Source organism: Aptenodytes patagonicus, chromosome 3 (genome assembly GCF_965638725.1).
Source record: "Aptenodytes patagonicus chromosome 3, bAptPat1.pri.cur, whole genome shotgun sequence".
In the NCBI taxonomy this organism is placed as follows: Eukaryota; Metazoa; Chordata; class Aves; order Sphenisciformes; family Spheniscidae; genus Aptenodytes; species Aptenodytes patagonicus.
The window spans coordinates 102,581,545-102,725,723 of record NC_134951.1 but is presented as its reverse complement, the minus strand read 5'-3'; the positions used below and the strand labels follow the sequence as shown (position 1 = coordinate 102,725,723).

The 144,179-nt window shown below is 40.7% G+C and overlaps 1 long non-coding RNA gene across 3 annotated transcripts; it reads right to left on the bottom strand.

Annotated features, from left to right (window-relative positions):
- Window positions 1–75,544: 75,544 nt before the first annotated feature.
- On the bottom strand, window positions 75,545–135,897 carry LOC143158474 (uncharacterized). 3 transcript variants are annotated; one of them, XR_012995004.1, is made up of 4 exons: window positions 135,842–135,897; window positions 83,530–83,621; window positions 79,827–79,964; window positions 75,545–79,018 (listed from the first exon to the last, which is right to left on the bottom strand). It is a non-coding gene; the product is annotated as an uncharacterized LOC143158474 (long non-coding RNA). The 3 variants fall into 3 exon arrangements; XR_012995002.1 differs by having other exon boundaries at window positions 79,863–79,964; XR_012995003.1 differs by lacking the exon at window positions 135,842–135,897 and adding an exon at window positions 125,066–125,193 and having other exon boundaries at window positions 79,863–79,964.
- Between the last annotated feature and the right edge of the window lie 8,282 nt (window positions 135,898–144,179).

Below are 144,179 nucleotides of genomic sequence, written 5' to 3'. Positions count from 1 at the left end.
CTCAGGAAAGAGATAAAAGAAAGACTACTTCTGCAGGTTTTGGTTTTCTGCAGTCCTACACTGGATATGGTAAAGGCTTTGCACTCCCATTTCAGGGCCTTTCTTCTCTGGGCCTCTTTTGCTCCACCCCTCCTTTATTCCCACTCCATTCCCACCACCACTGTGGTTCCGAGTAAAAGGCAAACAATTCCTATTCTTGTTGTTTTCTTGTCCTGCATTCCTCCAGCACAGTATATTCACCTTCTTAATTCTTGATGAAGCTCTGATTTATTGGAGCAGCAGCTGTTCTTTACTGCTTGTATTAAACAGAAAACACCAAGGACTCCACTTCCAAGCACAGTGTTCAAAGAATCAATTTTTGCTTCTAATCTTCAAATTTTATGCATCAGGGTCCATGCTACAAATTTAACTGTACTTCTATGCAGTTATTTCTCTTGCATCTTTCAAAATCCCTTTCAAATATCCCCATACAAAAAAAGCAGTAATAAAATGAGTTGTCTCTAAAAGGGCACTTAACCACTGATGCACTACAGTGACTGTGAACAGACTTTAGGTACAAGCTTCATTTTAGTTCCCATTTAACCAAAGCTTACCTAAATCTAGACCACTTTTAGATTTTATACTGAAGACACCTTTCAACTCAGAGGTCTAAATTCAAATAGATGCTGTTGGTCTGTCTGACACATAGCTATAGCCTAAGAGAGTGTAACAAAGTACATTGGACTTCCAACAGGAAAGCTTTCTTGTAGAGGAACAGAAGTGTACAAAGACTCAAAAGCATTAAGTCTAGCTTTTTGCTTTCTGTCAATTCCTCTAAACTGTGCTACAATATCACCTTTGCAGTGGAATTTTATGTGTTTCCTTATCTATAGGATCAAACCTCAGAAAATCTATTATGTTGTAGCTGACAGTTCCATAAAATCATAATGTCATTTCTTTTGGGAAAAGTTTTTCTTCAAGTGTAATGAAAGATTTTAATCACAGTTTTACATGCAACTCTTGGACTTTTCAGCACATGTTAAGGGAGAGGCTTGGAGGCTTGAAGCGACACTGCATTTAGTTGCCAGTCAGATTAGAAGTGGCAGGGAGGTTTTCATGACGTTTTTGCAGAAAGAATAAGAACCCATCAGACTTAGGAGGTTCAGCATACATATATTGCAGCAAAGTGTTTTATTAGTTTGCAACATCAGATTAGAAGCTATGAATTAAGTTTTCAAATTTGAATTGCAGAGACACCTAATTCATCTCAGTTTGAATTGGAGCAGCCTTCTGCCTATTCAAGGAATTAATAGTCCAGTGCATCCGCATAGAAGAGAAAAAAAATCCAATAGACCCTGACAATCAAAAGGGATCTGACCCAAAAGCTGTCAGTCTTAGACCCAAACACGTCTACAAGAAAACATGAACCAGATCCCTGAAAATGTAATGCTGCTCAAAGAAATGTACCCTGCCTAAATCCCTTTTACCGTGGTTAGTCTCCTGTGCTTCAGAGAAAGACCAGAGAACCCAAAAAACACACATCAAATTATAACTTATCGTGGAGAAGTTTTTCTTTCATGACCCCATAGATGACAAGTGAAATCCCCAAAGCATGGCATTATTAACCAAGCATACTTTTCTCTTTTTTTCTTCTTTAATAAGCACCAGCAGGAGACATCTTTGCATTGGATGTGATAGGAAGTTGAGGTTCAAAGTCAGACCACTCAGGAACAGATGTTTTCTAGTGGAAAGCTATGCATGAGGATTGAGATTCTCAAAAGGAGCCAAATGATCGTTGGGTGCCCTTCCATGATGAATTGTAACACTGTAATCATCATTAGTAATGCTACAAACCCAGACTCCTAATTGTACAAACTTGAGTTAAAGCTGTCTTTGTTCCAGGATCCTTAAGTCTGAACTCCATCATTACAAAAAACCTCATGAAACTCTGAAGAGGGTAATTTCTCAGGTGGAAAGCACCCCGCCACCACGTTCCAGTCTGATAAGTAATGGTAACAAGTCATCCTTGCTTCTAAAAATGTTTCTTCAAACATAGCCTGCCCCCGAGTTTTAAATTAATTTTAACCATGGTAAAATATGACTAACTGCTATTCTGTTTTGGAGATCCTGTGTACAAAAGAGTAGTGCACAGTGATGAACTTTCCAATTAAGAACTGTTTAGTAAATGACCTAATTTATAAAAACCTTATTTCTAGACTCTCAAATTCATCCCATAGTCAAAGAGCAGATGCAACATTTTGGAATAAGACTTTATAAATAAAAGTTGAATCCCTACTTGAAGTACAAAATTGAAATCAGCATTGACCACAGATCTGAGATCAGCTCTCAATAACACAACAGCTGCAGATTGTGGTTATCATTATGTCCTCTAGAGTATTTTTGCAGATGCTTCATTGCATCAAACCGGAAAATTTGATTTTTTGTTAATTGCACTTTCAATTTTAGAGAATGTTATGGAGACAAAGTAATTTCTTACTATAATTTTACAATAACAAAATAGCAGTTCAAAAACTGGCAGTTCCTGCATGTCAAACATTAGTAATTACTTGGAAAAGTCATAATAGCCAGACACGCAGATCTTCAGCATTTTTAAGGCTCCTTTGCACAACTTAATTAGCGCAACAGACACTTAAATCTGTCCTAAAGCTGACAATGCCTCAAGCATTTCCTTAACAGAGGGCAGTGCAAGTTCAGCTGTGTCAGGCCACACCAGCTGCCTGGCACGCCAGTCTGGGCACGGAGCACAATAAAGGAGAAATGCAGTGACCCTCCTTCACCAACAGGCAGTCTAGGCTGTACTAGGGTCAGGATAACCGGGCAGCTTCTGCAACTGAATGGGGTGGAAAACAGGCAGAAAGGCAGAGGGGAAAAACAGGCAATCCCACTGAGCACTGCTGCAATATACCCAGCCAAATGCCTTTCTCTAGGCAGGTTAATATTGAGACTGCGCACTCTGCATTAGCGGCAACAAGCTTTAACTTGTCACCTCTGTCCCCCCCTGCACAAGCAGAAATGTTTTTAAAGGCTCACTGCATTTGTTGATTTTGTGCTAGGTGGGGAAACTATGGAAATCCCACCTGGATTCAGATGAAAGCCACTTCTTACAGCAAACCTAAGATCTCTGATATTGTTGAAATCCTCAGCAATGCAGTAAGACTTTTTTAAAATAATGTGGCTGTTTGACTTCCAGGTATTCAAATGAAGATTTTCTGTCAATGAGCTCAGGGATAGCCAGAAAGCCAAACCATACACCAAGGCCAAGCTTCTGGGTCTTCACTTCCCCACCACTCTTTCTCAGTCGGACTTTTTCCTCTCCCTCTTAGAGAAGCTGAAGTACTGACTCCTCATTACTCTTCAGAAATGTGCAGGTAGTCCAGATGTTCCCGAGTAGCTGCAGTCAGTCACATTGTACAGTAGCCCATAAAGCTGTTTTGCCATAAATTACCAAAAACACCCTATATCTTTAGCGGGAAGAGCAACTATTCTTTTTTCTCCATGTAGACACACACCCCTCTTAGAGCAGAGAAACATCTGAAGCAGCAGACTGGATGCCCTACACTCCTTTGCTGTATGGAAAGACGGTCAGAAATCAGAATTTGTTTTGCAAGGGGAGAAACAAAAGAGATTCCAAGTGATAGGCTAAAGTTTTTAAGCTTTCTAGAAAGATCTGAATAAAGTTAATTTATAGCCATAAAAATATATCACAGTACTAAACGTGTATTGTACACTAAAACAGTAAGGCATTAAAAACATTCTGTAGCATTTTAAAGATAAAGTCTAAATTAAGACATTTCAAATGATGGAAAGGAACAAGTTTTCCCCAGTGAAAAAACCAAATGCTTACAACATTTAAGTTCCTATGAAATATCACAAATTCAACAAAACTGCATTTCTGAAAAAAGAAATATTTCAAATGAATAATTTTTCATTAGTAGCTCCAATAATCCATTACACAGTAACATGTAGGAGCTCCAGATGAAGGTCCTCTGCAAAGATCACTGTATAACAAAAAATGTGCTGGTCCTGAAAATATGCTCTCAAGTTTCCACCCGAGTTTTACCAAAATCCTCTGATAATCTCACATTTTACACACACAACTACTTGACCATTTCAGGACCATTTTCCTAGCTACAGTATCCATGCCTTAAAATAAACAATACGCAATAAATGGTAACCTGCATCTTTTCCATCATGGTCACTTCTGAGGTCAGAGTTCTCTCTGACTTAAACTGATCTTGGCCAAACAAGATGAGTCTGTGGCACTAAAGTGGGTGGTTATGCTTCCATTGCACCTTTCACCTACGCTTTTCTGAAACCAGGAGCCTGAACGTGCTGAACATTTTGCTGTTTGCAGCAATAAAACTGCTCTGTCCTTCTGCTATACTTTGGCACAAATTATTCTTCAACTCCTGCAGCTGTAACAGGAATTAATTATCAGCAGGTTTGTGTTTGTTTGATCAGAGGCCTTAGCGCACCCATTCATACTAATGGTATTTAAAACACAGTGAGTCTCAGCTAACAGCTTAGGTCTCTGAAGGACAAGGTGAGAACCAAGCATCATGTACAAAAAGTCTTGCTTGTCTTTAGCATCTGAACTAATCTGTTACTGGATTTGTTTCACTTTTTTTTCAGTTGCTGTACACCTTCTGCAAACCAAGGCTCTCTGAGTCATTCAGCAGTGTTACATCTACCAACATACCAGTGCAGTGGATGTCGGCATCACCATGCTCCCAGAGCACAGTCAGCACCGGACAAAGCATCCAAAAAGCACTGAGGACCACTTTCCTCCTCAGAAGGTTTTAATTTTAATATTCTTTAAGGGTTCTGGTAATGAAGTTAAGAGGTCACTGCAGAAACAAAGTCCATCACCAAATTCAAGCTTTTAAAACAGATGGATCCAAGCCCTATAGTTTAAATAGCGACTCAAGCTTCTACAAAATTAAGGAGACAGATTCTATTATGTATTTTAATTTTCTCATTATTAAAGCAAGGAGGCTAACCAAATTTTCAGCAGGCAGAGAGGAAGTAATTTGACTGTGGTCCTTTAATGCCCATCTCAGTTCGAAACCATCTTTCTGGTTCCAGTGAAATCATACCTGTGCAAGACCTGGACCAGCAGAGAATCAGGCTCTGGCATTTTGATTTGGGACATTTTAGATCTAAGAGTAAACTGTAAAGCTCAAATCCGAAAGTTATGTTTGTATCTACACTCATTGCATTTTTCTTTTGTTACTTTTTAAAGCTATAAAAAAGGGCTCTAATACGTACCATAAGCAAACAAGTCTCAAGCCAGACTAATTATATCACTGTTGCCCTTTGCTTAGAGCAGTTTTAACTCATCTCTAAATTCCAGTCATCTGTTTCTAATTCGAGTACATGTCAATTTCCTCACTCAATATGAGGAGCAGCAGCACTAGTGCTCACCAGGGGCCCTCGCCAAGTGCAAACAAGAGTCAGGAAAAATCCTGGTGCTCTGCAAAGCAAGCTGGCCCGGCAGTCCTCGGCATGGGCTTTTGGTAACGCCACTTGGACTAGGCACCCAGCAGCTTGCTAAGTACAGGGCAAGTAGCCAATATAGGTGCTGTTGGTAATGAATATAGTTTTAATATTTTAATATCAGCTGCTATCTTTATGGAGAGATTACCGCCCAAAAAGTGAGTGTTCATCGCTTTAGGGGAAAAAAAAAATAATCAGTTTTCCCCTCTTCTTCTGTTACCACTTGCTAGAGAAAGCATGCCAATCGAAAGACATACTCAGTTGTTGCCCTGCTTTGATGCATCTTTCCTAGTATAAAATTATTTTGAATCCTGTAAGTTGCTATTCCTAAATGTCTATGCATGGAACCTGTGGAGGCAAACAGCAACACAGGAGGTTATGGGACTGGAGGGGGAAAGGAGCACAGCTGTGTGGCTATCAATCTACATTACTCTATAGCTCACATTGCACAACAGTTTTGTTTGTTTCAGGATAATAGGATAAAATGCAACAAACTCCAAAAGGGTTGTGTGGGGTTTTTTCTCCTTGGTGAGGGGAAATAAATAAATAAATAAATATTAATTAAAAAATCTGTATTTCTATTGTTTATTTACGAGATGAAGCTGTGCCTAAATATTTCCCACTTCAAGAGTATGTTACTTACAACAGACCTTTGAATTTTCTTCAAGAATCAGTTCACAAATAAAAAACATGATGGAGGTGAGGGAAAACTAATGTTTCTCAGACTTACTCTGCTGACTATGGAGTTGAGAAAAGACTGTCCCACATGTGAGCCTGGGATGGGCTTTCTTGATAGGATATGTAGCTGCAAGAACAAAAAGTACAACATGCTCATTGCAGTGGGAAATTTTGAGCAATATGGAGAGGAGGAAAACTACTAATCTATTCCAAATAATAGTCTTTATAGTTATTAACAGTTTCACTATTTAAAATAAATATCCCCAAATTGTGATATTTTAATAAAAGTTTGTTAGGGGAAGTTTTGGTTGATTTTGCGCTTACTCTCAGAGCTCTATTATTTGTTATTTTGCATTCAAGTGTAAATTAAGAGGAAATAATTAACCGCAACAGGACTTTTCTGAATTGGGGTCCCCCTAAGATTTTTTCAATGAGATTTTTTAGTCAAAACACTTAAGAATAGAAACAACATCTGCAGCAAAAAGGGCAGAGAGAAGGCGGCACTTTTTGCATACTTCAGCAGCTCTGTGATTTCCAGATAACCTGCATGAACCAGTCATAACTTTGTAAATTAAAATTTGAATTTAAAAAAAAAATTGTTAAAATAATGCTGCAGAGTTCTAACAAGGAAAACATAGGCAAAATGAGCCAGCACTTGCATTTATTAATAGCACCTTATCTAGCCAATTTCTCAATCAACCGTAAAAAGCATTATTCTTAACCACACCTCTCACAGAGGTATTGAAATCCTAAACTGAAATCCTATGAACTTTTTTTTTTTTTTTGTAGATTAACATAAACTCTATGGCACATACCTAAAATCAACTTCACACAAAATCGGAGCCATGTGCAAAACCTGCCGAGCCCAGAATGAAGAGGGACACTCTCAGCTTCTGAGTGGTAGCAGATGTGAAGCCCTGGCAGTACAGCCTCCAGTCAAAGCATTAAAAGGGGTCTTAATTCACACTTGCTGGCAGATTTAGGTGAGTGGGCTACAGAAACACCTCCAGTTGACTGCTGCCTCCCATCCGCCCCCCACTACAACGTCCCCACTGACAGCAGGCACAGCTGAGTAGGATACATACACACTCCTAAATCACTGTTTACTTCTGGCACAGTAATGTAAAGAGACATTGGTGGGTATACCATTAGAGTGACTTATTTGATACTCTGTGTGCAGTTATCAGCATTCAAATAATCTCCCCATTCAGAAAGGGGTTGGAAAGAGAGATGGCTTCACCCCTATTGCTGGCCTGAGCTCCCACAAGAGAAGAAAGGTCTCCACAGAACAAGGCGTGCTTCTTCAAAAGGCTGGACACTGCCCATACACGTGGATTTGTAAGAGTACAGGTAATGTTGCCATCTAGTGACTCCTGCCATAGCAATATTGGCAGGATTTTGATTGGGCAATATCAAGTATCCTCAGCAGCTACAAGGTTTTCTTCAGTCTGGGGGCCATAGTGTGTAAGTTTGAGGGTTGCAACCTTTTCCATATCATAGCCTATTATAATAATGACTATTCATAAAAAAAATCAAATCATTTTAGGGTCTGTCTTTGCCTCTAGCTTCTAGAAAAGCAGTTACAACCCTTCTTCAGCCGGCTCATAATCAAGCTGATGACCCTTGGAAACCTACAGCTCAGTAGATTTATTCTGTAAGTTCAGTCATTTTCCTGGCACTAGGCTGTTATCTTGCACTACCTACTTAGACTGCTACAAAACAAAAATGATTACATTTTTGTTAAATTCAGCTTGCAAGGTGCAAATGGATTGAAAGAACGTTATCCAACAGCATTCTTGTAGCATGCAAGCAGAAATATCCTGCAGCTGTGCTACATCTCCAGCACATTAGCCAAGCTTTGATGAAGACATGCTGCAAGTCATTCTCCTCAGAATGACACAAAAATCTCAGTCTCTCATCTAACCTGTGGCAGATACAGCAAGTCAAGACTGTGCCTTTCCTAATGCGATTGTGGCAGAGCTGTGATCAAGTCTGAAGCATACAGCAATCAGTGCTCTTGTCTATACACCACAGAAGACACTTCCTTTCTCCGGGGAGTTTGGTGCAGAGCCCTCTGCAGAGGTGATCTGAGGGAGGTGCCATCTCAAGACATTTGGTTTGTTTAGTGTGGTTTTTCTCTATTCAGTTTTTTCAAACTGGAAGAGTGGTAGCTGTTTCACTTCAACAGGCCTACACTGGAGGCTTCTGGGGAAAAAAAAAAGGACAACATCAGGAAAGAATTTAGTAGGAAAGCATGACCACCCCACACAGGAACAGGTAAAGCGCTGCAAATAGAAGCATGAAGGCTAGCTGTAAAAGAGGTGGCTGGGCTTGGTTAGAAATAAGTGAGGGGAGGGCAGAAACAGAAGCTAACAAAATTAGAGAGAGCTTTAACAAAGAAAAAATAGTAAGACAGGGAAGGGACTCAGAGAAAGAATGTGCATTCTTGGACAGCAAGAGGAAAAGCGCAGCTCTGAGTAGCCAGGAGACAAGCAAGGCAAGGATCCAAGAGCAAAGAGCAGTTAAAATTAGTTCAGAACAGAGAAACACCTTTGACACTTACGGAATTTGTTAATGCCCCACTATCGGGAGTGAAATTAGAGGATTTGAATGATGCTGCTTCATTCTGTGTCCCTCACACTGACAGCCAGCACTCACGGGTCTGTTTCACGGATTAGTCAATAGTGCGTGCACTGCAGACACAGCTTGTGCTAGGTATGATTTTAACATAAAATAGTTTGGAACAGCCTCAGTCCATCGCTTCCATATCATTCTTGCACTTGAATAACTTTAGGAACGTCAGCTGCATAACTTGGAAAATTGAGAAACCCTGACAACAGCTCCATTTCAGTTGGTCTAGCTAAGACAACTCAATGCCTTGGGAAATTGGTCTGGTCTTTTGTGTCACCCAGTGTTGCCACTGGCCTCCAGCTCCCCATTAGCTTTTCTCATGCATTCCAAGACTTACTCTGTTATTCTCAGTGAAGTCTGTTCCACAGTTTGTGAGCACACTAGTGCTCTCACTCACATGCACACAAGCCTGGAAAGGTCAGAAGTCACAGATGTTTTGCAAAAAACATAGAACCCATGACTTGCATGAGATCTGCATCTTACTCGTAATGCAGAGAGAAGCAAATACATCCTGCATACGGAATGCATCACATTTAACTCATTTAAAACATGATTCACGTTTCTCATTTTTTGCACAGCTCATCCCAGCTATATAGTGGCTGCTATCACACTGTTAATATCCAGCTTTAAAAAAAAAAAAGCTTATCACTACGAAGTACTGTTCCACATAGATGAAACCTTGAAGGCATGACCAATGAAGAATGTACCATTTCAGAATAGAAAAGACTGAACAATGCAGAACACTCATCTAGCTCTTGTATCATACATATAGCAGGCGTGCCTAGATCTCATTTATGGGCTGCCACCCATATTGATGTTTATATAGTGCAGAGTCAAACAAAGGATTGCTGCCTCAGAAGACTTACAGCTTAATTCTCCTACCAATCCTTAGGTCAACTCAGCCATAGCAAGTAACAATGACACATTCCAAAAGCAGAAATGGGCTCCTGTAAAGTAAAGACATGAGAGTTTTAAAATGCACTGAACTCACCCTCGGGGAGAGTTCAGGATGCCTCATGAATGCTCTAACTTAGCCCAAAGTTTTGTAGTAGCATTTCACATCCTACCCCTTCCAGTTACAGCTTGAGGAGCACAGAGCCATTGCATCCCGTTTCATCTTTGATATACTCTCTACACAGAGGGAATGCCTACATATCTGAATATGCCACCTTTTGCATTGTTTTATAGAGGGCTAGCAGCACCAAAGGTCTGTCTGCACTTAAGCAAAGCATTAGGCTTACTTCTAAGCCAAAATTTTCTTAGTTGGAATTTGAATTTCAGAGAGTTTGTTCCAACAACCAAGTCTGGAGCCCTGTAGAAGTAGTATTGTGTTCTTAACTCACTTTTTGTTGAACATGCAGAGCACAGTCTGTACTGAGGAACATACCAGCTTCTTACATGAAATTAATAATCACATTTGTTGCCCCCAAAAATTCACCAATACTGAGGAAGTCTGGCATAATCAACTTTTGAAAGAAGAGTGGTTTCCTATCCATGGATTGTCCACATTGCAATCTAAATAGACAAGACAGAGAGGCAGTCTGGGACAGCAACAGTCTACAGAAGCAACAAACACCACAACTGCAGAAAACTTAGTAGTGTTTTGTTGGGTTTTTTTCTCCCTCCTGGGTGAGGATTTAGATGGAATAGGATAAGCTAATGGGGAGGGTTGGACACAGCCACCAAAGTGAAAAACAAACGGGACAGAGATGAAGAGAAAGTCTTGGGGACAAAGCACAGGTGACAGAAAAGTAAAGAAAGGAGAACATCAAGTAAAGCAGCTCAAAGGGATTAGATTAAGATTCAGTCAGATCCAGAGAAAAACCTGCAGCAGTTTACTTGGCCCAGGGCACTGCTTTAAAAAAAAATAAATAAATAAAATTTATTCGGCCTTGCTCCACAGGGCCCAGTGAGGTGGCTGTCTTTAGAGGTACCAGATGTCACCTGACCAGCCACTGAGGTGTAACCCAGACCACCTTTCCTGCTCTCACCAGCGAAGTATTACGACCTGATTGGGCAGATAATAGGGAGTAGTAAGTCACAGTTGTAGTTTCTTCCTTCAACTGCAAGGCAGCATATACAGAGGGTCCAGGAACCCATCAGGCACAATGTAAGGCTATAGACCTAAGCTGTAGGAAATATTGCAGCAGAAAGGCAGAGGAAATGTGCAGTTTGAAGCTAACTTCCTCCACCCTGTACCAGAGAGTAATGTGCACAAGGTGATGTGCAACATCTGCAGCATGTGAACTCTCACACTGCCCAGCATGATGCCCTCTCCATGCATCAGGCCTGAAGTGATCCTCACAGCCACGCTGGGACTTTGTTTTGAGGGCAGAGAAAGTTAGGTGTGAGGGTAGGGCTCACAGGGCACCACCGAGGTGGGGGTATACAGGAGAGGCAAGAAGGAAGTCATTCAGATAGGCTCAAACATTGGACACTGGAGGGCAAGGGGGAAAGAAGACATGGCAGGCTTAAAGATAGCCAGCAAGGGGTGGTCAGAGGCAGATGCTGCAAGACTTTAAAGACCCTTTCTATCTGAAGGCTATGAGGAGCACATGGCTGGTATTTCTTTTGATATGAGGGAGAAGGGCACGGCTGCATCTGCAAGAAATCAGGCTACAGAATTTGTTCTCCAGATATAATTAGCCTAAGTTTAGTTAAAATTCAGGTATATTGCAAGAGAGATCTCGAAGACAGATCCATGGAGAAACTCAAGAGCTTCCCTCTTGATTACGAGGGGACTCTATGATGAGGTATTTGGCTTTCTGAGTAGCTGTAGCAGACATGCAAACTAGTAGTCATACATCAGAATGACAAGGTAAGAAACTTAAGTTTTCAAATATACTTCTTAATGTTAAAATTTATTAGGATACAGAAATAAGGAGTATTTTACTGGAAACAGAAAAAATGAAAGGTCCCAACACTGCATGAAAATAGCAAGGCTTCCATCAGAACAAGTCCAAGTTTAAAATGCACTCTTGTAAACATGTGTGCAATATTTATATAGGGGGAAAAGGCTTTTACAGCAGTGCTAGGAACAACACAACAAATTGAAGAGGAGAAAAAACATGTACTGAGTAATAGGAAAAGGTTTTTTGCTTGTTAGATCTGTGACTCTACAGGATGTTCTAAAATAGGTGTGCTGAGACACTTTAAACTGTGCTAGGTGAACAAGTCGGGGAAAAAACCTGTAGAAATTCATGCCTAAGGGAAGACTTTTGCAAGTCTTGCACTGCTGGATGTGAGTGCAAAAGGAAGGATTTTCAGAAAAGCAAGCAGCAGCTAGCTTCCCCCCTCCCCCTTCTGCTCAATGATCAAAATAAGAGGTCAGGAAATTCAGATGCCCATGCATGCGTCTTGCAGAGACCATACATACTAGACCCATCACCGTAACCAACACGTTTTCTGTTTAAGCCTTTTTTTTTCTTTGCAGTTCCTGTAAGATTCATAAGGCTGCTTTTTAAAAAAAAAAAAAGCTCAAGTGAGCTGTGCATGTTTTATAGTCAATACATCCATAAACCAAACACACCAAATGCTAGAGCAGCTTGCTAAAACTCATTCAGGCAAGTCCTAATTAAAAAGAAAAGAAACCTTTGCAAACAGCATGTCTCCAAGAGGTGAAAGGTCCCCATGCTGCTCAGTGAGGAAACACCAGGGCCACCTTTAAACTTTAGAGTTTTATTAGTGCCTTTGTCAGCAGCATGTATCTGTGTGTTGTGTTTTAATCGAGGCTCTGAATTTGTCTGTGACAGACTCAAAACAGGAAATTAACACCCTGCGGTGTGGCGGCAAAGCCTCAGAGGAAGCAGCAGTGGGGTACATGAGGCCGAGGATGAACAAAGACCCATAAACATAACGTCACCCATAAAAGTCACACTTTAAGGCACAGGAAGGATACTAAACAACACTTGGCTGCATTACACACTTGCAGTAAAAAAAAAAAGCCTCAGGTTGAGAGTCAGAACATTTACAAGGCAGTTATTTTTCTGAATATTTGGTACGGTTTTGTATTTTGAGCAATGTAGTTCAAAGTTAGGCATAGGAAATACCCAACAAGCTCTCAAATGTTACGTTTCCACTTGACGCGTGGCTCAGGGCTAAGATACTGCTTTTTATCTACCTCCCTGTTTATTTGGGTTATTTCCTATTCGTAAGGGTTTCAACTTTTCTGCAGGCAGCTGGATGGATTTCTACTGTTACCATGGTATTGCTGACCTTTAACATGGGGCTGTTAACGTGACCTTTGCTTCTTTCCATTTCTACAAGGATGTTTCAGTGTAAATAGTTTGGAAGCCAAATAGCACCAGGAGATTCCTCCTCTCGGAGACGGGAATGCAGCTAGCTCAGCGAGGAGAGGAACAGGGGAAGAGCTGCAAGCTGATAGCCGACAGCTAATAGCAATATAAAACTGAAGAAGTATCTGGAACAGAGCTCTCTTCTGCAGCTGAGATATCTGGCAACCAACTTTTACAATACTTAACACTACCTGTGAACTGCCCTATCTTAAAAGGAAATGATAGGGAAGACCATATGCAGTTGCAGGGGCCCAAAGGCAGACTCCGTAGGGCAGAACATCTGACAGTTGTTTGAGTGGGGTAACAGAGCCTTAAGATGAAGAAATATTGGCAATATTGCTTAAGACAGCTATTGTAACTCCTAGGATTTTGAAAGCCTGAAATGGTGTCGCGAACAGGGAGGATGTTCACTTTTTAACAAAAGCATACATTTTACAGCATGTCAATTAAAACAATACCAGAAACCACCTGATTTACCATTTAAGAAAAATAAAAGAGGAAAACCCACTGTTGTAACCTTTATCTAATATATTCTTCGCCTCAAGCAACTGTTAATACAGTTATATAAATTCTCATTCTATTAACTTAAATGAAAGGCAAGTCCAAAGTTTCATGGGGCAGTAGGAATTGCTGCTGTAAATTAGACCAGTGTGCAGCCTACTGAAGTGAAGGGAACTTTAAAAGATTTCTGCCAGACTCCTCTGGCATGAAGTGATATTTTGAACACTAACAGTGGCTAGGAGCTTGAGGAAAAGGTGTGCATTATTGGAAAAAAGTTTTGTTCACAGTGGGAGTTTCCTCTAATCCTGCACAGATTTAGAATTAATTTTTCAAGAGAGGCTAAATAATACCCTAAATTCCATTAAAATTCGATGGGATTTATGTGCCTAACATCCTAAGTCCTTCTGAAAATCTTGAGCTTTTATGTTAGGCTTATGCCGTACAGCATGAGAGGGAGATATTTCTTATATAACTCAAACAGTTCAGATTATACACAAGTAATCCAAACCACCTGTGGATCACTGCAGTCAAAAATTTGTGGGTTTTTTTTTCCTATTCTTTTTTTAAAGCGGAGTTTCTAATACATTTAGGCTTCACAGACTACAAAACACACAACTCTTGGGTGAGCGTCAGAGCAGCCACAAAGCTACCCTAGTTTTCACGCCTGGTGGCTGGTCCCGACAGGCTCCCCTATGAGCAGCTGCAGCTTGGTGTTCATGGAGAAAGACAGCTATGCAGAGAGAGCACCAGCTGCAGATTCCCCTGCGCCTGGGGAATCCCCAGCTAGGGAAATCAGTCGACTTCGAGTTCTTTGAGCTATCAGAGCAGCACAGAGATGCTAAATCAGCTTTGGGTATGGCTCTGGCGTTGAGGTCTCCCAGGATTTCTACCCATTACTAACACAAAATATGCTACAGAATAACTGCACTGATTTTGTATGGATTGTCTAGAAGTGACTTAAGATGATAAAAGGATAAAATCAAATTACTAATTTAAATCAACAGCATTTTAAGAGTGTACTGCTTGTGGATTCCTACCTTCTTTTTTTTTTTTTTAAACACATAGGATTAAAACACTAGAGATGGGTCCAGTCAAAATGTCATCTGGACTCTGGCAGCTTGAACATGTGGCTCCCCAAATGCAGGTTTTAGATGATACTCCGCTCTGACCAATACTAATGCAAAAAGTCAGCAAGAGGAAAGTACCAAAATAAATGTAAAAGCCTTCCACTACCAAACAGGAAGCAAAGCAGCACCAAGAAGCTATGCTGTTCGCCGGGGATCTGTTCAAATCAGATGTTATTGAAGAGATTCAACCTAAACTAGGATGCTGTGAAGACAAGTTTAGAGACATGTCACCGCTTCAAATGGAACCTAAAATTAGTACAGATTGTTTTGTCTCTTCACTCTGTATTCCTGTCCTACGTAATGAGATCACATTGCTGTTAGAGCCAAATGCTCTCTCTCTCACTGCTGTTGCTATGAGGGGCTAACAGAAGCTGCCAAGACCTCTAGTGAGGCATTTTAAATGAAAATCTATATTCATGTTTTTACTGCCCTTTCTATCACCGTACAATGTTTTACAGTGTTAACATTCTGATATGGTAATTACTTACCTAGCAGAGTAAAGCTGTGCCTGATTTCACAACATACAGCTGATAATGGGGTACATATAATGTTAGAAATATTTTGTTGAGTAGAAAACCTGAGATGGGAGTTGGCTGCTATGGGCTTTTGAGGAGCTTATATGAAAGATAAAATTGGAATAGACTCAAAGACCTCACTTGTCTCTCATTTTTACAAGCGACAATCCAAATGAACCCCCAAATGCCAAATGAGCAATCAGAGTAAAATCTAGTGTGATTGAAGGCCAATTAAGCCACCTTAAAAAGTTAATTTTAACAGGAATAGGAACTTAAGAAAAAGTCATTTTCAGCAAAACAAGTTGGTTGTAACGGTACATAGTTTCAAAACCCAGTAACATATGGACAAATATGCTGTAAATATGTTCACAGAACTAAAAGAAACCCAAAATTTTCTTGAGAATATACTGTGAAAATGGTATTTTCAACCAGTTGGCACTTGTCAATAGGCAGCTCTACCGTCAGAGCTCAGGCAGTCTTATTCCTTAGGTATGGACAGAGACCAGAGTACAGATACATCCATTCTGAATGCTTACACAATAGCCACTGGCACATGTAACTCTACTGTTCCTTTGGTTTCTCAGGCCGACATTTCTACAACAGAGTTACTCAGATAATCCAGAATTACAGTCAGATCTGGTGGTGCTATCCAAACTGCATCTGCCATTCATCTCCAATAAGGAGGCAGGACACAAGGTAACTAGATACAGCCCAAAGACGTAAGCTTAGTGGAGATCAAGGGTGTAGTGCAACAGAACTGGACTGCTTTTTTTGGCTCAGATTATTATTGCTGGCCCCAACGGACCTAATGATCCTGCTCCTGATTTTTTGAGATCTTTGTAAATTCATCCAGCGTTTACTTCAGAGTGCAGTCTGATATATACCCAGATTAACTGCAGAAATCTCAGGACAACTTTCCTTCTTCAGAGGAAAGTTGTAGCAATGCAAGGGGCGATCCCTAGGCTTCATCTCAGCTTCCCACTTCTTTTGCTGATATATTTGGTGAAAAAAGTAAGAGGGGATGAGAGGAGAGAGAAAAAAATTAATCAAATGGAGGTCGGATAGGTATAAACTAAAACAGATTTAGTGTTTTTTTCACTTAGTTTGCAAGTTTCGCTTAGAACTGTTTCACTCCCTTTGGTACATTTTAATCTCGGAGAGAAGGCCAACATATACAAGCCAGCTAGAAGACAGGAAAGGGGCAAGAGTTGAAGCTTTCCACCCAAGATCAGAGACGATCAGTATCAAGGCTGCAACTAGAACTCAGGTTTGCACAGTCCTGATTTTGCAGTTACATTTCTGGGACACGCTGTGTCCCAAATGAGCCTTTTTGACTTTCTCTGCATTACTACCAGAATAGCCTTTTCCATCTACAAGGGAATCTGATTCTCCTGCATCATAAAGAAAAATCAGGATCACATGTGCTGAAATCAGAGGGACATCAATTTGTAGCAGGTGTTAGGAGAACCAGGTTTAGTATTAGTTTTTTCTCTTGAGGAGTCGTTCCACAAGATAACAGACAATCTTCTGAAGTTTACTCCTGAGGATTATTTTTGGTTTATTAGAGACAAAATTCAGTTGGACTAATCTAGAACAAACAGGGTTGTTGGTTTTTTTTTTTTCTAGATTGTCTACTGAAATATAGTAGTAGCTGGATTCAACAGCTCATGAATTTAACTTAAGCAATTGTGCTTGTGTAGCATGAGGCTTCATAAGCTGTTTAAACAGACTTACTCCTAGATCTAGAGAAGACATTTAGGGAACCATTGCTTCTGAATGGATTACCTAACACTTTATAAACCTTTTTCTTAACTAGCATCTTTGCCAAATAGCACCTCATTGTAGTTCTTCAACCTTACAATAAAAATATAAAGAACCTGTCTGGCCACTAACAGCATTCACATAAGGGGATTTTCAGTCTAGTTATATATAAGCATCCTCTAAGAGGTTTAAACCACAAACTTTTACTGCAATATAAAAAGGGACTGTGCAGGACTTTCTAAAAACATTTGTGCAGAGGTATGAATAGCTGCCTTGGGGAAACTCCCCCATATTAATAGAAATAGCTGTTATTGCCCATGCTGTGCAAAGGCTCAGAGGGAATCATTACAAATATTCTTGTAATTTATTCCATTTGAATGTAGTCGTTTTCAGAAAGACATCTCAATAAGTGGGGAAGTCAAAAAGCAAGCTGATAAAAAAAGCGGCAATGTTTACCAGTACAAACACTGGCAGTAAGGACTGCCCCCCACCAACACACACATTTCTGCCCAAGGGGCCACCAGCATTCTACCCTCCGCTCCATGAGATCAAATTGCCCCTTTCCCTTAGGATTTGTAACTGAAGCAAGACCACTTCTTAGTTTCACGGACTGCACTCTAATTAGCAATGTATCAGCCCAGACCTTAGGATGTCTGAAAAATTTAGATCTAGGATAAGGAGGGGAAAAAAAAATGCAACCACCAATGTAAACCTATGGATTCTGATGTTAACACATGGTATTTCTCAACTGTGATCAATTACAGCAGAGACTGCAACAGAAACCTTGTACTCCCCAAAGGCTTCACCTATAGTGTCTTCTCTTGTCCTCTTGTCCCCAAAGGCTCCAGGTATAATGTCTTTTCTTGTCCTATTAGTTGCTCCAAAATAAGGGGAAGCGGTCTTGAATGACTGACAGCCAACCCACTCTTATAATCTGTCTCCAAAGTACCAGGTGTACGAATGGCAATTTAACAGTAAGGAATATTTAAATTAGCTGTTATTTATGCTTGCTTATGTAAAGTTACTGTTGTTACCAAATTTTCTCCAGTGTTTCCTGGACACACATTCTCAGCTTTCTAGAAATTTGACTAAGGTTATCAACACCAACAACGGAAGCAGCATGAGAAAGAGAAAACCTGAAACAGCAGAGATTATGAAATATAATCTATTTTGTTTCATTTCTGAGAGAGCCATTCACAATAAAACTTAATGCTGAACTCGAACTGTGTGCCATTAAATCTCTGAACAGCAGAGCCCTTTACAGGTTTCAGGACTTCTCACACACAACATGGACTGGCTGGGGAAGAGAAATCCAACTAGTTTTGACACTTCAGTTGCCATTTACTGATGCTATCTGCTTAAATCTTGCACAGCAGTGAAAAAAAACAACATTCTATCGCATGGATATCACAAAAAAAAAATTTAGTGACCTGCCAGGAAGTCTCCACTTTTTTTTCATCTTGAAGTTGTCCAAAGGAATAACCTTTAAAGTCACTAGTAGTTTGTTGGGTGCCCAACCTGAGGTCAAGGAGTCATGGAGCTCAGCATTTCACAAGGAAAAAAATAAATCAAGGAACTTGAATATGACTTTCAGAATACAGGGCAGAGTCTGGGAAGTATAAACCTGGAATTTGCAAATTGCTTTTTGGAGAAAAAAAAGAAAAAAGATGACTACTTTTAAGAGCTCATGGGGTCAAATTGACAATCTAAGTATATATACATACAAAAATGTCCCTCCATCCATCCAATCAGTAACTAAAAGTAGAAAACAGGGATGCAAGAAGTTTTTGTTCTGTGATTTTCTTTCTCTTTCTAGTTTTACTTACCTTGGAAGATCAGAAGAGATATTTACAACAGTGGAGAACATAGTCCTACCTTTAATTATATCCAGAGACTTCTCTTTATAATGAATTGAAAACAAATTTCTAATTTTGTAAGACTAACAAGGCTGAAGTTTTTCCACACCATGTGTTTGACTAAACCAAATTTGGAGGGGGAAGAAAGGGAAGAGGAGGAAGAAATTCAGTCAACAGCTCAGCTATTTCGAAGAATGAGGGGCATCAAAAGTAAATTGGTTTTGCAAAGCTCAAATTCTATTGACCTTTTCTTTGAGCATCCCTAACATTTTTAGATCTTGGAGTAGGAATATTACATTTTACAAAAGAAACGTTTGCATGAAGGATGGGCCTTTGTGGTTCCTGGGTACATTTACCTCAATTCTGCCACACTAAGATCTTGCAAATAAAAAATAAAATAAAGTCTCCACTTGTACCTAGAGATATTTTAGCAGTTAACATTTCCTAGTCCCTGTTCATTTAGCAAACTACCATCTCTCATCAGTTCAAGCTGTGTATACTATTTAAACCAGGAAATTTTAACATGCTCCATACATCTACAACTTCTGCCTGCAACTGCCACAGAATATCTGAATTTGTTCCAGCTTGAGAAGCAGCAAATGAATCTGAATTTTTTTTTTTCATTTCTTAATGTAATACCTCTTTCTGTTTCCTTTGCTTGGGAAACTGATGGCAGGGACCTTGTCTGTTCTTGGTAAACCAGTGAATCCCTGAAGGGCTTTAATATGTCTAAAAAATATTCCTTTGAACTGAAAAGAGGGGTGCTTGGAGGAAGACAGGGGGACACGACCAAAGAAGTAGGAGGTTCTGGTCTGGAGAAAGGATGCCTTTTGGGTTTTAGTGTAGCAGAGGAGTCCAGTGGTAAAGACTGGGAGGGGCTGAGCACAGTCTAAAGACCCACAGAAGAAAACGGGAAAGTGAAGGTGGACATGAAAATAAGCATTAGACAGTCTGAGGGCTACAACTGACAGGTCCAGGACACATGAGCAGTGGAGCAAGGGAGGGACCAGGCAGCACTGGATCTGGGTGGGCAGCGCATTTATAGTGAGAAGACAAACTGTCCAACTGAACAAGAAATCCAGGAAGGGATCTGTGATCTGAGAGCAGGCAGAATGAGAAACAAGGAGGTGAGTTGGACAAGAAGCTCAGAGCCAGGCTGACCAAGGGGTGGCTGCAGGAACTGGCAGATGAAACTAGGAGCAAGTTAAGAAAAATCTAGTTTAAAAACAAGAGAAATCTTGTGCATAAATGATGCAGAAGAGTTTGGGCTTGCTGAATGAAGCCTACTCTCCTCCAAAGCCTGAAATGGGACCCCAGGTACCCACATTCCCCCTTGCCTTCATATCTATCAATATTGCTGGAGCTGACTAGCAAGGTTTAGATTTCATTCCACAGTTGTACTTGTCCAGACAGAATAACAACCTGCTATGACTACCGATTAGTCCAAGGTAGGTCCAAAGTCCTGCTCGTGTGTCATCCAAATTGTCTGCACTAAAAGGATGTTAACATTACAAAAATAACAGTTAAGAAATGCAGGAAAGTCTCTATCCACTACAGATCTGGTGTATGGAACAGAGACAGCACTCCCCTTTCAGTTTATGCTGATAACACACACCGGTGGCTGCACAGCAATACAGCAAACACCACAGAAGATTCCTGTAGGGAAACCCTGCCCCAGCCTGCCTTTAGGACAAGGACTGAATATTGTATGTAAAATAATGACAACTTTAGGTTTAAAAACTACCTCATAACGGCTTTGCATAGATGTAATTCATCCTATGTGCGTTCTCTCATTTACCAGGCACTGAATGTTTCCCTTTGCAATCTTGAGCTAGAGCCCCTATTTTTACTCAATTATTTGGCAGCAAGTTTATATATATGGCATCTGAATACATACAACCTCCAGTTTTCCACTGCCTGAAAGCCAGTGGCAGTTACACAAGAAGCAGAAACAAAGAAACCTATGACCACTTGGGCTGACGTCCTGCATAAACTGAGAAGAATTTTACCCAGCAAGTCCTGCTGCAAGTCCAAAACATCTGACTAAACTAAGCATATTTTTCAGAAAGGCATCCAGTGTGGAGGTCAAGATTTCAACTGATGGCAAATCCCCTACATCATTATATAAGTTTCTTTTAAACTGAACTTCATTACAATTTTGCACTCGGTATTTTAGTATGAACTCATCCAACTTGTTTTTTCTTACCGAAGTTCACCAACACCAATGAATACGAAACCAGAGATGGTGAAAACTAGTATAGGTGGAGTATGTACCATGCATTATTTCAAATATTTTATTTTCTATTAACAATAGCAAATAGCTCCAAAGGAGCAGTTTATGTATGACCCAACAGACCTTTGGTGAGAACCACAGGCCTGATTCTACTTTTAACTACTTGAAAAAAGCAAGTTACACAGTAAGATATTTTTGAGAGACTTTCTGCTTTATTTCCTTATTGAGGTTGAGTGTTTAAGAAAATTTAAAAAACCAGCACTTTCATTTTAGTGTCAAAGCAGGACAATAAACAATTATATATGCTTTAAATATTCATTAGAATAAAAAAAAAATACATCCTTTTATGCAGACAAAACTCCTACTCGAGGTCAGTCAATTTTGCTCAACAAAGAGCTTGAGGCTGGCCTACAGGTTTCAAGGGCAGAAGCCTACCATATTTTACAGAGTTGCTCAAGGGAAATTGTCTCGCTTCTCCGCTGATAGTTGAATGGAGAAAGCTGCCACATAGAAACATGTGCTAAGCAAAAGGAACAAAAACAAAGGTCTGTTTACACTCTAAGCTCAAGTTAGAAAACAGTAGAAAAACAGGAAGGCACATTCTGAACCTGGTACCCATTTGGTTTCCGTATGCGGTTTCACACTTGTGAGGTAATGGACCGATGTTAAAATGCCGTGTGCTTACACCTTGCTGCTCATGGCACAGTCACACTTGAGGAGCTGTGGAGCACACTGTATAGGTGCATGGTGGTTCTTGCACAGTCTCTACCAAAACCGTGATAAAAATTAGAACTGTACCGGTTGGTGGCAACCGTATGATATAAATGATAGAATATAGCAAAGGTAAAGGTTTCATATAAGAAACAGAGGAAGAAATGGAAAGTGGTGGAAATAAAAAAAAATATATAAACTCAATGAGAAGCTGGAATTTGCATGTTTTATGCTCTGCCTTAGCAGTCAAACGAACTGTAGTTCATCCAGTGCTGCTGCAAAATCACTTTTTTTAAAAAGAATTACCCCGTGTGGCCCAAAGCTACCAGTTGTTCCAGGATTTTAAATCTTTCCCCAAAAAAAACCAGAAAATAGGGCAGGGGGAGGGGAGATTGGAGGTGACTGCTCCCCCCCAACTCATCCACTTGTCAAATGACAGTGCTGAAATTCTGAGCTGCCCAGGGTACAATCTTGCTTTCATTTATTAATTTTTACAGCAAACAGTGCAACAAAATCTCACCCTCTTGGGATTTCTAGAAGTAGGTGATAATAGCTTCAGAACATATCGTTAAAACAAGGATATAATTAAGGCAAATATATTCCATTAAGCAAAAGAATTTTTTCATCAGCTTCAGTGGAAACAGGGTCAGGTCTATTAGATGTAAACAGATTGAAGATGACATCAGGGCACATGGTCTTGTTTTTGACTTCCCGTTCCAATTTCTCTTCAGCTGAGCTTTTGAGACATCTTCACTTTGTCTAAAAGAGTGAAAGATCATGAATTTGCAGCTAGGTGCTTATAGATTGCAAAGCAGCTGTCAGCAAGCTTAGCTATTGTCCATCTAAAAATGGATGACAACAGCAGACTGCCATATCCAAGGATCTGCTTGGACAGGGACTCCGAGACCCTTGTAATAGATTCATCAAGATGATAATTCTTTTGCATACTGTTCTGCAGTGTCCCGGTATTACTATTTGGAAAGGGGATAAAATACTTGAAATTTTTATATAAATTAATAGATAGTCAGCATGGTACAAAGCCACATAGCGAAGAACCAGAACTCTTACACCAAAGGAATAAAATTCACCAGTCATGCCAATACACCTATTCATTTTACATGATGGAGTGGAATAACTCCACTGAATTCAAAGACATTACATTTAAAACTCAGGATTCAAAAGCCTTATCCAAAGCTCAGTACGTTTCTTCAAATCTTTACATTTAGTGCTTCAGATGAGCAATTTGAATATAGCTTGGCCTCCAGCATGTCATGAAGTTTCCTGTCAAAGCTTAAGAACTATTTTCCTCGGATTAATCCCTTGGCAGTTTTCTCTACTACCTCCGTAAGCAGGGAAAATACAAGAGTGCTCTAATATACAAATAATCATGATGCAAGAGCACACACAAAAAAGCATACAGTCAAGGGAGTAAGCAAGTTTACAGAGCCAACATGTCTTTTCAGAGAGAAATAATAGCCAAATGGGAGACTAAGCAGCAGGGGACAAAACAGATTGCACAGTTTGAAGAAAAACAGGTGGGGTAAAATGAAATTCAGTCCCAATTGTGTCTGGTTCTGAATAATATAGATGAAAACTCTAGACAGCAGTACATTTTGTACTTGTAGTCAGGTATGCCAAAAGGACATTTGTTTGTCCACACATGTTAAGCCAGTCATTATAATAAGATATTACTAAAGATCTTCACCCTCATCTAACAGTGCCTGAAACCTAGACCTTTCCTCTGTTGTTTAGAACAGTTATAGAAGTTTTTGTGCATTTCCCCTTCACACAATCTATAAATCTATGGAATAAAAGTGTCTCAGCATCATTTTCCTGCCCAAATCCATACATGGAGACCAAACATAGCTTGCTATTCCTCTGATCCAGCTAAAGGAACTCTTTGAAACAGCGTGGGTTAAAACCCACACTCATATTTATCCTGTGACACAAGCTTCTATGGAAAAGGTTTAGCATCACTGCCTAAGCCTGATTGACATTTTTATTACCCAAATCACTAGGAAGACTTATATTTTCCAGTGTAGTGCTTCTGCTGGAGCTGGACTTTTGGGCAATACACCAATTACCCATCAGGAAGTTAAAAAGTAGGAGTACACATTATTTATGTATGTTAGCAGTCCTGTCACGAGTACAAGCAGTGATTTTATGGATATCAAGGGACCATAAACCACCACAAAAAATTCAAACATACCACATAACCTAACATACCTAACTCCTACATTAGCCAGATCTTGCAGCAAAATGCTCTGTTCCGAAATGGTTGCCTTGGTGTAAGTACAACTCAAAATACTGTAAGACAGATTAATGCAACATAGCATTTAAGTATCCTGTTGACTTGTTTTACTTCCAATCATTCCAGAGCAGAGCATTCTAACTAAAAGATTACCACAGTAGGATAAGAAAAAGCATGCTGTATTCAACATAACACTGTCATTGCAAAGATGTGTCAAGGCCCTGGAAGAGTTGAGAGGCAACCTCAGGAAATATTTAGGAGTCTCTTATTTTAAATTTAGGTCAGCGCTTTGAAAATACAACTTGCAGGATTTGGAGAAAGGCTGGCATACATTCAGGAGTTCAGTACCTAGCAACACAAGAGAAAGCATATAGATTTACACAGCTTTAGTCTCAATAAGTGACAGCTGAGGATAGTAAACACAGCTCAAAGAACTATAGCATACTTAAATATCTGCTTAAAAATTATACCAGTTCTTGAAGATTATCACTATGACCAACTCATTGTGTCATCTCAGTCTCAGCTCAAAGTCCTGAAGAATGACAACAGTGCCCAGCCCATAGCTTTCCCCACCTTTTCTTTCATCCTGCCAAGCCAAAGTGCCATGCGTATTTTCCCAGCTGCACTATCTTCTGCAGCTCCAGGTCCTTGTTGTGCCACCTGCAATCAACACATTAAGCTTCTACCTCTGGCTGTCTCAGTCCCTCTTTACAAATAACCTCTCCATTTCTTTCAAGGGTGGGAGTGGGGCAATACGAGCAGAATAACCTCTTACTCTCAAAGGCTATCTTTTCTTTCCATCTACCCTAGTCTTCCTTGCAACATCCCTTTACCTTTTTCCCCCCCTCAAGATCTCTGTTCTTCAGTTTTTCTCTGCTGATAAAGGTGTGAGGGCCACCACGGCTGGGGCACTCGCCCAGCAAGAAGAGGCTGAGGACCCCAAACTTGCTCAGCCTGGAGAAGAACTGGCTTTGGGGGAGGCCAACAGCAGTTCCCCAGTACCTGTGGGAAGGTTGCTGAAGGGATGGAGCAATCCCTCCTCCCCCAAGCCAAAATACATTGATCTGTGAAAGTAGTACCTGTAGTTGCTTTACAAAACAAAAACAGTGCAAGGAATCTCTAACCTTTTTAACCCCAAGCCCTCAGAAGCAGCATATTCAATAGTGGAAAAAAGTCATTATCTTTTATTAGGTATTAACATCAGTTATTGATGCACTATGTGGGGTTTAGACTTTCTTCCTTGTTCAAAGTTCCTGATAGGTGTCCAGAAGCAAAGCTGTCACCTGGCTAGACTTTGCAAGCCAATGTCTTGCAACAAAGTCTTTTCAGGCTGCCAGAACCACGTCAAAGACAGGCCACGTCCCTAAATCTTACACCAAGCCAGGTGCCCGTGGTGATAAAACATTCTCCCAAAGACAGCCTGACCTTGGCAGCCACACAGGTGCAGTTATCAATCAAGGTTTATAAACACAAAGCCAGCCCAGCGTCTTCGTCCAGGACAGACAGAATGGATGCCCTGGTATTGGGTAGGCAGGTGCTGATTGCTTCACCCCCTAGCACCCACTGCTGGCCAGTCCAGAGCTGGAACTCTGGGTTGAGGGAGGAACAGATGTACAAAAATAGGTGCCTGAAGTTGTAGCTGCTAAAGGACCAGCAAGGTGACAGATTGTACAGCTGGAGGAAGATCTATAGAAGAGAAGCGGATCAGGTTGCAATTAGAATTTAAATGGTGTAGCTAGTAAGAGATGTCATCCATTGAGCATCTGCCTTAATTTCTCCTTTAGAAGAAATTAGATTCCTGAAGTATTGCTCAAGAATTTATACAGAAACTTCAAAGTATGTTGTCTCTATGGCTCAGGAAGAGGAAAAAACGTTCAAAGATCTAACAGCTCTGTATTGACCTCATCTGTTTTAAGGCAGGTTTCCCATGGCCTAAACTGGCCTAGGTGATTCCAAATTTTATATTTAAAGTGGGCAGCTGTGTAGAGCAAAGAGGCCTACTAAACATCCTGTCTTTTTATAAAGGCAATTAACCTGGAAAAGTGACTTAGCAGTAGTTTTTTCTTGCATACATGGGACATCCCCTTAAGGAAACGGGGGCACTTCCTGGTGGACATTTTAATGGAAAAGCAACAATGAGCTCACACATTGTAAGGCACCCAGGAATCTGCACAGAAAGGAGACAAAGTTTATGAACACACAGTGCACAAAAATGTTCCAAGCCATATTAACAAGACAAAACCATAGGGCATCAGGCTTCACTAGTCCCAGCACTCCTAGGATTACATATTTGAATATAATCCCCTCAATGAAACAAGCAGAGACATGGTAGAGTACCGACACTAAAACCAAAACAGAGTATTCAAAGCATTTACAGGTGGTAAAAGCATGTCCATATAACTAATCATAACAAAGGATAAGAGGAGTTTCAGTCCTCTGGCCGTTTTGGAAAGGAAGACTTATTTTGCATTGGCAGAATGCAAAGACTGCACACAAATTGAGACGTCATTAAAAAAGCCAGAGTAGAAGCAACATTTTTCATTTGCTCCACATCAAAAAGGGACATTTCAAGCAAAAGTGTTAAGTTTTGATAGAGTTCTACAAACATTTCAAGAGTAATTAACAGAATAAATACAGATCTGTCTTTTGATATTGCCAAATTTGCTTTTGTTACTGAAAAGCGGACAAGGCAACATTTTTTTGGGCCAATATCTACCTATAATCCTGAAGTATATCTTTAAAGTGTTTTCTGTACTTGAGCACATGTGTTTCAAGGCTTCAAAGTCAGTTTTAGTAGTATTTTTAATACACATTCATGTTTTTTTTGCCATGCCAGTTTGAAGTATTCAGATACAACAACGAAATTACTCCAGTCTCCTGTTTTACTGATAGATTTCATGTGCCTCAATTTTCCTAAGTATATTTCCCAGATCTGCAGGCAGAAAGTTTCACAGAGTCAGGAACAGGAGTTTACTCTCCTGATTTCCTGTTCAGTGTACTTAATGAAGAAGCCATCCTGTCTCTTTTGCACATGTACATTGTATAATTCCTTTGGGGACCAAGGGGAGAGGAGATGTGCGTGCATACACACACCCATATGCATCAAAATGAACTACTCTATGTGATAATGCAGACCATTTTTCCATAGGACCCCTGCCAAAAATAAACAATTGGCAAAAGATGTACATGAGTATGTGTTCACCCACATATTCACATCTAAACACTGCACAACTCACCGGGCTTTGCAGCCGTTGGATTGAGGGATAGTGAGAGTAGCACCAAGATTCAAATCACAGTATTTACAGAGCAAATCTTGATCCATCCACAAATGCTCCATTTAATAGCTCACCTAACGGTTTGTATAATGGTCAGGTATACTAAACTAAAAATCAATTTACAAACCAAAAATAGGACCTATATTGTTGTCACAAAGCATTTATTGCGGATAGCTCATCTAATTCTCATCACAACCAGACTTCGCCAAGATAACCTGTTCAGTACAATACTTTCAAAGGTTTGTAGGTCCTTAAAAATCAGATAGGAACCTAGAGGGCCTACCCGTGGAGGTTAGTCACCCAATGAGATATTTAACTGCATCATTACATACTAAAACCCTTAACAAATCTGCTTCTTTGTTTGCCTATGGGCTGAATTGTAAGAGGAGGCTAATCAAACTTCTCTAAATCACATGGGTGCTGTAGGAATTTATTAATGTTTATAACAAGTGCTTTGAACACGTATTGTAAAGTTGCTATTCAAGTTCTAATTATTCAGCAGGTCTAGGTTTGCTCAGAAATTCTTGAACTCTCAAGGAACCTGATCTGAGTTTTGACTGTAAGAAAACTTGAAACCAGTTGAGATTTGCCTGGTCTCACATTTCACTGAGCATTTAGCATAACTGATAATGATCCCTTCTGATATATGTTCCATTTTCTTGAGTCTTTTGGTTTACTTTCTAATGGCTGGGCAACATAAACATGTGATACTGCTTTTGCAAGAGAAGTGTGCCCCTAGCAAGTTGCTGTAGGTATCTTACACATTTGTGTGTTTCATGCATTGTAAGCCGAGCTAGTTCAGACATTTTTGATACTTAAAATATAGCTTCATTAGGAGGCATCTTAGAGTACGGCCACTGTGTTGAACAAAAAAGCCTACAGAAATATATACCCTGTTGTCTGAAACAATGATAAAAATGAATTGAGTGCAGTTATGCTATGAGTGCAGAGCCTTCCACATCCTCATTTCATCTGTCTTCCATAAAGGACTTTCATCCCTGAATAGTCTTGAGGAGTGCGGGGAAACATTCCAGAGCTCACAGAATTGAACCTAGCTCTGGAGACCCAAAGCCAGCGGCAGATTCCCATCGAGTCACCACTTTAGACTTTGTCACTCAGCTGACTGCTAACAACTACGTACCCACAGCATTACAGATGTGTTTCTGACTGTCCTATTACAGCTAGGATGCACATTTTGTAGCCTGCCTCCCCCCATCTAAATCTAGCTCTGTTTGGAAGAGACATTCAGATGAGCACTCACAGTATCTAAGTAAACTCCAAGGCACAGAATGGGTTATCTCTTAACCGCATCCATCTAAAACTCTCACAGAGCACAAGCTAATACAAAGTTCAGCAATGCTTATATGTTAATTACTACACAGTTCAGTCAAAGCTACAAGTGTCTGTCTAAATCACCCTTGTGCACCACAGTCTGGAAAAAAAAAAAATCAGAGGCAAAAATATGCATTTTTCTTCAGCAATAATAACATCCAACCTAATGCTAGAAATCTTGGCACTATCCAAAAACCACTGAAGTCCAGAAAACTCAGTAAGGATCCCTTTTTACATATCCATTTAAGTAATTTTTCACCTCTTCTTCTCAGGTCCAGCTCAGCAGGTCACATCCACATCCAGTATCTTATAGAACCTGCGTATGAGGGACTTAATATCCAAATAAACTCTAAACATCATACCATATCATTTTGAAGAAATGTCAAGTACAAACACATGCCAAGATTTTCCTTCCACATACCCAGTAATTTTGCTAGTATTTTTCTACCAATTATAAATATCCAAGATATGAGGCAAAAAAAGATACAATATTCTGCACAGTAATTAAGAATGAGCAAACCTCCATACAAAACCTGATGTTTAATGAATGACACAGCTATCTTTGACACTTCTTTTTCCCTACAGGGTACCATTCCTCAAGCCGTGCTTCCTTGGCCAAGCCTTCTCCTGCTAGAAGGAGCCATCTTCCAGAAAGCCATAAAACCTCACAGCACACCTCCAGTCAAACACCCCTCTCTTCCTCCAAAACCTAATTCCTACCATCATTTTTGTAGCAAGTAGTCTTTTATTTCTTCCTTTATAAAGTCGTCTCCTCACAAGTCTCCATACAATAGCATCTTCCTGAAAACTTCACCTATATGATGATGATTCCTTCTCCTCCTTATATGACCTTCCCCTGAGTGTTTTTATTCCCTACAGCTGTGCTCCTTCCTGCACCCTATTGTCTGCCTTCTACCCTTTCCCTGCCTTGTGTGTTGTTTTTTTTAACCCCCACCCAATCAGGACAATTTGCCTGTACACAGAATTTATTCTTTTTCCTTAGATATTTATTTGCTTGTGTGATTTATTCCTCCTCTCACCTCTAACATTACCAAAGTCTCCAAAGACATTAAAAAGTGCTGTTGAAAAAGTTAATAGGAATGACCTGATTTGTACTTCTTCCAAAACAAGGTTGATGTAAAGTTGTTGTTGCCATCTGCCATCAAATAGAGGGAAAACTCAACTGCCTCTGAAGCAGCTGAACATAATGAGGAAATATTAAGGATTATTAATGAAAAAAAGCTGTGAACTGCTGCAGCTTAGCTATTGCTTTGCAGTGCATTAGCCTTTCCTGCAACACTGGCAGAAATTTCAACATTTCTGAAGGGGTAGGCAGACATAAAGGAAAATCTTCTTTATGAACTAGGGCTTTTTGCTTCTAGCCCCCTACTAAAATTAGGGAGTTAACTCAAGACACTTTGAAGTTGCCCAATTCTCCACTAAGTTCAATCATTCACATCTAACAAAATCAGTACCCTTTTTGGTATGTCAGTTTGGGATACCTGAAACAGAGAAAAATAAAATCTGCTGGTCACTTTAAAATCTTTATCTTATAATGACCTGAGATGAGAAATTACTGGCTTGGGTCCCTAATCCTGCAGCCTCTGAAAAACTGAGGTCTTGACTTTGAGCTCCCTAATAACCACACCAGCTGTAGTTGAGATGATTCATAGATTTTCCAACCATTAAGATAATTCAATCTGTTTGAGTAACGCAACACTTAAAGTCTTACATGGTAGTTTATGCAGCACAATGGATCAAAAAACACGCTGTAATTTTACTATTTCTAGAACAAAAACTAATTAAGTTCCCAAAACTGAAGGAAATAAATTGAAGTTGTAAGGCACACGCATGTAGAATTGTCTTTAAACAGAATGTCCTTTGGCAATGGCTGAATTCCAGCACAGGGGTTCCTTAAAGAGTATTTTTAAAAGTCATCTGACTCTGAATTATCATCTTTTCCTAATCTCAGATTCTAGCCTGCAAACAGTCACGCTGGGGAAGGACAAATAGTTTAAGTTTATGCACTCCCCAGAGTGTATAATCTTGGTAGGGCAGCTGCGTTGCAGTAAGCAGGCTGCTCTATTATATATCACAGATTGCTCCTGATCTATGCGAGTCCTGTCATGGAGGAAAAAAAAAATCAAGCAAGAGAGGAAGAATGTAGAGCTTTCAGCAGAGGGAGGTATTGACACAGCATATAACTCCAGGGGAGGGGATCTGAGACTGACTGTTTCAGTGCTTGGCTACAGTTAGAGGCAATATATCCCTCCTCCAGCAGTATTTTTTTTTTTTTTAAAAAAAAGGAATAGCCTGCCCTTAAACAGCTTTGCTGATGTTGTTTTCCTGTTTGCAGATGTTGAGTTGCATTCTGTTGTCAGTGGAAAAAAAAATAAATGAGAGGGTGGGGGGAAAGGAAATAGAGACATAAATTTAAAGAGAGAAGCCTTTGGTCAAAAAATAGCCACAGCAGATAGTGTAACTAAAACCTGCCTAGTGCCTACGCTGTCAGCACAGCGCACAGGGCAAAGTTACATAATATTTTCCACATTTATTTCAAGCAGGGCAGCCTGCCAGCTTGATAGATTTCTAGAAAGGGTGGGAGAGAGAGAGTGGTTTGATTCACAGACTGCTGTATTTACAGCTCACCCCACGGACACTGCCTTCCCCTCTTTGGGCGTTTACCTTTACAGTTTGCCAGACAGCAGTGTGCGCATAACCCTGATATAGAAAGTAAGTCACTCTTCAGACTGTCTAAAGCACTGCAGCTGCACAAGTTAGGTTTGGTTTTCTTGTTTTGAGGGTGCTAACGTCCACTGATTTGCTGAAAGCTCAGTCATTGTCAAAGTCCAGAAATTAGCAGTAGGAAAAGCGCCTCGACAAAAAGGTGAGGGAAGAAGGGAGCTTCAGCTTCTGATCCTTCACTGTCCCCACCCTCAGCAACAGAGTCCCAAAGTGGAGTCTTTAGAAAGAAAAGATTTCTGCAAAACTATCGAAACAAAAGTTAATCCATGATCAGTTAAGGTTAGAAGTGGGCGTGAATGTCCAAACCAGACCTGAATTTTCTCAGAAGGCAGGGCTGCTCTGATCAAGTGCCTGGATGAAACCAGCTACCTAGTTTCCTGTGAGGAATTGCTACGAAAGGTATAATTATATGAAAAACATTCATCAAGAGCAGTCATACAAATGACTAAATGAACAGTTCTGTGTTCTGTGTGACAGGACAATCCATAAAGCAAAGCATTGGCCTACATATTTCCTGCATTTATTCTTTATTTTCTTTACATGTGACAGGTTCTCCATTGGGACTTCTCAAATACCTCATTAAGATTTTACTATTGCTGGCAAGCAATAACATTGCAGCTTCCCATCAAAGACAGACAGGAAAAATTACTAGAAAAATGACAAACAAAAAAGTCTGTTTCCTATGTCCAACTTGCATGAAGAGAAAAAGAGGGTGAAAGGGAAAAAAATAGAACATTGATGTCACTGTAATAAACCCAGTATGTTGTCCATAAACCAGACTACAGAAAACAGAGGTTAAGACTATCCTTCCCTCTCCCAACCATAATGGCTCCCAACCACAGCACCATATATGACTCTGTAGAGATATCCGAATGGGAATGAATGGAAAAATGAGCTGGGCCAATTCTCATCAAACTGAAATGCACCTACGCAGCATAAAAGTTGCTAATACATTTCTGTAGAACATTAGTGCCAGTATCATTAAATCAAACTATTCCTCCCAAGCAAGTTGCTCTGACCATGTTTTTTAAATGAAGAAAACAAAAGGATGCCAGCTAAATGCCAACATGTCATAATTTTAACCTGCAAAGAAGAGATGTTCCCAGACCAGCAAGGAGATAAAACAAAAGCACAGTTCATGAAACAATGCAATGATGTCAAGTGAGGTATAATATTTCCTCTTGCTAGTAATATTGTGTGCTTTGAGAGTATTGCCTTTGAGCCTGAAATCATCTTCCAAAGCAACCTTTCAACATTGGTCTCATCAATAGTTTACAACTGGAGTTTACTGGCTTTGGTTATAATGGCCTCCCCCAGAAATGTAGGGGATAGAACATCTTCAAAGATGATTTTTGTTTCTTATGACCATGCTTAAAAGGAATCCCTCAGTTTCTTTTCTATCTTGGATGACATTTTATCATTTCCACATTTTTTCCAGTCCAAACTTGGAGAGACTGCACACTGGCAAAATCTATAAATTTACCCAGAGAGAACTCAGTATCCTCTTCTTTCCCCCTAAAAAGGAGCCTAATTTTAATAAATGAAAATAAATAGCATTGAACTTACAGGATCAATTGTGAGTTAAAAAAAAGACATCCTAGTATTTGGAAACGGGTAACATATTCACAAGCTGATAAAACAGAATAAATTGTCTCTAACACAATAAGCAATGAGATTATGTAGCATCATCCAACTGTAACAGTTTTTTCCACAATGTTATATTGCCATTCATTGAGTTTTCTGAATATTTAAAGCTCAAATAATGAAGAGCGACAAGAAGGGAAAATAGAAGCGGAGGCAGAAGTTTGCTGGGGGGGAAGAACACAAAATCAGAAAAAAATGGAAAAATGGAAATCGAGATGTTTGAGGAGAGCTGAGTCAGACCCTCAAAGAACAGAGAGTGACTAGGACAATAGGCTGGGACACAAAGATGCTGGTTCAATTCCAGGCTCAGCCACAAACTCTACAGCAAGTTGTATGATTTACTTGGAGCCTCAATAAGCTAATGGTGAAAGGAGACAAAAACCTTCCACCTCAGGGAAGGACTAGCTATGACTATGAGGCACAAAGTGTGTGTATGACCACCATGCTATGAGGTATGCTAGGGACATACCCCGTTTGGCTCCAAACAATGATAGCTGAGGGACAAGATGTAGTATCTGCACAGTTCCGCACAAAAGTCAGCCAGCTCTCCTCAGCACCAGTGTTACCACCCCAATACGAAATTACTGCCAGACAGGAACATGCACTGCAGTTTCAGTGCAAAGTTTGGGGTCACTATGTTGCAGCTTCCTAAACACCCACAGTAAAGTTTGCCAAAGCTCAGGTTTTTTACTTCTGCTGCAGAACCACACTAAATTGTGGTTCTCTTTCTGGGACTTGAGTTAATATATCTGCCCTGTGATATACTCTACCATGTAGAATTAAAGCCACATAACGAACCATTCAGCTCAAAGGAGTTTAAAAGTAGAATATACACTGTATTATCTCTCAAAGGGAGAAGAATTTATCACCCCAGTTCCTGAGGCACTAGTAAATATGTTGCACATTGTAAATGCACACTTTCCTTTGCTTTTGGCAGTAACTAAACAAAAAATATTTAGAATGTAATTTACCTGTTGATATTCCAGTCCTTTAGAGTTCATATTCCTCACTCTTCAGAAAAGGAAATTCAAAAGCTGTAGCTAGACGGTAGGATGCAGGAGGGCACCGCGGTTCCCAGGGGAGGGCATGCCCTTTCACCACATCCTGACCACATTCTCAGGTAGGACCAGCCTGAGCACCGCTTTCCTCAGCCGTCATACGCTCCTACCTGGCTGTCCTCAGAAGCAAGGTGTATGATGAGAGCCGTGGTGTTGTCAAACAGGCCCTGGGCTGGACATGGGGAACCGGGACCAGCTGAGCTGCAGCCAGCGTGCTTCACTACTGCCCCTTTCACTGCCACAGTCTTAACGCTGGGACATTGGGTGCAGCACTGGGTTTTGGCATGGATGGATAATGTCATTTGCATTTACTACAATTATTAATGTAAGGCTTTCTGTTTTAACTACAGAAATATTCTGTTAGCCCAAAAAGCCATTACAAACTTTAATTAAATTCTAAACTTGAGGAAACTACTTAAACATTCACAGGCAGTGTCTTTCTTTTGATTGAGAATGAACTCAGGTCTTCTCAAAGGTGTGGGAAAACTCTTTTAAAATATATGCCTCACTATTGAGGCTGGTTTTCCATTATATATTTATTTTTATTACAAGGCAGTTTGCTATACTAAGATTTATTATTTACACAATGCTATAAGGCACTTCAAAAACTATAAAGCAGAGTAGCCCCAAAAGCTCTTAATTTATTGACACAGCGTTGCAAGGTGAAAAGGGCCCTGAATTTCCACTGAAACTTGGTGTAATGGGAGTCCTCAACACCTTGTAGGAAATGAAGGATAAGCATACTCACTTAAACACACTGTGTTATATTGCTGTAGGAGATAATTTCATCTAGGCCAGACAATAGAATAGTTCACAAAGCTATAGTAACTCAGGAGGCAATAGGAGGTTTTTGACAGTTGGGGCAAATTTGCCTTAGACATAACCAAGATGCTCGCAGCTTTGTTACCTCCATGTTTAGCAGAAGGCTGTTAGCATGGCTCCACCACTGCATAGGAGGTTGAGGAGAAGATTTCTACTGTACAGTCAATCACAGCACAAAACTCCTCAAAACCAGAGTGCTTAACATCATTAGTGCACAGTCATAATGAACTCACAAAGTAGTATCTGTCAAGATCATTCAAGAATGGTGTTGTGCAGGTAAGACAAGTGCTATCTGTTAACAATGATATTGTGCAACTCTAATTTCCATCAGAATTCTGCCAGAAGAAGAAAGTAGAAAAAATGCCTTTTCTGCAACCAATAATGGTATGACATGAAAAGACACATAACGCATAATCAAGTTACTCCTGCAGCATTATCATAAACACAAAATATATGTACTGTAAGACTGCAGAAAACTGCCTTTGGCAAGGTGCCTCTCTGGTCTTAAATTCCTAAGCAAATGTGCTTTCACATCTACCTCTGTGCTGAGGGTTAAGGGGTAAGGTGAGAAGGTTGGTTCCTAGAGCAATGTGAAAGTTGGATGCCTCATGACATTGGAGTTTGGTGTAAGCTGATCCTCTTCACAACTGGTCATAACACACTGTTACAGCAGTCCAAGACAAGGCAATGATTGGCTTTTATGTGGTTTCACAGCGTTACCAGATTAGCAGGAATTACAGAGCTTTCCACTGCCCAGTGCCTCTTAAGTACAGGACCTGGGCCTTTCTCCTTCTGGGCCTAAAGGAACAGATCTTCTCCCAAAGGGCGTGCAGGCACTGGCACCATCTCACAGAGCAGTCTGGACACCCTATGGAAAAGATGTCACATATATGTAGCTCTTCAATACACATAGGGCATTTCAAGGAAGGGATATAGCAACCACAAAACATAACAACTCCATTCTGTCCTTAATCAGGCACATCTAGCCTCAGCCTGACTTAAAATCTTACATGTTTTCTTCAGTTAGGGTTCTCTGTACAGGATGGACTAATATGCCAAAAAAACAGAACAGACAAGTGTGGTAGGGAAAACAATTGACAATGGCGTACAAGTATGTGTAAGACATAAATCTCACTTCAGCTTTGTACCTTCCCGCTAAGTATAACCCAGTTATACTCCCTTCTCCTGGCACAAGCTGAAGGATTTAATATATTAGAAGTATATCAAATTGCTTTTTCATCTATAACCAGTGTTCATTTTCTCTTTGACAGTGACAAAATTCCATCTGGAGAAAGCACTTTAAAAATCTACTTATATATACCTTGCTTCTCTATATTAATTTTAAAAGATTGTCTTTAATTACTTGTCATTCGTTTGCATTGTGCATGTGTAGATCTAAATTCTGCTAGTACCTGATGAAATACAAAGCAAATAAAAGAACTTCCACTTCTCAAATGATATCTTAATTATAGTAACACCTACATCTGTGTATTTGGGGTATAAACAAGATCTAACTTGCAGTCCAAACCCGGGGATTCTGCAGAAATGTGGCTAGATTCCTTTTGTATCACAGACAAAACCGTTTTTCCAATGTGTCAGAAGATCAGAAAGTTGCAGTTAGGTTTTTTCACTCCGTTGTTCTACTATACATTTGAGATTTAAAAGGCACATATGGCCACACAGAGTTAGGGGGTACAAATTAACACAGATATTAGATTCTCCTATCACTTATAGTTTGCAAATTAATTCAACCTCACTAGGCAAAGAGCTTTGTAACAAACCAATATAACCACTAAAACTGAAAGGAGATTGAAACCCACAACATCCAGAGAATGTTACAGCCAGCATTAGAAGACATCAAAAGAAAGTACTGAAGAAACAGGTCCTCCTCTCTGCAGCTTATGAGCCCCTACTGCCTAGACTAATACAATCTCATGCAGCTGAGGAGGTCTTCTGACTGCACGGTTCATCAGCAGGTTCAGTGGGCAGCAATAACCATATGGCAGCAACAAGTCCTGGGTACCACCCCAAAATAAATGAAAGTACAGACCCCAACCACTCTTATTGCTCTTCTTGGTTCTGCAAAATTGAGATACAACCCTGTAGACCACTTTTGCGGTTCTTCCCACTTAGAGGCTCTCAGATTCCTTGGGAACATGAAAGCACATGTGCATTTTTGAGAGGAAGAGAAAAAAAACAAACCAGCCAAGAAAAGAGAGACACAAACTACCCATATACTTATATTCAAAAAAAGTGTGCAAAACCTAGCAAGTGCTGAAGTAGGTAAGCAGGACAGTCCTGGTCAAAGCTCTTCTTTACAACGCAGTTTTCACCACCTAAACACCATAAACTACCTCTGCTTCGATTCAGTGGCAGGTGACTCTTTTCCAGACTGCTCAGTCCGCAGAATGCTGTCACAAAAGGTTGCCTCTGGATTTACAGCTACATGTGCAAAATGAGCTTTGTGACCTTCTGCCTTTGGGGACCCTGTGAAGTAAGCACTACGCCACAGCCCCACGTACCCCGAGGTCAAACTATAACATCACCTTTGTTAAAACTGTTCATTCCAATTTGTCAAAGATTTACATTTCCCAGATGAGGAACCCAAAGCAAAACTGGACCTTTAGGTACAGTCCTTTCATTTGTGGCAGCTGCGTCCCATTCCTAAACCAAAACACATTCCCAGGGTGATGCATTCACTCCAGAAAACATCTTGCTCTAAGTAGGAAAATAGCATGGGTAGGCACAGCTACAATCCCTGAAATAACACTGCTCACACCTCTTCTTCCACAAAGGGAACAGAAACAGCCATCCCTCTTCTGATTCTGTGTAGTACAAGACATATTACCTATTGCCTGATCATGGAGGTTGTGATTTTCTAAATTGTGCAGAGAAAAACAATAGATTGGCAAAGTATTTAAACTCGCATCATTTGTAATTACTGCAGATGGTGGAGAGTGAAACCCTGCAGAAGGCACAACTCCTGAATGCAAACCAGAAAGAAAAGAAGTAAATACATATCTGCTAGAGAATCATCAATGCCTGCACCAGGATGTCTGAGAACTATTTCTTGGTGCAGTGGACCATACCTCTAAGGAAATGGTTACTACTTATTGAAGATCTGAACAAAATAAATGTACTTTTTTTGGTTTGTATGCACCAAATTCAGAGGCAGCAATGAAGCAATGAGAGAGGCTCACTGTGCAGCGTGCAGCAAGTGTGCCACAGAGATCAAACCTCAGGTGCTACTGGAACACGTTGTGCTCTTCAGCCTCCCATCACCTGCTGCTATTGGCTGACTCTAGGTATCAGATGGAAATATCACACCGCAGCTCACCCAAAACTGCACCCACTCTTTCATGGCAACAGACATTTATGACTTGCAGTTTGCGTCATTTATGCCCCCTAACAACAAGAGCCTGCAAATCTGCCTGCATTTGCAAAGTCACCAAACTGCTTTATCTAGAAGTGCATGCTTTCTTGTGGCTCTTTTAAGAGAATCTTTATTCTGGCATCTTTTTTTGAAAAAGGTGCTTGATTTCACAGCGATGGTAATATTCTTTTGAGAGACATTTTATTCATAAAATCCTGCTTTAAAAAATGTTATTGCTAAAAGAACTAGCAACAGTAGGACAGTGCTATCCTCAGTGTAGATGGCAGTTTAATGGGTTGAGATAACTTGGACAGTTTGTTTTGGCAATATTTGCTAAAGTACTGGAAAAATAAAACAGAAATCTGCAATTTCATTCCAAGTCTAGACATCTTTAGGACCTACGTTGCACAGGTTCTTCTGCACATTTTCTTCCAAAAGTTTTGCCTTTTTGCTTTCATTTGTATTCCCAAGGGACACCAGTTCAAAACTTTCCTCCACCTGAGAGGAGCTGGAATCCTTCTCTTCTGGGACAAATTACACTTTAGAAGTGTAAATTGTGAAGCCTGGCTTTATAGAAACAACATAAATTATAAGTCCTCCATAACTTGACGCCTGCAACACTCACCTACTAGAGAGGGAACCTGTGCTCTAGTTGCTACGTTGATAGGATTTATGTTCACTGTGGCAGGGCCTGGGACCTAGATCTTGCTTCTCACTACTGTTATGCAATATTAAGAGGAAGTTGCCAGATGAATAAAGTGGCAGAGGCAGCATACAGAAATCACCTCCAAAAATAGTTTCAGGGTCACTTTTACATAGCATTCACTGGGGAGGATCTTTCTGAGAAATGGAGCTATGTGCTGATATTGTCTCTACACCAGATTTTCACAGCTACATGGGAAGCTACTACTGAAAAGTTTACATTTACTATCAGAACGATTGAGATCCAGACTCTTTGAAAATCTGCCTGTAATAGTGGGAGCTGATTACCTAAAACACACTCATAAATTCTTCTTGATGCCCACACTTTCATGGGAGATAAAGGTAGATACCTGACGGTGGGGAGGAGATCTGAGCTGAATCAGTTTGTTCCAAATAGCTCAGGCATGTCATTCAGTTGCTAACCAGCTTTCGTACAGCATCTTTCCATGTACTCTGCACACATCAAATAAATAAGGATCATGCAGCGTTAGAAAAGTTTTGAGTTCTAAAAAATAAAATATCAAAGCTGTACAGAATCAATTACTATCATAGATTCAACTAAAGACAAACTATTTCCAATGGAAAGCAATATAATATGTTTCAAAACCTTAAATATTTATCTTACAACAGCTTTACATACAGAACAGTATTTTGAGTATGCTTGACTTACTGAAATATTTTGTGTCCCAGTTCCCATTAGCGATTACTTTAATATCCTTTTTCACTGGTAAAATAGGCTATCATCTTTCCTAATCCTTCAGATTTGTAAGATAACAGCCTTATTTCTACTACTGGTCCAGGTGTTCCTCCAGGCACTGGAATTCAATAAAGCAGATGGGTTCAGAAAAAAATGGCTGCTAACTGAGGCCATATTAAGTCTGCAATGTTAGAAAGAGCCTCAAGGGACACCGTTGTGAGCAGTGTGCAAGACAGGCATTCAAAGGTGCAAAATATGTTATCATATCACTGGATGACAGAGACAGGATATACGCACTGACACCCAAACCATTCCGGATGTAAGCTATTTCCAATACTAGCGGGAATTGCGGACAGCGAGCTTTCTGGTTGGTGGAGCACCAGTGAGGCTTGTGTGTGTTGCGCCTCAAAGCACCAGCAGATCACAGGTCCCACCACCTTCTGGAAAGCTTTGACTGACCAGCTGCCACAGCCATGGCTCAGCCTTTGTCCTACCATTGTTCCCCACTTCTCTGTGGAGAGCTCTGCAAGACTCAGGGGTGGGGGACAGAGCTTTGGCTCCTCAGCAGTTCAGAGAAAGCCAGCCCTGTGGTGACATGCTCAATCATTCCCAAATTCAGATAAGCCCTTCCATTCTTTCCCTTGCGCAAGAATGGAAAACCAAGCAGGTTCCTTGCACCTTTGCCTCCCCACCCAGTGGCCTCACATACTGCTAAGCACACTCATCAAGTGCCTCTGCACTGTGTTTTGTGGAGTGATCCGTTCATTCACAGTACAGACTAAAGCTATAAATACACAATGCCATAAAAGGCTTGTGTGTAGGCCTTTCTCCTGGAAAGAAAACATATTTTGAAGATGGTCTGGCTAATAAAAGTTTGGCAATTTTATCTGCAACTCTAAGCAAACCACTGTTTGCTAAACCTACAGAACAGCAAGGTAGCAGTCCTTTGGAAGATACCAAGAATTACCCTTGATAAATGAGGAACAAAAAGCAGATGCAATTTAAAAAAATCTTTTTACCCAAGTCATAAGTATTTATAAAAACCAGCAGTCTAAAAGTATCCAAGAGATTTGATAGATAACGCTGTGATCTGCAGTAGGGAACACCTTGCAGCACTTTATGATTTGCTTCTAGGCTTTCTAAGAGTGGTGTGTATCAGGAGGATACATTTCTATATCCCTATCTAACAGCTTCATGTAACAGCTTTCTGCAGCTCTTTGGTAAGAAATTTGAAGAAAAAATATGGTATGATGATGGTGTGCAGGACTAACATCATAAGTTTAATAATTTAATATTATACCATCCTCCTTGTAAATCCATTCCTTAATTCACCTTTGTGCTTTGAAACTGAACTTATGGCATTCATATAACTCTGTAAGGTGCTGAATATCTCCAGTGAAATGTTTGGTATTGTGGCAGGCATGACTTGAGGTGTTCAGTAATTATCATGATCCAACTTCTCCCCTGTCTCTCCCATGCAGATCCATATTTAGGATAACGGGTCACTAACTACAGGGATTTGTTTCTGGTGTATAGCTACTTTTTTGACCTCTTTTAACACAGGTATTTAAAGTATTCGTCTTCTACCATGCAATCTGAATGTCTGCCAGTAGTTCACTAGGAAATCTGAGTAACATACAACTTTTGCTCTCTCCCCTGAAGTAAAAAGGTGCATGTTTTAGAATGCCCTGCCTGGAGGTCTGGGAGGACGTCTCCAAGCCTGTGTGTGCTGCTAGAAGGTAGCTTGTTGGGCTATTAGAGAAGTCAAAGCAGAAGCAGCCTGTCTTCCACTGAGACTGGAAGTAAGTGAGCTCTGTCACAGCAAGCAGTCCCTGTGGATGTCTGATCAGGAGCTTTGAAGTGACCTCCAGGAAAGCCCCGTCTCGCCCTCCACAAAGTGAAACTCAGTATCTGAGGGGTCGAACTGCAACCACCGTTGTCATGCCAGAACTTCAGACAATCTTCCAGGTACTGGGCTCTGGCCATCGTAGAGAAGCTGCAGACAGGCAGACAGACCCCCAGCTGCCTTGCTGGGATCGCTTGCCAAGCAGTGGATAAGCTAAATCTTCTGTAGTGTGGCTGAAACACAAACTAACTTATGGGGAATTTGCATTTCTTTCCCTTTCTCTCATGCTGCAGTAAAACTTGCCAAATGCTCAGGATTTATATGCAAATAGGCCTGGTTGTTCTCTGGTTGCAGAGGAGAAGCAACGGGAGTAAGGGCTGCATAACTGGAGCTCATTGCCTCTTTTATCAAACACAGTTCAGGCATGCTGATGGTTAGATACACATCAGACTTTCAAACTGTGGTTTATATAGCTGCTAAAACTCACTAAAACAGCACACACAAATTTCCTTCTCTCAAATCAAGAGCCCCTGACAAGAATCAGTGTTAATCCGAGGTTGCGAGATGGTTTTTATCCATCCCAGAGACAGTTTATACTGCAGTCCAGCACTGTGTAAGCCTCAGAGACCTCTTATGTAACGTATCTCTTTCACAGCGCGGCGTCTATTTTGCTTAGGCTTGCAGTGTGCATTGAAAACCCCGTCAGACTGGGACCCACAGGAGATATTGAAGAAAAAAAATATGGAATATAGCTTTTCCTTAGGATGCCTTCCTGCATGCCAGGCAGGAAGACTTTCTGCATGAGGAGACAGAAGATGGTGTGTTCCACATTTTCATACACACCTCTACGACAACACCACAGTGTCTACTTCGTATAATAGAAAACAGTCCACCCTTACTTATTTCCTAGGGACCCGATAACTGCTAGACACCCTCTAAGACAGCTATTCTGCCTTTTATCACAATGCAAAATACAGTATAGAATCAGTATAGAATAGATCAAGCCCAGAGCGCAGTTACAAAATCTCCTAGAATTTGGAAAGATTATTTCTGTAGGTATGCCCACAGCTATCACCACTGTGAATTAGCCTCTAGAGCAAGTATAAATGAGGATACGTGTATATGAAAATCCATTTGGTTTCTTGCTGCTGGAGCTATGCTCCACTAGCATCACTTTCTTGTTCCAGTGGTCTGGGGACAGAACACACTTGTCACCTGAAAACAATGCCAGCATATTGTTTTCCTTGTATTTTTGCACAGAGGCCACCATTGCTTACAGCCTTGGAAAAGAAATTCCTACAGCAGAAAACCTCTCAGAATCATTGTTAGAGCCTATGCAAAGGTAGCGACTGCATGTTGCTAAATTAGGAGTAGCTATATTCACTTGTGCCAACAGCATAGATGGGGGGAGGGAATGGGGAGACTCTCCAGAGCAGCTGAGTTTGGACATAGCAGTGAATACAGAGCCTTCAGTGCTGACTCACTTTTTCCATTTTTAAAATAAAAACATTAGCAAAGATATTTTTAAGTGGTTACTGTGCTTTTCTGTTGCAAGCAAAGCCTTTTCATAAGTTTCAACTATCCTCACCCCCCTCAGCAGTAGCATACTTTAGTAATCACTCCTCTTTTATTAAATCCTTTTAGCCATAAAGCCCAAGATAGTTTTAAATGGAGCAGTCTTTAGTCCATAACTTATTGGTTTCTAAGGGAAAACTATTGTCCAGAGAAAGCGTAGGAGCCTGGGAGCTAGGATCCCTTGGCTCTACCCTTCATGTTTCTGCTGACATGCTGTATTATGGAAAAACGAAACAGAGTCCTGGTTGCGCAATTAGGGCCTAAGCTGTACAAGCAGATTTCTGTGCTCACTGAAGTTGACAGAGGCTCAGAAGTTCAGCCATACAGATCAAGATTCTTCAAACGTAGCAGGTTTACTTATGCTACATACCCCACTTTCTAGCATCAATAACAGCAGCAGCTGCAAAAATCTTGAGTCAAATCACATTTTAAATTCACTCCAGGAAAAAGAAAAAAAATACTCCAGTGCTTCCAGAAGAAGGACAAGCATATGACAGGATAACACCATCAGACTTGGGCTGGTGAGTTGTGGAGTACCCTCCAGCTAAACTAAAAGGATTTCAGCAGCAGTACTCAGAAACTCACAGGTCAAGCCCTCGGGAACACAGCAAACCTGAAGATTAAGCAGCAATGAACCGCATGGGTGATGTACACTCTCAGACAAAGTGGAACCTAGAGAGTACAAGAGAGGTTGAGTGGCATCTTTTTTGACATTTGGGGCAAAGAGCAATTTTTCACATGCTCCACCGCTCACAAGTGGTGCCTAATTAGGCAGTTAAAGAAGGCTCAGATTTTTGAAAGTGTTCAGTACCCAAAAGCTTACAGCCAAACACTTAGGGTCTGTCTTTTTTAAAAGGTACACTAGAAGATTTTGAAAGTTTGTCACATATCCTATGATAAAAGTGGGAACAAAATTCTTTTGAAACTTGCCTTTTAGTTATGTGGTTGTAGGCTCAGAATTAGCATTTTCCCTTGAAAATAACTGCAAGTACAAAGCAACAGCCTTAAAAAGAGAAATGAGAAAAAAAGGTCCTCTTTAAAGTTCAACTTAGGAAGTCCCCAGTTAGAAATCCCCATGGTTTTATGTTCCGTGATAACAATTTTGGTAAAATTCTCTTCCATGTACTTTTTAATTAGACAGTATCAAGAAGGGTCACAGATTAGAACAAGTATTCCTCCTGTAGTCTTGAAATTACCAGCACTATCCAGCTGATTTTGAGATTTCTCTTGCTCTCTCTTTCCCCTTCTTCACATGTGTATTTGTCTCTGTATTCTTCAGCATCTTTTTTTTTCTGGTAATTTGAGAAATTCTCAGCTATTGTTTTAAATAATATCCATTTCACAGAGGGGAAGTCTATTTTTCCTATTCCTCTCTTCCCTTCCACCCCCACCCCTCCAATTGTGCATTCCTCTGCACAAACAGATCCAGGAGTTTCTTGCACGGTAGTCGGTCTCTCTCTATTTCCCCCACAGTTCCCACAAGAATATTGTATTCCTGTTTCCCATCCTGTCCCAGACTGTCTCTGTGGTTGCCATGTTTAACAGTTGCCACATTCCACCTAAAAAGTGGAAGAATTTCTCAAAATACTCAGCAAGTGATTTCAGTTTGCTCAATACTTCCAGACCTTCCTTCCCATGTGACTGGTTTACAAATGCATTAGATGTAGTTCTGTGGTCCTTAGAATGATTAAGGTGCAGAAAATGTATACTTTCTTAAGCTCACTCACCCATTATGTGGCTAAAGGCTCAAGTCCCCCCTGGGTGTAATCTGGCAGAAATTCAGGCACAAAATGTAAAAATGAAAACAAAAATCCAGATTTGGGATTAGTTTCTGTCAGGAGAGAAAAGAAGTAGTTAAAAAAATTCAGAGTGCATAAATTCAGACTATCAGACTCGTGAAAACTGCACTTTCCCAAAGAATTTAACTCTGTCCCAGCATTCTAGATTTCCACCCTTGAAGTAAGCACAGAACAACAGCTAGGACTCGGTTCCCAGAAAACGGTGCATCCCCTCTCCAAAACTCACATCTACTCAGCTTCATAGCTGCAAGATCAGCTCACCTAGTCAAAGGGTGCATAGACAAGCATGACGCTCCTCTCTGCTTTCAGTATGCCAGAGAGCCTAAGAATAAAACTGAAGGCTACATCCTCAGCTGCTAGGTCCTGAGTGGGGCAGCTCCATTGACTTGGGAAGAGCTGTGCCAAACTAGCTGAGGATTTGGGCCCAAGCATGCACAGGAAATGGGGCTGTATAGGCAGAGCAGACAGAAAATCACTTCATTCCTGGCACACCAGTGGACGAGTGCCCTGTAGATGGGAGGGAGAAAGGGAGAGGTTTCCCCTCCATCTCTCTGCTTTTATAAAGCTTTCCCTAGACCCTTTGAGAGATGATGTCTTCACAGTGTTTGCAGGAAGCTCAGACCTTTGTCCGACAGCTGCAGAAGCAGAGGGTCCAAAGGACTATTTTTTTTTCCTCTCTCAGTACTGATCCAGCAACAGTAATGGCATGGCAGACACAGCTGTCTTACTTGGGTTCAAAGCCAGTATCTCTTCCTTTTTTCCAAACACACACACACATACTCACTGTATCTTTTGATAACAGAGAGGCTGACATCATCTCCTACCCAGTTGTATTTCCCCCTCTGTTTCAAGACCATAGAGGTACAAAATAAATACACTATGTGAACCACTGTTGAGAAGGGGGAAGTGAGGGTTCAGATATACCCCAAGTTGCCAAACACCTTTTAGGTTTTAAACTTTTTAATTCACAATAGTCACTATTTGGAGAATTTGCTTAGCACACAGATAAATCCACGTTTTCCTTCTACACACTGAGAATTACAATTAATGCTACTGCTACGAAGCTCTGATAAGTCCTTGCAGAAAAAAAATATATTTGTGAGACAAATTAACTGAGCCTTTGTTTTATGATTAATTGTACAAAAGCCACTTCAGCTGCACACCTCTACACATGAAGTGAAGAAACAGCAAGAGAAGAGCGTCTGCAGCATGAGCATGGATACATTTTAAGAAATGAATCCCTATTGTGTGATTGTATTTCTTTGGACTTTCTGTTTACTAAAAAACTTTTCCTTGTATGTCTGTTTTCTACTAAAAATCGTATCTGCTTGCTGCTTATAAAAGCACCTCCTAAACAGAAATATGGGTAATTTCCATCCTGAAGTGAGGGCAGTTCAAGTAAATTTGCACTTTCTTTCCTGGAAAACAAAATGAAATTCTTACTTATCAGGAAATCTCTTAACCCACAACACTGTATATTCTATACCCCACACAAATTCGAGAGCTTTTCCAACTGAAGATAGCTGTTAGCAAGAGCAGGAAGAAGGTGAGAGGAAATATAAAGACTGGATCACATTCTCCAAATGCATTACACCTTGTGCAACGTGAATCTAAAACAATACTAGATCCAATCAGTGGCATCTTGTAATTACACTGTACTCAGTATACAGTCACTAGAAAAGAGAAATCTATATCATGAATTTTTGACTGAATTGTTTGCAGACACAGTGGGAAAGAGAGAAAGGTGAGTTCCTTATGGGGAACGCAGGCAGTGCAACAGCAGCAGTCCTAAAGCTCTAGAAAGATCAAGTATTTGTCCCCTAGAGCTGTCTTAGCAGGATCCAGCTTTTATTCCTCATTACACAGCAGTGGAATGAAAACTGAAATTTGAACTTGGGGCCACGCCACATGGAAATGCTCCCTATGACTGCAAGTCTGGAGTCTTGTTCCGATGGGATCTTACAGCGCAATTTTTTATTACAAAATTTTGTCATGCAGCTCTTCAACTTTTATTTTTTGGTGAGGAAATACATACCTATTTTAGACTCCCTCCTTGTCATGCATCTTGGCATGACTTCGCTGTCTTTAAATACAGTACTACCTGACTTTGTAAAAGCACTTTGACATCACAGATAAAAAGCATTATATGAACACAGGCATAATTTTAGACATTACGTGACAAGCTAGGGGTGAAACAACCTCTTAAAATTACCCAGTCTACCTCCTTCCCTGCCTTAAAGCTTGGCTCCTTTCAGTACGTTTTTCTGCTGCGGTGTGCACACACTCTCACAGCTCTGTAAACAGAAGCTCCTCTGCTTACATGAGACTTTCTTATTTCCATTCTGATGGAGCTGAACATACTTGATTTTAGAAGCTTGACCTGCCCTGCTGGAGAGAGGGTCACATAATAATTGATAATGCCAGGCCTAGTAAGAAAAAAAATCCAAAGAATCACAGGAGAACACCAGATTACGCTGAAAAACTGCTTAGCTGAGAAAGGGACAGGAAAGTCCACACTCCTTACCCCTTTCATATGCTACACAGAGTAATGTTTCTTTCTGCTTGGAATTTTTAGCCTTTAAAAATGTTTTTTGAGCTGCTACATTGTGTCTCAGCTGGTCTTTCTCTTTTACCCCCTTGTGATACTTGAAATACCTGCATTATTCCTGTAAGGGTTCCCTTGAGGTTGACTACACCTCCTGTTAATGTAAGGCCCAGAATGGAACACAATGTTCATGGTAAACTGCTTGGGTTTGGTCCCACTTAAAACCCTTTTTTTGTTTGTTTGGGTTTTTTGTTTTTTTGTTTTTTTTTTTTTTTTAAATGTGATTCCAGCTATTTGAGTATGTTTTTCCCAACTATAGTGGTTTAACCAAATGAATGCTTCCAGTCTGAAGTCAATAGCTGTATCTTCTTCCTGGGGAGACTGGACAGTTCAGCTTATTTTCTCTGAAGGACTGTAGCCTCTCTGGTTAAAAAGGCCACTCACAGCCAAACATTTTGATTTCAGATGACATCTGGCTGCTGGGGAAGTAACTGTGACACAGTCAATTCACTATTCTGGACTCCAGTTTTGTGGGCGGAGCAGATGGGCTATGGCGGACATTAGAGGTTGAAAACTGCTAGTGCAACAAATAGATTTTATAATTAATAGACACGTCACAGAAAATATTGAAACAGATGTAGGGGAAATTAATCTATACTATACCAAAATCACACTGGGACGTTTCCCTAGGATGAAAGCTTCCTCTAAATATGCTAACATTTTTTTTTCTTTTTCCCAGCAACAGCAGAACTGTTTCACAGCTTGTAGAATAACCTTTCTCCTGACTCTTACGCCATCCCATATGTCAGTCTGATCTGACAGAAGAGTACATAGCACACAACCAATGTTTAAGATGCAAGGAGAAAACCATCAGGAGTGAAAAGCGGTTATACATTGCTCTGTCATCTGCGTCTTTCTTCCCCATTTTCCTCTTAATATGAAATGTCTGTAGAGTTTTTATGAGAAGATTGGGGTTATATTATGATTAAACTTCATCATAATTACCGGATCTTCAGCCAAAAAAAAAATCACAGTGTTCATAAAATGCAGTTACAGGTCCAATTCAGACTGCTTGTTGTGGCACTAAAACAAACAAGTTAAAAGTAAAAGGGATAAAATATATCTTAATGCACGTGAGGCCTCTCTATTGCTTTGTACAGTGAAGAAGGAATTTCCTACATGTGAAGGCAAATGTCAGCTGCTCAAAATGCACTCCCAGCTTTGGACATGGTAATAGATAGCACTTTCCACTACAGGCCTTTCTGTTTTAGACCGGAAAAATGTATTGTGTGTATGGGTATATATGTTAAATATAGAGATGCAGATATCAGGACAGTCACACCAATTTCTATCACAGACTACTAAGGCATGGACAAACAGTCACACAGTTTCTTAAAAGCACATCACATAGTTGCTAAAATCTCAGTAACCGCTCTTATTTTTCAACATCAAAAATAGATTCAGACATTTTTAATGTCTATATTGATTTGACTGACTGAATTACTGCATCTATATTTAGAAATCTCTGTACACACAGTTTACTGCACTGAGAGTCACACTCAGCTATTCATACATTGTTTCCAGAAGTGATGGGTTGTACCAAGTGCTAGGATTCATCATATAAAGTCACCGATGAAGTTTTTCATTGCGCTTCTCATTGCCCTTAATAAGCAAGTCTCGGAAGCCAAGATCCTTCTGATATTTTGGGAAGAAGGAATTAATACATATGCAGACTACATACATACATATGCATACATAGATTATTTGCTTTTTATGTTTCTAAATGTTGTAACTTTCAGCTTATTTTAACTATAATGATACTGAAGAGTAACTTGCTGTTTGCAAACAAATCTTTACATTCAAAAGATAGCTCGGGAGATCTGCAAGCAGCTTCCACACTTGAGACCGGTCTGTGGAATCTGTCTTGCATGTAAATCTAAGAATTCAAGAAAAAATTCTTTTTCAGTTGGAAAGAAGATAATCATAGACTGAAGACCAGGGGACGAGAAACAGAGTTACAGTGGGAAAACAAAGTCAGCTGAGTTTTCAAGTCAGAAAGTGTCCAAAACAAAATCAGACAGAATCACTCTTTACCCCTTATTTTAAGAACAATCCTTTATTTTATTAATTTCTTGTCTTTCTTTGTTTTTAAAGATCAAAACAAAATATAAACATTAAGTAACCTTATTTTCAGTGCAGAATTTCACTGCAGGAACTTATTAACAAAAACTAACAACAGAAAAATAGAAAAATATTTAAAATAAATTATCTGCATTAATACAGTAACTTACACATCTGAAATAAAACCCAATTATCTAGTTTCATCATTCAAATTTTACTCTTTATATCTTGATGTTACCCCAGACTTCTATTTTTGTACATTTAGGTACAGAAATAGCATATAGGGAGAAAGAAAACTTCTGGAAATGTTTCATTTCCCCCGCTTCCAAAGAATAGTTTACACTTTTGCAGTACCTTAAAATCCAAATATTCTAAATTACTTTATGAACTCATTTTAGAAATGCCACTGAAATGCAAAGGAAAAGACGTGTGAAATAAATTTCTAGAATAGCTCTAGTCTGCCTTAAAATTAGTTTAGCCAGGATTTTCCTGTATGCTTAATCATTTAGTATTTGAAGATTTATCCTGCATACTTTCTGTGGGAAAGATTCTGCATAGTGTCTAGAGTCTACTGGCCCAACGCACTGACAATACAGAGCAAAGTGATCAGGACCAAAGGTTGGCTCTAACTGGGAATTTTTAGCTTATTGCATACCTTTCACAAATCATAGACATGCTAGTGACTCTAATGATTACATGTCACCGACATCCAATCCCTAAAAAGACAACTTGTTCTTTCCAGAGTGAGTTGGAAGATCATTTCACGTAGCTCAATAAAGACAGATTGCCATAGGGCTGCAGTTTATGCAGAAGTTTCTCAGTTGTTCACAGTGGACTCTCAAGTACAAGTATCAGTACAAAGAAAAAAAGGAACAAAACAACAAACAATATAGGCTCTAAGAACAAAATTCCTTTTTTTTCCAAAATGTTAAATTATATGAAAGCTAAGTGCTATAAAAGCAATAAAAATGTACCACAGATTAGTTTTACATCATTCATACAAATGACTCGATTGCAACAGTATAGTAATATAATTCTCCAAGTTTCACCAGATTTTAAATTATATATCCTATTAGAAGAAAGTTTACTATTCTGAGCATTTTATTAGCTCTTCTTTCAGCAGTGTAAATAATTAAAAACTTAGCTTAACAGAGCTTAACTTTCTGTGTGACTGAGGTGTCCAGTCATGAAAATCTCAGTATAGTCTTGAAAGCTGTTTAGTAATATGCATGTGGAAAGGTTCATAATTAATTTTCAATTTGATCTTTTTCAGTCAACAGTGAACATAACTAAAAATATTTGAAAATATAGCATAAACTAAAATTCCACTTATTTCAACTTTGACAATGTAGCATCATTTATAGGTAGTGGTGTTACCGTTAGCAATTCCACTCTGCCTACAAATTAACTGAAAATGAGCATAAATATTTGCTTTCAGTTAAATAGCCACCAAGGTGCATTATCAGTAAGTCATCCTTCAACCCTGAACAGAGTGTGACAAAAATGTGTCAAAATTGTTTAAGTATAATGTGCATTTTACCTTGAGCATGTAGAACTGTTAAAGCACATCCCCATAGGTACTGAAAGAATATTGAATATTTTCCAGCTCATAGAATTGGCTTCTGACTATTAAGAAAGGATACACAATTGCAGTTTTTAAGTTCTACATGATGGGAGCTGGAGATGATGGAGAGTGTTTCAGTGGTTTTTAAAACCACTTTGCACTTTGTGCTAAGAATTTTTACAATGCGGTCTGAACGTGGATGTTTTCTTGTCCTCACACTTACAGAGAATTAAAGAAATGAAGATTAATTCTTGAAGAAGAGATAGGTGATCCGCTTCCTTGATTTGATTTTAGACATTCTCGGCCATTGAAATACCAATACCTTTATTTCCTTTCTGTAGCTCTTCCAAACACAGCTGATCTCCATGTTTTTCCCCCTAATACAATCCTAGCACTTCAACATGTGATTATCCTCTTCACAGATTTTCTAAAATTCTTGGATTTCTTTATGGATCAGGCATTTCTTTAGTCAACATTTGTGCCATTTATTGCCGACCAAAGCTAAACAATTTGCATAAATTATTTGATCAAAAAAGGTCTGCTATTATTTAAATACCTATCCAAAAAACAAATCAGAAAATTTAAAATTCAGATATGAACTTTAGCAAATGACACTTCCACAGTCTGATTCAGCAATTCTCTCTAACAAAGCTGACTCTTCATGAAGTCATAAAACTACAGATGGAGGTTTAAAAATGAATAGACATGAATCACTCACGTCAAGAGTCATGCACTAAGTAATTATGTAGCGTTCACCTTTAAACCTTTGTTCTCTCAGTTTCTTACCACTTGTGAAATGATTGATGTCTTTTCCTATCCAAATAGGACAGTGGAAAGAATATTTTCCTCATTTAAATAGATTTAGGCAGACCATAGAAATGCGCTGAATGTTGATTAGGTTAGGAGTCAGCTTGAAATTAAAATGAAATTCAGCTGTAACTGTAAAGAGTTCCACAGCACAACTTAAAAGAGTAAAGATAAACTGAAATGTATTAAAATTGACAAATACTTTTTTAAAAGAAACTGGAACTAATAATAGTTGAATTGTGTATTTGTCAGAAATACCCACAGGCAAAAAAACATTGTATTGGCATAATCCAGTACTGAGACAACATGAAACGAAGGCCAGTATATCTATTCTTCAGTGCATCCTATGTCCTTCATAGGAAATTAAGAGCTAGTATGGAATACATAGTAGCACCTCAACGTTCATCACATCAGACCAGAGGAACGATGCCGTGCAGCTGTCCAACAAATCACAGCTAAGCAACACTGTTTAAAATTAGATTTTCCATGAGCAATCCACATAAAAATTTTTTTTCATGTCATGAATCTATTGAAGAGATTTTAATCTCCATGTAAATACCCCACAATTCACATTCACAAACTATGTGCTCAATGTTACCAACTAGAAAAACAAAGAAAAAGAAGGGTAATGGGAAGACTTTTTCGCAGCTTGGGTCTGTGAGAATCATGTACTCTCTTCCTCCCCTCCCAAATCTCCCCTCCTCCTCTCCAAAAAATCCCTTTAGGTATCTGTTTGACTGAGTGCAAAAATTATCAAAGCACAAGTAATTCAAACCCTTCAGGTTTCAGGCCCAACTATCAGCTGAAACAGAGAGTGCACCGGGTTCAAGTGCCATCATTTCCCCACATCGCAGATGGAAGAGATGTTAGAAAGCCACGATGGAGCAGCACTCTATTTGAGATGATTTTCAGAAGCTACAAAATTTACCTTTCCTTTTCAGGACTACCGAAACTGAAAAGCTTCAAAAATCAACTCCCAAGAAAACTCTTGCACTTGTCACTGGTTGTCACCAGAGGGCCAGGCACTGAGGGCACCCAGAGCCCTGCCTGCCCCCCCTGGGGCCTCCCCCACCCTGCCCGTGGCCCAGGACTCCATTTCAGCCCAGCCCCGGGGCCATCATCCCTTGCCTGGGCTCGCTGCCAGGGCGCTACCTGGGCCAGCAGCTCCCTGGGAGGATCCCCCAGGCAGGGCCTGGCCCACCGCCCCAGCCAGGAGTGGGCAGCCGGGGGGCACTGGGGCAGCTCCAGCCCCAGGCATCGGGCACCTCCCTGGGGACCAGTACAGGCCGAGGCCAGGCCGGGCTGTGGAGCTGCGAGTGGGTCTGGCTCAGCAGGGCCCACGGCCAGGCAGGGCAGGGCCATGGGGAGCTGGAGACCGGCTCTGCTGTGGCATCACTGGGGCAGGGGCTGACGGCCTCGGGGGCTGACATGGGGTCCTGGGCTGTGGGCAGGGTGGGGGAGCCCCGGGGGGGCCGGGCAGGGACATTGCGGCCTGTTGGTGCCCCAGGGCCTCGTGATAGGAATCCTGAGAAAAATGTCATTATTTGGGCTGTACAGTCACCTAGCCACGGCTTTAGAAACAGGCAGACAGTGTTTTTCCAGCAATATCCCTGATCCCTGGTCTTTTGGCCACTTAACCTTTTTTCTGACTCAGCTGTCCAATTTATAAAATGAGCATAACAATATCTACTTTTGAAGAAATTTGACACCCCTGGTCATCATCTTCTCAAAGTGGTAAATATTACTACATTGCAGAACTATGAATGAAAGGCCAAAAAGATCATTTTATTTTATTCTGACTAGTTGCGTCATTCATCAGAGATGTATTGCAGATGGAGAAAAAGGAAAAACATTTTGTTGTCTTTCCCTTCTCCCTCTCCCAAAATTAATACATTTACAGGTGCTGTTGAAATATAATTCACATCTTTTAACCTCCATCTGTGTTATTTGCAGGAGTTATAATAACACTTCAGCAATCCTCTACTCCCATCCCCATGGAAACTGCCATCAAACTGCTAAAAATGGGATAGAATGCTTTAAACTAATCACTTTTCAATGGAGGAAGGCCTTTTATTTCTACAGCCGTTTCCATGGGATCAGAAGCCATTGCTGGTTGCCTAATTGTTTAAAATCTTGTCAAGTGCACAGACAAGTGCTCAGCCTTTTTAAATGTGACTTTTTTTTTTAACCAGGCTTCTAAAGCAGAATTTGTGAGCCTGATTCTTCTCCTATCCCACTGGTTGTCAGCCATCAAAAACTCACGAACTCAGTAGAGTTTCACTAGTTTGAAACCAGCATGGAAGAAGTTCCATCATTGAATTTTGGAAGAAAGTTTTCAGTGGGATGAATGAAAGAGAGAATATATTTTATTTTCATTGCACAAGGTAGCTCAGCACCGCTGTGAAAGGAAGAACTCCTGGGATGGTACTGTTGGCCAGCACAGGAAAAGGCTATGTATCAGGAGATGGAGGCTGCAATCACAAAGATCCAATAGAATTCCTTTGTGACTTTCTTTTCTCACCTATGCCACCTCTATATTAATTTCCTAATCTACAAAAATAAGAAAAATTAGAGTATCAGGTTCCATTGAGAAGAAGTGGGAAGTAATACTTCTGTCCTATTTGGATAGGAAAATACATCAATCATTTAAACTGCTAAAGGCACAGATCATCATTAATTCGAACAATGATACTAGCCAAGCAGAGGAGCGTAAAAGAAGTCCAACTATACCCCAGTGTTTTACAAAGAAAATATTCTAGGAAAAAATGTTAATTATACAATAAAACTTTAAAAAGATGAAGTTATTTGGAACCTACAGTCCCGTATTCAGAATTATGACAAAGCATATCACGCCTATGAAAACATTTCATAACTTGTGAACAGGTCTATAGAGATGCAGTCAACTACATGGTTCTCCCCTATCATAAGATTATACTATCTTTTATTCCAAATGCATGAGAAATAGGATTTGAAAGTAATAAGTATGTGACTAAGTAAATGTCAAGAGAGAAAAAAAAGAGTAAAAAGCACCCTCACCTTCCACCACTGTTGCGGAGTTACACCCTGCGTGTTCCTGGAAGGATACAGTAATTAGGGACTCAATTTTTCAGAGGTGCTAAATATCCCTTAATGAGACCAGCTGCAATCATTAAAAACCTCATCAGCTTATGGGGATGGAAAGAGGAATGAGACCAAAGTGTCTAAAACGGTTACAGTCAACAAACTTTTTAGCTTAGTAGATATGTGACAGTGCTGTTGAACAGAGCTTTAATCTTGTTTAAGGGCCAGGACCTCCTGAGGTGCAGAAATGGGGTAATCAGATTGAGAACTTTGCCTGGAGCACCTTGTTTTGAGAGGTTGGTTGGATCTATTGGGCTTTACATCAGGACACTACTTTCTCCTCTGGATCTCCTGAAACCTTTGCGTTGATCTTAAGACTAGCAATTAGCTCTGGCACAGGACAGGTGCTATCCACACTTGAGAGCCAAAGTCATTGGAAACAGCTGATTTTGAAAACAGTTTCTTCAGAATAGTTCAGCACATTCTTATTTATCCTGGTGAGTTTAATTGTTAGAGCAGTAACTCAGTTAACAAAACTCGTCTAACCTTGGATTGTTTAGCAACAAAAATCAAATCAATTTCCCTACTGACCCTTGTATAACAAGTTTTATAAAGATTTTGTCTTCAGCTTTTCAGATAAAAGCAAAAGAAAGCCAAAGAAAGCCAGCCACGCTTTCTTCAAATTGATGTTAAATGATCAATTCCATTTTTCTGGAGATATGTGACCACTGGCTGTATCAGGCTCTTTACTCCCTTCTCTCAGGTCTTTTCTGGCCTTTCTTTCAAAGTCCTCATACTTTCATTCAGCCTCCTCCCAGACTTAAAATACCATGGCTCACTCCGTAAAAACTGCTCTTTTTTCTGGAAAGTGCACAGGAGCTGAGAGAAACTTACACTCCTGACTTATACTTCAGCTTGCCTTTGGATATTGTTTGTTTAGCCTGTAAAATGCCATACATCCCAATTCTGATGTACAAACTGCACAACAAAAAGCAATGCATTCTTTTTGCTCTCACAACTTACCTGGAAAGGAAAAATAGAACAGCATTACAATCCCCTAGTCAGTATTAAAAGTGGGGTAAATACTATAATATTTACTTTTCAGTTATTCTATACTATTCCATATTTCTGTGATTCTGGAAAAGCTGATATTGAAGTAAATTAAAATTTTGCTCCAGGACTTAGTGTCAGAGATTTTGCTCTTTATATTTCTTATTATTCATCGTATCCTCCTAGCAAGAATGCTGGTATTGTTTGCAGAAGTCATTTTTCTGAGTCTCATCACTATGGGTCTTGATATTGTTTTTATTAATTAGTAATCATTATGTATCAGGGTCTTGCTCATTTGTTCCATCTAGGAGATAATTCCTGTCCTCAGATGCCGTTGGTTTGAATAGGAGTCTTCTGCATACATCCAATTTTTTGTTTTTCCTGTTTGTGGGTTTTTGTTTTGGTTTAGTACTTGAAAAAAAAAAAAGATAAAATTAAAAAAACACTCTGGAAAAATAAATCGCATGTATGTAATGATAGAGTGTCCCCCCCAACTGGGTTATTTTGGGTCACATTTCATTTTCACATCAAGAAAAAACTGGATGAATAGTGAATGGGAAAGTATCATTATAATTGGAATCCTGCTGGTTTATGCAGGCCTGAACATCTGGAATAGGGTGGGAAAAGAGAAACAGAAGAGTGGGAAAGGCTGGATTCGTCTCACTAGACAAAACCAGGGAGTCTGGAAAGCACATGTAGTCTGGTTTCTTAAGTTACAGCGAAAGTTAGCACTCAGAAAAGAAAACGTTCAGCAATAAGCCCTTCCTCCCCACATATCTCATGTTCAGAAGTGCTCCTGTTCTCTCTTTGAAGCTATACCTCAGCCACCTCCATTAGTTACTTTCTATGAACGTGTGGGCTATTCTCCTCTGCAGGCCCCAGTGAACGCTTAATTGAGGTGGCAAAGTGATTCTTCTCCAGCCAGCCTCCTAGTTACAGATTAACAGGAACAGCCCTGGTACCATACAGCAATTTAGACAGGCAAACACATTCATTCATGTGACTGATAAAATGTGTTTGCTTTGTGTTAAAGAATCTATAAAAGCCTTTTCTAACACTGCTATTGAAAAAGTCATGGAGGTTTCATTAGTGGTAAACAACTTCAGTGCCTTATCTGGGTCACTATGGTGTTACATACATGGGTCTGCGCCCAGCAGCCTTTACAGCTCTTTGGAGGCTTCATCTTGGACTCCAGCTGAGTCCCCCAGTAGGGAAGGAGCAGAGGCCTGGCTAGTCTCCATAACTGTGAAAATCACCACCCCATCTCACAGATGAGAAGGGTAGCACATTGACCCCAAGGATGCAGGCCTGCAGTCACTCCACAGAGAGGACGAAATGCCTTCTCACTCCCACCTCTCCAAAGAGCTCCAAAGCACGCAGCCAAGCCATTTGTACGCTAAAGTCCAGAAGAGAGACAATGCATGTCGTTTGCTAAATATGCGCTACAGGAAGAAGCCACAAGGCCACATTAGTATTCAAAGACAGTGACAGCGTGGTGATGTACACTGTCAGGAAGTATCACATAACCCAAGCACTATTATTTTTATTACCATTATTTTGTCATCTCCATCTTATTTAGCTCTCCACTTATACTTCCCAATCCATCATACAGCATAATTACATTCAATGAATGAGCTCTCAAGTTACATTACAAAAAGAAACTCATTCTTAGAAGTTTCTCAGCTGAGTTGTAAGCAATTAAAAACATCTCCGAGTGCTTCGTTTAATTTTCTTGAATGGGAGAAGTCTTAGAAGTAGGTAGAAGTAATTTCCTTTGCGGAAGGGCCATGAATTCATATTATGGCATATGAATAATGCATTGTTCCATTTAAAACATCTGAAGAGCCAGCACGGTCTGCTGAAAGCTGGACCTACTGGCAATATAAAGCAGGGGACTGAAGTTCTGCAAAGAAGTCAAACACAAGTAATGCAGTGCCGAGGAGCCCTGGGGTTGCCTCATCTGTCAGACACGGGGGGCCTATAGAAGAGGGGACCTCATCTTGTTCCAGGCACAAAGCTGGCTGGAGAGATGTTAAAAAAAGTAACTTAATAAAACTAGTCTACTTCATGTAGGGCAAGTTATTTGTGTCTCTCAGCCACCATGAGCAAGGTCCAGATATTTCCCACTGAGAATAGAGGTCTGGTGAAAAAAATACTTCCCTCAGTGCTAGTGACGCTGAAGCAGCATATTCATCATAGTCAGCACTACAAGATTTTACAACTAACCCTTTCTAACCTATTTTATAACTAACTACTAACCCATTTTATAACTAACCCTTTGAGATCTTAGAACAGAGAACACATCAGGTGTATTAATTCTGCAGCTGCAATTCTGACTGTGTAGCTCTACCACCCTTAATGTCACTTTGTCTTTGCTGGGCTCAGTAATCCCTGGCTAACACGCTTACCTTAAATATACGGCCAAGAAACTGGGGAAATTGGTGCAGAAGTGTGTTTAGGACTGTAACTGGGTTTGGGATCTTCTCTTATTTCTGAGAAACAGTGTTCTTGTTAAAAAAAAATACAGCTATAAAAGCAAAATCTTTGTTCTGAATTAATGTTTGCATAATCAGGACTGACACTTTGGTATTTTTCTACTCCGGCTAATCTCAGCGCCTTCTGCAGAAAATATAACGTGATTCTCCACGATTTCCATTGGCTTTCTGGACAAAAGGTTCTTTGTGCACTGCAGGACCAAAAGCATTACATACAGTAAATATTTGAGCTGAAGGTGTGCTACTGATATGTTTGTACCCACTATCGTTATTTTCTGTTCATGTTGCTGGCTTGCATCCCACTTTGTGGCATAGTAAAGAAAATGACTGTTCACAAAGCTGTTGAGCAGGAACAAATCTGCTACATAATATACAAATTGCAACAGATGATTGCCACTTTAGACAATAAAAATATTATTTTTAATAGCTGGGAGAATGTAGGTTTCTTAGAATACAGAATATACTGTAATGACTAATAGGCTATTTTTGAATACTAGAATACCTTCTTAATTTACTTCAGCTCCACCTAGAAAGGTCAATATATAAAAATATGACCACTTCTGCAAACAGATGAAATTCTACCATGCTTATAGTGGGGCTCATCTCATTTAGCCTTAACTAACTAAAAGGTGAACAACCTTTAAGTTAGTCAACTAGATATTCCTACAATGGGATGACCAGCTTTGATAGAACACCTGTTACTTTGCCTCAATTTTAGAAGTCGCCAAAGCAACTGCTTCAGAGAGGTATGACTTGTAGACAGCTGAACTATATGAGATTAATTCATTCCTTAGCAGGGAAACACAAACACCAGTAAGTACTTACTACAGTTGGAGTACAATACCAGTGAGAATGAGAAAAAGAGACAGAAGATGGGTCTTTGTTAAAGAGGAATTTATTTCATGGTGTAGGGACAAACAAGTTAAATTTAAGTTACTTCTGCCACCATTACTTGCCTAAATCCACCTTTACCAAATCAATAGCCCTACTGAGATACCAGTGGTATTAGCTGAAAAGTTAGGTAAACAAAGCTGACAGAGTTGACAGCATGATATAACCCTATTCTTTTTTCAAATACCATGTGAATGTGAGTCTTATCATGTTCTTCTTCCAGTTAAATGCCAAAAACAAGCCAAAGATTTCAAAATCTTACCCTCTCATGACTTGAATATATACCCAGCCTTGTACATGGTGAATAAAAACTAAACCACGTGCATTAGATCATTTCAAGATCCAAATAAAAAGCATGCTTGAATTTCTAGCATGGATTTAACTCAGAGAATTCCTAATAGATATCTTGGAACAATGTCATACTATTTATTCTCCTCTTGTAGTTTCTGCAACTCCATTTCTGCAATATAATACAGCATTTCTAAGAATATAAAAATATTGTCCTCTTTGACTTTTTTGACACAAAAAATTGGTTATTCCTGAGTATTAACCCCTAAAATGAGATGATGGGAACTTCCAGCTGCCAGTCCAATGTATGTCTGAAAAATAACGTGCCCCATGTGGCCCATAATTCACCCTTATTCTACAAGATGTGCCCCAATGACTTAGCAGAACCTTCTTTGAATAAGAACAAAAGACATTGCCGTTAATTTAAGGACACCAACTAAAAACACTGAACTGGAACCAAAGATTGGACCAATAAATATTGTCCTCTATATTGATATTTCACTTAACAACCAGGGGATTTTTTAATTCTATTTGGGGACTTTTTCTGGAGAAGGAGGAAGAGAAGAAAAGCAGAGAAGGGGTAGGAGGTTTTTGGTTTTACTATGAGTTTTGGAATGGAGAGTTTTGAGCTAAATTGTCATCCGTTTTTTAAAGCACAAGCATAATTAACAAAATAGTTATAACAGGATAAAATTCTTTAATCAAAGCTGAAATAATTTCTAAGAGATGTATGATTCCACTAAAACAAAATGTATCAGCTTCCTCAAGAAATTACACGGTTAAGTTCTGTGGTGTAAGTTGTCACGGGATCAGAGGATACTTTAGGTTGGAAGGGACCTCAGGATTTCTCTAGTCCAACCTCCTGCTCAAAGCAGGCTCAGCCATGAGGTCAGACCAGAACACTCAGGGCTATGATCAACTGGGTCTTGAAAACCTCAAAGGACAGAGACCGCACAACCCCTCTGGGCACTTGCTCCACTGCCTGACTGCCCTCATGGAGAAAAGGTTTCTCCCTGTGTATGGTTTGCTCCTCTCTTGTTTCAATAAATGTCTGTTGGGTCACATCTTCCCACCATGCGCTGCTGTGCATAGCCTGGCACCACCCTCTCAATAACCTTCCCACAGGCACTGGGGGGCTGCTGTTGGTCCACCCTTGAAGCTGCCTCCGCCCCAGGCTGAACATCCATTATTTATTCACAGCAAATCCATGATCTGTAATACAAATCATCATAAATCCTCCTGCATTCGGCCCACACAGAGCTTCAGCTGACATTGCCCCTAAGAGCATCAATCAAGGAAAAGGCTTACCACTGACATGGAAGCTCCAATCTCTCTGCTTCCCTCAGATGAACCAAAAAATTACTCTAATTCCTAATTTCACTTTCCTTCATCACAGCCGCCAGCAGCACCTCAGGCATGCTGTGAGGACCAATGACTTTCTTGTGCTACATAAAAACATGCTGCAACTATGGGATATTATTATGGCTATAAGAGTAGCAAATTGATTGTACAACACAAACTGTCCAGTATCAGATTGCATTACAGCTTCCCAATACCAAGAATATGCACCCGATGAGAGAAAAGGTAGCACGAAAAGTCTGCTACAGTTCAGACAGGCACGTTAGCCGTGCAAAAACGATCTTTTACTGTGAGTGTAGTCTAATGCACAATTTCACACCTTTCTAACCACCTCTAGAGAGACTTCAAAGACCTAAAAACTTTGAGATCCTTTGGAGGATATGAGGAATGTAATGATGAGTTTTCTAATGAGTACAAATTTTTCTAGCCTATTGTACAAGGTCTTAGTATATATTATAAAGGAAATGGTCTCGGTGAATGCTTTTTGACTTGCTCCACCACGTCAGCCAGCCACCCTTAGGTAACCAGCTCCCTGCTAAACCAGACACAGATGGCTTCTGCACTGAGGCAGACAAGGCACTTTCTTGCATCCCGTTCCACCACCTGGTTCAGAAATATGGTAACAAGCAGCCAGGGATACAGTCACATCTGAATTTGCCACAGCCATTTTTTCTACTGTGAATATTTGACGACGATTCAAGTATAACCAAAATATGGATACATTCATGCACATAAGAAGCACAAAGCAACAGTAAAACAAAAGTAGTTCACATCCTGCCATTAAGGTGCTGGCCTGAAATTTCAGTTTAACTCCACATCTCACATTTTTTAGCATGATCCTATGTAAATCATTCAGTCTCTCTATGCATTTGATTCTTACCTGCAAAAGTGATTTAAAAATATCCCTTTTGCTGTCCACTCTTTGTTTGCCGTTGCGCTTTTATACTGTCAACCCTTTGGGGAAAGGACCATCACTTTCTCCTTGTAAGAGCTACACAGGATTCGAGAGTAAATCCAGTTCAAGTAGATGTTAATTTGGAAGGGCCTTAGATCCTAAACTTAGGCAGGATAACTGCATAGCACTCAGCAGAAACCAACTGCCTGAGTTTCCATCCCAGTTTTTGGGCAGGATCTTTAGTCTGCTCTGAGCAACACTTCTCACTCTCCACAGCACTCAGCTTTACCCCATACCTACATGAGCTGCAGTCACAGTTTAATTGGTGCTCTAGGCAATGATGTTACACAAGGTCACAGCACACGTTATACCCGAAGCAATGTGGAAACCTGAAGATGAATGTGGAAACACAGGATACAAGCAGTGTAGCAATGGCATAAATTATCTGCTAAGATTAACTCTACAGTTATAGCCTGTCAGCATTCCACTGGTCACTTAATGAGAAAGGACAATTTAGGAATGCTGTCAGCATTCACAAAACCATTTGTAGTTCTGAACACATTTTTTATTGGAGCTATGAAATAAAGTTACTCTGCAGCAATACTTCAAGAGAACATAATGAACAAATAAGGTGGCAGGAGCAACAGGTTTTGGTGACATATAACATTTAACACTCTTTTGATAGTCTGAGCACACGTAAGGAAAACAGAACTTAGCCAAGAAAGCAATTAAAGCTTCAAGCCAAATCCTCTGTGGGCATAAATCAGTTGCACTATTTTATACAAGGTGAAGAGCTGGCCCTGAAATGAATTTACCCTGCTGCTGTGTTATCAAAGAGCTTCTATTCGCCTCTCTCGCTCACCAGCACTTGAAAGGAAGCATCCCATGAAGTATATGCCAGAATCCACACAATATATCTCATTGCATTTCCTCATCATATCCCCTCTGCTGATGACCTCTGGACCCTTCCTTTCAAATCCTCTGTGTTCTGATACCCCCACTGCACAAACATGGTTACCTATTTCCTACAGAAATAAACTTTGCTCAGTAACCATGGACATAGTTTATCCAGTCAGGAAAACACACAAAACAACTGTCCATTGTGAAAAAAATGAAAACGCTCCTGTTCCCATTCAGTGACCCCATCCCCACTGACACCAGAGCAGCAATTTTTCTTATCTGAGGAAACATGACCACATGGGAGAAGATTACGCGCTGGAATATTGCAGTCACATTGAGCAATGCCTTTCTTTTTCCTCTTCTGTAATCACAGTACTGAAGGATAGATCTGACAGGATTTTATTGACACAGACTTTTTATAGATCCAGTTAAAAGGTCCCCAGACACTCATTCAGCTTCCTGTACATATAGTACGAAAGCACTGCAGAATCATTGTTAGTGAAAATACATTTTGCTGTGAATAGGCAGGGGAGGAGAGAGGGGAATTCCAAAAGACCTTAACAGACATCACTTCAGTACAGCACACTACCTGTGTTAGTTTGCCATAACCAAACAGAAGTACTTTCTCTTATCATTAAGGGAATTGTAAGACATGGCCTCAGTTCTTAGCCTTAATCTATCTGATCTTTGGCATATGTCTCCTTCACCTCATTTCCCTATCTCAACAATAAAGACTGGTTCCTTCACTTCATCTATCTTGTCAAATTAGACATGTACACTAACCCTTTCACCCTACATAATGTGGTTGGAATAATGTAAGAGAGCCCTAAAAGCCTCATATATAGCCACAAAAAGATTCCTGCAGTGAAACACAGAAGCCACAAAGCTACTTACAGAAGTAACATACTACATCACGTAACAGCCTGATCTCGAACCTCCAGAAATACATACACTAATTATATCTTTAATTTTATGCAATTTGAGATCCTTAGCTGAAGAATTCAGCCAACTATCACAGTAATAGCACCAATACTAGTTCAAGTTGGAAAATAATTTCTTCCTTAGCCTTTAGGTTTCACAAATTTATCCACTTTTGAAGCTGACTTTTTTTATGCTTTAGGGTAAAAACAAAACAAAACACAACACCAGTACATCTTGCTAAAATGGGAGCAAATTCCCAACAGCTTTTGTGCTATGGAACAGTGGGAAACAAATATACACACACACTTTTCTTATTGTAATGAAATTCTAACCATACTTGTTTTTGAATAGGGCAACAGCAAAAACAGCTGAAGTTTGAAATATGACACTCAGCACACGTATTGTCCTGAACAAGAAGTACACGGCGTGCTGTGTTTGAGGAAGACACGGGTTTTGCTTTTTTTTCTTCAGTACTAATTGGCTGAAAAAAAAATCCCTTCCCATTTTAACAGAGCCTAATAAAGCCGTGCCTTTTTGACATCACAACAGTTACTTCTGCCCAGATTGACAAGCTCATGGGCTGCTGAAAAGATTTGTGTGAGGGAAATGTTCATACATGGATAACATCATACTGTCTGATTCATAAAATGATAGAAACCTGAGTAAAATCGCCTAAAAGTGGTCACTGATCCATAACACAGACCAAAGCTTGGCTCTGGCAGCTCAGGCTTAACTCAGTCTAAATCTCAGATGAAGTCAGAACACCTATTTCTTCTGGAAAAACTTGTGATCATCCGTGTACTTCACTCTGCCCTGAATTGCCTTTGTACCCAGCTGGAGGCCTTCCTTCCCCTTCTCCAGTCATGAAAGATTTGGAAATGATGTTTCTGGACGTCCCACTTCCTTTGTAAGTAAGTTCAAAGCCTCCTTCCTACTATTCCGTGCAGAGAAAGAAATGCTGTTTTTCACTGGATACTGCTGCTACCACCTTCAACTACCTACAGAGTGCAACTCTTCTGCAAAACAAACAACCTCTACAGTATTCTTCTAGCCCTTAACCTATTTATGGCCACATTTATTCCTTCATCTCTGTGACCACTATAAGGCCACAGCTGTAGTGTACAAAGTCTGATCTGTCTCACGGTGAGAGTGATCCCAGGGGAACCTCCTTTTCCTTTGGATCAATGATTTGGATCAGAGCAGCATGGCTATATGGGCCATTTATGTGCAGCATATACCATGTGGACCATCAGGATCCCAGGCCATTATCGGATGAAACCACAGGTGCTGAAGGTTACATGCAAGACAGCAAGCCAAAACAATGCCATGCCTTAAAGGATTTGGAGCTTGGTCATGCGTAATCCAGGAACATGGTCATATAAATCTCACAATTTATGGGCACCTGCAGGAAGCAGGCTGGCATGGCGGATATCCAGGGACAGATAGAGTTTTCGGACAGGACTAGGGTAGATGCCCAGGGCGTGGAGGGCCGCAGGTCTGATATTTAGGACCTATGTCTCTCTAGAGAGATCAAGTGCAACTCAGATACAAAGGCAGACAAGAGCATTCATTACAATCTAGATGAGTCAGAGCAATCTGTCCAGGCAGAAACAGGAAAGGGGACATATTTACAGGGTTGTGAGTGTGTATATCACTCTTACTTAATGTTGTCTTTTAGTCATGGAAGCTCCTCAAGCCTAGTGATGCTCCATAAATAGTTGTGACTTCCCCCCCACCCTGCAACCAGTCTAACAACACTTCGCAAACTCCGTTTCGCCTGTTCCATGCAGCACCACAGTGAAACCTCAACAGTGCATGGTCTTTCACTCCCAGTTCTTAGTTGGTTAAGTTTTCAGTTTAGCAGATTCAAAAGATTTCTAATACTCATAATTTAACATTGCAACAAGCCAAAACCCAGGTTCTAACCACAAAAACAGACACCTCATGCATGCCGCCCTAGCTTTCCAGCTCAAATAATTGTCTGTGACTGCCAACACAAGACACGTGAGTAAGACACTGGCACTGAAGTGTGTACTGCAAGATCAGTTATCAGGGTTTGCAAGCTTTTCTCAGCAGCGGGGAAGGCAGCCATCATTTTCCATGTCTGCAGGATTTCAGCAGAAACAAGCCTCTTTAACTTCATGAAGAAGAGATAGCTTTTCAGCCTTACACAAGGTGTCATGTATATCATTATAGCAGTGCTGCCTGAATACAATCAAAAAATGTAGAGATAAGTGTCCACTGCCTCTCTCTTTCACCTTCCCATTTCCCATCCTCTAGTCACCAATAATTTTAGCTAATCCTAGCTAGACTTTCTGCTCCCTCTTGGTTACCTTTGAAACTGTTTCTAAGAAGGTCTTGTCCACCACCACCATTTGGCCTACACCAAAATCCTAACACCTCCTTGCAGTCCTCAGTCTTAGACGTGTGGCATTGCTGTGAGTCCAGGATAAAAGTCCAAGTCCTGATGCTTATGCTGAAGCTTTCCAAATTAAGAGAAAAAAGTATTTTTCTTACCTGTAGATCTTCCCAAGCCTTAAAAATACTTGTGAGGACTGCATGTCAGAAAAGGATCAGGACTTGAATCTCTGAGGTATGCTAGGACAACTGCATTCTTCATCTGCTGAAACATGTCATTCTAAGGCATCCACTATGGCACAGCCCTTAGCCAGACTACAGGTTTAAAGGCAAGAAGTGATGCCAGGGATGCTGGCAGGTGGTGTCCCAAGGCTGTGTCAGAGAACAGAGAAATGGCAGCTTGGTGAGGTCACAGAGGTGATCTTTGACGTCTACCATTTCAGCCTTCAGCCAATACCAGGTTGGTGGCAACACATGACAAAAATCCTGGGGATGAAATACAGTGCTGTAGCAAGTGCCACAACTATCACTTGACATCTTGATTTTTGCCAGCAAAATGCACACTCCACCATGAGTGAGCTACAGGTTGTAGCTGCACCAGGGATATAGAGAAAAAAAGTAGGCAAGGTCATTAAGGAGAAAGATGTAGTCCACTCATTTCTGTGATCTCTCCAAGGTCAGCTAGAATGGATGTCTCCTCCGTGCAACTTTCCATAGCTACAAACAAGTTACTGAAGCTCAGACATCATACATTCTACCCTATCTGCCATCACTGAAGGATACAGAAAGAGCAGAACTGTTTTGCAATGGCTCACAGATTGATGGAGAAAAACACTCTCCTGTTAATAGAGAACCTCACCAGGTCTACAACAGAGGGAGTGGAGACGTGCATACTTTCAGTTCCCCTGGAACAGATGGGGTAAGCCAGATAGGCCACCCCTGGCCTTCACACATCACTGTTTTGCAGACAGCTTGGGCAACTATCTTTTACAGTTTTCCATACTTCTCAGCAGGCTCCAACCCTTGACCTCATGATATCAGGTCTTGTCCATAGACACTTAGAAATCAGGAATTGCTAGCTTCTGTTGCTGAGTGACAACTGCATGGTCAATGCCATGAACACAGTGCTTACCATCATAGCAGATACAGAGTAGGCTGTCATGCACAGCTTTCAGTATTCTCAGTAATCATTCCAGCCTTGAAACACAGAAGCAAACTTTACTAGCCAAATTTTCTTTATATCTTCCCCATTCATCCTCACCTGACAAGATTAAAAATTCAGGGTATAATAGATCCATACCTATGTTTTTATCCACCATTGGCAGAAAGCTTAATTTTCCACGGACCTGGAGAGACACGTAAGTGTTACAGAAATGGTAAGAAGTATCCTATAATTCTCAGGTCTACTCCTGTTGATAATGGTTAGTACCTCTGTAACACAGACTGAAAGCAGGGAAGTCTCAATCCTAACGTACTGCATAATCTGCAGAAGGCATTAGTCTTGTCTCTTCCTGGTTTTCCTCTTGTGCTGACCTTGGAAACAGAAAATCGGGCTGCAGAGGCAATCGCTCACACTAATCAACCCCAAACTCATAAAGCAAAGGAACACTTCTTCCATCAGGCACTACTGAAGCTCAGATTCAAATATGTCTCAGTACCAAGCTCTTGCTGCAGCACCCAGCTTCTTCAGTTCGGGAGCTGGACCTATGTCTTGCTTTTAATACCAAAAATGCCCATCAAACTGTACATAGGTCCTTACATACAGCAGATTTCTCAGAGCCATGGAATTACCTGGGCTTTTGCAAACCAGCATGGCATAGAGTCTTTTGTTTAAAATATAGCACGCTCCCTCATTGCTGAAAGACAGCATTTTGATAAGACAATCTTGATAATTCCGAATGGAAAGTTCTTAGAAAGAGATATTAAAGACTACTTAAGCTGGTGCTTCTTCTTGAACTTACTGGGGGATGAGGATGTTCATCACTTTGCATATTTCCCCTTATTGTACAGACACGACTGAAGAACAAAAGTGTGCTCACTAAATGATTGTAAAACTCCATTGTTCCTTACAGAGTTTTAGCACAGTTTTCACAGAGGGGGATTGAGGGGAAGGTTGTTAGGTTTTGGCTGGAAAACCGTATTTCAGAACAATGCTAATCAAACTACTAATGACTATGCCATGGATAAGTGTGGCCAGTATTGTTCTTTGCAAAAAAAAAGTACCAGCACTGTTCAGAGACACTGAACTAGGATTCTTTTGGCTACAATTGACAGTGGAACATGTTGGTACATAACACCATTCTGATGGAGAAGGCCTAATGCTTTGGATGTTTACCTGAACATTACTGGTACCTCCTCACTGGAAACAAAGCTATCAGAAATGCTGCTTTTTGCCAGCCTTTCCTCCATTCCAAGCAAATATGATAGACTGCAAGAACAACTTTTCAGTTCCAACTAAATGAGCAACAGGTCAGCTCTAAGTATAATAACTATAAGCTCTAGGCATAATAATACAATAAGACATTTCTAAACATCCAAAAGATTGTGTTTCATTAATAAACTGCTTTAAATGCTATTTAAGCAAACTTATCCACCACTAATACCAATGTTGATATTGCCCTGGATTTATAATGCATTTTCAAAGGTCATTAATATTGTCATCATCAAATATCCAGCATTTCTTCTCTGAAAGGAGAGGATTTTTGTTTTCTTATATTTGTTCTGATAGTATCAAAGAGAAACATTTCAAATTTTTTTCTGCAAACACTTTTGACTCTCTGTTCTAATTCAAGACAAAAATAAACTACATATATTCTGAAACCTCAAACATCCCACCAAGCAGGAGCTCAGTTTTTTAAGTAATCTTCATCTACTGTAAAGACAAACTATTTTGAATGTTTCTAGGAAGATTCCTAAATGCAAGTTAGCTTGTGCTACCAGAACACTTGGTGTTATGGGAAGAGAATACCAAACACAAAACAGGCAATGTTCCACGTGCACCCTTTTCTTGCCTTCAAGATATGGCAAATGCTTCTACTCTGTCCACCATACTGAGACCATAACTTCATTCTGGGACATATTCATCCCACCGTTATCATAGCTAGGCATCGAAGCAGTTGCTGGGCTTCCTTTATTTGCTCCAGCTATAAAGGAAGGAAACATTACTTCTCCTGTGGGGAGCCCATACTGATGTCCCTAATGAACACCCTCTAAGCCACCTGGGAGGATCCCAGGGATGCTGGAGACAGAAGTGCAGAAGGCCTGGAGCAGGTTGTAACGGTTGCTATTGTAGCAGGTCTAAGCACAGATGGTGGCATCAGGTTCCTGCAGCCTCACATCGGACTGATCCTGAACACAGACCTATTTATGAAGGCAATATGACTTATTTTCACACCAGTTCTCACTCCCTAATCTAATCTCTCCTCTCTAAGAAGGGTGTTTCCATCTAGAGTCCTCTGACAGATCACAAGGTAGCAAGGGAACATACTCATTTTAACACTGAAATTCTACAATAAACCAGATGCACTGATGAGAGCTATCACTGAGCGGGAACATCCCAGGCCAGTAACTTGGCATAATTACCCTCAGTATGGTGGGTAGCGGCACTCACATCTACCTCCATTCTGATCTCTACCTTGTTTACAAGTAGTAATCTTACTACAGTCTGAGAGGAGTGGCAATAACATCTACAGAACAAGACTGGATGTATCAAATATTTACTTAAAAATCATTCTAAAATGCATTAAAGGTGAGATGCACAAAAAGGTGAGAAAATCTGAATAGGACATCCTAACAAGACTTCAATAACTACTGAAAAAAATCAGCACTCTAAGGAAATAGGATTAAAATTTGAAAATGTAAGTTCTTTCCCTGTGTTTTCAGGTTGTTTTAAAATCAAATTTAAAAAAAAAAAAAACAAAAACCAAAAACCCGAAAAAACTTCCTGATCACTTTGAATAGTTTAAACCAAAACATTATGGACATCCAAGATTCATGGACATCACCAGTTGAAGACTGGATTCATTTTCTGGTGTTTTCCTTGGAACTAGGATGAAGTTGAAAATTAAATGCTCAACAGCTTTGCTCAGGAGGAGTAAGGTCTGTGGGACTTAAAGCCTAATGCATCAGACACTCAATAAAGAGTGGTAACTGAGATGCCCACTTGACCACAGACCTTTGGCTCACTCAACAGACACTGGAAAAGGTATTACAGAACTTGCAGACTCTTGCAAAAATTCTATTTTGGAAGGCAAATACTTCAGCCTCACACAAGTTTAGAAAAATAACTAGGCCAGTACAAAAGGATGTTTACTGTATTATATTCCCTTTTAAACGTGAGCCTTGTTTCTTTTATTAAAATAACAGTATGTGTGTGCTTTATCTAGGTTAAGTTATCATTTCGTCAACAAACAAGTACTGTACATCCCACCCACCCAACTTTGGAAATATCCCAAGTAGCAGAAAATAACAGCAGTAAAGGAACATCTCAGCTTTATTATTTGATTTTTCTGAAGTGCATCTTCTGTGCAACTCGCATGCTTTGCCCATAACACCCTCGGGAGCAGTCAGGGTGGCTACAAGAATCACAGAATCTGTCTCATGCTTGCCTTCACCCACTTGGCCGTCTCACAGGCAATCCAAGGCTTGACACACCAAGTATATTCATGAAGTCTATAATAAGCTCAAAAGGGCATACTCCAGCCATTTCTGAAGCTGCTATTCTGGCTTACTTTCAGCACGGCAGGTAGGTCAGGTTTTGATAGTATATAGCACAGATATATATATGTTATGTGTGATATGAAGCTGTTGTTCATGAAGAAGTGGAGGATGGACATCAACATGGTACTTAGTCATTCATAGAGCTAAGCTTTCTTTATTGAGAAAGCTGTCACAAGGCAAGAGAACAGGAGAGTACAGGGCCACTTCAGCTAAAGCAAAAAGATAATGCAAAACCTGAAGTTCTAATCTAAAATGCATAAGTCAGTGTCTAAGGAATAGTATGTACATCCTATTGTATGCTATACCAACTGGAATTTTCTTCATTCAGAAGGCTCTTGCTTCGTCACATGAATATAGTTCTACATGGTATTCATCAGGGAGGATCACACTTAAGTCAGAGGAACTCCACTGAGGCAATGGAGTTACACCAGTTGAACTGTGGTGTGAAAGAGACATTGACAACAGGGTCAAGCCTTGTGTTTAAATCAGTCCACCACAGACAACCTTGTGCATAATAGCCAAGGGTATAGCACATTAAAAATACATTGTGAAAAGAGAAAAAATGCCGTGCTTTATTTTGTAGCTACCAAAACCTCCTTTTTCTCCTTTGCCATGTGCAAGTCATTGCTAGAAGAGCCTCTTTGTTCAGGCCAAGAAGGCTGGCATGAGGAAAGGGAGGTGCCTGGTCCCTAAACATGAGATCCCATTAATATTACTGATAGACTATTCTTTAAAGAGATCCATCTGTTTCTTATTTGGCATATTCAGAATAGTAGCTTGTTACATTTTTACAAGAATTTGTGTGATCCAAGAAAAGCAAAACCTCATGTAATGAAAGAAAAAGAGAGAATACTTATTAAAGAATCCCATCCATGCTGTACAACTTAAACATCCATCTCCAAAATAGCTTCAGCCTGTTCCATTCGCAGCTGTCAAATTTCTTTGCTTCAGGGGGAAGAGGGGTGGAAGGGGGGTAGAAGGCTACTTATTTCCCTTCAATTTTCCAAAATATGCATAAAAGTAACATCTCCTAAGTCCACAATAAATCTTCTCTTCTTGCAAGTCAGTATGAAATGCTGCCCTTCATAGCTGTATTACAAACAACAGGTTCCTTCAGTCAAACTCCTAAGCTGCCCCTGCAAGAATTTAAGCTGAAGGCAGGAGCTGAGGTATGATGAAGTCAGGTCAGGACCAATCTATAATAGTAGGTATCTTTGTTTGGATAACAACAGTTGCAAATATTATTCTGAGCTGAGTGTGGAAGTATAGAAGACATGCTGCCAAAGGTGGGAAAGAAAAAAATGTCCCAGTGTACAGACTGGGTTTTTCTTCAAGTATTAAGAATATGATTTCCTAACAACAGAAAGGGCTTGTATTCAGCTTGTAGTATATATATAAGCTTGTTCAAATGCCTGAAATAGTCAGGAGCATCATTTTTTAGAGAATGCAGCCAATATAAAGTTATTCAGAATCCAGTGCTTCTGTTTTATCCTAACAAAGAATTAAACGTAACTATTCATGCTATTTATCAGCACTGCCCCTTCTTCTGGCTGGTACTTAAATCAACATTACAAAATGTTATATGCCTTCCTGATTTATGAAGTCATTTAACTGTATTCTCAATTTTGAGGATGAATATTATCTATTGACAACATCTATGCATAAGTATTTATATAATATTTAATATATTTAAGTAATGCAATGACAGGATGAGGTTGCAACAACCAAATCTACTTCTGAACCAACAGACAGTGAGAATTCAAGATATAAATATGATCAGAGTAAAAATTTAGTACTAAGACTAGGCTCCTGAGAGGTCATTCGATTTTCAGAGGCAATATTATTTTCAGCAAGGTTTCTATGTACTATGATGCCTACCACTCATTTTATGCAGCTGTAGGTTCAGGACGGTGCCACGAGTCAGCTGTAAGCAGTAAAGTAGATAATGCAGTTAAATGCCATTACCATTAACCTCCAAATAATTGCCTTTTTTTAATTGCCATATAACTGTACAGAAGAAGCGTTATTCTTCTTTTTATAGAGAAGTACTTATCCCATAGTCATGAAGAAAGATATTAAAACTGGTGCCAGATAGAAGCTGATGAAATTTTCCTGAGTCTGCAGATGCTCCAAACTCACAATCAGCAAAATCAAATGATCATCAGGATTCAGAAACAAGAATTGCCATTGAAACAAATGATTTTAGCAGCGGAACCACAAGCTGATGTGCTTCTTTTTCAGTTTCAGAATGAAAGAGCAGTTAGTCACTTTCACGGTGCTCAAGAGATGCACGAAAACCAAATCTCCTCTGCCTTCAACTGCAAACTGCTTGTGCCCAACAGAAAGCAGCATGCAGTCCTGCCCCCCATCACAAGCCTCCACTCCTGCCTCAACTCCAAGCACAAAGGGCAGCACCACAAGCCCCTGTTGCTCCCTACTCCACTGCCAAAATCTCTCCATTGATCTTCTACAATACACTGGTGCTCTGTCAGTCCAAAAATAACACTGGTGTTATGCTTCAAATTTGGGATTTAAAACAATACAAAATTAACTGGATACCAAAAGGGTGCTACTAATTAGCACAGTCAGCAAAGGATGAAACTCAGAGTGTTCTGTTACATGAAGGCTAATACACGAGTAGGGCATTTAATTTTGGTAAGACATTTAGCTAATGGGATATTCCACTAGCTGCTCTTTGTGCGTTGCCAGTTTGCAATATGGGTGGAAGGAGGTCCTGGCACAGAAAATAGAAAAGAACTCTGGTTTCCTAAGCTGGAAGGATAATGGGATGCATCTTTCAAAACTATTACTTGGAAAAAGATGCATCATGAAGCACCATCCCTCTCTGGGACTACAGAGAAGTGCTGATGCTTTGCAGAGGCCACCGCTAATTCCTCCAGCTCAGAAGAGTGCTTCTGATAATATGCAGGATATACAAACACACTGAAAGGGAGAAAATGTATTTCCCTTCAGCTGTCAAGCAATGAAGACATCTTGATCCCAGAGACAGTGTTAATCAGTCTCCAGATGGACCTCAGACTACTTGTTACGATTTCAAAACTTTGCTTTAAAAAAAAAGGAAAGAAGAGTAAAGAGAGACCTGAGAATGCATCTATATCTTAAAGTGTATCCTTAACGCCATCTGAGCTTCAGAATGGTTTGTGCTGGAACTTACTGTGCTGGAAGCCCCATTGAAGCCAGGCATCCCCAGACAAGGCCTTCACCATTTTTGTTGGAAAACTTGTGATACAAGCTATTATGTAAAGATAATATCTGCATCAGGAAATCTCAGCTCTTTCTCAGCTAAGCCTGAAACAAAAGAGTAGAGCTATTTCAAGTCTGAAAAGCTGTAAACCTGTACTTAATTTCAGAAAGCTGACGTTTTAAAATTTCACTTTTGGTCCAGCTGCGTTATTGTCATACAGCACACCAGAGTCATGTACTTAAGGGAATACACTACAACAAAGGTAAGATAAAAGGCAGTTTCCAATACCTGCTTTCATCGGAAGCATGGTTCATTCCTGAGAACAAAGGACAGCACCTCTGCTACAAGGAGCCCTTTCCTTCTGGAGGCCCATGCTGCCTCACAAGAATATATTGTTAGAAAAGGCTGCATCTGCTGTATCTGGACACAATGGCGGTATTTCTACACACTGTGGGTAGCAAGGGCTCACCACAAACTCTGTGTCAGGGTGCCGTGTGGGACGGCGGCTCCCTGGAGCACGGGCACCGGTAGCAGTGGAGGGCTGTCCAGGGGTCCACCAGGGCAGGCCCTCACCAGCCAGGGCTTGTCCCACCGCCCCAGCCAGGAGTGGGCAGCCGGGGGGCACTGGGGCAGCTCCAGCCCCAGGCATCGGGCACCTCCCTGGGGACCAGTACAGGCTGAGGCCAGGCCGGGCTGTGGAGCTGCGAGTGGGTCTGGCTCAGCAGGGCCCACGGCCAGGCAGGGCAGGGCCATGGGGAGCTGGAGACCAGCCCTGCTGTGGCATCGCTGGGGCAGAGGCTGACGGCCTGGGGGGCTGACATGGGGTCCTGGGCTGTGGGCAGGGTGGGGGAGCCCCGGGGGAGCCGGGCAGGGACATTGCGGCCTGTTGGTGCCCCAGGGCCCTGACGCTCTAAAGCTGTACTCATTAACAGTGCCTATGGAAGTATAGCTGAGTAAATTATGCAATTTTATGAATAAAACACATTTAAAATATTACCAAACAGCAGGATTAAGACCTATGAAAGCTATTAAAAATGCCAGTACTTTGTTCACATATAAAGTAACATACAGTTACTAACTGGTAGACATTATACAGTAGTGCTCGGTTGGAGGAGGGAAGGGAAGAGCCTGCTGAGTGCAAGGCCTTTTCAGCTTCAGAAAGGAAGAAATACCTTCTCACTTATTTGATAACTTCCTTATTCAATCCCTATGAACCAACCCGTCTTTTGAGAGCTCTGAACACCTCAACTTGCATTTCTTTTCTCACATGTGACTTTCACTGGAATAATTTGGCAGTATTTGTGCAGACCTTACCCAGCCCTTGGTGCTTCTGTTCCACCACTGGGGCCCCCTCCATCTCCAGCCTGCAGAGCAGGTGGGTCCTCTGGCTGCAGGGCAATTTGTACCTTAGTTTCTTCCTAGCAGAATAGATGGTCCATTCAGTCAAATCATGAAAGGAATTTATTTCTAAGGTAATACAAATTTATACAAATATTGCCATCAAAAGTGAAAAAAATCCAGTGTTCTTTTCCAGGTATAAGAGCTATGCAGACTTCTTAAAGCAGGGTTCATTAATAATCCTTCACTGAAGGCATCAAATTTTGTCAGATCAACACAACCAAGGTCATTAGTTATAGGAAAATAATCCTTCTTGACAGATGTAATGGAAAAAAACACTCAGTATGTTAATGAAATTAATTTCTAGCACACATGTAACTCATATCTACTTGTTTACAAATTGTGAACCAATAATTGACATGAAACTGTATGTGAAATGTAGAAACACAAAACACAGAACTATTACAATCTCAAGTACTTGTAGAAGAAGAAGAATCCCAATTAAGACCATCACAACACTCTCACTGTTGTCTTATTGCACCAGTGGATAAAGATAGTTGCCCAAAATCTATGTCTCACTCTAATGCATCAGTAAGGTAACTAAGGCAATCATATCTTAGACTTCTGGAAAGTATTGGAAGCCTGGGTTTAGTATTTGGAGTGGGAACAGGCCTTTCGTAGAGAAGACGAGATCGTCACAACTGACAATTCATCAAAACTGAAATTATTCCCAGAAAAGCTTCCTGTCCTCAAAAAAATTGGAAAAACAGGTTTTGAAATTCTAGAAATGTGCCATTTCAACATTTTTAAAACAAAAAGTCTTGGTTTTGCTGTTAAAAGCATCTTCTCCTGTTGAAACTTAGTTTATATTAAAAGGTTAAAAAAGAAAAAAAAAAAGGTCAGCATTAAAATGAAATATGTCTGTCTGTTTCTTAAGTCGCTCATATATTCACTGAGCCCCATGCCGGGCCTAAAATTTCAAAATCAACAGAATGCTTGTGGGACAAGAAAACTGTTTTCTGTATATCCACACAACAAAGGGAATATTAGCCGTTCAAGCTCTTCCCAGTTTCCTTGCAGTGTGGCTCAAAAATTACTTTTGAGAACAACCTTGATGAATGGAAACAGTCTAGACCTCCAACCTTTCAAATGTTTAGCGACTTCTTATTCCCCTCCCCCTTTTTTTATTTTTATCATTATAATTTTTAGAAGAGAGCTATACAGATAGTGTTTAGGGGACTAAAACCGAGGAGTTCCTTCAATCAAATCAACCTAAATTATTCTTGTAGATTCATGAAATCAAAGTATTAAACATACAGACCTATATTTTACTATGGCCTTTGCATGGCAAATAGATGTCACTGTTGATGCTGAAACTGTAATGACAAACTGGGTTGGTTTTTCTTTAAAGGATAATATATTTGAAAAGCTTAAGAGCAGTCAGAGGCCACTCCTCTTGTTCAGCATCCAGCTTTTCCAATCATCTTTTCTCAAGAGCACAAAACACAGTAGCAAGAGAAAGTTGAACTTATTTGAATCAGCACAAGTTACATATTTATGGAACTTAAGACCAGAAAAGACTGCTTGATAAAGCAATTTGAATGCCTGTATGAGACAAGCTACCAAATTTCCTCTGAGCTTTCTTATATTGTGCTCCCTTCGTTGTATCTGAGTGACACACACTGTTTAGCTAAAGCATGTCTTGCAGACAGCCCTCCAGCTGAGGGACAGTTCAGATATTTATTTAGGCACAACGTACATATATAGAAGTGAGCCACGAAGAGAGTTTTAGACACTCACAGAAACAAGGGTAACTAGCCATTGACTACAACCTAAAAACTAAAAATCTGCCTCTGGAATTACGCATATCCATTCTGGACACAAAATCATAAGCTTTCCCTGAAACAGTTGAAAAGCTATACCATGATGTTTTTTCAGATCTCCTAGTGTTAGTTAGGACATCCCAACTATGCTGTCCTAGCTATGCTGCTAAACCCACCTCTGTGGGTGGAAGACATACTGGCACAGGAGTAATTTTGTCTTATCATTAATGAGACAGTTTAACCATACTGAAGGAATACCTTTTGTGACCATTGTGGTGATTGCTGATAACAGTATATGCTATACATATACTCAAAGCCCTTTGTAGTGTAGGCTACAGGGTTTTTATCAGAGAAACAGTTCAATGGAGTTATAAAGATGATGTTTGAGAGCCATCATGAAACGGCAAGGTCTTTCTTCCAAGCATGTAGTCACTTAATTCCTTCTTTCTTTATAGTAAGAAAAATATGTCTCAACATTGAAAAACTGTTTCTTTTCATCTCCAGCTGTTCAGTCAGGTACAACTTTCCCAAGCTTCCAACTGTTCCACTAGATTTAAGTTTCTGCAGGGCCCAATGCCCCAAAACACTGGAAATCTGGGAAAAAATGGTTTAGCTGTTCTCAACTGGAGGATTGCTATGGGGGAAAAAAAAAAAAATCTTCTTTTAAGGTTCTCTCTTAAACAGTGTGCCAGATCACCCTACAAGGAGGAGAAAATTACAGTTTAGCTTAGAAATGGTCTGCAATAATGAGAAGTATCTTAGAATTTCCTTCATGGATTGTCTTTTATTTCACTGAGTGAATCTAGCTTACTTATTTCAGATTTTAGTGACTGAAATACATCAGATTGGAAAGCAGCAGCATGCATGCTCACTTGTTTACACACTTTCATGAACTGAAGTACATTGACCTCTTTCGGGGAGAGGAAGGGTCTCTCTAGTCCTCAAAAAGGGATTTCCAATATTGTAAAATTATGCTAGTAATATGATTTGTAGTGACAGAAACATGTAAAAACAGTACTATGGTCTGTAATTTTTTTAAATACTTTGGAATAATCTGCCCCAAATCAGGAGATGGATTCGCATTGCTGCTATGGTCATCACTACTTCTAAGGAGTTCTTTGTAATGGTATTTGTGAAATTATAGACCTATAGTTCTTAAGGCTAGAAAGGACCACATAGAATATCTCATGTTCTCTTCTCTTTAGTACAACCATGTAATTTAACCCAGCTGTGTCTCCATTGTTTGCTAAAACATACCATCCACTCTCAGTTTGAAGACCTCAAGAAATGGTAAGCTCACTGTTCCTCTTAATAATTTGTTCCAGTGGCTGATAACTTCATTGTTAGCAACTGAGGAGTATAATACTAATCTAGGTGGCAACCAAAAAATACTGGAAATAGCTCTACCTGTTTAAATGGTGGTATTCAAGATAATTAATATCCTTCTCACCAGGTCTGTTCATCGTAAAAGCAACAGGGCTTTAAGAATTATTTTTTTTTAAGCAAACACTACTTTGTGAACTTTTCGCATTTGTTTCTCATCATTTGGGTTCCTAGAAGCTTATAAAATTTGGAGGCAAATCCACGCTCTGGTTTCCATCTCCATAGGCCACAATGCTTTCAAACAATGACTGATACTTTCTTCTGTAGCTTTCCGTGATTTTCATGCAGCCTTTTTTCATGACAGAATGGAAGCCTTCTTCTCACAATGAAATTATTCCCATATGGACTCATTGCTGAAAATTCATGAGAACTCCTGCACATGCACAAAAAAGGAATAAGAAATGTGAATACTCCTTGGGATGCCACAAAACACTTTTCCAGATAAAATAACAGTTTGCATTTTTGCAGACCTTTCCATCTTCAAAGCATTGGACATGCATTCATCATCAGAAAAGATTAGTGAAATTAAATGTCATAAACATTATTTTACTAAGGTTCTGCTTCACCATCACCGTCAGATTAAACTGTCGCAGTTCAAGGGGTGATAAAACTATTATGTATGACTGACAGACAGCCTCTGTAGTGCACCCAACTTTGACAAGTACATCGCCAGCAGAATTCTTGGAAATCTCACTCCCTGGAACAGGGTTAGGATATGGAAAGACTGTGTCGCACAAAGGCTGACTGCTACCATATATTAGGACCAGGTGGTCTTGATGGGTGGCCTACAACCCTCTTATCTGCCCTCCCTCTGTAAATCTGTACTTACTTTGAAGCTTTACCCTTACAAGTTCTGAGCCCTTTATTAGAAGCTGAGGCTCAGCAGCACTGAGGATTAGCCTTTATTGTCTCACTCATGGCCAGGCCTGTCTGAAGGCCCTTTTTTCTGTATGAGGTGCTTATTGATGGCAGAAGTCCTGTGGAGGATAATTCCCAGAATACATCCATATGTGGCAATGGACCACAGTGCAGAGACTCCTGAGCAAACCTGACAGCTGAGATAGTCCCACAGCATACTGCAGCACTATGCAGAGAAGCTGTTAAGGTCCCAAAAGCAGCTCAGCCATGGTTTTACGGCCCTGCACCCAACCAAGTCAGCCCTAGCTCTAGTTCAGAGTCACCTTGATACAGCTCTACCAGTTCGGTGCCTGTCTCACCATGACTGCAGCACCTCCATAACCGTGACATATGGCCGGGAATTGCCCACTGCAGTGGATTGTTATAGCGGTCAGCACTTCAGAAATCAACGCGTGATAATGCTGAAAAGAAAGCAAGAAAGTACTTTAATATTTTACATTTATCATCTGTTACACTGACAGAGAGGGAAGCCTAAGTTTGACTGATTTGATCAAACTAAGCAGTTCAAGCATCTTCTACCTAATTTTAGGCCAAAGAAAATTGTAGCAATGCAGAAGCAGCTGATAAATCAAAAGCAGAAAAATAGGAATTAAAGCTCAGTTCAGGCCTTTCATCTTTATTACCCTTCTTTATGTGCATATGGTAGGTGTTCAACACTTTCCAAGTCCGTATGATATTCCCTTGTGCTTCAGGAGCTGTAGGGCTGTAGTTGTCTATAAAAAGGCAACCTAACAGTTTCCCGTGACCGCAAGTTGAATGTGTTATTTGTTACCAGCTGGTTCATGGATAGATTGAGCCCAAGTCTTGGCTTTAAGCGATCAGACTTACTTTAAACCACTTGCTCACAGGGTGAATTCATGTATAGAGAGAATTCTGGCACAATGTTTTATTTCTGACTTATGGCATATGAGACTCTTTTTTTTCTAAACCAATATTAAAACCAGAACCTATAATACACCAAATGCAGACTGCATTTTTTGGAAAGCTGATACCAAACGTAACAGTAAATGAACCCTTCTGAAAGGTTAAAGTTGCTTTCATATAAAACATTTTCTACCAGGAAATGGAAGTGGAATGTTGAACTAAGCGTTTAACTTGAAATAACTGTGCACAGACTCCAACGGTTGCATTATCCTTTAAAATAAAAAAAGCAAAAGGTTTTTATGAGCATACATAGCTCTAGTTTCATAAAAAGGGTATTATGGTGACAAGGTAAAATGAATCCCAGTATTTTGGATGCTTCTTTTAACCTTCCAACAGCTCCCTCCCTGTGCATTAACCATTCTAGGGTGAGGTTTTGCAGTACGGCTGTATTCATAGAATCACAGAATCATTTAGGTTGGAAAAGACCTTTAAGATCATCGAGTCCAACCGTAAACCTAACACTGCCAAGTCCACCACTAAACCATGTCCCTAAGTGCCACATCTACATGTCTCTTAAATACCTCCAGTGATGATGACTGCACCACTTCCCTGGGCAGCCTGTTCCAATGCTTGACAACCCTTTCAGTGAAGAAATTTTTTCTAATATCCAATCTAAACCTCCCCTGGCGCAACTTGAAGCCATTTCCTCTCGTCCTAAATGTTCAGCTCTTATCCAGGACAGAGTTCAGCTCTATGCAAAGGACGTAAAGGAAAGCTGTTGAGGATAGGATCTGCAAAGAAGATTCCCTGGCAGAGCTGATTGCAGGAAACAACACAACACTGCCAAGAGACCACTGAGCACTAGCTAAGAGAGTGCGCTGCTGGGGTCTCATCTTCCCCATGAACACAAATCTCACTCTTCAGCAGCTGTCTGACTTCACTGTCCTAGGGATACATATTACAGAGGGCCAGCAAGTAGTGTCCTTGCTTAGGAGTTAAGGCCATTTCTGCTTTAGTCCCACCTCTACTGTGCCACCACAAACAAGTTGCAACACACCTTCAGTTGCCCCACCTATAAAATGAGGACAGTGACATTCACTTTACTGGGTAAAGTATTTGAAGGTACATCCCATGACAGAGGCTTTTATTTACAGTACTTCTATTACACTTTTTTTTCCTTCAACTGTTGTAGACAGTTGCTGTGCGCAGGAGCTGCTTATCTAACAGTCCTGCTCCCTCCACTTCTCCTTGCATCTTTCCTTCCCTGGCATGCAGGCCCATTCCTTCCCTTCCACTTTCGCTGATTTTCCCATGGCTCCTCAGTGAACTCAACTGGATTACTAAACCAAGAGAAAACTATTCATGCTTTTATTTTGCTGAGTTAGTTTTCTACTAGCTGGCAAGGTGAACCAGCTCTAGGGGTGATACAGAAACCAGAGCTGGTACAGAAGAAGCAATGGCTGAGAACAGCACTCCTAGATTTTCTTGGGAGACCTCAAACCCTTAAAGCACCCATTCTAAATAATGTGATTGCCTCTTACAAATACACTTACCATTTGAGATTGTGGACCTGTTGCACTAGCTTCTACAAAAAACTAATGAAAGTAAGTAATTGTACCAGATTTACCACTTACAGAGACAACAAAGATAAATGGCAAACAGATCATAGAATCATAGAATCACTGAGGTTGGAAAAGACCTCTAAGATCATCGAGTCCAACCGTCGACTCAACACCACCACCCACTAAGCCATGTCCCTAAGTGCCTCATCTACTCGTCTTTTAAATACCTCCAGGGATGGGGACTCCACCACTTCCCTGGGCAGCCTGTTCCAATGTTTAACCACTCTTTCAGTAAAGAAATTTTTCCTTACATCCAATCTAAACCTCCCCTGGCGCAACTTGAGGCCATTTCCTCTTGTCCTATCGCTAGTTACTTGGGAGAAGAGACCAACACCCACCTCTCTACAACCTCCTTTCAGGTTTATGTTCCATAGGGTAGTCGCCCATTCTCAGGAGTAGACACTCCTGCTTCAAGGGAGGAAAAAAACAAACAAACAAAAAAAAAAACACGAAAAAAACCCCACCAACTTTACACAGTTTCCTTGACTTTTGATTTTGATTCCTTCATCATTCGGGGGTGGGAGGAAGCCATTCAAATGAGCTTGGCACATTGAGCTACTACTGATTTGCCAGATTCCAGTGTCCTCAAGTGTGACACAGCATTATTATTCAGTGTCCTGTATTTAAAATGAGAAGTGATTTAATCTGGCTCTCTGCCATCCCACTTGCTGACATGTTGACACCATGTAAATAATGCATAGCTGTGTAACCACACTACTTTCATGCCGCATGCTGAGAGAAACAGACGACACCTGCTATTATTATTAGCCACATCTTCGATACCTTGGAAATCTGCAGAATAAACATCAAAATTAATTCAAACATATTGTGGTCTCCAGCTCCAAACTCCTTCATTAGGACTCAAAGGGAACCTGTGCATCCACTGTGGTTAAAAACAGAGATTGCTGATTTACATCTCACATCCTTTAAAAGTCACCCTTCTAAGACTGTTGCTAAATAACTGAGTTTGTTAACTGACACAAGAATTTCAACCAGCAAGATTTTTCTCTGTACAGTGTTGACTGAAAAGGCCACTGTTTTAGAAGAAAGCTCAAAGAGCAACAAAAACCCAGTTCTAGACTACAAAATTCTAACTAACTAACATCTGACACTGCTCCCTGCTAACATTAGCCAGTTTACTTCTACTCTTCTGATCATGTCAAAATGTAAACCTACCAATGTCATCAGGGCGTGCTCGTTAAACCACAGTGAAATCATAGTTTTCACTGGGGAACATTGTAAAGCAAAGATAGCACATCTGATATGTTACCTAATTCTTACGTGACCGTCTTTTATCATCTAAATGTCATACAACCTCAGTCATATTGAAAGCAGACAGCACTATATACTGCTTTTCACAGGGCATTTAACAAAGTTGAAAGTTATCATCTATATCACTGGTCCCCAACTATCACTACATATACCCTCCTTTCCAATCTTGTGACTGCCAAGCAGAGAATGTGGCTGATTATATTTTTACCTTTCCATGGTGTACAACAGTAGAAAACTTGCTTGTCTTCTTCATTTCACTGAGCCTATGCTGTCAGAGCAGGACCGTGGTATGTATTTTTCCTGTGAAGACACACAGGAGTAACTGTTAAGTCAGGAGAGACAACAAAATACAACAAACAATGAAAAATAAAAATGAAGTCTTTATAGTTTAGAAATTGGGATGGCTGTGGTGTTGCGGAGAACTCACCTCAGTCCTCACTCTGTGGCCAGCACTAGAGAATTGCACCTATGTAAATATGCAGTTCCCTACTGACTTTAGATTCCCAAAGCCTGAAATAAAAGAGTATCTGGCTCCAAACCACTGAACTGTGCAACTAGATCATAATTTCTCAGGGAAAATGAGATATACAGCTTGAAATGCCTTGCCCAAATAAATTCCTTTAGAAGCTTTGGAAACTAGCAAACATAAAAAAGAAAGGGAGGGGTTGGGGGTTTTTTCAGCTCCTATGAGACAGTCTGAGCACACAGAAATTTGGTTTATTTCTGCTCAAGGATGACTACATTGGACAATACTCTGTACTTGGTCCACATTGTTCAAAAGGATCAGCATTTTGAGAGTCCCAGACTGAGACCAATTCTTTCTGTTTTCTTCATTAAGAAGACCAGAAATCTTGTGGTCTCTTTTCAAAGGAATGTCTTTGTCCAGAATCTTGCCTCATAGATTTATTTGCACTATGTCATTTAGAAGAGAAAAGAACACTGGAACGACTTCCTAATTTCTTTAGTAGATCTGTTCTCAATCTACTTTATTCCAAGCATTTTTATAGACAGTTTCTTACATGATGTTCTACTCTGAAGCTCTGTAATTACACACACGCACTGGTCAAACTTTCTCTTGACCAGAACAGACTTGTAGTAACTCCAGTAAATGGAAAGAAAAAGTTTGGGGGAAAGAGTAGGTTGGTTGAAAAGATAACTTACTGCTCAAGATGTGATTTCCATTCTGACAGTTGCTATGGGTAATGTAGATGCCCCTCACACAGAAGTGAAAAAGCCTGTCTCATGGAGGTTTTGTACAGTTTTTGTTTTGCCTGGGGTTTGGATTTCACAAGGCTAACTAGATTGCCCTTGTCTAGGAAACCCCGAGGGTAAAGCCAGATGGTGTCTGTGTGCAAGCCGGAAAGAGTGAAATCTGGGAAAGGGTAGTGGCTGAAAACCAGGGAATAAAACCCACTGAACTAGATGACCGGGTAAAATATAAAAAGTTAACAAGAAGTTATGAAGTGGCATGACAAGGGTAATGAAGTGTGCTCGCCACAGGCAAAAACATGAGTATTTTGAGGTATCTTTGGACCTTTTTTCTAAAGTTCATTCAAAGCTTCTTTCAGCAAGGTTTTCTTTCTCCCTCCTCAATGGAAGTCTTGTGAGGATTCTATTAGCTTCAGAAAATTCCTCTAAATTCTTGTTGCCAGATATATACCTGTATATGCGAGAATAAATTAATTATTCCAAACAAGTCCAGTGCTAGACAAGTAGCAAGTAAAAATAGCACAACTTGCACATTCTTACTAAGAGCTAGCTCAGCAGTCAGCAGCACCGCCTGAATGGTCAACTATAAAAGCTCCCTTTATGTGGTAACCTGATTTGACTGTTTCCTCTACCAAAATGTCCTATTTAAGCGACTTAAAATGTACAGGTAAGTCTCATATTTTGTGCAGCTGAAAGTGTGTCAACGCTGAAAGAGCAAAATCTGGGTAAATGTGAGCTACTGACAGCAGCAATGAGTCTCTTCGAGAGGAAATGGTGCACTCTTCCTGTCATTGTGGTTTCTCTCTTGATGGTGGAGGGGGAAGGAGCGAGGAAAATAGAGACTGCCTCATTCAAAGGCAAGATCTTCCGATGGTGAGGCTTTCTTGCATTTTATCTGATGTCCATATTTACAAACTTGAGTACATGTGGTTTCACAGAAATGTTCAGAAGGGAAGATAGAGGCGATGAGCAGCACATGCATGAGCTGTTTCCTGTGGTGGTTGAGAAGGGTGTGCTGGATGCCAGGCTAGTCTGATGGGGAGCAGTGAGAGCTGTGGCACACAGTCGGTGACACCGTCGGAGTTGTGGCAAGAAGCTGGGTGTGAGGGTACAGGATGCACATACGTACATGAGCCCAACCTGACTCCAGTGGCAGTTAATTTCCCTGCTTATAAGTTGTGTCGTTTGCAGACCAGTTTCAAGTGACACACAAGATAGCATTTTTTTAATACACATAACAATTATTGCCCCATCCATACAGCATTTTGAACATTTTCTGCAATAAATAGTGCTAGATTTTTTTATTTTCTACTATCAACATTTTCGTTTTCACATCTAAAAAGCATGCACAGTTCCACATAGAGGTGTAATCTCTGCTTGATTGTTTACAATTCCAGTGTTATACCCTTTCTTATCTGTTCACTTTGGCTAATGTGGCTTGATGATTTCACTCTGTGTTTTCCCTTTTCAGTTGTATACAACAGATAGCAGATATTCATACTTCCCTTCCATCATGTGACACATTTTCATAATGCAAATTGGCAATGTGGCAGACTTACTGTTGCAAAGAATTAGCCTTGATCTACTCTACAGCATTTCTTGGAAACTAGCACTAATTTTCACAGTATAAATTAGGCAATGCAAGGTATGGATGGTACCGTGCTTGCAAATATTAAATCCTACATGTTACATTTCTGCAGAAAATCAGTACTCACTCAATTAGTCTGAAGATTCATTTGTTATTTAAGGCTAATTCTATTTCTGAAACAGCCTCTTTAAAACTGTTATCTGCTTCATCTCTGTGCTAGCCTGCTATCTCTGATATGACTGATGCTTTGGAAGACGTTGCCATGAAAGGAGACTACGCTTGCAGCAGTGTACTTGAAAGCTAACAAACTGTCATCCATCTTCTCTTGTACAGTATGTGCTGGTATAAACAATGGGGAAATCAGAGGCTTATTGAGGCTGCATTGAAAAGTGGTGAATCAGAGCTTCATTGAAAATTTGTTGAGGGTGCTAGGCTGTAATTTTAAAGGTGTTCAATGTTCCAGATAAATGTATATTTAGCTTTCTGTAAAGAGCTTAGGTACCTTAACTCCACTCACTTCAGCCAAAGGTGAGCGCTTTCAAACTCCTCAAAATTGCAATAGGCAACTGCTTGAACGTTAAAGGCCTAGATACCCTTAAAAATCTGAACCCCAGTTCTTGATAACCAGTAGTCTTAGCCTGCCAGCTCAATTCAGTCTTGAACACTGTATTGTATGAGTGTTACCCACCTACCCACTAGAACTAGGTCATTACCACCCATCTGAACAGTAACTCAGAAGTGATGAATGAGAAATGTCCCTCTTGGCCTGTATTTGAAGTCGTGACATAGAGAAAAAAAGCTAACCATACCATTATAACCATCCTAACTCTCCAGTCTTACCATCCTACATACCTCTAATTAAGCATACAAAAAATAAATATCTTCCTGATGGTCCTTCCTCAGGCTTGGTATAAGTGATCTGACAACATCCAGAAAGTTGCTATGAAAAGATGTCGTGAAACAATTTTTCATTCTAAGAGCTTTTTTTTATTATTCTAAATGGATACTATTTTTAAAAATTTCAAGAAAATGTAACAACATTCTAAGCTAGGATCAATGTGTCTGAAACTACAGCAAAGCCTACACATTCCAGATACAATAAATAAAATTTTTTAAAACGTTAGTAGTAATAATATTTTTTAAAAGAGAGAAGAATTTGTGCTTTCAAGATTAAGTGAAAGATCTAGCAAGCCAAAGTGCTTTCCTTTTCCATTCCAACTAAATCGTACACTATTTGGGGTAGAAATTTGGCAGGGAACTCTGTTGGATTATCCCTATATTGTGGCTGGACTGATTTCTTTATCCTTTTTTGATAGATGGATGTCTCGCCGAGACCTGAATATCTTCAGTGGTGCTGATTCCAAAGCTTCATTTGGCAGCTGGTTTCCTTGGCTATGAGTCCTTATGTTTATAAACTTTTCCCTGATATATAATCCTAATTTTTCCCTCACAATGCTTAGGGCCACTTTTTTTTTTTTTCTTTCTTTCTTTCTTGTTAACTAATGAGAATAATCAAGTATCATCTCTTTTTCATTTCCTCTCTATTGTGGACAATAAGAGGTCACTTTAAACTTCCTGGAATTAACGTGATTAATTCTCTCGACTTAACATCATACCGTGGGTCTTATTTTGCAAGCTTACCATCACTTTTCTTACATAGCTCAAGATTTAGCCAACTTTTTTAAAACAAAATATCTAAAACCAGTTACAGTACTTCAGCACATGACCATAAATGACCATAAACAAGACTAAAGTTTTCCCTTCTCATTACGTATATTTCCATGGATTATGTTGTATCAATGGTTACGCTAGCTGATTATGTGCACCTTTCATCAGGCTAGAAAATGTAAGAGTTTGTAGAGCTGAAAAATATCAGTGCTGCAAAAAGAATGATGCTGATCATTGAGACAAACAGTTGGAGAGACTAATTCTAATCAGCAATGAAATAGTAAATCAGTATCAGCGTTACTCCCACTGTATTGGGAGGCTGGTGTCTCTGTAACCACCACAAGACGGTTAAATAGGGTCAGAGAAGGAGATTTATTTTAGAGGGAGTAAAGACAATGTGAGAAAAGGAGCAGTGGGCTGCGAATTAGCACTTTGAAAAGCTGCTGAAAAGGAGATACTTTTAGGAGCTGAAGAAGGGCCTGAAACTGGCTAAAGAGTTTTGGGGAACTGTCAGTACCTTGGGAAACTACAGAAGATTATGTTAGCCACGCAGCAGCAAGCTGCGTCACTCAACAACAGTTCATTGCTGAGAACTGTGGGAGGAAGGAGGCTGAACTGCATCCTGAATGCAGAGAAAGGTGAAGTAAGCGAAGTCCCATCTTTCTTCCAAACAATTCCTATCTGCTAGCAGTTTCTTCCTCGGTATGTGCAGAGTTTTGTGCATTCCCTCCCAAGGTGCCCAGGCATGGTCCTCGGCGCAGTATAGTACAACTTTTCTGGATAAATTCCATTAGGTGCATTAGACCACAGAAGTTCTTTGATGGACCTAGCCCTGGGTTGGATTTTCACAAAATCATCATTAAATCAAAAGTAGTAAGTATCTGATAGCTTCTGGCAGTTCCACTAAACACCTATTTGCCCTAAGTGTCTTCGAACAACTGACTGCAAGTGCCCTGACTGGTCATTGCAGCTTCATGGATCAGACAACAGGATGTGTGAACACACAGAGAAAGATGGATCACGATGGTATGACTCTGGGAGTCGTCTTCTATTAACAGGATGAGCACTTGGTTCAGACTGTTTGCTCAAGCTTCCGGACACATCTCATTCTCATCAAACGTGCTCATATGACTAACGGGATCTGTACCAGAGTGTCTCCCATGCAGTCATTAATCTCATTTGCCAAGGCATTCTCACACTACTAACCTGGCATGCATCTTTCTAGTTACCGTGTAATCATTTACATTTTGTCAGTAGTTACACAGTACCAAACGTGCCAAGACCATTCAAATATTTTTGACCATTTCTCTAGTTCAGTTCCAACCATGAAAAGTAACTCAGCCAATTCCAATTATAAAAGAACTGCTTCATCTGGGCATTCATTGCTTGTAGTGACAATTAAATAAGTTGTTTTAGAGTAGGAGCGTTATGGCCACTGAGTAGAAAACTCTCAATAGCCTCAGAGCTGACCTTGTTTGCCAGGTAGGTTTTAGCCACTATACCATTTCCTCTGAGCTGTGAACCCTTTAACCCCTGCACGTGCATCTGGATCAGTGTGTTCCAGGAACACTTATTTCTGCGTCTCACCGACCCCTATCATCAAGCTGAGGATTACCAAGATCTTCTTTTCACTATAGGACTGTCGCTTTTAGGACGTGGGAAATGTGGTTCGTTTTTTAAATAAAGGAAGTCTGAGTAATTCTGTAAAGCCACGAAGACCGAACATACACATTTATTCCAATACCTTACATCATTTCAGCTTTTGAAGTTCTGATATCCAAAATAACCTTATTAAAATCACAGAGCTTTTAAGCAACCAAGTCCATCTAGGGGAATTGTTTTCCTGACACTGAGGACAAAATTCCCCAAATCAGAATACTGCACTTGAAAGTTTTCTTGAGACTATAAGAATTTGTTGTGCCTCCATCTGTCTGCTCAATAATTTGCTGCTAAGCATTACTACTCTATACAAACCATTGGGCAGCATTGCTTCTGGGTTGAAGAGCCACTAGATTCAGTCTGACATTGAGAAAAGTTCTGCCTTCCTGGAATATCTATTTTTGCATTTAGATTTGCATCTTCCATTGGCTTGCTGTAGGATGCCACATACCTAGTTCATTATCTGGAGCCTGCAACTGCAGTCTTTGATAGAAGGAGACAGACAGGCCTACTCTCTGGTGGAACCGTTCCCATTAAGTTCCAGTCTAGAGGAATGCCACTTCGAAATCATTCCTGTGCAAAATGTTTGCATGGACATTAGGACAGCTAGCAACGCAGCAGGAGACCTCATGCTCTTGGGCTGCTGCTGATGCCAGTTATCATTCAGGTCCTATCTGCTTCAGCCAGTACCAGAACATTGAAGCACGGGCCAGAGCAAGCTCACTGGTCTTCAACGAAAACAAAAGTTGAGCACAGTGACCTTGAGGAAGCAACTGGGGACTGTCTGCATAGCTGTGGCCAACCCTCTGGCCATATGAGCTACCCACCTGAGTCTTCCAAAGCAACAAGGTACCTACTACACACCTTAGGAAGCCAACAGATGTATGGGAGATCCAGGATCAGTTAGCAGGAGGAGATAATCAGCTCACCACTGGGCTGTAGACAGATACGTAGATGCTGAACTGGTCAGGTGCTGGGACAACCTGGCAGTACCAATTTCAGCAGCAGACATGGGTGCTAGTATACCATGCTGTTCCTTGCTTACTGACCAGGACACCTTGCTGGGAGGCTTACAGTGCTCTTGAGCTGGGATAGCCAATCCTCTGGTCCTACTGAGTCACTTATAGCCTATGGTCTGGTATCTGAACAGCACCTGCCCCTACTTCCATATCACATTTAAGGGCAGTGAGGGTTTTAAAGCCAGAATCCCTTATTAAACAAAGGGAATACTGTCAGTGCTTTTTGAGGTTCAGAGGCACTGGACCTTGCCACCTCCAGAACAAACTAGTTAAATACGGTGACATTTCAGGCATGAGCTGCTTTTTTGATATGTCTTTGAGGATGACAGAAGGCATGTTTTTAGGTGGATGAAAGGAGAAGAATTGGGCCAACTAAATTAATTGCCCGAATGCTTCCTAGTACAGCTCAAGAGAATCAAGTTCTAATCTGAATGAAGTGTCAGGGAGACTAGAAACTTGTTAATATGAATACCTACATGAAGTCACTAATTTAAATTAAAGCAATTGAGGACAACAATACTTTAAATTTAGAAAGCTCTTTATAGCTGGGATTTTAACAGAACTTAGTCTAAACCTAACTCTGACCATTTAAGTCTATGGTAAAACTTCCACTGACAACTGCAGAAGCAGGCTAAGGCCTCACAGAAACTTTTTTAAAAGAATTTTTAAACTTTCACCTCACTGCTTTAAAGCATTTTGCAAGCACATACACCTCAGAGGTTTTATAAAGCTGGTAAGTAAACTAAAACATATGAGGAAGAAATAATTTGTTCTAAGCCACAGAAGAAATCTGTATCAGAGCTAGAAATTGGACTCGGAACTGTTGATATCCTGTTCTTCTCTGTAGCATGGGAAAGTCTTCTCACTGAGTTTTCAAGTCCACAGGGCAGAAATGATACTATCAGTGAGTTAAAGCTGTCTGAGTTGTTTATGAAGTGGCCATGATGATACTCGTAGCTCTACAGTTTTCATTTCCTTATTACAAAACAGAAGATAATTCTTACTTTAGAGCACCCATTCCAGCTTAGTCAGGCTGAGTTCAAGTGCTTAATGCTGTTTAAGTAGAGACCATAGGAACTGTACAAAACCTAACGTGTTTTATCAGATCCTTTCAGCTGTCATGGTTAAATTTTTAAGGAAAAAAAAATAATCAATAGACATGACAGAAGCATACAGAAAACATTTCAAGTTTCTTTCCTATTTTGTCTTATAGAAATCAGGAAGACAAATAGATTCTTCTCCCTGAAATGTTTACGTTCCCCCTGAAAAAAAAAAAAGAGCATGTATAACTACACAGCTGATTGTCAGCATGTGACCTCTGATAAATGTCAGTTTTTGTGAAAATGAAGAAATGGTGTTTAAAATAATAATTAAAAAGAAAAACAAAACAAAACAAAACAAAACAACAGAAGAACACCAGAAATTAGACAGTCACAAAATGGCATTGAGGCAGATTTCAGGAAATGTATTTTCTTTTCCAGTGTTACACTCCAAGATATTTTTAAATCACAGCTATTGAAAACAGATTCCCATACAATTCTTAATCAGTGACAGTAGCCACCGGGGTTAGTGGTTCCTAACATGTGGCAAAAAATATAGTATTTCTAACTCAAGCCATGTCATGCTGGTATTTTACCAGCATTCCTCATGCTATTGTTACAATTCCACTAGTTTCACAGCATTTGATTCTTTCCAAATGCAAGAACATAGTATCTCCCTTTCTGATATTAACAGCAAGCAGTATAATCATCATAACCACGGTTCTTTTCATCTCACTATCTCAAGATACTTTGATCCTTACCCCTGATTTTGTAGATGGAGAAACTGCAACTTGGAATCACGAGGTGACTGGAGTCAGCCAGCAGTAAGCTTGCTGTAGGGCCTAGAATGGAAAAATCAGCAAAAAGCAGCACTTCCCAAACTTTACAGAGCCTATCTGGTCTCACACACAAAAGACTTACTCTTCTAATTCCCTCCTCCTAATTTGCACCACAGCAATGCTGCTCTCATGCATCTCCGGGGCAGCATTGCTTCCTCACTCTGAAGCTGGGATCCCAAGCCGCCAGACACAGCTAGTACACAGCTCTGTAATCCCCTTGGAGGAGACAGCCTCTGGGGGGGATCCCGGAACGGCGCGACTGTCCCCCACAGAGGCCAGGGAGAGGGATGCTCCGCTGGAAAGCTGACACCATGGTCCTTCCACTGCCACTTGAGACTGTGCCCCTAGTGAGAAAGGGGCACAGCGAGGCACAACCTGATGTGGGTTCTCCCGCACACAGGCAGTGACCCACCATGTCTGACGTGTGGCACATGCCAGTCCTTACCCCTGTGACTTGCATCAGATTCAGATGTTAGGAATCCACATGCACTGGGGTGGCACATTAAGTCTTTTATAAAAAAAAAAACCTATAAAAAGTATTACTCATCTGTGAGACATTCATAATTATTTAGTGAAACTTACTATTTATACAAAACACATTTGAAATAAATCACATTAACAAAGCCTACCTGATTTCATAAGCAACTTGTATCCAATATTTAACATTTTAAAACCCATTAAACACTTCACTTAACAATGGAGTAACTAGAACATTCTGAGATAAAAGCTATAAAGAGAAACTTGAACTATTCATTGAATAGTGACAGAAAGAAATGCTGAAAGAGATCTTGAAAAGCTTGCTGCAAAGCTATATCGACGTTTTTAAAAGAAACCATTCCTAGTTAACTATTATAAAACAAAGCAGAGTTACATATGATGGAGTGACTATGTCAGTGGACACGGGAAGGGCTACAGATGTCGTCTATCTGGACCTCTGTAAGGCCTTTGACACGGTCCCCCACAACATCCTTCTCTCTAAACTGGAGAGGTATGGATTTGATGGGTGGACTGTCTGGTGGGTGAGGAATTGGTTAGAGGGTCGCATCCAAAGGGTAGTGGTCAATGGCTCAATGTCCAGATGGAGGTTGGTGACGAGTGGCGTCCCGCAGGGGTCCATATTGGGACCAGGACTGTTTAATATCGTCATCAATGACATAGACAGTGGGATCGAGTGCACCCTCAGCAAGTTTGCAGATGACACCAAGCTGAGTGGTGCAGTCGACATGCCAGAGGGATGGGATGCCATCCAGAGGGACCTGGACAAGCTGGAGAAGTGGGCCCCTGTGAACCTCATGAGGTTTAACAAGGCCAAGTGCAAAGTCCTGCTCCTGGGTCGGGGCAACCCCCAGTATCAATACAGGCTGGGGGATGAAGGGATTGAGAGCAGCCCTGCCGAGAAGGACTTGGGGGGACTGGTGGATGAAAAGCTGGACACGAGCCAGCAATGTGCGCTCGCAGCCCAGGCGGCCAATCATACCCTGGGCTGCATCAAAAGAAGGGTGGCCAGCAGGTGGAGGGAGGTGATTCTGCCCCTCTACTCTGCTTTGGTGAGACCCCACCTGGAGTCCTGCGTCCAGCTCTGGAGCCCTCAGCATAAGAAAGACACGGACCTGTTGGAGCGGGTCCAGAAGAGGGTCACAAAAATGATCAGGGGGATGAAACACCTCTCCTGTGAAGAAAGGCTGAGAGAGTTGGGGTTGTTGAGCCTAGAGAAGAGAAGGCTTCGAGGAGACCTTATTGCAGCCTATCGGTACTCAAAGGGGGCTTATAAGAAAGATGGCGGCAAACTTTTTAGCAGGGCCTGTTGTGACAGGACAAGGGGGAATGGCTTTAAACTAAAGGGGGTTAGATTTAGACTAGATAGAAGGAAGAAATTTTTTATGCCTGAGGGTGGTGAAACACTGGAAGAGGTTGCCCAGAGAGGTGGTGGACGCCCCATCCCTGGAAACATTCGAGGTCCGGTTGGACGGGGCTCTGAGCAACCTGATCTAGTTGAAGATGTCCCTGCCCACAGCAGGGGGATTGGACTAGACGACCTTTAGAGGTCCCTTCCAACCCAAACTATTCTATGATTCTATATAAAAGTTCAAAACAAGAGTTGATGTCATTAATGCAGAATATGAAGCTGTAAAATCCTGAAGAGGTGCCATTTACAACACTGGGTGGGCTTTCTCTTCTCCATCAACAGTGCTAAGAGTACAAAGTGGCAAATCACACATTTCCCCAAAAATTCAGTTTGGGAATGACCAAGCCTGATTATAAAACTGGACAGGAAAGATGGTGATGGGTGAAAGACATGAAATCTGGAAAAGCTGGAAAATGATGTTTCAAAATCAACATACTGTTTTTAAAAAAAAAAAAAAAAATTTGAGTTGAGCTTTTAATTTAATTTCAAATTAACCTGAATCTGTTTGTTTGGGTTTTTTCAGTAATATCAATTTTCCTTACATTCCCTGAGGCTAGAGGTAAGAAAAAACAAACTACCACCTGACCAACAGTAGGGAAAGGCTCATTCCAGGACACACAGGGATGGTTATCTGTCTCCTGTATAAAATACAATACAACAGTGGCTAGCAAAGTACTGCTGACTTATCTGATGCAAATGCTGCAGGCAAGTTAAACATTTTGAAATAACCTTCTTACCTTACAACAGTTGTTAATGCACTTCAAATACAAATTTTACTTTTCTTAATCCAGAATAGGAGTCCCTGTAGAGCACAGTATGTACCTGGATTGAAATTTGTCAGTTTTATTTGTATTAAAAATATATTTTAAAATTGAAATGCTAGATTTAAAATTAAACATTTGATTAAGATGATCTGATATTTGCCAAACTTCACCACCACAGTCACAAATACAATTACAGGAATTTGGCCTCTCTTTTTCATGTATCGTCTAGCAAACTTACAGAAACGAAACTAACCCTAAAATAACAGTGCCCATTGCCCTTCCAAAAACACTAATGTCCAAGCTCAGTGCATTTGTTTTCTTGCAAGGACGTCAGCAGTATATTTAGCACCAGGGTGGAAATAGGGGAGGTTAGACTAAAAGACTCATATTACATATTGCAGGTCTCATATTCCCACTCTTGTGCTGCTCCTGGATTTATGGCCTGCTCATTTCATGGTTTCTTTTGAAGCATTTTGACAGACAATTGCTTCTCTGCCTAAAACTCAGTAACAGCTTTAGTATGATATACTAGAAGCGCAGAGGAAGCCTTCCCCAGAAAGTGATACTATTTTTCCAAAAAAAGGGGGTGTGGGGGGGGTGTGGGGTGGTATTTGTTTTGTTTTGAAGTCACAACAAGCAGATGAAGCACCAACTGAAGGGGGACTTAACTGTATATCAAATAAATGTGATCATTTCTGCTGCATATATTCAACTTAATTGTAATACAGAGTTGCTCTGTATGAGAGCAGGTGAGGCCTTAGACACATACAGAGTTAAATGTAGAGACATTGTTGAGATACTAAAAGCTGAGATACTGCTGCTGACCACAGAGAGCAAATTACAATTAAGTACACATCTTTCTGGGAAGTTTGCCAAGGAAAAACCAGGAAGAGGCAGTCATCATTGCTGCTTTGCCTATGCTAGGGAAAAATGGAGATCTAGTTGCTGTAACTCTTACCGACAGAGCAATTGCACTCAGAGGATAGAGCAAATCAGTGCTAACGAGACAAATCAGGAAACCAGCTCCGAGAAGGAGTTCAAAGCACAAAAGTAGAAATGCTTCAGCACTGCCTGCATTATCAGCTTAGCACTGGGGCAACTGCACCACTGCTGGCTGTTGCTGTAGCACGGTGTTATTTTTTGCACAAAACCAGCTTCACAGACTAAAGACAGAAAAGCAGGGAAAAAAACTTCAGAGTAGATGTTATAGCAGGAGAAACCAGGGAGATTATAGGAGCAAAAAAAGGTTTGAGCAGCACTTTTGCCTTTGATAAGAGGGTACCAAGAAGAACTGACACCATGGAGGTACAGTGATAACAGCAGAACACAATCAAGAATATTCGTATAGAGCTGAATTTCTTCAGCAGGCAAAGGAGAAGGAAAGGTAACAACACTGGCCACAGCGTAGCCCGTAATGAGAAGAAGATGAAAGGAATCCCAGCCTACTACTCCCTGTATCAGGCTCAAAATTGAGATTCATTCTACTAGGAGACACAAATTGAGAGGAAGGACAATGGTAAAAGCTAATGGGAGCAGGAAGATGTCGCATCCTACATCATTTCAGTGCTTCTTTGCTTCCTTACAGAGAAACTGATCCAGCAAGAAACAGACTATTCTGACTTTTCAGTCAGGTCAAAATATCTTTAGAAGTTTTCTACCAGTCTTTGCTGGTAATACATGGTACTAATATTTCTACACTTGAGATTCAGAGGAGAAGTGGCTGTCACCTGCAGCCTGAGCATGGTCAGCAGCGTTGATGTATCTCTGCCATTCTAACTGTGCCGGCATCTAAACAGAGGGGGGCTCTTCAGCACCAATCTCTCCTGTATCCTGGCGAGCAACTTATCTCCACAAATGCTTTCCTGGTTGGCTAGTTTTGTTCTGGTTCCAGTGTTAGCTCCAATTCTCCTCTCTACCATCCTGGTTGTTACAAGATCTCTCTTCTGTAATTTCTCATTATCTTTTCAATGTGTAAAGTTATAATTCACTAAACACCGTAAGTTAGACTCCCCTCTACACAATTCTTAAGTATATCTTTATGTCTACCACTAGATTAAAGAGCCTTTTTTTTCTGTGTGAGAAAAATCCCTTTTGGTGTGAAAAGAAAATACTGGGAGTTTCATCTTGCATGATTTCCTGAGATCCTCAGTAAGCAAAGAGCATTTATGCTACTGTCTCTCACCATCTCTCAGCCTCTCACAGGGCTGAGCATCATATTTCTGTATAAGTTAGTAGTTTTCTCCTTTGTCGTTTTTGGGGTGATGAGTTGGACCTATGTATCTTCTCTTGGGAGGTTTCCCTTTCCTGTTCCACCCTCTACCAAAATGCTGGTGGCGGCACTTCACAGGGGTCTGTGGTGCAAAGAAAGCAATGTCATAGGCATGCTACAGAAGCCAAACTCACTCATTCATTAGTCCAAGGTCTCCTTTTAACCCAAATACTGTTTGAAAATGAAAAAATGTTTGGGACCCAGAATTTACTTAACAACATAAACCAATATTTCCATGTGGTTTCTATAAACTCTCAATCCAGGAACAACATTCAAGGGTTTAATTGCACAAAAGGCAACATCACCAACCTCTCATTCCTGATGACCTGTATTAACACTGAGTCTCAAATCGCCTGCAAAAACAATACCACAGTGAAAAAGTAATCAGTCCTGACCTTAGTGCACATTTGTCTGCATGGTATTATCACAGAGTTCAGATATTTGAACCGTCTCATAAATAAAGAAGGCATTAAAACCATTTGGAAGCAGCCGAAGTACACGAGGAAGCGTGTGCTTCACTGTGCTCTGGCAGTAACCTTTTCCATGAGTCCTTTGCCAGTCTGACCATGCACAAGGTTGCAGGACTGAAGCAGAAACTGATTAAAATATGCATGGGCATGTGTGTGTGTGCGCACGCGTTTATATGTATACACACACATTTCTATGTGCTAAGGAAAGAAAGGATGCAGGGAGGACTTTAAAAAAGCTTTTATGCAGGGCAAGCTTAAGGAAGTCAGGGACAACTGCTCTCAGTAAACTGATCTGAGATTAAGAAAAAAAGGAAATGGTTCCCTTTGATGGAGTTTAGAATAGGTACAGCTGCATTGTGCAGGAACAGGAACTTGATAATAAAAACACTCTGATGTGGCATTTACCCCAAAACATCATTGAGTAAAAATAAATACACATCCACAGAGCTTAGGCTATTCTGGTGCAGCTTAAATCACTGTAGATTTCACAAGAAGATCTGGGACATGCTGGAAATTAGGCTTCTAGCAATTATTTAGGGTTGCTGCAACCAGTTACTGGACATTTGTGTCTTTTAGGTAGTCATGTATAACGTGAGTGGGAGGCAGCATCTGTGGGCGAGAGAGTTCTGCATTATGAACCAGTTACTTAAGGAAAATTAGTGCCCTGAGCCAGGACTATATCACACACATTCTTTGTTGGGCTCATCTCTTTTGCTTATTAAGGCTGTTTGCATGGATTGCTACTGTCCTAAAGTCAAAAAAAACTGAAGTCCTCTTGGTCTTACTCATTTGGGCTACTTTTTTCCAGTCCAATCCAGCTGTCAGTCAGGGTGCAATCTCTTTGAGAGCAACAAATGAGCCAGATGCATAGTTCAATGGCCAGACACTTCAAGTCATAACAAGCTAGTGAAGCGAGCTAATTTTGCTTGCAAAGGAATTAGCCTTTATGAGCCACTAATACCACTTTTTGCCCTGTGTAGCCCTTTAACCAGCTGCAGCTCCACTGACATCACATTTTGGAAAGATAACTAGTGGCACATCTGGTTACGGAAAGCTTAGAGGGCTTTCTAGACCAACTACCACTTACTAGGACAGCAGAGGAATGAACTTAAATTACCACACTGTAGGAGTTCATATGCAATAAATCTTGTCATTTGGACCACAAATTCTGCAAGGCATTTTTGCCTGTGTCTAATTTTTATCCTATGTTTATCACATGTATAGATATGTAGTATAAGGCATGCATATTAGTAACTTAATGAATTGAGCCCACAGCTGATGGAGAACATGTACAGAATTGGATATATACATATATATTTTTATATATATATGTGTATATAGTCATATATATATTTGTGTTTATGTCATCATGTTTTGTCCTGGTTTTGGAGACAGTGATGGAACCATCGGTACTTTGTATTTTTCTATCTTCTCCGTTTCTGTGGAACTGAGGAGAGTCAATAACCTAGCTGCACTCATAGACTCTAACTTCAGATGTATTTTACATGAATCACTATGATTTACAAACCCTGGCTAAACCCAGTGGAGTTACATTTTTTCCTATGGAAGTGTCAGACTGCAGTGATACCTTACAACTTTGTGATATTGCTGTAGATCAAAAATCACAAATTAACCTTCTGATCTACAGGATTAGACAAAAGATCAAATCTATTTTAATCAGCTATGACGCTTCCTACACGGAAAAACAGTAGAAGCTCTTAAGATCCTAACCAGCTGAGTACAGGCAAACTCACTTGATTTCATTTCAAAGGGTTCAAAGTCCAAGTAAGGAGCAAAATTATTTTTTACTCTGAATAATGTTTAAAGAAACAAAGTACAAGGAAGCTGCACAGGTTGCAATGCTGAGAGGGAAAAGAGAAAAAAAATCTCAAAAAACCCAATAGTGTATTAAACAAACCGCTTGCAAGCTTTCATTAATCATAGTCCAGCTTTGAAGAAGAGGGAGAACAGCAAGTATCATAGGTTCTCAGTCAAGCTATCTAGGTGGGGAACCCAAACCAACTGCATTTCTTAGTAACTATAATAATAAAAAAGACCCATGAAGGCAACCGATGCCTAAAAGTAGTAAAAAGGCCAGTAAAGAAAAGGCAGGGAGATAACCTTACTTTCAGAGTTGCCTACCTCAAAAAAATCAGGGTGTAAGCCCCTGCTCACTGGGAACATGCCCCAGTCACTGAAAGTAATAGTCCTGCCGTTTCAAGAAGCATGGCATCACCATGCCTCTCCTATAGCAACAAGAAGACTCCCAACAGATGGGCTACAGTTTCAGCCTCATGTGACGTCTTTTTATATTTTTTTTTCTAATCTAATAAATAAGAAGTAGGTCCTGAAAGGATGTGTTTTTCCTAGAATATAACAGTAATAATGTACAGCAGCAATTAACATGTTCTGGTATAGCTAGGATGCTCAACACACTTTAAACCCACCAAACTGAGTAAAAAGAACAAAGGAGGTTGAATTATTTCTTTTAACGTAAGGTGATATTTTCTGTGGATCAGATGCATGGCTAGCAGCATTTCTAACATCAACTTTTCATCATTTAGAAAACTGTAAGGAAGGCCCCCCTGGGACCAAACTGGAAATTCTGATGGACGTTTTTCAGTATGGAGCAGCTGAAACACAGAATCAAACCATGATGTAGCATTCACGGGTAGGATGTATGAAAGAAAGGGAGCCCTTTCTCACCAAAAGCATACTGAGCAGAGGGAGCCAATCCAACCAGACGTCAGGCCGCGCCAATAGAAATAATAAATATATGCCCCTTTGGACAGGATGACGAGTGGTGTTGTCCCTCCTTCCGTCACATGCCAGCATGGCTTCAGTAAGAAAACCGTGGGTATACATCTTATCAGTGGTTGCAACAAAGAGCATTTGTCTTTGCCTTTCCTCCTGATCACGTTCTGCAGTGTCTACCATAACAGATTCTCAACCTGGAAGTTATTCATGAATGCAGTTGCAGTCACCCTCTTTTTATGATTAGACTGGACAAGTTACTACACAGTATGTAAAAGGATAGCCCCTTAGACATTTATCTTGCACGTTATAGGAAAATCAAAGAATCCAGCAGACAAAATCCCAAACATCTCATGGAAATGCAATTCCTCTCCCACCTTAGCAACACCAATTCTCCTCAGCAGTGCCACAAGCAACATCTACCTTCACATTTTTACTTCACTTATAACCACAGAAATACCAACGTGAATGCAGGGCTGGTCTTCTAACTAGCTAATTGCTTATACCACCCAATGCAAATCTGAACAACATGGCAGCTCGTCTGGCAGCTCTGCTGCTCCCGTTACTGGTGCTACCCAGAGAGGGCAATAAGGATGGAGAAAAAATGTTGTGCAGGAAAAGCTGCAAGGAAATACCTAACTTGTCAATTCCCCTTGCAAACAAACGGTAGCTATTAAAGGGTATACCTGCTTTGTACAGCATACAGAAAGAAACCAACATATTTTAGCAAGGACATCTGCTGCAGAGTAGCAGGAACAGAGATTCCCATCAACTCCAGTGAAGCTGGCTAAGATCACTAGCGAAAAAGTAAACCATCCTTTTAGGAGAAGCAAAACAACAAATAAACCCAATAACATGGTTAAAACTAAGGTGAAGACAAGTAACGCTTCCCATCAGTGCAACACACCTACAACAGAGGGGAGCAGTAGAGAAGCAGGGAAGCCACACTGATACCATGCCCACAGCAAAGACTGGCCCTGAGAATACATTTGCCGTGTACCACAGTCAGAATAAGTGTCATCTGCACCGTGTGATGCTGCCAGGGATACTGACAGTCTCAGCAAGTTTCTGGATTTGATGCATCAGGCATTGAGTTGCCATTGACCCACATGGAAAGGACAAACCTGAAAGGAGGGATTATGATTGGCACAGGCAACTTGGATTAAATCTGTATGATGGTAAAAATCAGGCTCAGATTTTTGCTTGTATTTCCCCTCCCTCCCTCCCTCCCCCCCCCCCCCCCCCCGAGCTCTCATGATTAAAGAGTGGAGAACAATGTCAGATCTCACACAGAGTCAGCACGGCATGAGACGGGGAGTCTGCACTAAAGTAATTTTATGGATATATGCTTTCAAATGAAAGCAAAACTTCCCTAGCACTGCAGCCCTTCTGCTCCCAAGGCTTTCCCAACTTCTGGGGGTTATTGGCAGTTACCTAAGGACTTATTTTAAGGAATAACTGGAAAACTGCAGTAGCCTGGATCTGTCATAAACAGCCAGTCACAGCCTAATGTGGGACGCTACGCTGCTGGGCACCCAGGCGGTCTGGGAGCACAGAGGCCCTGCATCTGGGGCTGGAGCGATGAGGGGGATTTTGCAGTTTCCTTATCTCCCATGCAGTCAGCTCCTGGCCACAGAAAACATGCAGTTGTGCTTAAATTGGGGATTTAATCTTGCCTGCCACCTCCTCCAGGAAATGAGTGTTTAGAGTTACTTGTCCCAGGTCATACTAGCAGAGCAGCTTGGCTATCAGTTGCAAGGACATTTGAGGACTTATCAGATTATAAAATACTGAAGTGTGATGATTATCGAGCAAGTGTCCTCTCCAGTCACCACAACCACCACTTACCAGCCAGAAACTTTGAGTCACGAAAACAGAGGCTGTTGACTAGTGAGCCACGTGTGCTCATCTCCAGCCCGCCAAACTGTCTACCACAGCAGAGCTGGAGTGCAGCACTGGTGCACCTTAACTTTCAGTGCGGCAAATCAGTCAGAGACTGTTATATCGTGTTCATCATGTATCATCTTGATGCTTATGCGATGCAGGCTCTTTCATAAACTGTTCAGTAAGGGGTTTTGGCAATGGTTTCATGTTACAAGGCTTCTTTTTATATCCCCCGCTGCCTCTTTCAGGCCCTATCCACCCGTTCCTTGCAACTATTAATAAAGTATCCCTTCCTCCAGCTGTGAAAGCAGGCTTTGCAGCCTGTTTTTAAGCTATTGTTGCACTTTTAACAATTAAGACTTCACAGCTTACACTTCATTATTTTCTTTCCTTGAATCCAAAGTGCATTTTTAAAGGAGCTATGTCAGCTGACATCTAGTCCTAAAAATAGGCATTCAAAAAGCTAAAACCTATAGAAATGCTTCCAGGATTTTTTTTTTTTTTAACTCAGCGCCAGTATTTCTTTTAAATGAACTTTCTTCTGCAACCCAAATAGTACTGCTCTGTATTAGCAAGAAAGAACTTGAGGGAAAAGCTAACCCTAAGCCAACTACCCTGACAGCACCCGTGCTCATGCCGTCCTTTTAAAAAGCCTGTCCTCTTGCTGCCCCTGCATTGGCTAGATTCACCCACACAATGGACAGAAAGATGAATACATAGGTTATGCATGCATTATAATATATATTCTGTAGCTATTACATCTATTCCCCATACGGTACAGTCAGCACTGATCTCACCACCATCTTAGCGGAAGACCACACCTAAGTCTTAGGTAAAGCCCTAGAGCAATTAGGAGGTTACGGAAGAGAAGTGCAGAGTCAGGGTGCTGTCACACTGCTCAGCTTTGCTTCCTTTAGCCTGGGCCACAGCAAGGTACACGTTCTGGGTTCCAGCACAGCAGTACCCAAATCTGCTCACCTCAATTCAGCAAACCAAAGATCAGACACTGAAATGATGAAGAGTGAACAAGGATTTTGATTGCGTCCTTTTTTTCTTCTTTCATTTTTCTGTGCCATATTGACAGACCCCAAACACAACTAAGTTTTAGAAGATGCATGCTCCTCACTCCTTTAAAGCCACCCTTCTCTAAAAATTTCTGGTTTGGACCCTTAAAAAATGGAGGCACTCAAAATAAACAAGCACTTTGAAAATCTTGGCCTATATCCCAGTAGGGAGTGAATCTAGTCACGTACTCAACAACCTTCCAACTACACAAAAATTAAGCATGAGAACAGTAAAACCACAACAAGCAATATAGAAACAAAAAACTCAGTATGATGCAGCAGCTAAGATCATGTAGCTCTCATTTATCTATTTAAATCATAATTGATCACTACTTGGTTTGTTAGTCCCTGCCATGAACCAGAACCCCATTGATTTTCTGTTCCTTGAAAAGCAACCCAGAACACAGTTCCTATGCCATCAAGTTTAAAATATGTGCAGAGCCGATACTCTGTGTTATGTTTTACCTGTGCTGTTTCCTCTTCTTACTGAATGCCTGACATGAAGAAGTCCCAGATTTCTCTTATTGACTGCTGCCATTTCTGTCTTTTTACAGTTGACTCCATCTTTCAGAGGAGTTGTTACCTCTGCAGTTCTGGTGTCATTTTTGATTTAACGAGAATGTAAAGCTGTACAAAAGGTGTATACTTGATTAGTATTCTTTTGTTTAAGCATACTGGTTCACAAAATCAAAATGCATGGCCAGAAGTAACAGGAAGCGTCAGTTCTTGAACAATAAAACCACTGAAAGAAAAAGTTTTACAAGCCAGCTCTGGTCCACAGACCACAATGTAAAAGCTGTTAAATTATTTTCATTGTCTAGGGTGGAAAAATTAAGGAGAGAAGGAAAAATTAAGGAGAGAAAGAAACAAAAAAAAATTTATATCCTTGTACATCATTATCATAATTAGAGCTGAAAAAAAGATGGGAATTTAATCCCATAAAATACTTTGGTATTCAACATCTTTTTCCTAAACTGGGAAGTAAATATCAATTTTTTTCAATTTAAAAAAAAAAAAAGAATTTCCAATAAGAAATGAAACTTTGGGGTTATTTTGGGAAGAAACTCCAATTTTTAGTATTCATTAATTGAAAAATTTTGTTTCAGTTTGCTGGACTTTTTTCCTATTGCATTTCTCCTGAGAGCTACAGGAGTGACCGTCTGCATCGCTCATCCTCTTCTATGGGATAATGACTGCCATAACGTACCAAGCTGCTCAAAGAGAACTAGGATTTTGCTGCTTAGTGTCAAATACCAGTTGGCAAGCAAGCTCAGACCAGCAAAGAGACTGGGAGCGGTAGGCATGCAAACTATAAATTGACTAAAGAAATACACCACAAAAGAGAAATACAGAATTTACTCAAAACTAAATAGTCTCAAAATGGAAGGCTCCATTTTCTTTTCTGAAAGAAAAATAAATCAGCACAAAGTTAAAAAATGAAAAGGTTTTTTTTTTTCTCTCATAACATGTTAATTTTTCAGAAGTTGCATTACAATGTTATCATGATGGCGGATTCCTGCCCTGTCCGGATTTGTCCCTTTGAATCCCCAGTATTTCATATTCCCTAAAAGATAATTCCGTTATCAAAATCACCTTTGAATATAAGGCAAAAAGCAGGTTAGGGCACAAGTGGTAGAGAAGCTATAGTAATATTTTCTTCAGGTCTATTCAGGAAACTCTCTCTGTTGGGGAGAATATAAAGCTTAGGCTTCTGAACATGTAGGTGTCACAATGCTATTGTAATACAGGGAAGCAGGTCAGTTTGCTAGTTAAAACATACAGAACTGGCCAACACGCCTCCTGACTTCTTTTCCAAGCTCTGCCACCGCCCTACTGTAGCCTTGCAGAAGTCATTTTGACTATATTTGAAAGGGCTAATAGATACCTGTTTTCTTCCACAAGATGTGTAAGGCATAATTCATGTCTACCCAGTATTATAGAGATCCACAGTCAGAAATGGACTAGGGAAATGGAAAGCGGAAACAAATATAACAAATGCGTATTTGATGCTGTTCTCTAACCCTCTGTTTGATTAAATAACATGCCCTTCCTCCTGTAGCTGAATTGAGTGGTTCTTGCTGCACACGGTAGGAGTTCTGTCACATCGGAATTGCTTTTCTCCAGCGTGATTTAACATTATTTTATTTTTAAAGCAATCTTTTTTAAATAGATAAAACAAACTCGTGAAAGAAGCTTTCAAAATAAATATTCCTCTTGGGTTTTCTCAGGTATTTTCTTCATACAGACCAGATTGCTACACTCCCCCACTTAACACAGGAACTGAAGAGAAGAACAAGAGGGGAGAGAGTTTACACTCTTGAAATGGACACAGTTGTCTCAGACAACCTGGAGGCATGTCTAGGCTCAGGGCCGCTTTATTTTATCCTTGGGTGAAAATGCTACTTGAAGCTGGGCAGGAAACAAGCTTCACGAGCCCAAACCACAGATGGCACGCTTGCCTTCACCATACGATTCACCAGGGGCTGCAATCTGGGAGACACCATTTGGAAGAGCCCACAATGCCACTTCCGAAGCATAAGCTGTGTTGTCCACGGGCAAAAGGCAGGCAGGGTCTCTGGGTGCCAGTGTACAAAAGGAGCCTGTATGCATGAGAGCTCTTATCACTGGCAGACTCTAGGACTTGCAAAGTCAGAGCAATGAAGCCCAAAATACACATATATGCAGAGCGAGCCACAAACTTTCCACCCTGATGAAAGCACAATGAGGAAAATCTTTCCGACAGATTCACAGCTGGTTTCAATCTACAGCCTAAGCATATCTAATAGGCTGCCTTTATCAGAGAAGCTCTCATAGGGTTCTGGCTGCTACTGAGGGCAGTTTGCCACTGTGCAGACCCCTCAACAAAAGTCAGAGAGGACACTGTGTACTCTCTACACTAACTGAGGCATGGGGTAATAGAGACCATCTGCTACAAATTCTGGCCCTACTTGCACCTTTATTAATCCTTTCCAGCTCCTAAGATCCTCCTGCAGTTAATGTAGTTGCCCTATTAAAGTATCAGAAAAATGCAAGACATACCTCTCAAGAATCTTATTCTACTCATGTGAACGCAGAAAGTAACACCTGGTCTCAAACACTCTGGGATGAAACTCTGGCTTCTCTAGAGATGGGAGAAGTTTTTCTGTTGGGAGACGTTAAGAGAAGCTACCGTGTTCAGTAAAAGCAGGACCTTTACCTTATTTTACAGCACACACTACTTACTAAAAGAGGAAAAAGTTCAAAACCCCACACCCATTTATGAAGATTTGCACGCTAGAGACTTGTTGAGAAGTTACTGTGTGCATGTGATGTAGCAAGTAAAAAGTACTTCAAATATACATGACTATTTTTCCCCCCAGTGGTTTACAGATTTGTCCTGGGACAATAGACATTTACAGGGAAGGGGGAGATGTCTGCGATTAAGGCGGCTTTCAGCTCTTCTTCCTACAGATACACCGTGGATATTGCTGTATTCTCCAGAATCTAAGTTTCCACTTAAAAAACAATGAAGTTTCTAGCCCATCTGGGTTTGCGGAAGCAGAATGTAAACAGATGTACTGTTGTCTTATTTTAGAAGCTATGGCAAGCCAGACCGAAACAATAGCACTAAGAAATGTCAACTGCTCCCATTCATCTCAGTGGGGTGGGGTGTTAACTTTGAAGCCTAATTGTGACCACTTTAAAGCCAACCTTTTAACCATTTCACTGCTATTGCCACACCAGAAACTGCAAAGTAATGAACTTACCCGGCCTCTGTATTTGTATGCATTACTCTGAGATCTTCCATTCACTTGAAAAGTACACTGCATTACAATCGAGCTAGTTTGAATATTCTTTCACTTAAGAAGTTAGCTGAATTGTTTGCTACTGTCTTTCAAAATTAGGGTTAAAAGAAAGTCAAGGGTGAAAGGTTAGCTTCATTGTTGATGCTCTCAAAAGTGCAACACGTGGGATTTCATGCTCTTTGCTTTGATCAGGGTGCACGGATGGCAGTTCATTTCAATAAACTGACAAACAGCTACGTACAAAACTGAAAATAATTACTATTCAAATAACACAGCACCATCAATTAGGAGTAAAAAAAAAAAATCCTAATGACATGGATCACATGTCTTACAACACACTTGCAACAATAAAAAAGGGCAAAGAGAGGAGAAAAGGGTCTTCATTTTCAAGAACTTGTGACTCTCGCGACCTTAAATCTAAGGTGCATTGGGCCTGGTTCTGAGCATACACAAAAACCACCTTTCTGAAGATGTTTTACATCCAGTTTCCAAGAAGTTGAATCATTCTTCATCTCTTAAGTCAACAAGTGAATTTTCCTCTGGGACCAACTGTTGAAAACTAGCAGCTCTACACACACATTTTTGTAAACGTGACCTCAGATGCTGTGGGAACTCATAGGTGGAAGGATCTGCATAACCCACGCTACATTTACAGCAAGATAACTTCTTGAGTGCACATTCTCATTCCTGAATAAAAGTGTCTTCACTTGGGAGGTTCTTGAACTGGTATAAGAGTGCCTACGTGTGGTAAGGAATAGGGTTAATTTTGGAAGAAGGGGGAAACGTTCCTGTCTACACAATGCCTAGGTGTTTGTGGAGACAAAGCCCTAATTCATGCAGTTCAGGTTCTTTTGCCTGCTGCAACAGACAATACTTTGACGTTGTTGTTAGCACGTTATCAATGCACAATCCTTCCATGTGTAACTTCCACGGTAAGCTGGGCATTAGGGTGTTTCGAGTTTGCCCTAATAAAAACACCAAATCCAAAAACCTCTATTAACAAGTATCTGTGTTTCCTAAATCTTGATGTTTAAACCACAACAGAATATTTGTAAAATGCTCATGATAGAAAACTGAAAATAAAACTCTGTTTTCACTTAAAAGCCTGCAAACACTGACTTCACATGCAAAAGGCCTGGTACAGAAAGACAGACAGACACCTTCATTTTCTATTGACTTCAATCAGCTGCAGCAGGGTGATCAGTGCTCTACGGAAGGTGTTGAATAAGATCACATATTATTTCACAGAAATGTTTGAGTGCTGTTGAACACGTTTTCTGCAGATGCTTAGAGGTACAGAACAAAGGCAGCTGGTCTTGGTAAGTTTACAGTTCTACTTTATCACTGTATCAAATTCCCATTCAACATCAATAAGGCACCACACACTTCTTATAGAAAGAATAAACAGCCTCATAAAAACTAGGCTCGCCACTCTTTGCTTTGCCTCGCATCCCTCTCCTCTTCAACTGCTAACAAATAAAACAACCCCCCGACAGCTGGATGTGCAGAAGCCTGTGCCGGCAGCGTCCCGGTCCGGAGCGACGCTGCGGGCTGGAATGCTGACGCTGGCAGGGCTGCCACCGCGTTTACTTAACACTCATTTCTCTCAGTCTGCTTCAGACCAGAAATGCAGGCAATGAAAACCTATTCAGCCTTTGAGAACCTCGGCCGTAGCGGTTAGCAGAGCCGGGTCTCTGCAGGTACATGAAAGAGGCATTCAGAAGACGCTCCCATTGACGGGAGGCAGAAAGAGAGCCCCCAGCTGTCTCTGGTTACCTTTTACTGGCATGAAAAGGGGGAGGCAGGCGGGGCAAGGTTTCAGGACAAATGAAAAACAAGCTTTCCAAGATTCACTGTTAAACCTCGAAACAAAAGCTCCGCGAATTTAAGCTAAAGGAGCTTATTTCCATTTCTTGCAGTTTAGTAATTTATTATAGCGAAGAGAATGAAAAAGCTGTTTCGAGTAGTGGATTAAGCATTACCCTGAAACAGAAGTAGAGTGGAAAAAATATACATTATGAATTCAGCAAGTTTCTCAGGCAAATAAATAGCAATTAGCAAACACATGAGAAAGTGTACCATATTTGTAGATATCCAAGGATCTTTGGGTGAAAACATTTACATCATGACGATAGCTGGACGAAACAGCTGCCACAGATGCATTATTAAGTAGAGGGTATAATCTGTAAACACTCGCCACCCAGAGCAAACCGAGGTCTGTTGAGATGGAGGAGAAATGCCTTGTTTCAGGAGACAGGCGCAATGGCTCTGGGCAGCCCGGTGCTGCCTTCTCGAGGAAGCCAGCCCAGGGCAAGGTGACGGCACGAGAGTGGCACCGGCAAGAGTGTCACTCCCTGGAAAGCCACCAGCAGCTGGGGGAGGAGGCATGCCAGCCAGCAGGCACCCCTGCCCCTCTCAGCCCAGGGGGGCAGGCAGCCCACAAAGCCCTGCACTGTCCCAATCTCGCTACAAGCCTGAACAAAACCCGATCTATGTACGCCTTACATGACATGGCAGACTCTTCCCCCAGGCATGGTGGATGCCCAGATTAGTTCTGGGTTCACTTCACGCAGCGCCTCAGGAGAGAAGAACGATGGGCAAAGCTTCCCCACAAGTATTAGAAAACCCAGTGCCCCCCATGCGACCATGAGCAATTCGTCTACCACCCAGCCATGCTGCATGGTGGGGCATAGTGCAGGGACCCCAGGACAGCTCCAAGCACCCGTCCTGCAGCCCGTAGCACAGCATGGCACCACGCAGCAAGCACGGCATGGTGCCACACCAGGGTCAGCATGCATGCTCGCTCGTGTGGGGTGAAGAGTTAAGTCTCGGCACAGCATCGAGTCTCGGTTCTTCCTATTAAATGAGGACAGCACCGTGTTCCTGCTTCACAGGATCTTTTAAAGAAATGTGAGGTCCTCGGACACTGTGGAAGAGGGGACCCCACAAGTATAGATCAGGAATGCCTGCTAAATACGTTCAACAGTGAATTTAACAATTTAACAGATTACATCAGTCGGGAAAACATAATTAATACCCATAATACCTAATATTTACATACTTCTCTATACAAACCTGTTATTTTTCTGTAGAGGTGTACAAATATTACCTAATCAGTCACCTGAGGACACATGGCCAAAGCCTTGGCTTCTTGATGAACCGCAGAAGTTTCTTAAATTGTGACCACACGCTCCAAGGTTTGTTGCATGGAATCTAGGCAACGCAAGTTTAGCTGCACTTGTGTAAATACCTTGAGATAACTCTGAGCCCTTTATAAATTTAGGTGGCCTTCATGCCACCTAAATTTAGGTGGGTTTGTGAGACCTGAAAAATGATACAGAGTTATTAGCAACTTTAATAATTTTTCAAAGACCAGTATTTTGCATCTAGGTTATAAGTTTTTGCTACAGTTTTAATTTCATGTCAGCATGTCTCTTAGAGGTGAGCTAGCCAGAGAGCAAACTATCTGGTTGAAGCAATGATCTGGATCATAGCATGCTAGCTATCACCTTGATACACAACGAGATACAGAAACACAGGAAGGATTTATTTGAAAATTCATTTGGCAGTACTGTAGGATTTGCTGTAAGGGAAAATATCCAGGGGTTTATGTAATTCCTTAAATCTTTGAAGAGGTGAAATGAATAATTTAGAAAAAGTTCTTAGAAACATTTCAGAAGAAAAATATTTTACTCATTACGGTAACTTCTTTTTTTCTAGATCATTCTTTTAGTCTCTTAACATATCTTCAAGCAAACATGGCCTGCCAAATATTTAATCAGACTACTTCTGATCTGTAATCTCTCTGATATGGATCATATCTTCATAAATCATTTCACAGTCTAGAAGAAACGTTAGGAGCAAACTACAGCACTTGCAGACAGGGCATACAGTAGTCACGTGGCATTACTGTAGGTGATATGAGAGGATAGAAACAATGGTCAAAATTCAGTATTGATATCTGAATATTTAAAAATTGGTGGATAAGGGCTTGATTCCTGTCATTTGTCAAGCAATGCTACTGAAGCTGACCTTAAAAGCTAACATGAAATGTTATGAGAGAATATGACAAGGTGCATTCCTATAGAAACCTTACTCAAGTCAACAGAAGTCATCACACTGAAATGAATAGGATTTGGTCAAATCCTGCTGTTCAGTGGTGTAACATGCACGCTGAGGAGCAAGAAAAGGTCAGAAGCAAAAGGATTTTAATCTCTCAGGCTCAAAGACTGGATTTATTCTTTTGTCTCAGATCTTCTTGCAAGACACAATACATTTTGGACATTACATTAAATAGAGGTAAATAAATTAGTCTTACTTTCCTAAAAAGAGCACTTACTGGCACCATCCTTTCATCTCTTCTCAGATTTTACGTTGGTGGCAAACCGTGCAGGTGGTAGGATAAATACTACAGCAGACATTTGCTAAACACAATGCAGTTGTATTCTGTTATTAAAACTACACTCCTCCTTGTGTTTTTGGCGGCATTCACTGATCACTAACATTCTGCTTTACTGGTGTCCCAATATATACGTCCCAGTCAATAACCAGCCCGTTTTTCATCCAGGTCATCCTTGCCTACTTGAGTCCTCACTTGCAGAGTTCTTTTAGCACTTATTTGGGCAAGCCACACTTCCCTTTCTATTTTAAATATTATAGGCAAACGTATGCTAGCCCCTTGCAGAGAATGGACACTGCACCTGCACCTGAGCTCCCACCTCTGTAAACAACATTGGCAGCGTGTCTAGGAGAGTCTTCCAGTTCACATTTCAGTTACTGGGCCAAGTTCAGTTCTGTCATGTGCTACTCGACTTTTGTTGTCTCCTTGATCCCATGCCCTTTCCTCCTCCTCCTCATCCCCCCTGCCCACGACCATCCCACGAGCAGAAAAAGGAGCTGGTCCCACTGGGGCCAGCAAGAGCCTGTCCAGAGGCTGCTACGAATGTGATCCCACACTACCACAATAGCCCTACCATTAACTTGGAAGTCCTAACCATATCTGGGGAAAGTCTACTGCCCACGTAACACATTGGCTAAGCAGAGAAGTAGCAATCTTTAAGGGGATTTAGCTTTAATCAAAATGAAACTTTTTTTGCCCATTTAAACATATGAACAGCTGCACCCTTGTTTTAGCATCCCCACTAGCCAGGGCAGGAGAACAAACAGAAAGCTTTCCAGGAGTGGCCTTCAACAAAGAAAGCAAAAGTGACTTAAGAGGCTCAAAACCACACAGAAAGACTCTTCCCACCCAAGAACTGGAATAATGAAAAAGAACAGTCCTTGCGGCAGTATTACTTGCTAGTGAACAGATCCAAGCTCTATGTGATTCCTGATGTAGTAGTAAATGCAAGAAATGACAGTGTCTTACTTGCAGGAGAAAACAACTGAAAAATTTAGTACTAAATATGATTAGAAAACACTAAAGAATTTGATGGTGATATCATCACCATTCATTACTGATTGCCCAGGGAACTCACATGAGGAGCTTGCTAGGAGGATTTTATAATCCGATTCCCAAGGAATTGCAATAAAAGGCCAAGAAAAAGGTTTGAAATAATGAAATAAAGCACGTTATCATCAGTAACATTGCATGGACATTGAGCAATAGTATTTGCACACCATGAAATAGTGGGTATTTAGAGGTGTTTTGGTAAATATTTTACAGAATCACTTCTTAAGGGCATTTCTGTTAGAAGGAGCTCTTGAAAAGACGACAGTAGACATGTTTTACAAAAGCATACAAAGGTAGTTGCAACAGAGGCACAGAAACAGAGATTAATGAACAAGATTAATGAAACTTTAGATATCATCAGTTGTTCATCCGAACGTCTGCAGTTTCCTTCAGTTTAGAAATTAGGCTTACAAGAACACGTAGTATCTGTCAAGCCAGACATACCACCGAACTATCTCACTGGATCTCGACTTCTCCTCCTCTTTTCCTATATTTGAATGCTAGGCTGTACCTGCATAGAAAACCATTACTACATTTTTACAAATCTCAGGAAAAATGTCTCCCAGTTTGGGGAACTCCTTTTCTTATCTGGACACATTTACACAGCATCATTAAAATCCAGTATGACTACACTACTGATACTTTATGCTGCTGCCACTGTCTCACAGAACAGTCTGAAACTAACCTTGTACACAATCTTAACTCCTATGAAGTACACATGAGTTATAAAAAAAATTCCCTTCCCACCACTGAGACAGAATGCCCTACCAATTGCACAGCGCATAAAACCAGAACAAAGTACTTTGGAAGAGGAAGCGACGGTTACAGCATAACTATTTGATGCTGCAGGGGGAGAAGGCATAATTTAACTTGTTCACAGCACCTGGCTGGAACACCTTATTCTTACCACTTATTCTATGTAACAGAACTCAGCCAACTGATCTTTATTTGGATAAGTAACTTTGATGACCTCCGGGTCATTAAAGCATTTCTCCCTTCTATCTACCATTACGCAGACTGAGGACTGCAAAGTCTTATGAAGTTCTTGGAAAGGGGTTTTCCTCACAGGTTTTAAAAACAGCCAGAGTATTTCATTTTCAAAGAAGGTGCAATGAACTTTCATGAGAGATTTTGACTGCTTTCAAGTGTTGTGGCTTTTTTTTCTGCAAGGTGACACTAGTAGGATCAGTTTCTGGAAGAACACCTGAAAAATGCTGTGAATACATAATATAAGGTAGGTAACACGGAGGAAGTCAGGAGATTCAGCTGCACACAGGATTCTGCACCACTTTACAGATTTTGCTAGGTTACAACTAGCAACTAGAGATGGAGGTCTGCATGGTTTCTATTTATGGTTGTCCAAAACCACACTGGAAGATAAAAAGACACAGCTGTGAGGTACAGTGGGATGGGGTTTCAGAAAAATAACTCCACTTTCATATCTCAGTTAGGTCATGCTTACACAACAGGAACGGACGGTTTGTAATTGAATCAGCTGAACTGGACTTGTATAAACAAGACATGCTGAAGTTTAAGTTTCGTCCTACAATTTCCAATATCCATCTGCAGGATTTTCTAAGAGTTTCCTATTCCTGGCAATTATGAATCTTCCATGAGGCCTCTGATGAACTGTGAGGACATAATGGGAGATTAGGTGATTGAAATTAATTCCTATGTCCAGTTTGGCACTTAACTACCTTGGTTTCAAACATTTAATTGGCTATTAAATGTGCTAAAGGTAAGCTACTCTAAGCGCTAATTAAACTATTTGTAAATTGTTCTAGGATGTTTTAATGTGTTTATATGCCTTGTTCACAAATGTTTCCAGGATTTTAAGTAGTTTAATTTAATATCCCCAGTAAAGACTAAGCCTAAAGGTAATGTTGATGTGATCAAAGTCTCTCTCTTCCTGAATGAATATACAACTCAGTGCAATGTAACTAACACAATGAAATAAGCTTTGTAAAGTGATATAGGCCAACAAATCACAAACCCAGGAGAAGGTCTACAGGTAGAAGACTGAGCCATTCCTCTCAATGTCATCCCACACTTCTGACTAGAATTTCCAAAACTGAAAAAAAAAAAAAAAAAAATCCCCAATCCCCCTTTTGCCCGAAACAAAACAAAAATTAGACAAAAATCATAAGAGGATGACATGAATGCAGTCATCCATCTATCATTAACACACCTACCAGACTGTCTAAGCAGAATCTCACTTCATATGAAGTCTCTCCTTTTTTCTTGTGCACAGTAGCATTATTAACGTAAGTATTATGGATTGATTTTCTAGGGGAAAAAAACACACACTAGAAAGTAAATGCCAAGAAAAGTATTTCAATATTTAAACTAAGCAGTCTTACTACTTATATTAATAAAATCTAGGCTATAATCTCTCAGGTTTCCCTAGGAAAAAAAAAAATGCATATTTAAACTCCTGGGGGCAAGGAAGGGGTGGGGGGTGGACATCTGTTGGAAACAGAAACACAGACTTTGCTCTAAAGGTAAGGAGAGGAAGAGTGAAGATGTATCCCAGAGGCTCTTCCACCTCCTGTCGCCACTATAGGAAGGGACAAGAATTAAGACAGTTCCTGTCTGCTGCTGGCTTACTTTGTATATTCACTGGTGTTTCACTGCTTCAGCCTAGGGCTCAGTGAGAGCTTTCTCACCCAGGAGTCTGTATCACTTATTACCAGCAATACCACAAAGAGATAAGTCAGCAGCAGCAATGCAGTTCTTTCAGCAGTACAGAAGGGAAGCTATGGAAAAGAGTGAGGTGCTGGAAAATCTCAAGCCACATGCCCATCCACAGCAAAAAAGTCAGGGGTGGGGGGGGTGTAAGTGGCCATTTTTTCCCCTAACAGAATAAGCAAGACATTTTCTAAATTGAAACATTTCTGACAGCATCATAGTTGACACTGTTGTGTCGAAAGAATGACACCATGAAATCTGTCTGTGGACATTTGTGAGAACTGCGGTCAACTGTCCTGCCGATGGCCCACGCCTACGTTAGCAACCTCTCTTAGCCTGTGGAAGTGGGTGGCTGTGTGCAACCTGCCTATTGGGATGGTCTCTGGGGTGCCCTATCTCCAGGGAATGCTCTGATGGGTCACAGGCAGAAACGACCATGTCCCAGCACATAGGAACATTCCCAGGCACAGCTTAACTAATACTGGTACTTAGGCAACACTAATGTCTTTTTAAACTACCATACAATACCTTCCTCTTTCACGAGGCAGTCACAAGTGACCAACAATCCTCTGTTATTAACAAGTGGTGTTTGCAAGGAAAACGATAGGTGTCCTCTCTGTTGACCCCAGGGACAAGTTGCAGTTTTTTGGGGGGTACCTGAGAAGCAGGTACACCTCCACATCATCAAAATGGACACAGACACCCTAGAATGGACTCCCTATATAGCGTCTTACAGTTTTGTGTTATAGGGCTTTGTGGTAACAATCCTTAAAAATTTTCAAGCTCTAACACACGTGCATGCGTTACAAGCAGTCTCCCACCAGCTAGATTTGCATTCATTGTTGCTCCCTAACTTGAAACCTCAGGTTTAAATAACTGCCAGCTGATATTATCAATGTTTGGCTTGTGAGTCATCCAGCCAGCACGATGGGCTAAGGAAGAAAACAGAACCTTTACAAACATGTCCTAATTTTTCTGCTGCCATGGGGAGTGGGAAAAGTGGGGAGAGAGCACGGGAAGGATTTGCAGCCTGAACCAAAATATACGTCCCAGGCCAGGGTTATACCTGTTAGGCACATGTAAATTCATAAATCAGGTCATGAAGAAAATGGCAGGAAAACAGCTCTGGGACATTAGACCTAATGTTTCAGTATAGTTTCAAGTTTCAGCAAGAAACTTTCTGCTAACTTGCTTCCTATTTAAATTTGCCCCTTCACATAAACTCCAGATTTCTTTAAGTATTTCTTTTTTCCTCAGTGAGGCTCCAGAAATTTGAAAAGAGGGAAGGGAGAGAGAAATCACTGCTCTGGATTTGGCTTTACACAAAGGAAGGTCATGTAAAGAGGAACTGTCCACCCTCCCACACACATGTGCTGAGGACAGTTTTGCTAAAATCAGCAGAGCAATCCATTGATGGAAAAGCACTGAATTGAGTTGTTCTCATGAGTCTTTAAGTTCTCAGCAGAATTCTGCACCGTCCTGGAGCCCAGCAGACTCAGCCTTGCCGGGTGCTGTGCACCTCAGCTGGCCGCTGGCTCCAACAAAAGAAGCAGAGACCTAGCAGAAGAGAGCAAGACACAGTTGCCAGCCTCACTCAGATCGCACAGATATGCAATATGCCCAGACTGGAATCATCTGGGATGCATTAGGCTGGGAAATCTCTCATCTCTGCTAGCATACCTGCTTTTTATTCAGGGCAAGTGTTGTTGCAACAAGAGTTATACGTTAGACTGCACTGATAAAATTGTCTGTCAGAATCTGGGTTGGTCACTCTTATCTCAATACTAAAATTAAATATTTCTATGAAAATTAGCCTTGACTTTTGTTGCACAAAGTAAATCAAAACCCATTTGTTTTGTTTAAACTGGTGGATTGCAGGTATCGGAATAGAACATAAGGAGGAGAGTGGAAAATTTTGCATTATGGCATTAGGTGATTCAGTATGTTTTATCTGTGCTGCAAAATAATTTACAAGGATATCATATTCTCTGTAAATTATTATAGCTTCTAAACCTGATCACATCTTCAACAGTAACAGACCCAAACCAGCATGCAAATACCGACTTCATGTTTTGTGTTCAGATCCTGCTAGCAATTGTTCAAGCACAAGCATATTTAAGTTACGAGTGCTTTTCTTATCTGCATCCTTCATTCAAAGGTGTGGACCCTTACTTACACTTTTGTGATGCCTGGTTAACGTTCAGGGCTTCAGCCTGAGAACAGCAAGGTAACAGCTTCTTTCATGTATTTTCCAGTACTTCCTTGCTTCAGCCAAATCAAAAACATAGGCAGCGCTGCATTATTCAGACTTTTGCCATGGACAAAAAACAGCCCCAGAAAGTTGCCTGGCCTCCCTGTGTGGTCAACTGGAGTAAGCAGGCCCTTCCCACGGGCACTTATTTCCACCCTCACCACCCCCACCTCCCCAAATTAACACAGATGGGATGAATTGCCCTCTGGACATGCTTAGTTAGCCTCACTGACTATAAACAGGGCTTAGGTGACTAGATGCATTGCTCAAGATAGGCAAGATGAATCTGTTACTGGAACCTAAGCCTCAGGAAAAAAAAAAAAATCATGTTCAAGTAAGAATGTGGGTGCCTTTTCCTTTAAAAGCAGTAGCCCTACCCTGCTGATGTCTCAGGCTGGGATCATGCAGCCACTGGGAACTCTGCAACTGCCCTGGCTGCCAGCTATTTCTGGTGCAGGTCTTGGTGTTGATTTTTGACCTTTTGGAGACCTCTTTGTGTAAGGTAACACTGCTTGCTCACTCTCTCCCCAAAACGCACAGGAGATTGAGCAAAGCAGGAAAGTGAAAGCAATAGCAGCATACCATCAGGCAGGGAAAGAGTTAAAGGTATGAGGATCAGGAAAGCTGACTTTCTTTAGGAACTCCTACAGTTTCAGACACTTATTAAAAAAAGGATTTATATTTCTGAAGTAAGGATCTGTACTTCCTCCCTCTTCTGAAGCTATACATTTCTCTGCCAGACTGTGATGAAAAGGGCCCTCCCTTGCCCATCGCAAGCCAATGCTGAAGTCATCCTGTTATTCTTTTTCACCTTGCACACATGTTGAGGCTTCTCTGTGGAAGTCTTGCTGAGACACACATCTCTTATTGTCTCTTGTTCCTCTTTGCTCATGAGGCCTTTTTTTAAACCCAGATTTCTTTTGCACATAGTTCAAGCAAGAACGTTTTTGGGATTTCAATGAAGGGAAATCCATGCATGTAGACAATGCTGTTTTCTAACTGCACATGGTCATCTGTTAAAACCAGAAGCCATTTCTACGAAGAGGGTATCGTAAAGAGCTCTAACTAGAAGGTCTTGCTCACCTCTTGTTTGAAAGCTCACCTGCTGTGCCTAACTACAGCTGATCAAAGCAGTAAGGTGGGGAAGATGGGCCCCTTTCACACCATAGCAGGATTTGGTAGGTTGCTGCTTTTGGCAGGTGGATGTGGAACCAGCCACAGGGTGATTTGGCTGCAAGAGACACCTCTCCTGCCTGCATCACTAGAGAAATGCTGCAAAGACTCAGCATCGCTCACAGTACTTCTCCCTCTTGGAAGTGAGAGAAGCAGAGGCTACCTCTGCTCTCTATTTTAGGTAATGTTCATCCTTGAGGCTGAACTTAAGGATATAGTTAGGGACTGTCTAGATTTTTTACCTGCTGGTATGCATTCTGGGCTGATCTGTGCATGTCGAGGCACTGAAGGGCATACATGGCTGCAGAGGGACTCCACCAGCCACCTCCCCTTGCCTGACCAGGTCACTTCCACGTATCCAGTCTGTCCTCCCAGTAAAGAAAGGGTCTTCCATAAATGGGCATCACCACCATTTGCTGGAGGAGGTAGAACTCATAGGCAACCTCAACTCCGTGCAGCAAAGACGTGATGAGCACTGCAGGCTTCAGACCACTCCCAAGATTAGTTCAGATATGATGCAGGTGTAGCCACAGGCTTTCCTTGTGGGAAGGGGAGAAAATTAGATAGCTGTATGTTATGTATCTTTGGGGGTGTTAGAATGATGAGAATAAAGTGAAGCAAGATTAAGAGATGTATTAGGCCATCTCTGACAGATCTTTTCGACTTGTGAGGAAGAGTTTCCCACTGAGCTGCTGAGTCCCTGAGGACTCCATGCAGAGGCTGGAATTTGCAACCACAAATGGCACTGTTTTTCTGTTCAAGGCTGAGCTATCAGGGAAGGTATCAGTGCAGCCTGTTGCTACTGATACTGTAAGCAGAAGACAAAAACAGTGGATCTTTTGTTTATCAGCTCTCTGCAGTGTACAGCCCCTTTGTGAATAATAAGCCACCTTTCTGCAGCTCTTGTATAGTACAATGCCACACATTTTCAGGTCAGCTCAGCCAAACTGAATCTGCAATCACCTGATATCAGTGAGTTAAAGTAGTGCTGATAAGAAAAATGTCGGTACAAGAAAATGCTGAGGAGCACAGTGCAAGAATAAGTTAAACCAGAGAGGACGTGTTCTTTCTAATAAATGCAAGTTACTTTTGGCTGGTCTTTGCATCTCAGATTTACTACTCGTACTATGGGAATCGTATTGCCTCATCACAGGGCTCATGTGAAGCTGTGCTTACTCATGCTTGCAAAGCACTTTAAGATCAGAGAGAACAGGGTCTGTAAAACCATAAAGGATACTTCGTTACCATTATTATTTGACCACAGCAATGGGAAAACATGCTTTAAAAATGCTTCAGTTCATTAGTTCATGACTATCTTTTAGTAGCTATAAGTTTAGCTGAGAACCCAAAAGCAAAAACCAGGAAGCTGCGAGGTAGCAGGTTCAGACTTCATATGGCTCAACATAGGCCTATTTTTTTGCCTTGCCGTAGCTGGTGCTTACTTTTAATACTGCCTTTAATCCGAAGGTAACAAGTAGATGCAGGGGTAAAGTAAATGCAAATGAATCTGGGACTCACCCTAAAACATCTGTCTCCCAAAATGTTACCCTCTGGCCCACATCCCGAGTTGCTATCCTTCTCCCTGCATAAGCTTTTGGGGTCTCATTAACGCACCGGGCAAGTCTACACAGCAAAAGGCTGTTAGGGATCCTGAGGTAGCTTTGAGGAAACTGGCTTGTCTACATGGTGCATTGCAATGCCATGCACGGATGCTAGCTTAGATCCCAGAGGCAATATAGCTGTGTCTGTGTAGCGAAGCACCCACGCTAATTAGCCCTGCCCCTGAGGATGCTGCAGAAATGGAGCTAATTAGGTATGCTGAGAGGCACCCCTGTTAATTAGCCCAGGGAGAACACACTACCACTAACAGAGCTTCCGATCGTGGCGTTAGCTCAGGGATCTCTACAGTGTACTTGGCTGTGTAGCATAGCTGAGCCCACAGGCTCTTTTGAGCATCATCCTAAGAACCTAAGTATCTTCCTTCAATCCAGTCTCACCATCTGACCCTACTTTTGCAAGTATTCATAGGGGTCTTTTTCTTGATGGTAGGAAAATTAAGTAAATAAATAGATTCAAAAGAATGAAGAAAAAAGCCAGTATAAACCGCACTACAATAATCTAATAATACACGTGTTATTAAATTCAGCTACAGGTAGCGACATGCCTGTAGGGAAGCACTGGATATTCCTAATCCATCTTGATAAAAGGCATGCTTTGGCTAGTGGTGCATGTTTTGCAAGCAGTGTATCTCCAAAGGCACTGTTAACTCAAGCCAACTCAGCCATAAATACAGACTATGGTATATTAAGTTGTAATCGTGCAAGATTTTCCATTACAAGTTCAGGGCTGAATGAAATCATTTAGGTACAGGCCCACACCTAGGAAAGATGGAGCTCCCGAGAGAGCAGTTTTGTCCCCTTCCTTCCCCCGTGGTTGCACCATGCGGGAGAACGGGGCTGTTCTGGCCAGTCCTTCTGCCTCCTCTCTCCATCAGACCCCCAGCTCAACAAGCGTCACTGTCCGTGGCTTTGCACAGCATACGTAAGACTCTCCCCACTGCTGCCGCTAGCTGGCCTGGCTGCCAATGCTAAGCAACGTACACAGTTATGCCTCTAGCTTCCATGGGTTGCTATATGACGACGCTGGGGTAAATAACAGTGTGTCTCCACTACAGCCAGCACAGATACGAGGACGGTGGTGAGACTATTGTTAAGGAGCGCTTCCAAATGCCATTCCAACCACCGTATCGTAGGTACGCATAAAAACACTAAGTTAATGCCTTTCAAAAAGAAAACGTGCATGCTTACTCTCATTCCAGGAGGGGTTTTTTAATGGTTCTTGTTTTTGAAAAACAGATCACAGTGATTTCCAATTATCTTCCAGGCGCGTGCATAAGAGAACCCAGTTCTTTCCCATATGTTTCAGAAAAATGTTTTTGCACATGGGTAACTTCTGAATAGGACCTAAGCCCTTAAGTCCTGGCTTGAGTTCTCTATCACACTGCAAAAATGCACAGTGAAATTTTAAATCAGCCTCAAGAGCTTATAATGTGGAGCTGCTGGAACATTTGAGACAACCAAAATTTTTTAAAAAGTGGATATTATGAAATTATAAATACCAGAGAAGACAGAGGTTTCTTCTGGAATGAATGTGGTTCCAGTAGACATAATACTTAGGCTTCTGTTAAAGGTGGCTACATTTTAGGTGTATAAAACCAAAAAATTTCGGGCCTTTATCTTTTAGGTTCCCAAGAATTTACTATTTAGGATATGGGGGGGTTGGAGGGGTGTAATATATCTGAAAAATCAAAGTTCAGTATTTAATCTTTACTTTGTATCCTTTAGAAAAAAAAAATCTTAAAAGTACGGTTTCTGTTTACGTAGCTTTATGATACTTGTCAAAATAATATAGTGTGCTATAGCATTTACTAATGCAAACTAGGATATCTCACGCAACCTTGACTTTACAACAGGGGTTCTGGATGTATACCAGATGCACAAAATAGTTATTAACCTGATATGATATGAGAAAGGTGTTGAAGTGAATAACTTATATAGTAGTAATAGTGGTTCTGTCTATGGACGTTTTATCTTGCTCTTGAACAGCAAAAAAATACTTTAACATGCCTTGTCTCCAGGCAAGTTTAGAGTGACCTAGAGACTTCTTAGTTTCAGAGTTTGAAATCTGCCCCTCCATTTATACTTGGCCACTGCTCAGACCAAAGCTGCGATACATCACATCATCTTACAGAGACCTAAAAAATAGAAGAGACTGAAAATCTAGGCAGGAGCATCTCCTGACTCTATAAAATCCGATAACGTGTGCCAAAATAATGAAAATACCCCAACTCTGTTTCCAACTGTATAAATATCTCAGATTTTCAGCTTTACTGCCAGAGCTTGGCTAATACCCTTCAGTTTGTCCATCCAGCTTTACATCTACCAATAACTATTTTCCCCGCTTCTATCCATTCAAAACAAAACCTGAAGCACAAAGGTTATCAACTTTCAAAACCTCTTGTGCATAGACAGACCCATAAGGTCTCTGTCAATGAACAACAGCTCATCATTCATTCTCATTATACTGGCACATAAATCTTTTGAGTGACCAGGGAAACAGGAAGCTTGCTACCCTCATAACATTCCTCGCGTGCCTGCTGAAGACATTGTGTCTATACATTGCCCGCAATTCCCAGAAACACAGAGTTAAGAATAATTCAAGATACGTAACAAGGAATAGGAGGGAAGGATGACCTGCAGGTAAACTTTGTCAAAAAGTCCTCAAAACTAATTGCTTGAGGTGGCTAGGAAAATAAGAAAAAAACTGTGATGGTTATCAGTCTTATTTCTCAAAGGCTGACTGGCCTTAGTATAGTTTTGCATGCCATCCGGGGGAAAAAACAACAACAAAAAAAAGATAAAATTGTGGTTAACACTAAAGCTGAGGCTCATAGTTTTATTCAAATTGGAAGCCCTTAAAAATTTTCTACTGGAGGTCCTACGTGGACAACAGTTTCACATTTCTTGAGTTACCCTGCACTGACCTCTTCCAACAGTCCACAGAAACGAGAGGTCCAGCAGACAATGGGCTGACTGCCACGGAGCTGTCTCAAGTCATCTGTGAGACAGAAAGGCTAATCAGGTGAGCGGCAGTGCGTCCAGGGTGCAAAGATGGCATTTCCCGAAAACAGCACGGTCCAGATCTGCCTGATGTGTCCATACAGACATAGCCCATTTCTTTTGTACAACGGAAGAGCTGCCATTTCGTATAAAAAATGAACATCTGTCTGCCCTCCAAACTCCTAGAATTATAAATAGTTTGAGTGGCAAATACTTCTGTCACAGTGTTTGGGATACCTTCAAAAGATATCCCTAGCACTGTATGTGATTAACCATCGCCTGGCAGAGTTCACCCTTATAAATATATTCTGGATAAGCTTGTTGGTTTGAACAAGAATTTGTGTGTCTGTGTCTAAAGGAAGAAGAGAAGAAGCAGGAAGGTAAGTTGTGTCAGTCACTTGTACACTTTTCAAGCTGACTGGTATAGCTTGATATCTGTGCTTTGACAGTAATAAGAGCATTAAATTCCTAAACGTTGTGTACTACGTTGCTCAACAGGTTTTATCACAGAAAAAACTAGTAGTCTTGATGAATGAAGTTTCATATAGGATAATGTTTAAAAAAAAAAAAATTAGACATTATTTGCATAGATTGCATTAAGTTACTTGTTTCCCACCCCTCCCAAGCATCTCAGTACCTTAGAAATAAATTATAGTCAGAGGATTATTAAAATAAAATTTAAAAAAAAAACATGAAGTCAATCTCAAACCACAAGACAAAGCAAACAGTACTGTAGTCTATTTTCAGACCTCCTCAAAGTTATTCACATTCTAGTCATCAAACAACCACGCATCTCCCAGCCATTTTTTTTCCTGAAATCCTGCTATGTTATCTTCCACAGACAAATTAAATTATTTCCTCTTTAATATGTTAAGAAAAAAACCCAAAAAGCAAACCACCCTAAAGTCACATGGGTTTCTCTTTAAGAAAAAGGGTCTCCCCGATTCAACTTAATAAGGAGAACAGTCCTCTGTTAATAAAGTCATGCTGCAATTTCAAAAATACCTAGATTAGAAAGCAGTAACATTGGTAGCAATGTCATTGTCACACAAGGTAGAAATATTCCTTCCAACCCTTTTTTAATTCCAGCCTTCCTGGGACAGTGTTTCAACCTGTACAAACCAGATCCTTTGCTAAATTTATAACTACGTTGAGAAACACGTCACTTCAGAGAAACACAAGGAAAGCTGCGCAAAATACTAAGGTTTAAATGCTCTTTCAAAAATATTTGTTGTCGTTCTGACCCAACTGGAAGAAAAACAGAGATGAAAGGTTTACAATAGCAGCTTGCCTCGGTTGGTAGAGCCTGAATATGGGATTTTGCCTGGTTTATTTTAAGTCTGAGCAGCTAGCAGCTGGAGTATGTCCCACATGCTAACACTTGGAATTCCCCCAGGAGAAGGTTTGTTTCAAATGTAACATCGGCCCTCCAAAGCTGGTCGTCCTTCTGCTTTATTAAGTTTACATACTCCATCATTGCCTCAAGTCTCGACGATAATGCACATATTCTGAGCAATCGAACCTCTTCATCTACTTCATGTGAACTGTTTTTTTTATTTAAATGCAATCTATTAACAATATCTACTTGCACACACATATACACCCCGGCCAGATACTGAACAGACACAGTCTTGCAGACTTACACAGCAGCTGTGACAACAACTGATGTCACCTCCTTTGCAGAAATTTCCACAAGCGTCTTCCAAAGGCCAAGTTAAATGAGATAGAGCTTATCGGTTTCTTTAAAGTGCTCTGGATGAGACCAGTCCATGTGACCCCCTTCCCGGCCGCAGGGGTGTGGTATGTCACAGCTCCCCTATCAGCTGGCACATGGCAGTGGGAGATATGAGACAGCAGAAAAGTAGTAGTAACAACATCACCCGGACCGCCAAAGACAGAACGAATACGCTGAGTAACTTCAGTGTGTGCGCACTTACTTCCCAAAAACAGGTGGAGGGTTTTCAGCCCTGACTTCTGCTTGCACATCCCACTCGGCACAGATGGGTGGTAATGTTGCCAGCTACGCAGTGAAAAGGCTACAGTTCGTTAGCGTCGTATTATCACCTTTAGCAGGGAGTTGCAATTCTGTTTTTTTTTCTTCCCAAAGTTTTCCCCTCTTTTGCATATTCCATGAATAAAAAAGAAATTACTAGCAGGGATATTCTTCCAAAAGCAATTCCTTAAAATAAATTCCCTGCCTCTGTTCTTGCATCAGAAATATCAGAGAATTTCAGAAGATATCCTCCTCAGTTTCACTGCTGAAACTACCAAATGTTTCAGGTTTCCTTCACTGCCTTTAATTACGATTAAATGATCAGTTGCAAAGAGTTAATTTTTAAAGCTTTCACAATGATTAATTTTATTCAGAATATTAACTAGCCAATAACATATTAACAAAAGCATATATTTAAACATTTGCAAAACATCTAATTTAATGCTTCATCCTTGCTAGGACAAAAAGGCACCTTACTTGCAGTAATTTAAAAACATAGCCATCGTTTTGAACGTTGCGTTCAGACAGCTTGCAATTTTCACCCCAGGGCTTTCCCACTTTCCCTACATGGGCTTGTTGGCACAGAGGACAGCCTTTAACTCTTACCTCCAGCTAGGTAATTGTATTTTAGTTAACAGCTGTTGGTAATGCACCTTTTTTCCTTGTGAAAGTACCCCTTCAATTCCTGAATTTATATGCACTTACCCCTCCTGCCACCATTCCACTGGGCTTCATTAATTGTTTCCCCACAGTGAACATTTCTGATTTTAAAAAGCTGGAAATATGCTGGGGGGGGAGAGGGGGGAGCCAAAATAAAAAAAAAATCTGCTGAGCAAAGACAGACACCTTTCAGACATTGTTTTTTACATTTCAGAAGTTAGGGGATTGCCTTCCTCTTTCCAGCACAGCCATTTGCTTTTTGCAGTGCTGTACCACTGGACATATTGCATCAATATATTCTCCTTTGTTCTTTTTTCCCCTTCAGGTTGTCATGCCAACCTGCTTCTACAAATTCATACTCTGCATGACTAAGGATTCACTTTATATGGGGGCTTCTTGCACCAGCATAGTTACACAGCCACTCCAGTTCACTTGGGCATGCCCCTTATGAATTGTGCTATTGGTGCAAGATTAACAGATTCTGGCATACAGCAGCGCAACGTATAAATTCTGGATCTAGCACAGCAGTGAAAGGTTTTGTATATAGGTACACAAGAACTCAGTGGCAAAGATAGTGAGAGAAGCTGAAATTCAGACCTTCATTGCTGAGGTCCTTCTCCTAACCCCGCTACTGAGTGTGGATTGACACTTTTTTTTTTTTTAATCAAATTTTCTGCAGTTCTGCCAGATTGCTCCAATCTTACTGCAGTCTCATACCTCTTAAGAATCTCACTAACTGGTCTAGGCAGCTCATATTGGATGAAAAAAACTAGATCAGCTTTACCCATTTCCTCTTTCAAAGTTAAGTGTCTGCAGATAGAAAATAATCTTTCTAGGGCACAGACAGCCTCTCGTATTTCAACTATTTTGTGCCCAGCACAAAATTGTGACTGGAACCTAGATATTAATGCCATCTTAAATAATAATATTTTTTCAGGTGCTGGCCAGAGTTTTAAGAGATAGTTCCAGCAATGAGCATATTGGAGCAGCCAAGACACAGCTGCTCAAAACAGCAACATACAGCAGTTATATATGCAATGAAAAAAGACCTCCTTCAAGAAAGCTATTGAGGACAGCTGCAGATCAGTCCTCCTCAGGGTTCATTAGCTTTTTTCATCTTCTCTCAGCCAACCCTGGGCATGACTTTAGAAGATGATTAAACCGAAGATTTGTGTGTCATTACACCCTCTCCAACTCCAGCTGCAACTTTTTTATCCATGAAAGCCCCAGGATTCATGATCCAGGATAGAAGCCTTCCTATCTCTGACATTTCCTTGGCATGCTGGTTACAATCACTTCTCCCGCCATCACCTATTTCTGAACTGTCTTTGGTTAAAAATCCTTAACCCTTGCTGGAACTGTATAAACAGAAGCATGGATCGCCAGCCACCTAAAATGTGAGCCCTGGGCTACGGCAGACAAAAGGCCTTTCAATATTCTCTCCAACAAGTCTTCCACAGAGGTATAAATTACTTTTGTGCCCAAGTTCACTTTACTTTTATGCCGTAGGTATGCTCTAAATGGTCCTGTTATGTACAGGACATATATATTTATATGTAATCCTGCCCATACAGATGGTGAGATGCCAGCTATGAATCAACATGATTTATAAAGCTCTGCAAGGGTACTCATAGCTGTGAGTTGCACACATGGGTGTTTTAACCACTAAAAATGGCCCTGCTCTCTTCACACCTGAAATATGGGCCCATAGCCTCTACACCTACAGAATTGACAAGCCAGTGCATGATAGCTCACGCACAGTGAATTTTAAATGCCGACACATGACCTCAGATTCCACTCATAAAGGGTGATCTGTACAGCAATGTTTGAGACTTACAAGTGCAAACATAGCAGGGGCACTCTACAGGGCTTATGTGAAAAAATAATTATTCCATGTAGAAAGGAAGTTGGCTTGCTTTGAGCAGAAGTGTTAATAGACTAACCTTTTTCCCCAACACCAGCCTGCTTACCTGAAAATATGAAAACATCTACTGATGCAGTGTTGTATTTATTTGAGATAGCTATCATATCCCACACATGTTAAATGTCTTGCTGCATTTCAGACTAAGAGGGTAGTTAATCTGAATGCCAGTTATAAGAGTCATTTACTAAAAAATAAGCCTTGGACAACTGTGCTGCAATTTTAGTAATTTGGGGGCAGAGAGGCATGCAGATCATAGTATACAAATAAGGCTGAATTTAAAAGAGCAGCTTCAGAATAGATACCTTCACCCCTTCCACCGGGTTTGGGATAGTTAATAAAAGCTGGGTCTTGAATGACAGTAACAAGACAGGGACTTGGCACAGAGAAGACTTGCTTCATCACAGAGATCCACCAGAGTAAGGATAAAACCGGCAGCAACTGGAGCAGGGGAAAAGGTGGAAGGATTACAAAAATCTATGATAGAAAAGGTATTTGGGTCCCTCTCAAAGGCAGCATAACTTTGTTTCCTAAACAAGATTTCTTCTCCTCCTCTTGTCTCCGTATGTTTCAATTGCAATCAATGGTAATTCCCTAGCAGTGGCAAAAGTAAGAACACTTGGGTAGGCATGGCATTAGCAAATCAAGCACTGGGCCATCAGCTGTTCTTGCTGCACCTGAGTAACGTCCCCCTAGCCTCCTGTCTTCCTCCATCAGCAGCAAATTGGTTTCTTCTGCCAGCATAAGCATGCATGTAACCCTAACCCTATCAAAATGAGTCAGGCCTGAAAATGGGGAAGACAAAAACCTATAGAAAGTGTTTAAACTAAGCCAGACCCTACTGAGAGAACCAAGCATTCGTGCAGCTATGCCTGCAGGCTGGGTGGGATCCCAGCGACACTGAGGGTATGGGACAACCTCCTCACCTGCTTTCCTTCCAGCCGAAACTGCAATAGGCATAAGCCAGAAAACACCTCACCAACAGCAATACAAATGTTAGTGTCTAGGAGCAAAGCTCTGTTGATGGAAAGTAGGCAGCAACGACCAAGGGCACTTGTTATCCCAGCAAATCCCTCGTACCTCAGGCAGATGCAGGACTGGCGTGGATGGGCAAGACATAAAAGTCTGCATCTCCTACCTTGCAGTTTTAAGTATGTAGCTACTCCTGCTTGGTTCTGAAGTTCTTTTGGATAAAATTTGGGTAAGGATAGGAAAGGATAAACTTTGTTGTCTCAGGTTGGATACACCCTCCCTTACATTTTATTTCCAGCCTAAAGGGGTTTAGAAGAGGGACAGTGTCTAAGGTCATACATTTGTTTCCTAAAGTAGGAAAGTAGACATAAAGCCGCTAGGACACTCAATGGAAGATGCTGCTGGTCAGCTGCTAGTCTGTGAGGTAGGGGCTCCCTGGACATCCACACCTCAGTGGAAGTCCTCTCATAACTGCTTCCCTCAGGACTCTGTCGTCCCTTGTTTTAGCATCTCTGCAATAATCCAGTGACACAAGACCTAGAAGAGAAAAGGAAAAAAAATGGCACTTGCATCACGTACTCCTATCTATGTAACTCTTACATCTGCTTCCATGAATTGATCCATCTACTTTGCTCTCCCAGAACTCAAACTGAATGCACCTGAGGGAGGACTTTGCTTTTGCTCTGTTTGTGGAAATGGGTATGTGCATTTGGGTGTGTTTGGTTTTTTAGTGTTGATTTTATATGCTCTAAAATAAGCAAGTTGCAAGGCTGCTTGCTTTATGGAGCTACACAACATAAAGAAATAATTTCTCATCAACAGCCCAAGGCAGATCATGCAAGGTCATTTGCTAAGATGTTGGCGTGCTAGTATATGGTAGGCATGGGCACCTTTTACATGTATCGCACACACCTACTTGCCTGGAAGCAAATCAATAACTCTCTACACCAAAGCTTGCATTTGTCTTCTCTTATTAGAGGTGGGATGGTGCCCTAGGGAGGGCCACAGGCATTCCATTACTTAGGATCAGCGCCTGAGCAAAATGGAAAGGCTGCTAAAAATAAGCAACATTTGCTCATTGGTATAAATAACAAAAGCGAGAGAGAAAGAAAAACAGAAAGAGAACAAGACGAAAATGAAAACTGGCCCCAGACCAGGCCTTGCAGAATGACTAGTCACCTCCTCATTGCCAATTCTGTCACCATCTCCAGTATGGGCAAGATACTTTCACTGCCAAGTGCCCTCAGCTTCTTTCCTGAGAGGACCGTTACTTGCAGATTCGCAGTGGGCCTGAGCATAGGAGGTAGGCTCCCACAGCACACGTGTCTTTCCCTAGGAGTTTCAGGGCTTGGGCATATTGAAGCAAGGACGCAGCACTTCACAATCCAGCACACAATGTCAATGTGATCCCTGCGGTAGCTTGTGAAGCAAGTATTTGGTTTATCTCTGTTTTGTTTGTAAAGGGAATTATGGAGGAGGGGAAGGAAGGGAAAGGGTTGCACTTCCATAAAGCTATCATCATTAAAAACTTTATCCTCTCTTTATTAAAATAGAAATAACTTCTGGATTCCCATTTTTCTAACAGACTTCCCTAGCAAATAGTTCCCAGAGCACACTTGGCTGCCTATTCTCAAGTACTAAAGTTGAGAAAGCTAAGAAGTGCCTGTCTGTATTTGGAGGAAAATAAGACGACTAAGCTAATTAAAAATTCACCCTTGCCCTATATTCCTAAAAGCACTGTACACCCCCATGGCACTGGACATGTCAGGGTGGGCTGCCTTTTTATACAACTGGAAAGTTTAAATCCAAGTATGCTTCTGGTTACTTTTCATTTTAGGCTCTCGTTAATAAAAAGGAATAATAATCGGGAACCAGCTCCCAAGTAGCACACTCAGTTTTTCCTCTCCTTCTATTTCATGTATTCTATTGTAATAAAGCACACAAAAAATCTATTAGCCCTACAATTAAACAAATAATGGTATTAACAACTCCCACTCACCACCTTAAGCAGGTTTAGCTGGGAGAGTTGAAGCAGCTGTCTCTGTCCTGTGTCTCTGCCAGAGGTCACCATCCTGCAGCAGGATCAGCTGATCCTCCTGGATAAACTCCTGAGCAAGTGCAGTCTACAGGCTGCAGCATTAACATAAACCACCTCCAATTTCAGTTTACTCTGGCAGTAACCTCCTAGAAAAATAAAAGGGAGGAAACCTAAGGCTGGTAACTGTTTCATCTCTTAGTATCAGATAAATCCACCTTTGATTACATTTCAAAGCCCTAAAAAACGGAACAGTCAAGAGGTTTAGAATAATGTTCTGGCTTGCCATGAATTAACATGAATTCTTGTAACGAAAAAGGTCACTAGCATAACCATTGAAACACACTACTAAAATAAGAGCTAAGAAAGGTCCTTTAAAGTTTATCCAGGTATGTGCAGACTTTAAACATTTTCAAAAATAGCTATAGCTGCTAACTCTATGAAATGAAGCTATTTCCAAACCTAGGACTAGGACAAATTTGGGTATCCATATGGCTCCAACAATGTCACAATAGCCAAACTATCATAGCTACAATATGAATTCTCAAACAGTAGAAAGACGAGAGAAGGACAAGGTTTCTACTCCAGTGAGGTTATTTTTCATGTCAGACCAACAGATGATTGGCTCAAAGGCTATCAATGTCTCTTTGGCATCCAAAGCGGAGATACAAATACTTACATTGGATTTGCTTACTGGTAACTATAGAGAAAACGGCAGGTGGTTACAGTTAAGTTTCTGGTGCACACATTTCACACTGTCAAATTCACACGAAACAGAGAAAGATGTCGGGTTTTGAGTAATAGTATGAATGAGGAGAGTGCTAAACAGTAGGTATACCTTGAAAGCAGAAAAATCGTACAAAAGGAGTGCCACAGTCTCCATAGCATGGGGAGTGTGTGCAACAAGAGAAGATTAAAAAACGAGGGCAAGATTTATTATGCTTAGTCTAGAGTGTGATGCTAGGGAGTTTGAGGCTGGGAAGTGAGGGAAGACTGAAACAATTAAGAACTTTCAAAAGGAGAATGATTTATGATATCTGGAAGGGTTTTGTTTTACAACGCTTGAACCACACTGACGTAGCTGCAATACCACAAAGTCCTGGTATAGGTGCATTGCGCTGAGATGAGAGGATCTTCTGTTGTGGCTTTCACCACACTTGTCCTAGCTTCCTACATACCGTTTGCACTGATACGGCTCCAGCTAGCCCCAAGACATCAAACCCTGACACAACCACCTCGTGCGCCCCTCTCATGCCGCCCCTCCAAACAACACAGGCAAGCCCTTTTCCTCTCAGTCACGTTTGTAACTCTGAGCGCTTCCCTGCAGCTAAGGTAAATTCAGAGCAGGTATATCTGTACAGAGACGAGCAGGATCTGGTGTCTAACGCATAAACCCTGCCCAAAGTCAGCCTCTAAAACTGCCACGCTACGTTTTCAGGACTATCTTATTTAAATGATCCAGAAACACTGTGAGCATGAGAGAGGAGGAGAGGGAGTGTGACACCACTGGCTTGAGGCACACGTGGCGAGGGCAGGTGCGGAGCCAGCCAGCTCCCTAAAGACAGGGGAGCCAGCCCCGCTCGAGCCCAGAGCAGCTCTCCCTGCTATTCCTGTCACGGGCTGCTTCACAGAGCCTCTGCCAGCCCGCAGAGGAGGGCACAGGCACATGATAAGGATAAGCGGGAACTGAAACGAGATGGCACCAAATTAATTTCCCTTTGTGTGACCTATGCACTAGATTTTCTGGCATCTCAAAAGGCACAAAAAGAAACCCACTGGAGTAAGCAGGGCCCTGTGTCAGCAAAACACTTCATTTCTCACCTGAAACGCCCAGGCTGGCAGAGCTGTGAAGGTAAGTATTACTCACTGTTTCCAAGCGCGGTACCACGTGTTTAGGAGATGACTACAAAGGGGCAGGGAGAGTATTCATCTCATTTTCCTTTCTTCCTTCTTTAAAATAACTTAGAGTGCACAATGAAGATGCGAAAGCTGCCTTTCTCTGCTCTCAAAAAATCAACACAGAGCGAGGGAGTCCACTGGTTTATTACCAGGCAACATGTCTACTATGAAACACTCTGTGGATGACCAAAGAGCAAATACGATGACATCATCACAAGCATCATGAAAGTAAAAACTGAAAAAGAAAAGGATTTATCTTCAGCTTGCCTAATGTAAGTAGTTCAATCAAGCAAAGAATACAAAGTCTTGACAATTGCATTCAGTTAAGAATTGAGGAAGGTCTGAAAATACATTTAAAAATTAAGGTCGCCAAATCTGACCTTCTGTATTGTTCAGCCAATGAAATTTCCTCCACTTACACTTTTGTCCATGGCTTTTGCTTGCTGCAACTTTTTTATTTAATATTTCAGACAACAAAAGGAAATAGCAAAACCAGAAAGGAGACAAGACATTCTTTTTCAAGGAAACTGGAAACTAATTTAGCAAAGTGGGTCAAAGGAAATGCTGAAAAATACAAATCCGTCCTACAGTTTAACTTAAGCCAGAAAGTACTAGTCTTATACACAGTTTTTGTAGCACTTAACAGAGAGCTCAAATTTGGTTTAGAAATCAAGAGAGAGAAAGCAGAACAGTCACCCCATGTGGATAAATAGGCTAGCATCTGGGACTCGGGAAAAGGCTATGCTAATAAAATAATATAGTGGCAAACACATGTATTTGCCAGAGATCATACAGGTCCCTTTCCAGCAAGAAAGACCTTCATTGAGAAATGCAGGAGCCCGTTATCTGTTTATCCATTAAAGGTGCAGGTTAAAGAGAGGTACCTGACAGGAGGAGGCTGGAGGTCAGGAGAAGCTCCGATGACAAACCATCTCCCTCCTTTAGATGAGGCTGATGGTGGCTTCAGTTGCATGACAAGGGAGCAAAGCAACGGAAGAAGCCCTGCCTCACAGCGGGATTACGAGAGATTCTAAACAAGATGGAATTGTGCATCTGTGTAGTCTTCAGAGGAGGAAGTAGTTAAGCCAGGAGAAAAGAAGCATAAACGAGCGGTACCAGAGGGAAGTAGGGGAAGAAAGTCGAGGGTGTGGAACAGGGATTGTCTAGTCCAGTAACACACTGCTGGAAAAGGTTCCCCCTGGCTATTAGCATCACCACCTACTTGCAGGGTGGCTGTTTTGAGCCAGGCTCTTCTGGGGAGCACTGCGAGCGGCAGTAGGTGCATTAGAGAGGTGGGGAGGCTTCATCACAGGCTGTTTCGTCGAACTCTGTGACGCTCCACGGCCATGTCTTACACCAGGTTTCTCCCTCACAAAAACTGAGAAGAAGTTTACAGCAAGTAAAACCTTTGAAGGGAAACCACAAGTATTGAGGAGGATTGTTTGCAGCCATCAGACTTGTGCCCTATTTTATGTCTACAAATGCAGAGTAAATGAGAAGTGATTTGGCAATGGTGCGAAGAGACTGTCCCTCTGAAACTCCAACCCTTCCCTCAGTTCCAGGCCATGCCATGCTTCCTATTTTACTTTCAAACAGCTAACTGGCAGGGAAATTCATGATGTAAGCTAGTAACTACACAAAATTAGCTCTAGCCAACTGTGAATTCATTTGTTCTTTCTATTTGCAGTCTCTCCTTTGCTGAAACATAAAACTTGGTACGAGTCAGCATATTTTGCCACATTTAAAATTATAACAACAAGAGCAAAAGCACAAAGAAAATATCACTAATGCAAAAGATGAACAAAAATCCAGCCTAGGGACAATCATGGCAGCAGAGCAATTTAGTATGCCTGAACTACTTTACCTTTCATTTCCTAGTTCTAGTCTAGCCTTTTTACCCTCAAAAAAAGTATTTAAAAAATTGTAATCTCTTCCTGTGGATGATACAAAAAATTAAAAAAAAAACCAAAACCAAAAAACAAACAATCCACCAAACTAACCATTCTTCATGCTGATTTGCGGAATAAGACTTTTTCTGCAAGCTTTAAGTACCTCTGTATGATTAATAGCAAAATAAACACCACTTGCCAAATCAATCTGCACTAATCTAATCTAACAGCATCTAACCGCTCTCTGTGTTTCCCTATTGTTATACCCCTATGGAATGATTTTGCTAGCCCTCCCCTAAACCCATTGCTTCCTGTACCTCCTGCATCTCAAAGGCATGCAAATGAATTCTTAACAGCTTTTCCCCCTTCTTTGACACATACACTTTTTTTTCTTTTTTTTTTTTTAACAGGCTAGAAACAAACACACATGTATTTATTTACATTGTGATAGTCTCCAAAGGCTCCATCCAGCCCTGTGGTTAAAGCAAACAACCCATCAGCAAAGCAAGTCCAGAGTTCAAGCAGCAGCAATCAATGCGCTGAGCTCATATGCTGGCAAACTTCGACATGTGGGTACCCACAAAACAGAGAAGTGCTCACCGGACTCCAGCAGCACAGCGAGGTATAAATGCTTCCTCCACTAAATTGTTTGGTATTTGAAGTATGGGACTGTATTTCCTCTTAAGTAGGATTTCTACCCTTTACATTGTCATAAAAACTGGTTTCCGTCACCTCTGACAATGTATACGAGCTATTGCGATAACTAGGCACAACCCTTATTCCCAGTCAGTTAAATCTACGTAAGTAGGTCAAGCATTATTAGAACAAAGTCAAAAAACACACAGCCAAATGGAAGTATGGTTTCTTGACTTGGATAAGATAAAAAATAAAGTCAAGGGCAGCATTTTCAAACATAAGGGCAAACAATAGGCCCCTAAATCGGTACTGGGACACAATTAAAACCCCATCCCTCTTTAGGAATGTATTTCAGTTACATAGGACCATTTTGGTTCAATAAGATCTATTTTGATTAAATCCCAGGCAACGTACCTATGAAGCAGTCTGCAAACTTCCAACAGCAGAGCACAGCACGTAGTTCCACCGGGACTGCCACCACAGGAAACTATGGGGCTGTTACTGTTGACTGAGATATACTTGTGTCCCCTTGTGACGCAATTACTCCGAGCAAGCACAGAAAAGGGTTCATTATTTGTCACTCTTGCCAACGCTGCCTCTAGCAAAACTTACTGCAATAATCGGCCTACACCACTTACCTTGCTGCGTAAAGTGCATCCCTAAGTCTGTCTGAATAACCATGAAGTCACTTCTTCTTCCTAGTTGTGTGATACAGCTTCTGAAAATGCTTCAGAACAGAATAAAAAACAAACAGCAAGGCTGGCTCTAGCACAAACAAGAGGACTGCCCCTCCTAGTCTCTACATCATCACACTTGGCTGTAAAAGGTGATGCTCAAAACAGCAAGACCTGTCAAGGGTTAGTTTTTCCATGGGGTCTACCTAGTGGGAATCTTTAAGAAAATAAATCCAGGCTTCACGTGAGGATGCCAAACTGTGTCAGTGACGTTAGGCAGGGGTCACTGACATGCCCTTTCCACACTTAAAAGAATTTAAGTTTGCATTTGTATTGGAGGAGGAAGAAGGTAGAAAACTTACAGCTGAAAATGGAGATTATTCCTGAATTTTGGGGCCAGGAGATGTCTACCAGCTGAATACAAAAGACCTCTCCCCTTCCCTAATCAATCAAAACAGACATTTCAGGAAAAGTGGACACCTCCAGATGTTCTCCTGAGCCACCTGCAAATATCTAAGCGTATTTAGGCTGAGCTTTAACCAGATGACTGGCAGAGAGAATCATCCCGCTCTTGCAAGCAATTCAGTGTGTGGCCTTAAATAAATCACTTGCATATGATCAGCACTAAAGAAGAAAGTTTTCTGCTCCTTTTCATGTATAAAGGCATTATATGAAAACAGGCAGAAGTATTGGCTGTTAGCCAGGAAAAAAAAAGGAAAAAAAAAGTTGATACTTCTTTATTTATAGGGAATCTTCACTTTTTTAGTTTTGGAAAGAGATTTTTAAATGAGATCACTGTACCACAAAAGACCACTGCAAGTAAGTGAGAAAGGGAGATTTTCAGTTGGACCTCATGACAGGTATTAGGGTATTATTCCAAAATAACACAAATATCTGAGAAAAATACTTGAAGACAAGCTTTCATTAGAGAAAATTAGGGATTTTCACAGCTCAGAAAGAAGAGAAACATCCATCTAAGAACTTGACAGAAAACGTAACATTCCTCTCCTTTGCTTTTGAAGGTCACCTTTATTCTTGGTGAGATTCTCCCTCTGCAGAAGGGGCGAGCAAACAAAAACGCATCACATAGATCTGCTGGTCTTCTGTACAGAACTAAGTTTCCCATGAAGTTCCTTGGGTTTACCAGCTATTGATACTTCTCTGCGTGTCCAGAAACCAGTTCATTTGTATCGGCAGAATGGGTACGTATCTATAACCTGATCTAACTAGTAAAAGATGACTCTGACTGTAGATCTGTTTTTAGGAACTGCCGTTTGAACTAGGCAGCACCAAGGATGGATTAAAAAACCCAGGGTGAAACGCAAGGTACAGCTGGATCATAAAATGAAATTGGATTTTCTGAGGCCCCTTTCCCCGCACCCCCAGCGCTGTGCTCCCCAGGTGCTGCGCTCATGCCCTATAGATACGCATGAGCTGCAGTACAAAGCACAGTTGGCAGCTAATTTGGATTTAGCCATTTCACACTTGCAAGCCAGGGATTCAAAGCCAAATACCCGGGCCCCCTCCTACTTTCCAACACAGAAACAATTTAAAACAGATCTAACACCTATGTAGTACTGATTTGGTTATCTTCAAAATCCCCATTGTTCTGTTTAAAGAGCATATCCTCCTAGAATAGCCTCCTTCTGATAAACGACTCCTTCTGCATGTCAGCCAAACAACAGTTTTGGTCTTTATCACAAGTGGACCAGCAGCAGAAACAGTGTGTGGCGAAGCGGGGGAGGAGGGGGTTTTAGCTGAAAATAGAGTTCATTGTCAGCTGGACTTTAGACTCACGTTTTTAAATAGGTTTTGGAATGTGGATATGAAGCAGTTAAAAGAACCCTACCTCCAGCCCTTAAAGGAAGAAACGTCTATTCACACGCTTAAAAGCATAGTAGGACCTCAGGTAATGGGGTCGTTTGCGTGTTCTGCACAAACGTTTCTTGTATAAGAAGGTCAAAATATACAGGAAACAAAATATTAATTCCTTGGAAAACAAACAAAAAAAACCACCACCTTTCTTAAATAGATATACACAACTCCAAAGAACCCGGTTTAAAAAAAAGTTTCAAAAAAGGGATGATGACATTTAAATGCATATTGAAAAAAACATAACAGATATATAATTTTAAAAGTTGTGTAGGCCAGAGATTTCTGTGCCTTTTACATGATTTGTAGGAAATGAATAGAGGTGCTACAAATTATTGACTCTTTTTTACACTCCAGATGCACGTTTGGTGGAACGTGACCATTTCTGAAGTGTTTATTTATGAAAAAGTCTAACTCTTTTCAGTAAAATATTATTGGCATGAATTTATAATGATACTACATAGTTTTATTGTATATTTTACTTCCAATACCCCCTTGGCATGGCTGAAAATGGTTTTACTTCTTCAATTCTTAGGATTACTGGGTATGCAAATGTGATACATGCACGCTAAAATCTGTCAAAAGAAAATGTTATATTGTGTGTTCCTTAAGAGCAAACTATCCTAAGAAAGCTGATCCTTGAAAAGCTGATAGGACTGATTTTAGTAATCATCAGCACATGTGTGAAATAGTAAAATGGAAAAAACGTACACCCAAACACGAAAATAATGACCAATGGAAAACACAGGCTAAATACCATTTATAGTCTATATTCTGGAAACCATGCGATTCTTGCAATATCCATGTGTTTTGCTAGCAACTGCATAAAACGTTCCTGTAGTTAGAAAAGAGGCAGTATTCCTACCATAGTCTTATGTTAAAAAATGCTCTTAGGTCAACAAGCCGCCAGGGAAACCACATCACTTTGTTCTAAAATGTTTGCTGAAAAGCTGTAAGTGGCCTAAACAACACGAACTTCAACATCTTCAGCAGTGCTATCTCCTGTCAGGGCTAACTGACAGCACACCCGGGCCATGGGGTGACCCTGGCTCGCACAAACAGCTAGACCTCGGATAAGACAGTCGAATTCAGAAAACACTGGCGGTTGGTGCCGCCTGGTTTCTAGGTTTCCCACAGATAGAGCATCTGGGCAGCGTTAACTGTGGCATCCTGTAAACACTGGCTGGACGATAATGGAGTATAACGCAGGCAACAAAGTGACCCTGTAAGACTTTTCCTCTGTTCGGTGGTAATCAGATGGCATAGCCAAATGTTGTGCCTGTGGGAATGAGCTCTGGAAGTAGTTAAAGAAGTGTTTACAGCATAGTCTGCAACAGATAAGGAGACAAGATGCTCTTCAAAAGTCAGGAAAATCTATCTGAGCATAAGTTTTGTTTTCTCCTGTTCAACACCAAGAGCCACAGATGCTTCAAACACAACTTCAGCCAGGAGATCAGACTGGCTTTTCGGCAGATTTCCAGTGTTAGGGGCTAGCAACACTGGGCAAAGTCTTGGTCCACTGACATCATATGGGAAAGCTCCCCACTTCTGTCAAAGAAGTGACAGGAGTTCTCAAAAAATCTTACATATCAGGCAATAAACTTTTCAGATCTTGCCATTACTATTTAAATAGGCCAACCAGCCTATATGCACATACATAGATGCGAATCATCAGATGAGATGGGAAAAACTTGAATATAATTGTTGTGCAATTGATAGGAAGGAACTAACGTTGATTTTCTTTTTACTAATGAGTTTTTCTGCATCTTGGTGGCAAATGTAAAATATTGCCTCAATTGAATTTTCTAAAAGAAATGCAACTTAATTCCATTCATTCAAGGCTCCATACTGAGAAATGAGTAGCAGCAAGGATTCACAATTGCTGAACAGATCTTCCTCCCATTTATGATCATCTAACTTCCTTGTAGCAACTACAGTAATTGCTGCTGCAGAACAACTGTTTTAAATCCATTTTGGCTGGTCTTTGCTGCAGTTCAGTGGTTGAATGGAAGAGGATGACTTCATGTGACCAGTCTCCAGAAGTTCTACCTGGACTGCTGACGAGCACTCACTCACAATCTGAGAGCCTAGTTTGTGTAGCTCATTGAAAATTTCATGTTATCAAAAAGATGCATCAAAGGAAAATAAGTAACTCTTATAAATATGACAATTGTTTATGCTTGTAAAAACCTAGAAATCTGCTATTATAATGAGGACAGTTGGCATTTTACGTTCATCTCAAATTCAACTGCAAGAAAAGTGATACAAACTATCTACTCTTGCAGAGACTTTTTGTTTTCACGATTTTGGGTTTGGGGCTGGGTTTTTTTGTTTGGGTTTTTTTTGAAATGGAAATAACCTACATTCAAATAAAGCATATGGTTGTTCTCCATGTAAAGAGAGATAAATGCTTTCCATCTTTCAAAGTCAGCTACAACTGAAAAGAGCTTAGAGACGAAAAAAGGAGAAAAGCAACAGGTTTCTTTTTAAGGAAAAATAATGGATTTACCTAGTAAAGGAAAGATTTAAATTTAAGGACTTTGAGCAATATTGCTGGGGAAAAAACAGTCCATGCATTCATGCTGCAGACAGAAAAACATGCATGTAGCAATTATGTGCAGATATGTCATCGAGGAAAACTAATACTGTGTTTTGGAATTAAACAGAAAGATGAAAATTAGCTGCAAACTAAAGGTGGGGAGGAACAGAGTCCAATTTTGGACCTAGGGCTCTGACAGCATGCTTTAACTATTCAGAATACAAGCTCAGGATCATCAAGATTGCTGTGAAGGGAATCTAGGTTCATTTCAATGACACAGAACAACTCCTTTAAGGAAATCAAATCATACCGCAGAAATGTGGAGGCCCATCAGATAGCAGAGGGGGTTACAGCAAAAAGAGAGTTCCCTGTTCTCAATGCTCTACAAAATAAACATTTTTCTCCCACTTTCTCTTACTTTTCTTTTTAACAAATTTGCAAATGCTTATGAAAAGAAAACAGAGACGAGATTGCATCTGGTTTGTCTATGGCGCCATTTGTTGCTATAGGGAGACTACTTGGAAAAGGTGATGAGTGGTAAGTTGGTGAATGATATTAATAGAGAAACAATAGACAAATTGCTCTCAATGCTGTGGTTAACCCTTTAGTGTTCACATTTTGGTTTCTCCCTCTTCTTCAGGAGGCCCAAGCAGAGGATAATGATTACATCTCCCTGCACAAGCTGCTAATTGTTTTCCCCTCCAAAATGTCAGCATTTTTCTTCTTTTCACTTCCATGAGCACTGTGTATGTAAAAACATTTTTGGAAGCGGGGGAGAAGGAGCCCACTGAAATGTTACTTTTTTCCTGATTCGGGTCCTCAAGCAGAACTGAACAACATTTCAGACTTTAATAAGAAGGATGATTTGTACCTTCAGCACAAGTCAAACACCACCTCACGTTGTATTTTTTCCTGAAGGTGTAGGTGGAGAATGCATAGGTTTAAAGGAAAAACTCCACCACTGATACCCACCAAGCAAACAGAGAGCTGAAACGTGCAAACCACTAAGTACTTATTGCAAAGATGTAACTGTGTTGAATGCAAAGAGTATCCCTTCAAGAGCCTTTAATAAAAAAAGGCCACATAGAAATGATTTGCAGTTTCCCAATGAGCACATCAGTTTGCTTAATTAAATATTGCTTTCAAAGTTTCAGTCACAATAGCTCTTGTCCCTTGCCAGTTGCAGTAAGAAAGATACATTGAACAAGGATGTCAGCTGAACACTAGCATTGATGTTAATGCCAACTGTCCAAAGCCTTGCCAAGTCGCTGACGTTTAGAGTGAGGACTCCCTCGTTTTCAGCTCTTTTTAAGGCTTTGTCAAAGTACTGAAATTCTAGGAGCCCATTTTTGTGCATTTTGCAGAGACATACAAGACTTTATAGTTTCAAACAGGACAAGATTCATCTACCATGCTGAAGTTTTTTAATAGAAAGCGTTTGTGTCACAAATTATTTTTATTTTCATTGCTGACTACCAGATTTTGGTCCCACATTTTGTTTCATTAGATTTAAGCTCACTTTGCAAGTGCGCTCATATTTTAATCCAGATTTTAAAAAAATAATAAAAATCTTCCCTCCCCAAAAATGCCAGTCATTCTCTGAAATGAGTCTCCCACATTCAGATCACTATAGCGTGACACCTATATTTTTTTCTTGGTTTCTTATTTCTGCACAGGACATGGAAACTCAGATGAATTCTATTAAGTAGATTTCTGTAGTTTTGCCTGCATCCTCAATTAACTCCAGCCTACTAGTTTTTAGTAGAAGAAATAATTGTTTTCTCCCTCAACTAAAAGCTATGTTTCTAAGTAAGGGAAGAATCCAAGAACAAAACCAGTTTTGAGCAATAATGTCATTCTGCAGCTCCCTGAGCATCAGGATTGAAAGGTAAGATCATACAAAAAGCAGTGAGAACAGTGAAGACAAACCTTCCCCTGCCCAACCCCCCCCGCTTGCTTCTTTTTCACTTTCAGTGATAGAGGCATAAAAAGCAGCAATAAGATTTGTCCAGTGACACTGGAGGCAACACGTGATATACGCGCCTATGGAACCTGTTCGGTTACCAGCAGGCTTAATATCAACTTTGATTCCTCTGAAACAGAAATTGCATCGATGACATTTCTTGTAATTGGGTGCTTCAGCCCAGACTCTTGGTGGGGCTGTCTTGGTCCTTGCGGACTTTTAAGGTGAGATGCATAAATAATTGGTCACTGATGCTGCCCAATAACTCTCTCTGTTGTCAACTTCATTCCAGAGGCAACTGCATTTTAACTTTGACATACTGAAGACATGCAGCTAAGACTCACATCTTCTCAAAATTAAGTGAATGGAATTTTGACATTTTCCCCTTGACATTCTCAAAATCCGCTCTTGCACCGTCGTTCCGTCCAAAGTCAAATGTATGGGGAGCATACACAAAGTACAAAACCTTGCCCTTCTAAAGTTATATTCAAGGACGACTCCTTTCTTTTTTTTAAGACACCTTTAGTTAATCCTACTTTAATGCCTAATATCAGACAAGTAAGCTTATTATTTACTTGGTCATAAATGAAATTATTTTATATTGTAAGGTCTAATCCATATTTGGAAATTTATATTTTAGGACAGATCACTTGTAACTCATTGAATAAAGGTTTTCTTTAAAGAGTAGTGACCTCCTAAAAAGCACAATGTGTCAAGACTCATTTATAGTCAATTATATTTTAGCGTAACACAAACAGAGACCATGCCCAATAATAACCCGGTATTTTCAAAAAGGAGTTAAAAAAAGCCCCAAATCTAGTCCTGAATTCCTATGACACACACATAGGTCTTTAAAACAATATTTCCACTCATCTGAAGCAGCAGCTTATCCTCATAGCCTTACTCTCTGCCTTGGAGTTAGTCTTTTAAGCAGAGTTAGAGACTTGGATTCCAAATGTTTAATCTAAATGACATCTCAGGATTGGAACAAATGTCACTGTGGTATACAGCCATGGGAGGGGAGGGGCGAAAAAAAATAAATCTCAACTGTTACTCTTCAGACCTACTGTCGTCAGAAGGAGCAGAGGGTGCTGAACACCTCATAAGCCCGAGTTCTGCATTTTAATTTAATTACAACTGTAATTTTACTCAGAAAACAAAAAACAATAACTGAATGTCTTCTTCATGATTCCCTAGTGCATAAGTTGCACGTTGCATGTTCTCTCCATTGCTTTGTCCGGGCCTCCAACACTTTAGAGAGACTGTTGCACCATTTCTTGAGGCATTTGTCCCAAAGTTTCAATGGCAATCCAAGTAAGAGGCAGAGAATAAAAGGGACTGTAACAGCGGAGGATGATTCTCTCTGTTGTGTAACATCACAGCTTGAAATTATAATGAAATTAGTTATACAGAAAAAAGCAAACTTATAAATCATATTACATGTAAAAATGCTTCATATTCTTAAAGAACTGCTCATATCCCAGTGAATTCATGAGCCAGTTTTAAATGACTCCCACCACGAAATTTTGCCCACAGAACCGAAGAGGCTGGATGAACAAATGGGGGAATGAAGGACCAAGTGTGAAGTCTTTGAACTTACAGGTGTAAGCTTGGTGCCTTCAGCATTATAAGCTGGTAGGTATATTGGTGTCTCTTTACTGCTGCATTTTTGCCACTTTCCTGCAATGCTGGCTAACATCTAGA